Here is a 144,179-nt window from a genome sequence, read left to right as displayed (position 1 = left end):
TCCCAATAACACAACCTGCAGAAACCCATCCTCAGCATCTCCACTCACCTCCCAATAACATAACCTGCAGAAACCCATCCTCGGTACCTCCAATCACCTCACAATAACACAACCTGCAGAAACCCATCCTCAGAATCTTCACTCATCTCCCAATATCACAACCTGCAGAAACCCATCCTCAGCATCACCACTCACCTCCCAATAACACAACCTGCAGAAACCCATCCTCAGCACCTCCAATCACCTCACAATAACACAACCTGCAGAAAACCATCCTCAGCATCTTCACTCACCTCCCAATAACACAACCTGCAGAAACACATCCTCAGAATCGTCACTAACCTTCCAATAATACAACCTGCAGAAACCCATCCTCAGCATCTCCACTCTCTTCCCAATAACACAACCTGCAGAAACCCATCCTCAGCATCTCCACTCACCTCCCAATAGCACAACCTGCAGAAACACATCCTCAGCATCTCCAATCACCTCCCAATAGCAGAACCTGCAGAAACCCATCCTCAGCATCTCCACTCACCTCCCAGTAACACAACCTACAGAACCCATACTCAGCATCTTCACTCACCTCCCAATAACACAACCTGCAGAAACCCATTCTCAGCGTCTTCACTCACCTCCCAGTAACACAACCTACAGAACCCATACTCAGCATCTTCACTAACCTTCCAGAAACACAACCTGCAGAAACCCATCCTCAGCATCTCTACTCACCTCCCAATAGCACAACCTGCAGAAACACATCCTCAGCATCTTCACTAACCTTCCAATAACACAATCTGCTGAAAACCATCCTCTGCATCTTCACTCACCTCCCAATAACACAACCTGCAGAAACCCATCCTCGGTACCACCAATCACCTCACAATAACACAACCTGCAGAAACCCATCCTCAGAATCTTCACTCATCTCCCAATATCACAACCTGCAGAAACCCATCCTCAGCATCTCCACTCACCTTCCAATAACACAACCTGCAGAAACCCATCCTCAGCACCTCCAATCACCTCACAATAACACAACCTGCAGAAAACCATCCTCAGCATCTTCACTCACCTCCCAATAACACAACCTGCAGAAACACATCCTCAGAATCGTCACTAACCTTCCAATAACACAACCTGCAGAAACCCATCCTCAGCATCTCCACTCTCCTCCCAATAACACAACCTGCAGAAACCCATCCTCAGCACCTCCAATCACCTCACAATAACACAACCTGCAGAAAACCATCCTCAGCATCTTCACTCACCTCCCAATAACACAACCTGCAGAAACACATCCTCAGAATCGTCACTAACCTTCCAATAACACAACCTGCAAAAACCCATCCTCAGCATCTCCACTCACCTCCCAATAGCACAACCTGCAAAAACCCATCCTCAGCATCTCCACTCACCTCCCAATAGCACAACCTGCAGAAACACATCCTCAGCATCTTCACTAACATTCCAATAACACAATCTGCAGAAAACAATCATCAGCATCTTCCCCAACCTTCCAACAACACAACCGGCAGAAACCCATCCTCAGTATCTCCACTCAGCTTCCAATAACACAAGCTGCAGAAACCTATGCTCAGCATCTCCAATCACCTCCCAATAGCAGAACCTGCAGAAACCCATCCTCAGCATCTCCACTCACCTCCCAATAACACAACCTGCAGAAACACATCCTCAGAATCTTCACTCACCTCCCAATAACACAACCTGCAGAAACCCATCCTCAGCATCGCGACTCACCTCCCAATAGCAGAAACTGCAGAATCCCATCCTCAGCAACTCCATTCACCTCACAATAACACAACCTGCAGAAACACATCCTCAGAATCTTCACTCACCTCCCAATAACACAACCTGCCAAAACACATCCTCAGAATCTTCACTCACCTCCCAATAACACAACCTGCAGAAACCCATCCTCAGCATCTCCAATCACCTCCCAATAGCAGAACCTGCAGAAACCCATCCTCAGCATCTCCACTCACCTCCCAATAACACAACCTGCAGAAACACATCCCCAGAATCTTTACTCACCTCCCAATAACACAACCTGCAGAAACCCATTCTCAGCATCTTCACTCACCTCCCAGTAACACAACCTACAGAAACCCATACTCAGCATCTTCACTAACGTTCCAATAACACAACCTGCAGAAACCCATCCTCAGCATCTTCACTCACCTTCCAATAACACAATCTGCTGAAAACCATCCTCAGTATCTTCCCCAACCTACCAACAACACAACCTGCAGATAACCATCCTCAGCATTTTCCATAACCTTCCAATAACACAATCTGCAGAATCCCATCCTCAGCATCTTCACTCACCTCCCAATAACACAACCTGCAGAAACCCATCCTCAGCAACTACACTCACCTCCCAATAACACAACCTGCAGAAACCCATCCTCAGCATCTCCGCTCACCTTCCAATAACACAACCTGCAGAACCCACCCTCAGAATCTTCACTAACCTTCCAATAACACAATCTGCAGAAACCCATCCTCAGCATCTTCACTCACCTTCCAATAACACAACCTGCCGAAACCCATCCTCAGCATCTCCACTCACCTTCCAATAACACAACCTGCAGATAACCATCCTCAGCATTTTCCATAACCTTCCAATAACACAATCTGCAGAATCCCATCCTCAGCATCTTCACTCACCTCCCAATAACACAACCTGCAGAAACCCATCCTCAGCAACTACACTCACCTCCCAATAACACAACCTGCAGAAACCCATCCTCAGCATCTCCGCTCACCTTCCAATAACACAACCTGCAGAACCCACCCTCAGAATCTTCACTAACCTTCCAATAACACAATCTGCAGAAACCCATCCTCAGCATCTTCACTCACCTCCCAATAACACAACCTGCCGAAACCCATCCTCAGCATCTCCACTCACCTTCCAATAACACAACTGCAGAAACCCATCCTCAGCATCTTCACTCACCCCCCAATAACACAACCTGCAGAAACCCATCCTCAACATCTCCACTCACCTCTAAATAACACAACCTGCAGAAACACATCCCCAGAATCTTCACTCACCTCCCAATAACACAACCTGCAGAAACCCATCCTCAGCAACTACACTCACCTCCCAATAACACAACCTGCAGAAACCCATCCTCAGCATCTCCACTCACCTTCCAATAACACAACCTGCAGAACCCATCCTCAGAATCTTCACTAACCTTCCAATAACACAATCTGCAGAAACCCATCCTCAGCATCTTCACTCACCTTCCAATAACACAACCTGCCGAAACCCATCCTCAGCATCTCCACTCACCTCCCAATAACACAACCTGCCGAAACCCATCCTCAGCATCTGCACTCACCCTCCAATAACACAACTGCAGAAACCCATCCTCAGCATCTTCACTCACCTTCCAATAACACAACCTGTCGAAACCCATCCCCAGCATCTCCACTCACCTCCCAATAACACAACCTGCAGAAACCCATCCTCAGCATCTTCACTCACCTCCCAATAACACAACCTGCAGAAACCCATCCTCAGCATCTCCACTCACCTCCCAATAACACAACCTGCAGAAACCCATCCTCGGTACCTCCAATCACCTCACAATAACACAACCTGCAGAAAACCATCCTCAGCATCTTCACTCACCTCCCAATAACACAACCTGCAGAAACCCATCCTCAGCATCTCCACTCACCTCCCAATAACACAACCTGCAGAAACACATCCTCAGCATCTTCACTCACCTCCCAATAACACAACCTGCAGAAACGCATCCCCAACATCTTCACTCACCTCCCAATAACACAACCTGCAGAAACACATCCTCAGAAACCTCACTCATCTCCCAATAAAACAACCTGCAGAAACCCATCCTCACCATCGCCACTCACCTCCAAATAACACAACCTGCAGAAACCCATCCTCAGCATCTCCACTCACCTCCCAATAACACAATCTGCAGCAACCCATCCTCAGCATCTCCACTCACCTCCCAATATCACAACCTGCAGAAACCCATCCTCAGCATCTTCCCTAACCGCCCAATAACACAACCTGCTGAAACCCATCATCAGCATCTCCACTCACCTCCCACTAACACAACATGCAGAAACCCATCCTCAGCATCTTCACAAATCTTCCAATAACACAACCTGCAGAATCCCATCCTCAGCATCTCCACTCATCGACCAATTACACAACCTGCAGAACCCCATTCTCAGCATCTCTACTGACCATCCAATAACACAACCTGCAGAAACCCATCCTCATCATCTCCACTCACCCCCCAATAACACAACCTGCAGAAAACCATCCTCAGCATCTCCACACACGTCCCAATAACACAAACTGCAGAAACCCATCCTCAGCATCTTCACTCATCTCCCAATAACACAACCTGCAGAAACCCATCCTCAGCATCTCCACTCTACACAACCTGCAGAACCCCATTCTCAGCATCTCTACTGACCTTACAATGACACAACCTGCAGAAACCCATCCTCAGCATCTCCACTCACCTTCCAATAACACAACCTGCAGAAAGCCATCCTCGGCATCTCCACTCACCTTCCAATAACACAACCTGCAGAAACCCATCGTCAGCATCTCCACTCACCTCCCAATTACACAACCTGCAGAAACCCATCCTCAGCATCTTCACTAACCTTCCAATTACACAACCTGCAGAACCCCATTCTCAGCATCTCCACTCACCTTCCAATAACACAACCTGCAGAAACCCATCCTCAGCATCTCCACTCACCTTCCAATAACACAACCTGTAGAAAGCCATCCTCGGCATAACCACTCACCGTCCAATAACTCAACCTGCAGAAACCCATCCTCAGCATCTTAACTAACCTTCCAATAACACACCCTGCAGAAACCCATCCTCAGCATCTCCACTCGCCACCCAATAACACAACCTGCAGAACCCACCCTCAGAATCTTCACTAACCTTCCAATCACAAAATCTGCAGAAACCCCTCCTCAGCATCTCAACTAACCTCCCAATAACACAACCTGCAGAAACCCATCCTCAGCATCTTCACTCACCTTCCAATAACACAACCTGCAGAACCCATCCTCAGCATCTTCACTAACCTTCCAATAACACAACCTGCAGAAACCCATCCACAACATATTCACTAACCTTTCAATAACACAACCTGCAGAAACCCATCCTCCGCATCTCCACTCACCTCCCAAGAACAAAACGTGCAGAAACCCATCCTCAGCATCTCCACTCACCTCTCAATAACACAACCTGCAGAAATCCATCCTCAGCATCTCCACTCACCCCCCAATAACACAACCTGCAGAAACCCATCCTCAACATCTCCACTCACCTCCAAATAACACAACCTGCAGAAACACATCCCCAGAATCTTCACTCACCTCCCAATAACACAACCTGCAGAAACCCATTCTCAGCATCTTCACTCACCTCCCAATAACACAACCTGCAGAAACCCATCCTCAGTATCTCCACTCACCTCCCAATAACACAACCTGCAGAAACCCATCCTCAGTATCTTCACTCACCTCCCAGTAACACAACCTCCAGAACCCATACTCAGCATCTTCACTAACCTTCCAGTAACACAACCTGCAGAAACCCATCCTCAGCATCTCCACTCACCTCCCAATAGCACAACCTGCAGAAACACATCCTCAGCATCTTCACTAACCTTGCAATAACACAATCTGCTGAAAACCATCCTCAGCATCTTCACTAACCTTCCAATAACACAATCTGCAGAAACCCATCCTCAGCATCTCCACTCACCTCCCAATAACACAACCTGCAGAACCCCATCCTCAGCATCTCCACTCACCTCCCAATAACACAACCTGCAGAAACTCATCCTCAGCATCTTCCCTAACCTTCCAATAACACAACCTGCATAAACGCATCCTCAGCATCTTCACTCACCTCCCAATAACACAATCTGCAGAAACCTATTCACAGCATTTCCACTCATCTCCCAATAACACAACCTGCAGAAACCCATCCTCAGCATCTCCACTCACCTCCCAATAACACAACCTGCAGAACCCATCCTCAGCATCTTCACTAAACTCCAATAACACAACCTGCAGAAACCCATCCTCAGCATCTCAACTCACCTCCCAGTAACACAACCTGCAGAACCCATCCTCAGAATCTTCACTAACCTTCCAATAACACAATCTGCAGAAAACCATCCTCAGCATCTTCCCTAACTTTCCAAGAATACATCATGCCGAAACCCATCCTCAGCATCTCCACTCACTTCCCAATAACACAACCTGCAGAAAACCATCCTCAGCATTTTCCCTAACCTTCCAATAACACAATCTGCAGAATCCCATCCTCAGCATCTTCACTCACCTCCCAATAACACAACCTGCAGAAACCCATCCTCAGCAACTACACTCACCTCCCAATAACACAACCTGCAGAAACCCATCCTCAGCATCTCCACTCACCTTCCAATAACACAACCTGCAGAACCCATCCTCAGAATCTTCACTAACCTTCCAATAACACAATCTGCAGAAACCCATCCTCAGCATCTTCACTCACCTTCCAATAACACAACCTGCCGAAACCCATCCTCAGCATCTTCACTCACCTCCCAATAACACAATCTGCAGAAACCCATTCACAGCATTTCCACTCATCTCCCAATAACACAACCTGCAGAAACCCATCCTCAGCATCTCCACTCACCTCCCAATAACACAACCTGCAGAACCCATCCTCAGCATCTTCACTAAACTTCCAATAACACAACCTGCAGAAACCCATCCTTAGCATCTCAACTCACCTCCCAGAAACAACTCCTGCAGAACCCATCCTCAGAATCTTCACTAACCTTCCAATAACACAATCTGCAGAAAACCATCCTCAGCATCTTCCCTAACTTTCCAAGAATACGTCATGCCGAAACCCATCCTCAGCATCTCCACTCACTTCCCAATAACACAACCTGCAGAAAACCATCCTCAGCATTTTCCCTAACCTTCCCATAACACAATCTGCAGAATCCCATCCTCAGCATCTTCACTCACCTCCCAATAACACAACCTGCAGAAACCCATCCTCAGCAACTACACTCACCTCCCAATAACACAACCTGCAGAAACCCATCCTCAGCATCTCCACTCACCTTCCAATAACACAACCTGCAGAACCCACCCTCAGAATCTTCACTAACCTTCCAATAACACAATCTGCAGAAACCCATCCTCAGCATCTTCACTCACCTTCCAATAACACAACCTGCCGAAACCCATCCTCAGCATCTCCACTCACCTCCCAATAACACAACCTGCCGAAACCCATCCTCAGCATCTCCACTCACCTTCCAATAACACAACTGCAGAAACCCATCCTCAGCATCTTCACTCACCTTCCAATAACACAACCTGTCGAAACCCATCCCCAACATCTCCACTCACCTCCCAATAACACAACCTGCAGAAACCCATCCTCAGCATCTTCACTCACCTCCCAATAACACAACCTGCAGAAACCCATCCTCAGCATCTCCACTCACCTCCCAATAACATAACCTGCAGAAACCCATCCTCGGTACCTCCAATCACCTCACAATAACACAACCTGCAGAAACCCATCCTCAGAATCTTCACTCATCTCCCAATATCACAACCTGCAGAAACCCATCCTCAGCATCACCACTCACCTCCCAATAACACAACCTGCAGAAACCCATCCTCAGCACCTCCAATCACCTCACAATAACACAACCTGCAGAAAACCATCCTCAGCATCTTCACTCACCTCCCAATAACACAACCTGCAGAAACACATCCTCAGAATCGTCACTAACCTTCCAATAATACAACCTGCAGAAACCCATCCTCAGCATCTCCACTCTCTTCCCAATAACACAACCTGCAGAAACCCATCCTCAGCATCTCCACTCACCTCCCAATAGCACAACCTGCAGAAACACATCCTCAGCATCTCCAATCACCTCCCAATAGCAGAACCTGCAGAAACCCATCCTCAGCATCTCCACTCACCTCCCGATAACACAACCTGCAGAAACACATCCCCAGAATCTTCACTCACCTCCCAATAACACAACCTGCAGAAACCCATTCTCAGCGTCTTCACTCACCTCCCAGTAACACAACCTACAGAACCCATACTCAGCATCTTCACTAACCTTCCAGAAACACAACCTGCAGAAACCCATCCTCAGCATCTCCACTCACCTCCCAATAGCACAACCTGCAGAAACACATCCTCAGCATCTTCACTAACCTTCCAATAACACAATCTGCTGAAAACCATCCTCTGCATCTTCACTCACCTCCCAATAACACAACCTGCAGAAACCCATCCTCGGTACCACCAATCACCTCACAATAACACAACCTGCAGAAACCCATCCTCAGAATCTTCACTCATCTCCCAATATCACAACCTGCAGAAACCCATCCTCAGCATCTCCACTCACCTTCCAATAACACAACCTGCAGAAACCCATCCTCAGCACCTCCAATCACCTCACAATAACACAACCTGCAGAAAACCATCCTCAGCATCTTCACTCACCTCCCAATAACACAACCTGCAGAAACACATCCTCAGAATCGTCACTAACCTTCCAATAACACAACCTGCAGAAACCCATCCTCAGCATCTCCACTCACCTCCCAATAACACAACCTGCAGAACCCCATCCTCAGCATCTCCACTCACCTCCCAATAACACAACCTGCAGAAACTCATCCTCAGCATCTTCCCTAACCTTCCAATAACACAACCTGCATAAACGCATCCTCAGCATCTTCACTCACCTCCCAATAACACAATCTGCAGAAACCTATTCACAGCATTTCCACTCATCTCCCAATAACACAACCTGCAGAAACCCATCCTCAGCATCTCCACTCACCTCCCAATAACACAACCTGCAGAACCCATCCTCAGCATCTTCACTAAACTCCAATAACACAACCTGCAGAAACCCATCCTCAGCATCTCAACTCACCTCCCAGTAACACAACCTGCAGAACCCATCCTCAGAATCTTCACTAACCTTCCAATAACACAATCTGCAGAAAACCATCCTCAGCATCTTCCCTAACTTTCCAAGAATACATCATGCCGAAACCCATCCTCAGCATCTCCACTCACTTCCCAATAACACAACCTGCAGAAAACCATCCTCAGCATTTTCCCTAACCTTCCAATAACACAATCTGCAGAATCCCATCCTCAGCATCTTCACTCACCTCCCAATAACACAACCTGCAGAAACCCATCCTCAGCAACTACACTCACCTCCCAATAACACAACCTGCAGAAACCCATCCTCAGCATCTCCACTCACCTTCCAATAACACAACCTGCAGAACCCATCCTCAGAATCTTCACTAACCTTCCAATAACACAATCTGCAGAAACCCATCCTCAGCATCTTCACTCACCTTCCAATAACACAACCTGCCGAAACCCATCCTCAGCATCTTCACTCACCTCCCAATAACACAATCTGCAGAAACCCATTCACAGCATTTCCACTCATCTCCCAATAACACAACCTGCAGAAACCCATCCTCAGCATCTCCACTCACCTCCCAATAACACAACCTGCAGAACCCATCCTCAGCATCTTCACTAAACTTCCAATAACACAACCTGCAGAAACCCATCCTTAGCATCTCAACTCACCTCCCAGAAACAACTCCTGCAGAACCCATCCTCAGAATCTTCACTAACCTTCCAATAACACAATCTGCAGAAAACCATCCTCAGCATCTTCCCTAACTTTCCAAGAATACGTCATGCCGAAACCCATCCTCAGCATCTCCACTCACTTCCCAATAACACAACCTGCAGAAAACCATCCTCAGCATTTTCCCTAACCTTCCCATAACACAATCTGCAGAATCCCATCCTCAGCATCTTCACTCACCTCCCAATAACACAACCTGCAGAAACCCATCCTCAGCAACTACACTCACCTCCCAATAACACAACCTGCAGAAACCCATCCTCAGCATCTCCACTCACCTTCCAATAACACAACCTGCAGAACCCACCCTCAGAATCTTCACTAACCTTCCAATAACACAATCTGCAGAAACCCATCCTCAGCATCTTCACTCACCTTCCAATAACACAACCTGCCGAAACCCATCCTCAGCATCTCCACTCACCTCCCAATAACACAACCTGCCGAAACCCATCCTCAGCATCTCCACTCACCTTCCAATAACACAACTGCAGAAACCCATCCTCAGCATCTTCACTCACCTTCCAATAACACAACCTGTCGAAACCCATCCCCAACATCTCCACTCACCTCCCAATAACACAACCTGCAGAAACCCATCCTCAGCATCTTCACTCACCTCCCAATAACACAACCTGCAGAAACCCATCCTCAGCATCTCCACTCACCTCCCAATAACATAACCTGCAGAAACCCATCCTCGGTACCTCCAATCACCTCACAATAACACAACCTGCAGAAACCCATCCTCAGAATCTTCACTCATCTCCCAATATCACAACCTGCAGAAACCCATCCTCAGCATCACCACTCACCTCCCAATAACACAACCTGCAGAAACCCATCCTCAGCACCTCCAATCACCTCACAATAACACAACCTGCAGAAAACCATCCTCAGCATCTTCACTCACCTCCCAATAACACAACCTGCAGAAACACATCCTCAGAATCGTCACTAACCTTCCAATAATACAACCTGCAGAAACCCATCCTCAGCATCTCCACTCTCTTCCCAATAACACAACCTGCAGAAACCCATCCTCAGCATCTCCACTCACCTCCCAATAGCACAACCTGCAGAAACACATCCTCAGCATCTCCAATCACCTCCCAATAGCAGAACCTGCAGAAACCCATCCTCAGCATCTCCACTCACCTCCCGATAACACAACCTGCAGAAACACATCCCCAGAATCTTCACTCACCTCCCAATAACACAACCTGCAGAAACCCATTCTCAGCGTCTTCACTCACCTCCCAGTAACACAACCTACAGAACCCATACTCAGCATCTTCACTAACCTTCCAGAAACACAACCTGCAGAAACCCATCCTCAGCATCTCCACTCACCTCCCAATAGCACAACCTGCAGAAACACATCCTCAGCATCTTCACTAACCTTCCAATAACACAATCTGCTGAAAACCATCCTCTGCATCTTCACTCACCTCCCAATAACACAACCTGCAGAAACCCATCCTCGGTACCACCAATCACCTCACAATAACACAACCTGCAGAAACCCATCCTCAGAATCTTCACTCATCTCCCAATATCACAACCTGCAGAAACCCATCCTCAGCATCTCCACTCACCTTCCAATAACACAACCTGCAGAAACCCATCCTCAGCACCTCCAATCACCTCACAATAACACAACCTGCAGAAAACCATCCTCAGCATCTTCACTCACCTCCCAATAACACAACCTGCAGAAACACATCCTCAGAATCGTCACTAACCTTCCAATAACACAACCTGCAGAAACCCATCCTCAGCATCTCCACTCTCCTCCCAATAACACAACCTGCAGAAACCCATCCTCAGCACCTCCAATCACCTCACAATAACACAACCTGCAGAAAACCATCCTCAGCATCTTCACTCACCTCCCAATAACACAACCTGCAGAAACACATCCTCAGAATCGTCACTAACCTTCCAATAACACAACCTGCAAAAACCCATCCTCAGCATCTCCACTCACCTCCCAATAGCACAACCTGCAAAAACCCATCCTCAGCATCTCCACTCACCTCCCAATAGCACAACCTGCAGAAACACATCCTCAGCATCTTCACTAACATTCCAATAACACAATCTGCAGAAAACAATCATCAGCATCTTCCCCAACCTTCCAACAACACAACCGGCAGAAACCCATCCTCAGTATCTCCACTCAGCTTCCAATAACACAAGCTGCAGAAACCTATGCTCAGCATCTCCAATCACCTCCCAATAGCAGAACCTGCAGAAACCCATCCTCAGCATCTCCACTCACCTCCCAATAACACAACCTGCAGAAACACATCCTCAGAATCTTCACTCACCTCCCAATAACACAACCTGCAGAAACCCATCCTCAGCATCGCGACTCACCTCCCAATAGCAGAAACTGCAGAATCCCATCCTCAGCAACTCCATTCACCTCACAATAACACAACCTGCAGAAACACATCCTCAGAATCTTCACTCACCTCCCAATAACACAACCTGCCAAAACACATCCTCAGAATCTTCACTCACCTCCCAATAACACAACCTGCAGAAACCCATCCTCAGCATCTCCAATCGCCTCCCAATAGCAGAACCTGCAGAAACCCATCCTCAGCATCTCCACTCACCTCCCAATAACACAACCTGCAGAAACACATCCCCAGAATCTTTACTCACCTCCCAATAACACAACCTGCAGAAACCCATTCTCAGCATCTTCACTCACCTCCCAGTAACACAACCTACAGAAACCCATACTCAGCATCTTCACTAACGTTCCAATAACACAACCTGCAGAAACCCATCCTCAGCATCTTCACTCACCTTCCAATAACACAATCTGCTGAAAACCATCCTCAGTATCTTCCCCAACCTACCAACAACACAACCTGCAGATAACCATCCTCAGCATTTTCCATAACCTTCCAATAACACAATCTGCAGAATCCCATCCTCAGCATCTTCACTCACCTCCCAATAACACAACCTGCAGAAACCCATCCTCAGCAACTACACTCACCTCCCAATAACACAACCTGCAGAAACCCATCCTCAGCATCTCCGCTCACCTTCCAATAACACAACCTGCAGAACCCACCCTCAGAATCTTCACTAACCTTCCAATAACACAATCTGCAGAAACCCATCCTCAGCATCTTCACTCACCTTCCAATAACACAACCTGCCGAAACCCATCCTCAGCATCTCCACTCACCTCCCAATAACACAACCTGCCGAAACCCATCCTCAGCATCTCCACTCACCTTCCAATAACACAACTGCAGAAACCCATCCTCAGCATCTTCACTCACCTTCCAATAACACAACCTGTCGAAACCCATCCCCAGCATCTCCACTCACCTCCCAATAACACAACCTGCAGAATCCCATCCTCAGCATCTTCACTCACCTCCCAATAACACAACCTGCAGAAACCCATCCTCAGCATCTCCACTCACCTCCCAATAACATAACCTGCAGAAACCCATCCTCGGTACCTCCAATCACCTCACAATAACACAACCTGCAGAAACCCATCCTCAGAATCTTCACTCATCTCCCAATATCACAACCTGCAGAAACCCATCCTCAGCATCACCACTCACCTCCCAATAACACAACCTGCAGAAACCCATCCTCAGCACCTCCAATCACCTCACAATAACACAACCTGCAGAAAACCATCCTCAGCATCTTCACTCACCTCCCAATAACACAACCTGCAGAAACACATCCTCAGAATCGTCACTAACCATCCAATAACACAACCTGCAGAAACCCATCCTCAGCATCTCCACTCTCTTCCCAATAACACAACCTGCAGAAACCCATCCTCAGCATCTCCACTCACCTCCCAATAGCACAACCTGCAGAAACACATCCTCAGCATCTTCACTAACCTTCCAATAACACAACCTGCAGAAACCCATCCTCAGCATCTAAACTCACCTCCCAATAACACAACCTGCAGAAACCCATCCTCAGCATCTCAAATCACCTCCCAATAGCAGAACCTGCAGCAACCCATCCTCAGAATCTTCACTCACCTCCCAATAACACAACCTGCAGAAACCCATTCTCAGCATCTTCACTCACCTCCCAGTAACACAACCTACAGAACCCATACTCAGCATCTTCACTAACCTCCCAATAACACAACCTGCAGAAACTCATCCTCAGCATCTTCTCTACCCTTCCAATAACACAACCTGCATAAACGCATCCTCAGCATCTTCACTCACCTCCCAATAACACAATCTGCAGAAACCCATTCACAGCATTTCCACTCATCTCCCAATAACACAACCTGCAGAAACCCATCCTCAGCATCACCACTCACTTCCCAATAACACAACCTGCAGAACCCATCCTCAGCATCTTCACTAAACTCCAATAACACAACCTCAAGAAACCCATCCTCAGCATCTCAACTCACCTCCCAGTAACACAACCTGCCGAAACCCATCCTCAGCATCTCCACTCACCCTCCAATAACACAACTGCAGAAAACCATCCTCAGCATCTTCCCTAACTTTCCAAGAATACATCATGCCGAAACCCATCCTCAGCATCTCCACTCACCTCCCAATAACACAACCTGCCGAAACCCATCCTCAGCATCTCCACTCACCCTCCAATAACACAACTGCAGAAACCCATCCTCAGCATCTTCACTCACCTCCCAATAACACAACCTGCAGAACCCCATCCTCAGCATCTCCACTCACCTCCCAATAACACAACCTGCAGAAACTCATCCTCAGCATCTTCCCTAACCTTCCAATAACACAACCTTCATAAACGCATCCTCAGCATCTTCACTCACCTCCCAATAACACAATCTGCAGAAACCCATTCACAGCATTTCCACTCATCTCCCAATAACACAAACTGCAGAACCCATCCTCAGCATCTTCACTAAACTTCCAATAACACAACCTGCAGTAACCCATCCTTAGCATCTCAACTCATCTCCTAGAAACACAACCTGCAGAACCCATCCTCAGAATCTTCACTAACCTTCCAATAACACAATCTGCAGAAAACCATCCTCAGCATCTTCCCTAACTTTCCAAGAATACATCATGCCGAAACCCATCCTCAGCATCTCCACTCACTTCCCAATAACACAACCTGCAGATAACCATCCTCAGCATTTTCCCTAACCTTCCAATAACACAATCTGCAGAATCCCATCCTCAGCATCTTCACTCACCTCCCAATAACACAACCTGCAGAAACCCATCCTCAGCAACTACACTCACCTCCCAATAACACAACCTGCAGAAACCCATCCTCAGAATCTCCGCTCACCTTCCAATAACACAACCTGCAGAACCCACCCTCAGAATCTTCACTAACCTTCCAATAACACAATCTGCAGAAACCCATCCTCAGCATCTTCACTCACCTTCCAATAACACAACCTGCCGAAACCCATCCTCAGCATCTCCACTCACCTCCCAATAACACAACCTGCCGAAACCCATCCTCAGCATCTCCACTCACCTTCCAATAACACAACTGCAGAAACCCATCCTCAGCATCTTCACTCACCTTCCATTAACACAACCTGTCGAAACCCATCCCCAGCATCTCCACTCACCTCCCAATAACACAACCTGCAGAATCCCATCCTCAGCATCTTCACTCACCTCCCAATAACACAACCTGCAGAAACCCATCCTCAGCATCTCCACTCACCTCCCAATAACATAACCTGCAGAAACCCATCCTCGGTACCTCCAATCACCTCACAATAACACAACCTGCAGAAACCCATCCTCAGAATCTTCACTCATCTCCCAATATCACAACCTGCAGAAACCCATCCTCAGCATCACCACTCACCTCCCAATAACACAACCTGCAGAAACCCATCCTCAGCACCTCCAATCACCTCACAATAACACAACCTGCAGAAAACCATCCTCAGCATCTTCACTCACCTCCCAATAACACAACCTGCAGAAACACATCCTCAGAATCGTCACTAACCATCCAATAACACAACCTGCAGAAACCCATCCTCAGCATCTCCACTCTCTTCCCAATAACACAACCTGCAGAAACCCATCCTCAGCATCTCCACTCACCTCCCAATAGCACAACCTGCAGAAACACATCCTCAGCATCTTCACTAACCTTCCAATAACACAACCTGCAGAAACCCATCCTCAGCATCTAAACTCACCTCCCAATAACACAACCTGCAGAAACCCATCCTCAGCATCTCAAATCACCTCCCAATAGCAGAACCTGCAGAAACCCATCCTCAGCATCTCCACTCACCTCCCAATAACACAACCTGCAGAAACACATCCCCAGAATCTTCACTCACCTCCCAATAACACAACCTGCAGAAACCCATTCTCAGCATCTTCACTCACCTCCCAGTAACACAACCTACAGAACCCATACTCAGCATCTTCACTAACCTTCCAGTAACACAACCTGCAGAAACCCATCCTCAGCATCTCCACTCACCTCCCAATAACACAACCTGCAGAACCCCATCCTCCGCATCTCCACTCACCTTCCAATAACACAACCTGCATAAACCCATCCTCAGCATCTCCGCTCACCTCCCAATAACACAACCTGCAGAACCCCATCCTCCGCATCTCCACTCACCTCCCAATAACACAACCTGCATAAACGCATCCTCAGCATCTTCACTCACCTCCCAATAACACAATCTGCAGAAACCCATTCACAGCATTTCCACTCATCTCCCAATAACACAACCTGCAGAAACCCATCCTCAGCATCTCCACTCACTTCCCAATAACACAACCTGCAGAACCCATCCTCAGCATCTTCACTAAACTCCAATAACACAACCTCAAGAAACCCATCCTCAGCATCTCAACTCACCTCCCAGTAACACAACCTGCCGAAACCCATCCTCAGCATCTCCACTCACCCTCCAATAACACAACTGCAGAAAACCATCCTCAGCATCTTCCCTAACTTTCCAAGAATACATCATGCCGAAACCCATCCTCAGCATCTCCACTCACTTCCCAATAACACAACCTGCAGAAAACCATCCTCAGCATTTTCCCTAACCTTCCCATAACACAATCTGCAGAATCCCATCCTCAGCATCTTCACTCACCTCCCAATAACACAACCTGCAGAAACCCATCCTCAGCAACTACACTCACCTCCCAATAACACAACCTGCAGAAACCCATCCTCAGTATCTCCACTCACCTTCCAATAACAAAACCTGCAGAACCCATCCTCAGAATCTTCACTAACCTTCAAATAACACAATCTGCAGAAACCCATCCTCAGCATCTTCACTCACCTTCCAATAACACAACCTGCCGAAACCCATCCTCAGCATCTCCACTCACCTCCCAATAACACAACCTGCCGAAACCCATCCTCAACATCTCCACTCACCCTCCAATAACACAACTGCAGAAACCCATCCTCAGCATCTTCACTCACCTTCCAATAACACAACCTGTCGAAACCCATCCCCAGCATCTCCTCTCACCTCCCAATAACACAACCTGCAGAAACCCATCCTCAGCATTTCCACTCACCTCCCAATAACACAACCTGCAGAAACCCATCCTCAGCATCTCCACTCACCACCCAATAACACAACCTGCAGAAACCCATCCTCGGTACCACCAATCACCTCACAATAACACAACCTGCAGAAACCCATCCTCAGCATCTTCACTCACCTCCCAATAACACAACCTGCAGAAACACATCCTCAGAATCGTCACTAACCTTCCAATAACACAACCTGCAGAAACCCATCCTCAGCATCTCCACTCAACTCCCAATAGCACAACCTGCAGAAACACATCCTCAGCATCTTCACTAACCTCCCAATAACACAACCTGCAGAAACCCATCCTCAGCATCTTCACTCACCTTCCAATAACACAACCTGCATAAACCCATCCTCAGCATCTCCACTCACCTCCCAATAACACAACCTGCAGGACCCCATCCTCAGCATCTCCACTCACCGCCCAATAACACAACCTGCAGAAACTCATCCTCAGCATCTTCCCTAACCTTCCAATAACACAACCTGCATAAACGCATCCTCAGCACCTTCACTCTCCTCCCAATAACACAACCTGCAGAAACCCATTCACAGCATTTCCACTCATCTCCCAATAACACAACCTGCAGAAACCCATCCTCAGCATCTCCACTCACCTCCCAATAACACAACCTGCAGAACCCATCCTCAGCATCTTCACTAAACTTCCAATAACACAACCTGCAGAAACCCATCCTCAGCATCTCAACTCACCTCCCAGTAACACAACCTGCAGAAACCCATCCTCAGCATCTCCACTAACCTCCCAATAACACAACCTGCAGAACCCATCCTCAGAATCTTCACTAACCTCCCAATAACACAACCTACAGAAACCCATCCTCAGCATCTTCACTAACCTTCCAATAACACAACCTGCAGAAACCCATCCTCAGCATCTTCACTAACCTTCCAATAACACAACCTGCAGAATCCCATCCTCAGCATCTCCACTCACGTCCCAATAGCACATCCTGCAGAAACACATCCTCAGCATCTTCACTAACCTCCCAATAACACAACCTACAGAAACCCATCCTCAGCATCTTCACTAACCTTCCAATAACACAACCGGCAGAAACCCATCCTCAGTATCTCCACTCACCTTCCAATAACACAACCTGCAGAAACCCATCCTCAGCATCTCCACTCACCTCCCAATAACACAACCTGCAGAAACCCATTCTCAGCATTTCCACTCATCTCCCAATAACACAACCTGCAGAAACCCATCCTCAGCATCTTCACTCATCTCCCAATAACACAACCTGCAGAAACCCATTCTCTGCATTTCCACTCAACTCCCAATAACACAACCTGCAGAAACCCATTCTCAGCATTTCCACTCACCTCCCAATAACACAACCTGCAGAAACCCATCCTCAGCATCTTCACTCACCTCCCAATAACACAACCTGCAGAAACCCATCTTCTGCATCTCCACTCACCTCCCAATACCACAACCTGCAGAATCCCATCCTCAGCATCTTCACTAAACTTCTAATAACACAACCTGCAGAACCCCATCCTCAGCATCTTCACTCGCCTCCCAATAACGCAACCTGTAGAAACCCATCCTCAGCATTTCCACTCACCTCCCAATCCACAACCTGCAGAACCCCATCCTCAGCATCTTCACTCGCCTCCCAATAACACAACCTGCAGAAACCCATCCTCAGCATCTTCACTAACCTTCCAATAACACAACCTGTAGAAACCCATCCGCAGCATCCTCCCTAACCTCGCAAGAACACAACCTGCAGAAAACCATCCTCAGCATCTTCACTGACCTTCCAATAACACAACCTGCTGAAACCCATTCTCAGCATCTTCCCTAACCTCCCAATAACAAAACCTGCAGAAACCCATCCTCAGCATCTTCACTCACCTTCCAATAACACAACCTGCAGAAGCCCATCGTCAGCATCTCCACTCACCTCCCAATAACACAACCTGCAGAAACCCATCCTCAGCATCTTCACTCACCTCCCAATAACACAACCTGCAGAAACCCATCCTCAGAATCTTCACTCACCTCCCAATATCACAATCTGCAGAAACCCATCCTCAGCATCTCCACTCACCTCCCAATAACACAACCTGCAGAAACCCATCCTCAGCATCTTCACTCGCCTCCCAATAACACAACCTGCAGAAACCTATCCTCAACATCTCCACTAACCTTCCAAAACACAACCTGCAGAAACCTATCCTCAGCATCTCCACTCAACTCCCAATAGCACAACCTGCAGAAACACATCCTCAGCATCTTCACTAACCTTCCAATAACACAATCTGCAGAAAACAATCATCAGCATCTTCCCCAACCTTCCAACAACACAACCGGCAGAAACCCATCCTCAGTATCTCCACTCACCTCCCAATAACACAACCTGCAGAAACCCATCCTCAGCATCTCCACTCACCTTCCAATAACACAACCTGAAGAAACCTATCCTCAGCAACTCCACTCACCTCCCAATAACACAACCTGCAGAAACCCATTCTCAGCATTTCCACTCATCTCCCAATAACACAACCTGCAGAAACCCATCCTCAGCCTCTTCACTCACCTTCCAATAACACAACCTGCAGAATCCCATCCTCAGCATCTTCACTAAACTTCTAATAACACAAACTGCAGAACCCCTTCTTCAGCATCTTCACTCGCCTCCCAATAACGCAACCTGTAGAAACCCATCCTCTGCATCTTCACTAACCTTCCAATAACACAACCTGTAGAAACCCATCCGCAGCATCCTCCCTAACCTCGCAAGAACACAACCTGCAGAAAACCATCCTCAGCATCTTCACTGACCTTCCAATAACACAACCTGCTGAAACCCATTCTCAGCATCTTCCCTAACCTCCCAATAACAAAACCTGCAGAAACCCATCCTCAGCATCTTCACTCACCTTCCAATAACACAACCTGCAGAAGCCCATCGTCAGCATCTCCACTCACCTCCCAATAACACAACCTGCAGAAACCCATCCTCAGCATCTTCACTCACCTCCCAATAACACAACCTGCAGAAACCCATCCTCAGAATCTTCACTCACCTCCCAATATCACAACCTGCAGAAACCCATCCTCAGCATCTCCACTCACCTCCCAATAACACAACCTGCAGAAACCCATCCTCAGCATCTTCACTCGCCTCCCAATAACACAACCTGCAGAAACCTATCCTCAACATCTCCACTAACCTTCCAATAACACAACCTGCAGAAACCTATCCTCAGCATCTCCACTCAACTCCCAAGAGCACAACCTGCAGAAACACATCCTCAGCATCTTCACTAACCTTCCAATAACACAATCTGCAGAATCCCATCCTTAGCATCTCCACTCACCTCCCAATAGCACATCCTGCAGAAACACATCCTCAGCATCTCCACTCACCTTCCAATAACACAACCTGCAGAAACCCATCCTCAGCATCTCCACTCACCTCCCAATAACACAACCTGCAGAAACCCATACTCAGCATTTCCACTCATCTCCCAATAACACAACCTGCAGAAACCCATCCTCAGCATCTTCACTCATCTCCCAATAACACAACCTGCAGAAACCCATTCTCTGCATTTCCACTCAACTCCCAATAACACAACCTGCAGAAACCCATTCTCAGCATTTCCACTCACCTCCCAATAACACAACCTGCAGAAACCCATCCTCAGCATCTTCACTCACCTCCCAATAACACAACCTGCAGAAACCCATCTTCTGCATCTCTACTCACCTCCCAATACCACAACCTGCAGAATCCCATCCTCAGCATCTTCACTAAACTTCTAATAACACAACCAGCAGAACCCCATCCTCAGCATCTTCACTCGCCTCCCAATAACGCAACCTGTAGAAACCCATCCTCAGCATCTTCACTAACCTTCCAATAACACAACCTGTAGAAACCCATCCGCAGCATCCTCCCTAACCTCGCAAGAACACAACCTGCAGAAAACCATCCTCAGCATCTTCACTGACCTTCCAATAACACAACCTGCTGAAACCCATTATCAGCATCTTCCCTAACCTCCCAATAACAAAACCTGCAGAAACCCATCCTCAGCATCTTCACTCACCTTCCAATAACACACCTGCAGAAGCCCATCGTCAGCATCTCCACTCACCTCCCAATAACACAACCTGCAGAAACCCATCCTCAGCATCTCCACTCACCTCCCAATAACACAACCTGCAGAAACCCATCCTCAGCATCTCCACTCACCTCCCAATAACACAACCTGCAGAAACCCATCCTCAGCATCTCCACTCACCTCCCCATAACACAACCTGCAGAAACCCATCCTCAGCATCTCCACTCACCTCCCAATAACACAACCTGCAGAAACCCATCCTCAGCATCTCCACTAACCTTCCAATAATACAACCTGCAGAAACCCATTCTCAGCCTCTTCACTCACCTCCCAATAACAGAATTGCAAAAGTAAGAAAAATAACTCATTTCCACATTCATTGAAAATGGACATGGGCTTGGTCTAATTTGATTGAGTGAGACTGTAGAGAATTTCAATCACTGAATGAGAATTCAGATAGTGGGATGCTGCCAGACTGGGAACCAATCTACAGCAGTGAGCACAGGGATGATAGATGACTGGGATTGGGTGAGGGTTAGGTTAGTGAGATGCTCCCAGACTGGGATCCAATCTACAGCAATGAGCACAGGGATGATAGGGGACTGGGATTGGGTGAGGGTTAGGAACCAATCTACAGCAGTGAGCCAGGGATGATAGGGGACTGGGATTGGGTGAGGGTTAGGATATGGCAGCAGAGTTGGAGATGAGCTGCGCTTCATGAAGATTTGTATCAGAAATTGTGTGACAGAATATCATTGGATTAGTCGATTGTGGATTTAACAAAGACACAGATGATGATTTATTCTGCAGCTGAGATGAAGCAGAGGTGGCGATGGACAGTGTGCAGGATTGGGAATGGAGAGAGTGTCTGGCTATAATAACTTTACTGTCAAAGGGAGAGCAGGGATTGTGAACAGCCTCCGATATTAACCAGAGAGCGAGTGGAGCCGCTGGATAGGGAATGACCTCAGTGACTGGAATCGATGTTGATATTTACAGCTAAAGGCACAGAGCTTCAAGGTAAGGAAGTGTTATTCCCACTATTCCAGATGTTGGTCTGACCACACCTGGAGTATTGCACAGTTCTGGCCCCTGATTTGAGGAAAGATGTAGGGGCTTTAGAGGCAGTTCAGAGGAGGTTGACGAGACTGACCGCAGAGATGAGGGCTTTGTCTTATCAAGAGAGTTGTTAAGAAGGAGTAGAGATCCAATTGTGGTTTATAAGATGATAAAAGGTGTGGGTGAAGTGGAAGTGGAGCGGATGCTTCCTCTTGTGGGGCGTTCTGGAACGAGAGGTCAGAATCTCAGGATAACAGGCAGCAAATGTGAATCAGAGCTGAGGAGAAACTACTTCTCCCAATGGGATGGGAACCTGTGGAATTCGCTATCCAGAGTGTGGGGCATGCTGGGACAGTGAGTACATTTAAGGAGCAGTTATATAGATTTTGAATTGGGAATGGGGTGAGAATTTTGGATAATGGGCAGGGCGGCGGCGTTAAGCCGAGGGTGAGATCAGCCAAGACCGAATGACGGAGCAGACGCGAGGGGCCAAATAGCCTCATTCTGCTCCTGGACCTGAAAACTTACAAACTTCTGCACTGAAAATCGTGGATTCAATCTTTCCAAGATGCAAATGACCAGAGCAATAATACACTTAAAGTGGTTTATACAATAAATAACTGGACAGGGAGACTTACCAGGGACACCGACAACAGCCAGGAGGGGATAGTAACCCGCTTGAATTATCAGCAGTGCGCCCCAGATCCGCCATGGTAAAGACGGCCAAGAAATCAAGACAATACCCCAGTATAAACTCCTGTCCATTGCTGTAACGTTCCTGTGGATAGTTCCCAGATTCTGATCCATTGCTGTAACGTTCCTGTGGGCAGTTCCCAGATTCTGATCCATTGCTGGAACGTTCCTGTGGGTAGTTCCCAGATTCTGATCCATTGCTGTAACGTTCCTGTGGGTAGTTCCCAGATTCTGATCCATTGCTGTAACGTTCCTGTGGGTAGTTCCCAGATTCTGATCCATTGCTGTCACGTTCCCGTGGGTAGTTCCCAGATTCTCTCCCTCCTCTCGGTCTCTCTGGGGCCGCTGATCTCTGGCAGTGTTGGAATTGACGCTCCCGCTGACAGTTTGGGATAACACAATGAAAGGAATCGCTTATTAATACAGAGACAAACCCTCCAGTGACACGGTTAGATCCATAGAGACTGACATTAATCACAGTCACTAAACAAACAGGCTCAGTTAACCCCTTTCAATCCAATACTTTTTATATCACAATGAAATAGAAGATTAGCCGGGTCTGGATTGGTTGTGTGACAGTGACTGAGGGATGGAGTGTGGAAATAGTGGACACACTGACCCTGATACTCAATCCTCATTGATATCTGAGTGGTTCCAGGGGACTGGGGCATTTTCACTGCCCCATCCTGCTTATAAAAGGAGAGAGAGGGATAAACCCTGGAGTGACAGAGCAGTCAGTATAATGTTAGTCACCAGGACATTTCTAGGGCAGACTGGGCAACAGGAATATTGCTCCTTCGCGAGGAAATGGTGTTATGTGACCAGAAACACGGCGATATTCGTGGGAAATCACATCGCATGTTGTTATTGCAGTTATATTTCAAAATAACTGGAGGATTAATGAAGGAACGGACATGAATTTATGTATTGGGACATATTGTGATCAAAAGTCATTTATTAGAGTTGTTCTCGAGTCCCAAAGCCGTGGATTAAAGGGTCTGTGACAGTGAGAATGTGACATAGGCTAAGAAACAGAAAGTAGAGAGAAGCGGTGAATGATAGTTATTCAGACAGGAGGGGAGGAGACACTGATGTTCACTCGGGGTCCACATGAGGACAATTGCTCTTCAAGACACAATTCACTGCGATAGGCTTCAATGGAAAGAATTTCAACATTCACAAATGACAGACACTCAGCAATGACACAGTGAGCAGGGTAGCAGCAATCTTCAGCAGCATGTTCCCAGATCTGTGAAAGGGAGGGTCACGGGGAAAGTAAATTTAAATCACTGTCGTGTGGGTGATGCATTAGGGAGGAGGGCAGAGGACAGGAAATATAAACTAATCGGGACAAGTTTAAAAAGTGTACAGGAAGGGAGCGGGGACATGTCCACACTTTGCACTGCAAGGTCATGGGGATAAGATTGGAAAATCCTCAGAAGATATTTAACTTGATCAATAGAGGCGGAGACTCCGAAAAGAAGGATGTTAGGATCATAGAAACATCGAGGTCCAGAGCACAGAAAGGCCATTCGGCCCATCTGGACTGGGCAGGTCAAAAACAACTACCTGAGTATTTGAATCCCACTTTCTAACACTTTGCCAATAGCCTATAGAGTTATAACCAGGTTTATAGATAGGACCATAGCTGAGGAATTGCTTCTTGTTCTGCCGCTAAATATACAAAAGGATGTGAGGATCTTGGAGACAAAACAAAGGGTATTTAATGGAGTGTTGTCAGGGATGGAGGATCTCAGTTGAATGGTGGGATTAGTGAACTGGAATTGTAATCTGTAGATCAGTTTAAGGTAAAGAGCAATTTCACAGAGGACTCCAAATTAGGACGGAGTTTAGAGAGAGTGAGCACAAAGGGTTTCACTGGAGTGTGTGTGTGGGCTGGGGAGAGTGGCCTGGAGTGTGTGTGTGGGCTGGCCGGGAGTGGTCTGGAGTGTGTGTGTGGACTGGCCGGGAGTGGCCTGGAGTGTGTGTGTGGGCTGGCCGGGAGTGGCCTGGAGTGTGTGTGTGGGCTAGCCGGGAGTGGCCTGGAGTGTGTGTCTGGGCTGCCCGGGAGTGGCCGGGAGTGTGTGTGTGGGCTGGCCGGGAGTGGCCTGGAGTGTGTGTGTGGGCTGGCCGGGAGTGGCCTGGAGTGTGTGTGTGGGCTGGCCGGGAGTGGCCTGGAGCGTGTGTGTGGGCTGGCCGGGAGTGGCCTGGAGTCTGTGTGTGGGATGGCCGGGAGTGGCCTGGAGTGTGTGTGTGGGCTGGCCGGGAGTGGCCTGGAGTGTGTGTGTGGGCTGGCCGGGAGTGGCCTGGAGTGTGTGAGTGGGCTGGCCGGGAGTGGCCGGGAGTGTGTGTGTGGGCTGGCCGGGAGTAGCCTGGAGTGTGTGTGTGGGTGGCCGGGAGTAGCCTGGAGTGTGTGTGTGGGCTGGCCGGGAATGTCCTGGAGTGTGTGTGTGGGCTGGCCGGGAGTGGCCTGGAGTGTGTGTGTGGGCTGGCCGGGAGTGGCCTGGAGTGTGTGTGTGGACTGGCCGGGAGTGGCCGGGAGTGTGTGTGTGGGCTGGCCGGGAGTGGCCTGGAGTGTGTGTGTGGGCTGGCCGGGAGTGGGCTGGCCGGGAGTGGCCTGGAGTGTGTGTGTGGGCTGGCCGGGAGTGGCCTGGAGTGTGTGTGTGGACTGGCCGGGAGTGGCCGGGAGTGTGTGTGTGGGCTGGCCGGGAGTGGCCTGGAGTGTGTGTGTGGGTTGGCCGGGAGTGGCCTGGAGTGTGTGTGTGGGCTGGCCGGGAGTGGCCTGGAGTGTGTGTGTGGACTGGCCGGGAGTGGCCTGGCCTGGAGTGTGTGTGTGGGCTGGCCGGGAGTGGCCTTGAGTGTGTGTGTTGGCTGGCCGGGAGTGGCCTGGAGTGTGAGTGTGGACTGGCCGGGAGTGGCCTGGAGTGTGTGTGTGGGCTGGCCGGGAGTGGCCTCGCCTGGAGTGTGAGTGTGGGATGGCCGGGACTGGCCTGGAGTGTGTGTGTGGGCTGGCCGGGAGTGGCCTGGAGTGTGTGTGTGGGCTGGCCGGGAGTGGCTTGGAGTGTGTGTGTGGGCTGGCCGGGAGTGGCCTGGAGTGTGTGTGTGGGCTGGCCGGGAGTGGTCTGGAGTGTGTGTGTGGGCTGGCCGGGAGTGGCCTGGCCTGGAGTGTGAATGTGGACTGGCCGGGAGTGGCCTGGATTGTGTGAGTGGGCTGGCCGGGAGTAGCCTGGAGTGTGTGTGTGGGCTGGCCGAGAGTGGCCTGGAGTGTGTGTGTGGGCTGGCCGGGAGTTACCTGGAATGTGTATGTGAGCTGGCCGGGAGTGGCCTGGCGTGTGTGTGTGGGCTGGCCGGGAGTGGCCTGGAGTGTGTGTGTGGACTGGCTGGGAGTGGCCTGGAGTGTGTGTGTGGGCTGGCCGGGAGTGGCCTGGAGTGTGTGTGTGGGCTGGCCGGGAGTGGCCTGGAGTGTGTGTGTGGACTGGCCGGGAGTGGCCTGGAGTGTGAGTGTGGACTGGCCGGGAGTGGCCTGGACTGTGTGTGTGGGCTGGCCGGGAGTGGCTTGGAGTGTGTGTGTGGGCTGGCCGGGAGTGGCCTGGAGTGTGTGTGTGGGCTGGCCGGGAGTGGCCTGGAGTGTGTGTGTGGGCTGGCCGGGAGTGGCCTGGAGTGTGTGAGTGGGCTGGCCGGGAGTGGCCTGGAATGTGTGTGTGGGCTGGCCCGGAGTGGCCTGGAGTGTGAGTGTGGACTGGCCGGGAGTGGCTTGGAGTGTGTGTGTGGGCTGGCCGGGAGTGGCCTGGAGTGTGTGTGTGGGCTGGCCGGGAGTGGCCTGGCCTGGAGTGTGAATGTGGACTGGCCGGGAGTGGCCTGGATTGTGTGAGTGGGCTGGCCGGGAGTAGCCTGGAGTGTGTGTGTGGGCTGGCCGAGAGTGGCCTGAGGTGTGTGTGTGGGCTGGCCGGGAGTTACCTGGAGTGTGTGTGTGGGCTGGCCGGGAGTGGCCTGGAGTGTGTGTGTGGGCTGGCCGGGAGTGGCCTGGCCTGGAGTGTGTGTGTGGGCTGGCCGGGAGTGGCCTGGCCTGGAGTGTGTGTGTGGGCTGGCCGGGAGTGGCCTGGCCTGGAGTGTGTGTGTGGGCTGGCCGAGAGTGGCCTGGAGTGTGTGTGTGGGCTGGCCGGGAGTTACGTGGAGTGTGTGTGTGGGCTGGCATAGAGTGGCCTGGAGTGTGTGTGTGGGCTGGCCGGGAGTTACCTGGAGTGTGTGTGTGGGCTGGCCTGGAGTGTGTGTGTGGGCTGGCCGGGAGTTACCTGGAGTGTGAGTGTGGGCTGGCCGGGAGTGGCCTGGAGTGTGTGTGTGGGCTGGCCGGGAGTGGCCTGGAGTGTGTGTGTGGACTGGCCGGGAGTGGCCTGGAGTGTGAGTGTGGACTGGCCGGGAGTGGCCTGGACTGTGTGTGTGGGCTGGCCGGGAGTGGCTTGCAGTGTATGTGTGGGCTGGCCGGGAGTGGCCTGGAGTGTGTGTGTGGGCTGGCCGGGAGTGGCCTGGAGTGTGTGAGTGGGCTGGCCGGGAGTGGCCTGGAATGTGTGTGTGGACTGGCCCGGAGTGGCCCGGAGTGCGTGTGTGGGCTGGCCGGGAGTGGCCTGGAGTGTGTGTGTGGGCTGGCCGGGAGTGGACTGGAGTGTGTGTGTGGGCTGGCCGGGAGTGGCCTGGAGTGTGTGTCTGGGCTGGCCGGGAGTGGCCTGGCCTGGAGTGTGAATGTGGACTGGCCGGGAGTGGCCTGGATTGTGTGAGTGGGCTGGCCGGGAGTAGCCTGGAGTGTGTGTGTGGGCTGGCCGGGAGTTACCTGGAGTGTGTGTGTGGGCTGGCCGGGAGTGGCATGGAGTGTGTGTGTGGGCTGGCCGGGAGTGGCCTGGAGTGTGAGTGTGGGCTGGCCGGGAGTGGCCTGGAGTGTGTGTGTGGGCTGGCCGGGTGGCCTGGAGTGTGTGTGTGGGCTGGCCCGAGTGGCCTGGAGTGTGTGTGTGGACTGGCCGGGAGTGGCCTGGAGTGTGAGTGTGGGCTGGCCGGGAGTGGCTTGGAGTGTGTGTGTGGGCTGGCCGGGAGTGGCCTGGAGTGTGTGTGTGGGCTGGCCGGGAGTGGCCTGGAGTGTGAGGGTGGGCTGGCCGGGAGTGGCCTGGCGTGTGTGTGTGGGCTGGCCGGGAGTGGCCTGGAGTGTGTGTGTGGGCTGGCCGGGAGTGGCCTGGAGTGTGAGTGTGGACTGGCCGGGAGTGGCATGGAGTGTGTGTGTGGGCTGGCCGGGAGTGGCCTGGAGTGTGTGTGTGGGCTGGACGGGAGTGGCCTGGAGTGTGTGTGTGGGCTGGCCGGGAGTGGCCTGGCCTGGAGTGTGTGTGTGGGCTGGCCGGGAGTGGCCTGCAGTGTCTGTGTGGGCTGGACGGGAGTGGCCTGGAGTGTGTGTGTGGGCTGTACGGGAGTGGCCTGGCCTGGAGTGTGTGTGTGGGCTGGCCGGGAGTGGCCTGGCCTGGAGTGTGTGTGTGGGCTGGCCGGGAGTGGCCGGGATTGTGTGTGTGGGCTGGCCGGGAGAGTCCTGGAGTGTGTGTGTGGGCTGGCCGGGAGTGGCCTGGAGTGTGTGTGTGGGCTGGCCGGGAGTGGCCGGGAGTGTGTGTGTGGGCTGGCCGGGAGTGGCCGGGAGTGTGTGTGGGCTGGCCGGGAGTGGCCTGGAGTGTGTGTGTGGGATGGCCGGGAGTGGCCTGGAGTGTGTGTGTGGGCTGGCCGGGAGTGGCCTGGAGTGTGTGTGTGGGCTGGCCGGGAGTGGCCTGGAGTGTGTGTGTGGGCTGGCCGGGAGAGGCCTGGAGTGTGTAAGTGGGCTGGCCGGGAGTGGCCGGGAGTGTGTGTGTGGGCTGGCCGGGAGTGTGTGTGTGGGCTGGCCGGGAGTGGCCTGGAGTGTGTGTGTGGGCTGGCCGGGAGTGGCCTGGAGTGTGTGTGTGTGCTGGCCGGGAGTGGCCTGGAGTGTGTGTGTGGGCTGGCCGGGAGTGGCCTGGAGGGTATCCGGGCTGCCCGGGAGTGGCCTGGAGTGTGTGTGTGGGCTGGCCGGGAGTGGCCTGGAGTGTGTGTGGGCTGGCCGGGAGTGGCCTGGAGTGTGTGTGTGGGCTGGCCGGGAGTGGCCTGGAGTGTGTGTGTGGGCTGGCCGGGAGTGGCCTGGAATGTGTGTGTGGGCTGGCCGGGAGTGGCCTGGAGTGTGTGTGTGGGCTAGCCGGGAGTGGCCTGGAGTGTGTGTGTGGGCTGGCCGGGAGTGGCCTGGAGTGTGTGTGTGGGCTGGCCGGGAGTGGCCTGGAGTGTGTGAGTGGGCTGGCCGGGAGTGGCCGGGAGTGTGTGTGTGGGCTGGCCGGGAGTGGTCTGGAGTGTGTGTGTGGGCTGGCCGGGCCTGGCCTGGAGTGTGAGTGTGGGCTGGCCTGGAGTGTGTGTGTGGACTGGCCGGGAGTGGTCTGGAGTGTGTGTGTGGGCTGGCCGGGAGTGGCCTGGAGTGTGTGTGGGCTGGCCGGGAGTGGCCTGGAGTGTGTGTGTGGGCTGGCCGGGAGTGGCCTGGAGTGTGTGTGTGGGCTGGCCGGGAGTGGCCTGGAATGTGTGTGTGGGCTTGCCGGGAGTTGCCTGGAGTGTGTGTGTGGACTGGCCGGGAGTGGCCTCGAGTTTGTGTGTGGGCTGGCCAGGAGTGGCCTGGAGTGTGTGTGTGGGCTGGCCGGGAGTGGCCTGGAGTGTGTGTGTGGGCTGGCCGGGAGTGGCCTGGAGTGTGTGTGTGGGTTGGCCGGGAGTGGCCTGGAGTGTGTGTGTGGGCTGGCCGGGAGTGGCCTGGAGTGTGTGTGTGGGCTGGCCGGGAGTGGCCTGGAGTGTGTGTGTGGGCTGGCCGGGAGTGGCCTGGAGTGTGTGTGTGGGCTGGCCGGGAGTGGCCTGGAGTGTATGTGGACTGGCCGGGAGTGGCCTGGAGTGTGTGTGTGGACTGGCCGGGAGTGGCCTGGAGTGTGTGTGTGGGCTGGCCGGGAGTGGCCTGGAGTGTGTGTGTGGGCTGGCCGGGAGTGGCCTGGAGTGTGTGTGTGGACTGGCCGTGAGTGGCCTGGAGTGTATGTGGACTGGCCGGGAGTGGCCTGGAGTGTGTGTGTGGGCTGGCCGGGAGTGGCCTGGAGTGTGTGTGTGGGCTGGCCGGGAGTGGCCTGGAATGTGTGTGGGCTGGCCGGGAGTGGCCTGGAGTGTGTGTGTGGGCTGGCCGGGAGTGGCCTGGAGTGTGTGTGTGGGCTGGCCGGGAGTGGCCTGGAGTGTGTGTGTGGGCTGGCCGGGAGTGGCCTGGAGTGTGTGAGTGGGCTGGCCGGGAGTGGCCTGGCCTGGAGTGTGTGTGTGGGCTGGCCGGGAGTGGCCTGGAGTGTGTGTGTGGGCTGCCCGGGAGTGGCCTGGAGTGTGTGTGTGGGCTGGCCGGGAGTGGCCTGGAATGTGTGTGTGGACTGGCCCGGAGTGGCCTGGAGTGTGAGTGTGGACTGGCCGGGAGTGGCTTGGAGTGTGTGTGTGGGCTGGCCGGGAGTGGCCTGGAGTGTGTGTGTGGGCTGGCCGGGAGTGGCCTGGCCTGGAGTGTGAATGTGGACTGGCCGGGAGTGGCCTGGATTGTGTGAGTGGGCTGGCCGGGAGTAGCCTGGAGTGTGTGTGTGGGCTGGCCGAGAGTGGCCTGGGGTGTGTGTGTGGGCTGGCCGGGAGTTACCTGGAGTGTGTGTGTGGGCTGGCCGGGAGTGGCCTGGAGTGTGTGTGTGGGCTGGCCGGGAGTGGCCTGGCCTGGAGTGTGTGTGTGGGCTGGCCGGGACAGGCCTGGCCTGGAGTGTGTGTGTGGGCTGGCCGGGAGTGGCCTGGCCTGGAGTGTGTGTGTGGGCTGGCCGAGAGTGGCCTGGAGTGTGTGTGTGGGCTGGCCGGGAGTTACGTGGAGTGTGTGTGTGGGCTGGCATAGAGTGGCCTGGAGTGTGTGTGTGGGCTGGCCGGGAGTTACCTGGAGTGTGTGTGTGGGCTGGCCTGGAGTGTGTGTGTGGGCTGGCCGGGAGTTACCTGGAGTGTGTGTGTGGGCTGGCCGGGAGTGGCCTGGAGTGTGTGTGTGGACTGGCCGGGAGTGGCCTGGAGTGTGAGTGTGGACTGGCCGGGAGTGGCCTGGACTGTGTGTGTGGGCTGGCCGGGAGTGGCTTGGAGTGTATGTGTGGGCTGGCCGGGAGTGGCCTGGAGTGTGTGTGTGGGCTGGCCGGGAGTGGCCTGGAGTGTGTGAGTGGGCTGGCCGGGAGTGGCCTGGAATGTGTGTGTGGACTGGCCCGGAGTGGCCCGGAGTGCGTGTGTGGGCTGGCCGGGAGTGGCCTGGAGTGTGTGTGTGGGCTGGCCGGGAGTGGACTGGAGTGTGTGTGTGGGCTGGCCGGGAGTGGCCTGGAGTGTGTGTCTGGGCTGGCCGGGAGTGGCCTGGCCTGGAGTGTGAATGTGGACTGGCCGGGAGTGGCCTGGATTGTGTGAGTGGGCTGGCCGGGAGTAGCCTGGAGTGTGTGTGTGGGCTGGCCGAGAGTGGCCTGGAGTGTGTGTGTGGGCTGGCCGGGAGTTACCTGGAGTGTGTGTGTGGGCTGGCCGGGAGTGGCATGGAGTGTGTGTGTGGGCTGGCCGGGAGTGGCCTGGAGTGTGAGTGTGGGCTGGCCGGGAGTGGCCTGGAGTGTCTGTGTGGGCTGGCCGGGTGGCCTGGAGTGTGTGTGTGGGCTGGCCGGGAGTGGCCTGGAGTGTGTGTGTGGACTGGCCGGGAGTGGCCTGGAGTGTGAGTGTGGGCTGGCCGGGAGTGGCTTGGAGTGTGTGTGTGGGCTGGCCGGGAGTGGCCTGGAGTGTGTGTGTGGGCTGGCCGGGAGTGGCCTGGAGTGTGAGTGTGGGCTGGCCGGGAGTGGCCTGGAGTGTGAGTGTGGACTGGCCGGGAGTGGCATGGAGTGTGTGTGTGGGCTGGCCGGGAGTGGCCTGGAGTGTGTGTGTGGGCTGGACGGGAGTGGCCTGGAGTGTGTGTGTGGGCTGGCCGGGAGTGGCCTGGCCTGGAGTGTGTGTGTGGGCTGGCCGGGAGTGGCCTGCAGTGTGTGTGTGGGCTGGACGGGAGTGGCCTGGAGTGTGTGTGTGGGCTGTACGGGAGTGGCCTGGCCTGGAGTGTGTGTGTGGGCTGGCCGGGAGTGGCCTGGCCTGGAGTGTGTGTGTGGGCTGGCCGGGAGTGGCCGGGATTGTGTGTGTGGGCTGGCCGGGAGAGTCCTGGAGTGTGTGTGTGGGCTGGCCGGGAGTGGCCTGGAGTGTGTGTGTGGGCTGGCCGGGAGTGGCCGGGAGTGTGTGTGTGGGCTGGCCGGGAGTGGCCGGGAGTGTGTGTGGGCTGGCCGGGAGTGGCCTGGAGTGTGTGTGTGGGATGGCCGGGAGTGGCCTGGAGTGTGTGTGTGGGCTGGCCGGGAGTGGCCTGGAGTGTGTGTGTGGGCTGGCCGGGAGTGGCCTGGAGTGTGTGTGTGGGCTGGCCGGGAGAGGCCTGGAGTGTGTAAGTGGGCTGGCCGGGAGTGGCTGGGAGTGTGTGTGTGGGCTGGCCGGGAGTGTGTGTGTGGGCTGGCCGGGAGTGGCCTGGAGTGTGTGTGTGGGCTGGCCGGGAGTGGCCTGGAGTGTGTGTGTGTGCTGGCCGGGAGTGGCCTGGAGTGTGTGTGTGGGCTGGCCGGGAGTGGCCTGGAGGGTATCCGGGCTGCCCGGGAGTGGCCTGGAGTGTGTGTGTGGGCTGGCCGGGAGTGGCCTGGAGTGTGTGTGGGCTGGCCGGGAGTGGCTTGGAGTGTGTGTGTGGGCTGGCCGGGAGTGGCCTGGAGTGTGTGTGTGGGCTGGCCGGGAGTGGCCTGGAATGTGTGTGTGGGCTGGCCGGGAGTGGCCTGGAGTGTGTGTGTGGGCTAGCCGGGAGTGGCCTGGAGTGTGTGTGTGGGCTGGCCGGGAGTGGCCTGGAGTGTGTGTGTGGGCTGGCCGGGAGTGGCCTGGAGTGTGTGAGTGGGCTGGCCGGGAGTGGCCGGGAGTGTGTGTGTGGGCTGGCCGGGAGTGGTCTGGAGTGTGTGTGTGGGCTGGCCGGGCCTGGCCTGGAGTGTGAGTGTGGGCTGGCCTGGAGTGTGTGTGTGGACTGGCCGGGAGTGGTCTGGAGTGTGTGTGTGGACTGGCCGGGAGTGGCCTGGAGTGTGTGTGTGGGCTGGCCGGGAGTGGCCTGGAGTGTGTGTGTGGGCTGGCCGGGAGTGGCCTGGAGTGTGTGTGTGGGCTGGCCGGGAGTGGCCTGGAATGTGTGTGTGGGCTGGCCGGGAGTTGCCTGGAGTGTGTGTGTGGACTGGCCGGGAGTGGCCTCGAGTTTGTGTGTGGGCTGGCCGGGAGTGGCCTGGAGTGTGTGTGTGGGCTGGCCGGGAGTGGCCTGGAGTGTGTGTGTGGGCTGGCCGGGAGTGGCCTGGAGTGTGTGTGTGGGCTGGCCGGGAGTGGCCTGGAGTGTGTGTGTGGGCTGGCCGGGAGTGGCCTGGAGTGTGTGTGTGGGCTGGCCGGGAGTGGCCTGGAGTGTGTGTGTGGGCTGGCCGGGAGTGGCCTGGAGTGTGTGTGTGGGCTGGCCGGGAGTGGCCTGGAGTGTATGTGGACTGGCCGGGAGTGGCCTGGAGTGTGTGTGTGGACTGGCCGGGAGTGGCCTGGAGTGTGTGTGTGGGCTGGCCGGGAGTGGCCTGGAGTGTGTGTGTGGGCTGGCCGGGAGTGGCCTGGAGTGTGTGTGTGGACTGGCCGTGAGTGGCCTGGAGTGTATGTGGACTGGCCGGGAGTGGCCTGGAGTGTGTGTGTGGGCTGGCCGGGAGTGGCCTGGAGTGTGTGTGTGGGCTGGCCGGGAGTGGCCTGGAATGTGTGTGTGGGCTGGCCGGGAGTGGCCTGGTGTGTGTGTGGGCTGGCCGGGAGTGGCCTGGAGTGTGTGTGTGGGCTGGCCGGGAGTGGCCTGGAGTGTGTGAGTGGGCTGGCCGGGAGTGGCCTGGCCTGGAGTGTGTGTGTGGGCTGGCCGGGAGTGGCCTGGAGTGTGTGTGTGGGCTGCCCGGGAGTGGCCTGGAGTGTGTGTGTGGGCTGGCCGGGAGTGGCCGGGAGTGAGTGAGTGGGCTGGCCGGGAGTGGCCGGGAGTGTGTGTGTGGGCTGGCCGGGAGTGGCCTGGAGTGTGTGTGTGGGCTGGCCGGGAGTGGCCTGGAGTGTGTGTGTGGGCTGGCCGGGCCTGGCCTGGAGTGTGAGTGTGGGCTGGCCGGGAGTGGCCTGGAGTGTGTGTGTGTGCTGGCCGGGAGTGGCCTGGAGTGTGTGTGTGGGCTGGCCGGGCCTGGCCTGGAGTGTGAGTGTGGGCTGGCCGGGAGTGGCCTGGAGTGTGTGTGTGGGCTGGCCGGGAGTGGCCTGGAGTGTGTGTGTGGGCTGGGCAGGAGTGGCCTGGAGTGTGTGTGTGGGCTGGCCGGGAGTGGCCTGGAGTGTGTGTGTGGGCTGGCCGGGAGTGGCCTGGAGGGTATCCGGGCTGCCCGGGAGTGGCCTGGAGTGTGTGTGGGCTGGCCGGGAGTGGCCTGGAGTGTGTGTGTGGGCTGGCCGGGAGTGGCCTGGAGTGTGTGTGTGGGGTGGCCGGGAGTGGCCTGGAATGTGTGTGTGGGCTGGCCGGGAGTGGCCTGGAGTGTGTGTGTGGACTGGCCGGGAGTGGCCTCGAGTTTGTGTGTGGGCTGGCCGGGAGTGGCCTGGAGTGTGTGTGTGGGCTGGCCGGGAGTGGCCTGGAGTGAGCGTGTGGGCTGGCCGGGAGTGGCCTGGAGTGTGTTTGTGGGCTGGCCGGGAGTGGCCTGGAGTGTGTGTGTGGGCTGGCCGGGAGTGGCCTGGAGTGTGTGTGTGGGCTGGCCGGGAGTGGCCTGGAGTGTGTGTGTGGGCTGGCCGGGAGTGGCCTGGAGTGTGTGTGTGGGCTGGCCGGGAGTGGCCTGGAGTGTATGTGGACTGGCCGGGAGTGGCCTGGAGTGTGTGTGTGGACTGGCCGGGAGTGGCCTGGAGTGTGTGTGTGGGCTGGCCGGGAGTGGCCTGGAGTGTGTGTGTGGGCTGGCCGGGAGTGGCCTGGAGTGTGTGTGTGGACTGGCCGTGAGTGGCCTGGAGTGTATGTGGACTGGCCGGGAGTGGCCTGGAGTGTGTGTGTGGACTGGCCGGGAGTGGCCTGGAGTGTGTGTGTGGACTGGCCGGGAGTGGCCTGGAGTGTGTGTGTGGACTGGCCGGGAGTGGCCTGGAGTGTGTGTGTGGGCTGGCCGGGAGAGTCCTGGAGTGTGTGTGTGGGCTGGCCGGGAGAGTCCTGGAGTGTGTGTGTGGGCTGGCCGGGAGTGGCCTGGAGTGTGTGTGTGGACTGGCCGGGAGTGGCCTGGAGTGTGTGTGTGGGCTGGCCGGGAGTGGCCTGGAGTATGTGTGTGGGCTGGCCGGGAGTGGCCTGGAGTGTGTGTGTGGGCTGGACGGGAGTGGCCTGGAATGTGTGTGTGGGCTGGCCGGGAGTGACCAGGAGTGTGTGTGTGGGCTGGCCGGGAGTGGCCTGGAGTGTGTGTGTGGACTGGCCGGGACTGGCCTGGAGTGTGTGTGTGGGCTGGCCGGGAGTGGCCTGAGTATGAGTGTGGGCTGGCCTCCCACCTGCCCCCTCATTGTAGAATCGACTTGCGTATTCTAGAAACTCCCCCCATTTCTTACTGTTTTTCCAGGGAATAATTTACAGTGGACCCTGGGCAGTATATCATTATATACAGTGGTCTCTGGCTAGTACAAAGTCTTACAACACCAGGTTAAAGTCCAACAGGTTTGTTTTAATGTCACTAGCTTTCGGAGCGCTGCTCCTTCCTCAGGATTCACCTGAGGAAGGAGCAGCGCTCCGAAAGCTAGTGACATTGAAACAAACCTGTTGGACTTTAACCTGGTGTTGTAAGACTTTGTACTGTGCTCACCCCAGTCCAACGCCGGCATCTCCACATCTGGCTAGTATATCATTATATAAAGTGGTCCCTGGGTAGTATATCATTATTTACAGTGGTTCCTGGGCAGTATATCATTATATACAGTGGTCCCTGGGCAGTATATCATTATTGACAGTGGTCCCTGGGCAGTATCTCATTATTTACAGTGGTCCCTGGGCAGTATATCATTATTGACAGTGGTCCCTGGGCAGTATATCATTATATACAGTCATCTCGGGCTAGTATATCATTATATACAGTGGTCCCTGGGCAGTATATCATTATTGACAGTGGTCCCTGGGCTGTATATCATTATTGACAGTGGTCCCTGGGTAGCATATCATTATATACAGTGGTCTCGGGCTAGTCTATCATTATATACAGAGGTCCCTGGGCAGTATATCATTATTGACAGTGGTCCCTGGGTAGTATATCATTATTTACAGTGGTCTCTGTGCAGAATATCATTATTTTAAGTGGTCCCTGGGCAGTATATCATTATTTACATTGGTCCCTGGGCAGTATATCTTTATATACAGTGGTCCCTGCGCAGTATATCATTATTGACAGTGGTCCCTGGGTAGTATATCATTATTTACAGTGGCCTCTGTGCAGAATATCATTATTTACAGTAGTCCCTGGGTGGTATTTCATGACTTACAGTGGTCACTGGGTTGTATTTCATTATTTACAGTGGTCTCTGTGCAGAATATCATTATATACAGTGGTTCCTGGGTAGTATGTCATTACTTACAGTGGTCCCTGGGTAGAATATCGTTATCTTCAGCGGTTCCTGGGTTGTATACCATTATTTACAGTGGCCTTGGGGAGGTAGCATCATTTACAGTGGCCACTGGATAGTATTTCATTAGTTACAGTGGTCCCTGGGCAGTATATCATTATTTACAGTGGTCCTTGGATAGTGCATCATTATTTACAGTGATCCCAGGGTAGATTATTATCATTTGCAATGGTCCTTTGGTAGTACAGCATTTTTTACACGGGTCCCTGAGTAGTATCTCATTCTTTACAGTGGTCCCTGGGAAGCATATCGTTATTTACAGTGGTCCCTGTGTAGTATATCATTATGCACAGCGGTCCCTGGGTAGAATAACATTATATACAGTGGTCCCTGGTTAATAAATCATTATTTACAGTCGCCCCTGGATAGTATACCATTATTTACAGTGGCCTTGGGTAGGTATCATCATTTACAGTGGTCACTGGATAGTAATCCATTATTTACAGTGGTCCCTGGGTAGAATATCATTATTTACCGTGGTCCCTGGATAGTATATCATTATCTGCAGTGGTCCCTGGTTAGAATATCATTATTTACAGTGGTCCCTGGGTAGTATCTCATTATTTACAATGGTCCCTGTGTGTTATATCAGTATCTACAATGGTCCCTGGGTATTATCTCATTACTTACAGTGTCCCTGGGAGAATATCATTATTTACAGTGGTCTCTGGGTAGTATATCATTATTTACAGTGGTCCCTGGGTAGTATAGCATTATTTACAGTGGTCCCTGAGTGGTATATCCGTATCTACAATGGCCCCTGGGTATTATCTCATTATTTACTGAGGTCCCTGGGTAGTATCTCATTATTTACAATGGTCCCTGTGTGTTATATCAGTACCTACAATGGTCCCTGGGTATTATCTCATTATTTACTGTGGTACCTGGGTAGTATATCATTATTTACTGTGGTCCCAGGGTAGTATCTCATTATTTACTGTGGTCCCAGGGTAGTATCTCATTATTTAAAATGGTCCCTGTGTGGTATAATAGTATCTACAATGGTCCCTGGGTATTATCTCATTATTTACTGTGGTCCCTGGGTAGTATATCATTATTTACTGTGGTCCCAGGGTAGTATCTCATTATTTACTGTGGTCCCAGGGTAGTATCTCATTATTTACAATGGTCCCTGTGTGGTATAATAGTATCTACAATGGTCCCTGGGTATTATCTCATTATTTACTATGGTCCCTGTGTAGTATATGATTATTTACTGTGGTCCCAGGGTAGTATCTCATCATTTACAATGGTCCCTGAGTGGGAGATCAGTATCTACAATGCTCCCTGGGTATTATCTCATTATTTACTGTGGTCAATGGGTAGTATATCATTATTTACTGTGGTCCCAGGGTAGTATCTCATCATTTACAATGGTCCCTGAGTGGTATATCAGTATCTACAATGGTCCCTGGGTATTATCTCATTATTTACTGTGGTCCCTGGGTAGTATATCATTATTTACAGTGGTCCCAGGGTAGCATCTCATTATTTACTGTGGTTCCAGGGTAGTATCTCATTATTTACAATGGTCCCTGTGTGGTATAATAGTATCTACAATGGTCCCTGGGTATTATCTGATTATTTACTGTTGTCAATGGGTAGTATATCATTATTTACTGTGGTCCCAGGGTAGTATCTCATCATTTAAAATGGTCCCTGAGTGGTATATCAGTATCTACAATGGTCCCTGGGTATTATCTCATTATTTACTGTGGTCCCTGGGGAGAATATCATTATTTACAGTGGTCTCTGGGGAGTATATTCTTATCTACAATGGTCCCTGGGTATTATCTCATTATTTGCAGTGGTTTGGGGAGAATATCATTATTTACAGTGGTCCCTAGGCAGTATATCATTATTTACAGTGGTCCCTTGGTAGAGTATCAGGATCTACAATGGTCCCTGGGTAATATATCATTATTTACAGTGCTCCCTGGGTATAATCTCATTATTTACTGTGGTTTGGGGAGAATATCTTTATTTGCAGTGGTCCCAGGGAAGTATATCATTATTTAGAGTGGTCCCTGGGTAGAGTATCAGGATCTACAATGGTCCCTGGGTAATATATCATTATTTACAGTGGTCCCTGGGTATTATCTCATTATTTACTGTGGTCCCTGGGTAGTATATCATTATTTACAGTGGCCCCTGGGTATTATCTCATTATTTACTGTGGTCCCTGTGGAGAATATCATTATTTACAGTGGTCTTTGGGTAGTATATCCGTATCTACAATGGTCCCTGGGTAGTATCTCATTATTCACTGTGGTCCCTGGGTTGTATCTCATTATTTACTGTGGTCCCTGTGGAGAATATCATTATTTACAGTGGTCTCTGGGTAGTATATACGTATCTACAATGGTCCCTGGGAAGTATCTCATTATTTACTGTGGTCCCTGGGTAGTATATCATTATTTACTGTGGTCCCAGGGTAGCATCTCATCATTTACTGTGGTTCCAGGGTAGTATCTCATTATTTACCATGGTCCCTGTGTGGTATAATAGTATCTACAATGGTCCCTGGGTATTATCTCATTATTTACTGTGGTCAATGGGTAGTATATCATTATTTACTGTGGTCCCAGGGTAGTATCTCAGCATTTACAATGGTCCCTGAGTGGTATATCAGTATCTACAATGGTCCCTGGGTATTATCGCATTATTTACTGTGGTCAATGGGTAGTATATCATTATTTACTGTGGTCCCAGGGTAGTATCTCATCATTTACAATGGTCCCTGAGTGGTATATCAGTATCTACAATGGTCCCTGGGTATTATCTCTTTATTTACTGTGGTCCCTGGGTAGTATATCATTATTTACTGTGGTCCCAGGGTAGCATCTCATTATTTACTGTGGTTCCAGGGTAGTATCTCATTATTTACAATGGTCCCTGTGTGGTATGATAGTATCTACAATGGTCCCTGGGTATTATCTCATTATTTACTGTGGTCAATGGGTAGTATATCATTATTTACTGTGGTCCCAGGGTAGTATCTCATCATTTACAATGGTCCCTGGGTATTATCTCATTTTTTGCAGTGGTTTGGGGAGAATATCATTATTTACAGTGGTCCCTAGGTAGTATATCATTATTTACAGTGGTCCCTGGGTAGAGTATCAGGATCTACAATGGTCCCTGGGTAATATATCATTATTTACAGTGCTCCCTGGGTATAATCTCATTATTTACTGTGGTTTGGGGAGAATATCTTTATTTGCAGTGGTCCCTGGGAAGTATATCATTATTTAGAGTGGTCCCTGGGTAGAGTATCAGGATCTACAATGGTCCCTGGGTAATATACCATTATTTACAGTGGTCCCTGGGTATTATCTCATTATTTACTGTGGTCCCTGGGTAGTATATCATTATTTACAGTGGTCCCTGGGTATTATCTCATTATTTGCTGTGGTCCCTGTGGAGAATATCATTATTTACAGTGGTCTTTGGATAGTATATCCGTATCTACAATGGTCCCTGGGTAGTATCTCATTATTCACTGTGGTCCCTGGGTTGTATCTCATTATTTACTGTGGTCCCTGTGGAGAATATCATTACTTACAGGGGTCCCTGGGTTGTATCTCATTATTTACAATGGACTCTGGATGGTGTATTTTTAATTACAGTGTTTCCTCGGTAGTGTATCTTTATTTAGAGTTGTCGCTGGATGGTATAACATTATTTACAGAGGTCCCAGGGTGGTATATCATTTTTTACCGTGAACCCTTTATAGTATATCAGTAACTACAATGGTCCCTGGGTAGTATATCATTATTTACACTGGTCACTGTGTAGTATATCATTATTTATACTGGTTACTGGGCAGTATATCATTATTTATTGTGGTCCCTGTGAAGAATATGATTATTTACAGTGGTCCCAGGGTAGTATATCATTATTTAGCGTGATCCCTGGGTAGTATCTCATTATTTACAATGGATTCTGGATGTTGTATCTTTAATTACAGTGGTCCCTCGGTAGTATATTTTTATTTAGATTTGTCACTGGATAGTATCTCATTATTTACAGTGCTCCCAGGGTAGTATATAATTATTTATTGTGGTCCCTGTGAAGAATATGATTAATTACAGTGGTCCCAGGGTAGTTTCTCATTATTTACAGTGGCCGTGGGTAGTATATCATTATTTACTGTGGTCCCAGGGTAGTATCTCATCATTTACAATGGTCCCTGAGTGGTATATCAGTATCTACAATGGTCCCTGGGTATTATCTCATTATTTACTGTGGTCCCTGGGGAGAATATCATTATTTACAGTGGTCTCTGGGGAGTATATTCTTATCTACAATTGTCCCTGGGTATTATCTCATTATTTGCAGTGGTTTGGGGAGAATATCATTATTTACAGTGGTCCGAGGTAGTATATCATTATTTACAGTGGCCCCTGGGTAGAATATCAGGATCTACAATGGTCCCTGGGTAATATATCATTATTTACAGTGCTCCCTGGGTATAATCTCATTATTTACTGTGGTTTGGGGAGAATATCTTTATTTGCAGTGGTCCCTGGGAAGTATATCATTATTTAGAGTGGTCCCTGGGTAGAGTATCAGGATCTACAATGGTCCCTGGGTAATATACCATTATTTACAGTGGTCCCTGGGTATTATCTCATTATTTACTGTGGTCCCTGGGTAGTATATCATTATTTACAGTGGTCCCTGGGTATTATCTCATTATTTGCTGTGGTCCCTGTGGAGAATATCATTATTTACAGTGGTCTTTGGATAGTATATCCGTATCTACAATGGTCCCTGGGTAGTATCTCATTATTCACTGTGGTCCCTGGGTTGTATCTCATTATTTACTGTGGTCCCTGTGGAGAATATCATTACTTACAGGGGTCCCTGGGTTGTATCTCATTATTTACAATGGACTCTGGATGGTGTATTTTTAATTACAGTGTTTCCTCGGTAGTGTATCTTTATTTAGAGTTGTCGCTGGATGGTATAACATTATTTACAGTGGTCCCAGGGTGGTATATCATTATTTACCGTGAACCCTTTATAGTATATCAGTAACTACAATGGTCACTGGGTAGTATATCATTATTTACACTGGTCACTGTGTAGTATATCATTATTTATACTGGTTACTGGGCAGTATATCATTATTTATTGTGGTCCCTGTGAAGAATATGATTATTTACAGTGGTCCCAGGGTAGTATATCATTATTTAGCGTGATCCCTGGGTAGTATCTCATTATTTACAATGGATTCTGGATGTTGTATCTTTAATTACAGTGGTCCCTCGGTAGTATATTTTTATTTAGATTTGTCACTGGATAGTATCTCATTATTTACAGTGCTCCCAGGGTAGTATATAATTATTTTTTGTGGTCCCTGTGAAGAATATGATTAATTACAGTGGTCCCAGGGTAGTTTCTCATTATTTACAGTGGCCGTGGGTAGTATATCATTATTTACAGTGCTCCCAGGGTAGTATATCATTATTTACAGTGGTCCCAGGGTAGTATATCATTATTTAGCGTGATCCCTGGGTAGTATCTCATTATTTACAATGGATTCTGGATGTTGTATCTTTAATTACAGTGGTCCCTCGGAAGTATATTTTTATTTAGATTTGTCACTGGATAGTATCTCATTATTTACAGTGCTCCCAGGGTAGTATATAATTATTTATTGTGGTCCCTGTGGAGAATATCATTATTTACAGTGGTCCCTGGATAGTATATCATTATTTACAGTGCTCCCTGGGCAGTCTGTCATTATTTACAGTGCTCCCAGGGTAGTATATCATTATTTATTGTGGTCCCTGTGAAGAATATGATTATTTACAGTGGTCCCAGGGTAGTATATCATTATTTAGCGTGATCCCTGGATAGTATATCATTATTTACCGTGAACCCTTTATAGTATATCAGTAACTACAATGGTCCCAGGGTAGTATATCATTATTTACACTGGTCACTGGGTAGTATATCATTATTTAATACTGGTTACTGGGTAGTTTATCATTATTTATTGTGGTCCCTGTGAAGAATATGATTATTTACAGTGGTCCCAGGGTAGTATATCATTATTTAGCGTGATCCCTGGGTAGTATCTCATTATTTACAATGGATTCTGGATGTTGTATCTTTAATTACAGTGGTCCCTCGGAAGTATATTTTTATTTAGATTTGTCACTGGATAGTATATCATTATTTCCAGTGCTCCCAGGGTAGTATATAATTATTTATTGTGGTCCCTGTGAAGAATATGATTATTTACAGTGGTCCCAGGGTAGTTTCTCATTATTTACAGTGGCCGTGGGTAGTATAGCATTATTTACAGTGGTCCCTGGCTAGAATATCATTATTTACAGTGGTCCCATGGTAGTATATCATTATTTACAGTTGTCCCTGGCTAGAATATCATTATTTACAGTGGTCCCATAGTAGTATATCATTACTTACAGTGGTCCCTGGGTAGAATATCATTATTTACAGTGGTCCCTGGGTAGAATATCATTATTTACAGTGGTCCGTGGGTAGTATATCAACATTTACAGTGGTCCCTGGGTAGAATATCATTATTTGCAGTGGTCCCTGGGTAGTATATCAATATTTACAGTGGTCCCTGGGTAGAATATCATTATTTACAGTGGTCCCTGGGTATTATATCATTGTTTACAGTGGTCCCTGGGTAGAATATCATTATTTACAGTGGTCCCTGGGTATTATATCATTGTTTACAGTGGTCCCTGTGTAGAATATCATTATTTACAGTGGTCCCTGGGTAATATATCATTATTTACATTGGTCCCTGTGTAATGTCTCAATATTTACAGTGGTCCCTAGGTAGAATATCATTATTTACACTGGTTCCTGGGATATAAATTATTATTTACTGTGGTACTTGGATAGTATACCAATATTTACAGTGGTCCCTGGGTAGAATATCATTATTTACACTGGTTCCTGGGATATAAATTATTATTTACATTGGGCCCTGGGTAGAATATCATTATTTACAGTGGTCCCTGGGTAGTATATCATTATTTACAGTATTCCCTGGGTAGTATATCAATATTTACAGTCGTCCCTGCGTTGTATATCATTATTTACAGTGGTCCCTGGGTATTATATCATTGTTTACAGTGGTCCCTGGGTAGAATATCATTATTTACAGTGGTCCCTGGGTATTATATCATTGTTTACAGTGGTCCCTGTGTAGAATATCATTATTTACAGTGGTCCCTGGGTAATATATCATTATTTACATTGGTCCCTGTGTAATGTCTCAATATTTACAGTGGTCCCTAGGTAGAATATCATTATTTACACTGGTTCCTGGGATATAAATTATTATTTACTGTGGTACTTGGATAGCATTCAGTATTTACAGTGGACCCTGGGTAGAATATCATTATTTACAATGTACCCTGGGTAGTACATCATTATTTACCGTGATCCCTGGGTAGTATATCATTATTTACAGTGGTCCCTGTGTAGTATACTATTATTTACATTGGCTGTGGGCAGTTATCATCATTTACAGTGGTCACTGGATAGTATTTCGATATTTACAGTGGCGCCAGGGCAGTATATCATTATTTTTAGTGGACCGTGGGCAGTATATCTTTATTTATAGTGTTCCCTGGGGAGTATATCATTACTTACAGTGGACCATGGGTATCATGTCCAATATACAGTCGTCCCTGCGTTGTATATCATTATTTTCAGTGGGCCCCTGGTAGTATTTCATTATTTACAGTGGTCCCTAAGCAGTATATCATTATTTACAGTTGTCCCTGGGTAGGATATCATTATTTACAGTTGTCCATGGATAGTATATCTTTATTTACTGTAGCCCCTGGGTAGTATATCATTTTCAACAGTGGTCCCTGCGTAGTATATCGTTATTTACAGTGGTCCCAGGGTGGTATATCACGATTTACAGTGGGCCCTGGACAGTATGTCATCAATTATAGTCTGCACTGTGCAGTACATCTTTAATCACAGTGGTCCATGGGCAGTATATCATTATTTACAGTGGTCACTGGGCAATATATCATTAAGCACAGTGGTCCCTGGGCAGTATACCATTATTTACAGTGGTCGCTGGGTAGTATATCATTATTTACAGTGGTCACTGGGCAATATATCATTAAGCACAGTGGTCCCTGGGCAGTATACCATTATTTACAGTGGTCGCTGGGTAGTATATCATTATTTACAGTGGTCCCTGGGTAGTATAGCATTATTTACAGTGGTCCCTGAGTGGTATATCCGTATCTACAATGGCCCCTGGGTATTATCTCATTATTTACTGAGGTCCCTGGGTAGAATATCATCATTTACTGTGGTCCCTGGGTATTATCACATTATTTACAATGGTCCCTGTGTGGTATAATAGTATCTACAATGGTCCCTGGGTATTATCTCATTATTTACTGTGGTCCCTGGGATGTATATCATTATTTACTGTGGTCCCAGCGTAGTATCTCATCATTTACAATGGTCCCTGAGTGGTATATCAGTATCTACAATGGTCCCTGGGTATTTTCTCATTATTTACTGTGGTCCCTGGGGAGAACATCTTTATTTACATTGGTCCCAGGGTAGTATCTCATTATTTACTGTGGTCCCAGAGTAGTATCTCATTATTTACAATGGTCCCTGTGTGGTATAATAGTATCTACAATGGTCCCTGGGTATTATCTCATTATTTACTGTGGTCCCTGGGATGTATATCATTATTTACTGTGGTCCCAGCGTAGTATCTCATCATTTACAATGGTCCCTGAGTGGTATATCAGTATCTACAATGGTCCCTGGGTATTTTCTCATTATTTACTGTGGTCCCTGGGGAGAACATCTTTATTTACATTGGTCTCTGGGTAGTATATCATTATTTACAGTGGTCCCTGGGTAGTATATCATTATTTACAGTGGTCCCTGAGTGGTATATCAGTATCTACAATGGTCCCTCGCTATTATCTCATTATTTACTGTGGTCGCTGGGTAGTACATCATTATTTACTGTGGTCCCAGGGTAGTATCTCATTATTTACAGTGGTCCCTGAGTGGTATATCAGTATCTACAATGGTCCCTGGGTATTATCTCATTATTTACAGTGGTCCCTGGGTAGTATCTCATTATTTACAATGGTCCCTGAGTGGTATATCAGTATCTACAATGGTCCCTGGGTATTATCTCATTACTTACAGTGGTCCCTGGGTAGTATCTCATTATTTACAGTGGTCTCTGGGTAGTATCTCATTATTTACAATGGTCCCTGTGTGTTATATCAGTAGCTACAATGGTCCCTGGGTATTATCTCATTATTTACTGTGGACCTTGGGTAGTATCTCATTATTTACAGTGGTCTCTGGGGAGTATATTCTTATCTACAATGGTCCCTTGGGTATTATCTCATTATTTGCAGTGGTTTGGGGAGAATATCATTATTTACAGTGGTCCCTAGGTAGTATATCATTATTTACAGAGGTCCCTGGGTAGAGTATCAGGATCTACAATGGTCCCTGGGTAATATATCATTATTTACAGTGGTCCCTGGGTATAATCTCATTATTTACTGTGGTTTGGGGAGAATATCATTATTTGCAGTGGTCCCTGGGAAGTATATCATTATTTAGAGTGGTCCCTGGGTAGAGTATCAGGATCTACAATGGTCCCTGGGTAATATATCATTATTTACAGTGGTCCCTGGGTATTATCTCATTATTTACTGTGGTCCCTGGGTAGTTTCTCATTATTTACAGTGGTCCCTGGGTATTATCTCATTATTTACTGTGGTCCCTGGGTTGTATGTCATTATTTACTGTGGTCCCTGTGGAGAATATCATTATTTACAGTGGTCTCTGGGTAGTATATACGTATCTACAATGGTCCCTGGGAAGTATCTCATTATTTACTGTGGTCCCTGGGTAGTATATCATTATTTACAGTGGTCCCTGGGTATTATCTCATTATTTACTGTGGTCCCTGGGTTGTATATCATTATTTACAGTGGACCCTGGGTAGAATAGCATTACTTACAGTGGTCCCTGGGTAGTATCTCATTATTTACAATGGACTCTGGATGCTGTATCTTTAATTACAGTGTTTCCTCGGTAGTGTATCTTTATTTAGAGTTGTCGCTGGATGGTATAACATTATTTACAGTGGTCCCAGGGTGGTATATCATTATTTACCGTGAACCCTGGACAATATATCAGTAACTACAATGGTCCCTGGGTAGTATATCATTATTTACACTGGTCGCTGGGTAGTATATCATTATTTATACTGGTTAGTGGGCAGTATATCATTATTTATTGTGGTCCCTGTGAAGAATATGATTATTTACAGTGGTCCCAGGGTAGTATATCATTATTTACCGTGAACCCTGGATAGTATATCAGTAACTACAATGGTCCCTGGGTAGTATATCATTATTTACACTGGCCGCTGGGTAGTATATCATTATTTATACTGGTTACTGGGCAGTATATCATTATTTATTGTGGTCCCTGTGAAGAATATGATTATTTACAGTTGTCCCAGGGTAGTATATCATTATTTACACTGGTCACTGGGTAGTATATCATTATTTAATACTGGTTACTGGGTAGTATATCATTATTTATTGTGGTCCCTGTGAAGAATATGATTATTTACAGTGGTCCCAGGGTAGTTTCTCATTATTTACAGTGGCCGTGGGTAGTATATCATTATTTACAGTGCTCCCAGGGTAGTATATCATTATTTACAGTGGTCCCTGGCTAGAATATCATTATTTACAGTGGTCCCATGGTAGTATATCATTATTTACAGTTGTCCCTGGCGAGAATATCATTATTTACAGTGGTCCCATAGTAGTATATCATTATTTACAGTGGTCCCTGGGTAGAATATCATTATTTACAGTGGTCCCTGGGTAGAATATCATTATTTACAGTGGTCCCTGTGTAGTATTTCATTATGTTCAGTGGTCCCTGGGTAGAATATCATTATTTACAGTGGTCCGTGGGTAGTATATCAACATTTACAGTGGTCCCTGGGTAGAATATCATTATTTGCAGTGGTCCCTGGGTAGTATATCAATATTTACAGTGGTCCCTGGGTAGAATATCATTATTTACAGTGGTCCCTGGGTATTATATCATTGTTTACAGTGGTCCCTGGGTAGAATATCATTATTTACAGTGGTCCCTGGGTATTATATCATTGTTTACAGTGGTCCCTGTGTAGAATATCATTATTTACAGTGGTCCCTGGGTAATATATCATTATTTACATTGGTCTCTGTGTAATGTCTCAATATTTACAGTGGTCCCTAGGTAGAATATCATTATTTACACTGGTTCCTGGGATATAAATTATTATTTACTGTGGTACTTGGATAGTATACCAATATTTACAGTGGTCCCTGGGTAGAATATCATTATTTACAGTATTCCCTGGGTAGTATATCAATATTTACAGTCGTCCCTGCGTTGTATATCATTATTTACAGTGGGCCCCTGGTAGTATTTCATGATTTACAGTGGTCCCTGGGTAGTACATCATTATATACAGTGGTCCCTGAGCAGTATATCATTATTTACACTGGCTCCTGGGATATTAATTATTATTTACTGTGGTACTTGGATAGCTTTCAGTATTTACAGTGGACCCTGGGTAGAATATCATTATTTACAATGTACCCTGGGTAGTACATCATTATTTACCGTGATCCCTGGGTAGTATATCATTATTTACAGTGGTCCCTGTGTAGTATACTATTATTTACATTGGCTGTGGGCAGTTATCATCATTTACAGTGGTCACTGGATAGTATTTCAATATTTACAGTGGCGCCAGGGCAGTATATCATTATTTTTAGTGGACCGTGGGCAGTATATCTTTATTTATAGTGTTCCCTGGGGAGTATATCATTACTTACAGTGGACCATGGGTATCATGTCCAATATACAGTCGTCCCTGCGTTGTATATCATTATTTTCAGTGGGCCCCTGGTAGTATTTCATTATTTACAGTGGTCCCTGAGCAGTATATCATTATTTACAGTTGTCCCTGGGTAGGATATCATTATTTACAGTTGTCCATGGATAGTATATCTTTATTTACTGTTGCCCCTGGGTAGTATATCATTTTCAACAGTGGTCCCTGCGTAGTATATCGTTATTTACAGTGGTCCCTGGGCAGTATACCATTATTTACAGTGGTCGCTGGGTAGTATATCATTATTTACAGTGGTCCCTGGGTAGTATAGCATTATTTACAGTGGTCCCTGAGTGGTATATCCGTATCTACAATGGCCCCTGGGTATTATCTCATTATTTACTGAGGTCCCTGGGTAGAATATCATCATTTACTGTGGTCCCTGGGTATTATCACATTATTTACAATGGTCCCTGTGTGTTATATCAGTGCCTACAATGGTCCCTGGGTATTATTTCATTATTTACTGTGGTCCCTGGGTAGTATATCATTATTTACTGTGGTCCCAGTGTAGTATCTCATTATTTACTGTGGTCCCAGAGTAGTATCTCATTATTTACAATGGTCCCTGTGTGGTATAATAGTATCTACAATGGTCCCTGGGTATTATCTCATTATTTACTGTGGTCCCTGGGATGTATATCATTATTTACTGTGGTCCCAGGGTAGTATCTCATCATTTACAATGGTCCCTGAGTGGTATATCAGTATCTACAATGGTCCCTGGGTATTTTCTCATTATTTACTGTGGTCCCTGGGGAGAACATCTTTATTTACATTGGTCTCTGGGTAGTATATCATTATTTACAGTGGTCCCTGGGTAGTATATCATTATTTACAGTGGTCCCTGAGTGGTATATCAGTATCTACAATGGTCCCTCGCTATTATCTCATTATTTACTGTGGTCGCTGGGTAGTACATCATTATTTACTGTGGTCCCAGGGTAGTATCTCATTATTTACAGTGGTCCCTGAGTGGTATATCAGTATCTACAATGGTCCCTGGGTATTATCTCATTACTTACAGTGGTCCCTGGGTAGTATCTCATTATTTACAATGGTCCCTGAGTGGTATATCAGTATCTACAATGGTCCCTGGGTATTATCTCATTACTTACAGTGGTCCCTGGGTAGTATCTCATTATATACAGTGGTCTCTGGGGAGTATATTCTTATCTACAATGGTCCCTGGGTATTATCTCATTATTTGCAGTGGTTTGGGGAGAATATCATTATTTACAGTGGTCCCTAGGTAGTATATCATTATTTACAGTGGTCCCTGGGTAGAGTATCAGGATCTACAATGGTCCCTGGGTAATATATCATTATTTACAGTGGTCCCTGGGTATAATCTCATTATTTACTGTGGTTTGGGAGAATATCATTATTTGCAGTGGTCCCTGGGATGTATATCATTATTTAGAGTGGTCCCTGGGTAGAGTATCAGGATCTACCATGGTCCCTGGGTAATATATCATTATTTACAGTGGTCCCTGGGTATTATCTCATTATTTACTGTGGTCCCTGGGTAGTTTCTCATTATTTACAGTGGTCCCTGGGTATTATCTCATTATTTACTGTGGTCCCTGGGTTGTATCTCATTATTTACTGTGGTCCCTGTGGAGAATATCTTTATTTACAGTGGTCTCTGGGTAGTATATACGTATCTACAATGGTCCCTGGGAAGTATCTCATTATTTACTGTGGTCCCTGGGTAGTATATCATTATTTACAGTGGACCCTGGGTAGAATAGCATTACTTACAGTGGTCCCTGGGTAGTATCTCATTATTTACAATGGACTCTGGATGCTGTATCTTTAATTACAGTGTTTCCTCGGTAGTGTATCTTTATTTAGAGTTGTCGCTGGATGGTATAACATTATTTACAGTGGTCCCAGGGTGGTATATCATTATTTACCGTGAACCCTGGATAATATATCAGTAACTATAATGGTCCCTGGGTAGTATATCATTATTTACACTGGTCGCTGGGTAGTATATCATTATTTATACTGGTTAGTGGGCAGTATATCATTATTTATTGTGGTCCCTGTGAAGAATATGATTATTTACAGTGGTCCCAGGGTAGTATATCATTATTTACCGTGAACCCTGGATAGTATATCAGTAACTACAATGGTCCCTGGGTAGTATATCATTATTTACACTGGCCGCTGGGTAGTATATCATTATTTATACTGGTTACTGGGCAGTATATCATTATTTATTGTGGTCCCTGTGAAGAATATGATTATTTACAGTGGTCCCAGGGTAGTATATCATTATTTAGCGTGATCCCTGGGTAGTATCTCATTATTTACAATGGATTCTGGATGTTGTATCTTTAATTACAGTGGTCCCTCGGAAGTATATTTTTATTTAGATTTGTCACTGGATAGTATATCATTATTTACAGTGCTCCCAGGGTAGTATATAATTATTTATTGTGGTCCCTGTGAAGAATATGATTATTTACAGTGGTCCCAGGGTAGTATATCATTATTTACAGTGGCCGTGGGTAGTATATCATTATTTACAGTGCTCCCAGGGTAGTATATCATTATTTACAGTGGTCCCTGAGTGGTATATCAGTATCTACAATGGTCCCTGGGTATTATCTCATTACTTACAGTGGTCCCGGGGTAGTATCTCATTATTTACAGTGGTCTCTGGGGAGTATATTCTTATCTACAATGGTCCCTGGGTATTATCTCATTATTTGCAGTGGTTTGGGGAGAATATCATTCTTTACAGTGGTCCCTAGGTAGTATATCATTATTTACAGTGGTCCCTGGGTAGAGTATCAGGATCTACAATGGTCCCTGGGTAATATATCATTATTTACAGTGGTCCCTGGGTATAATCTCATTATTTACTGTGGTTTGGGGAGAATATCATTATTTGCAGTGGTCCCTGGGAAGTATATCATTATTTAGAGTGGTCCCTGGGTAGAGTATCAGGATCTACAATGGTCCCTGGGTAATATATCATTATTTACAGTGGTCCCTGGGTATTATCTCATTATTTACTGTGGTCCCTGGGTAGTTTCTCATTATTTACAGTGGTCCCTGGGTATTATCTCATTATTTACTGTGGTCCCTGGGTTGTATCTCATTATTTACTGTGGTCCCTGTGGAGAATATCATTATTTACAGTGGTCTCTGGGTAGTATATACGTATCTACAATGGTCCCTGGGAAGTATCTCATTATTTACTGTGGTCCCTGGGTAGTATATCATTATTTACAGTGGTCCCTGGGTATTATCTCATTATTTACTGTGGTCCCTGGGTTGTATATCATTATTTACAGTGGACCCTGGGTAGAATATCATTAATAACAGTGGTCCCTGGGTAGTATCTCATTATTTACAATGGACTCTGGATGGTGTATCTTTAATTACAGTGTTTCCTCGGTAGTGTATCTTTATTTAGAGTTGTCGCTGGATGGTATAACATTATTTACAGTGGTCCCAGGGTGGTATATCATTATTTACCGTGAACCCTGGATAATATATCAGTAACTACAGTGGTCCCTGGGTAGTATATCATTATTTACACTGGTCGCTGGGTAGTATATCATTATTTATTCTGGTTACTGGGCAGTATATCATTATTTATTGTGGTCCCTGTGAAGACTATGATTATGTACAGTGGTCCCAGGGTAGTATATCATTATTTACCGTGAACCCTGGATAGTATATCAGTAACTACAATGGTCCCTGGGTAATATATCATTATTTACAGTGGTCCCTGGGTATAATCTCATTATTTACTGTGGTTTGGGGAGAATATCATTATTTGCAGTGGTCCCTGGGAAGTATATCATTATTTAGAGTGGTCCCTGGGTAGAGTATCAGGATCTACAATGGTCCCTGGGTAATATATCATTATTTACAGTGGTCCCTGGGTATTATCTCATTATTTACTGTGGTCCCTGGGTAGTTTCTCATTATTTACAGTGGTCCCTGCGTATTATCTCATTATTTACTGTTGTCCCTGTGTTGTATCTCATTATTTACTGTGGTCCCTGTGGAGAATATCATTATTTACAGTGGTCTCTGGGTAGTATATACTTATCTACAATGGTCCCTGGGAAGTATCTCATTATTTACTGTGGTCCCTGGGTAGTATATCATTATTCACAGTGGTCCCTGGGTATTATCTCATTATTTACTGTGGTCCCTGGGTTGTATATCATTATTTACAGTGGACCCTGGGTAGAATATCATTAATAACAGTGGTCCCTGGGTATTATCTCATTATTTACAATGGTCTCTGGATGGAGTATCTTTAATTACAGTGTTTCCTCGGTAGTGTATCTTTATTTAGAGTTGTCGCTGGATGGTATAACATTATTTACAGTGGTCCCAGGGTGGTATATCAGTAACTACAATGGTCCCTGGGTAGTATATCATTATTTTTTGTGGTCCCTGTGAAGAATATGATTATTTACAGTGGTCCCAGGGTAGTATATCATTATTTACAGTGGCCGTGGGTAGTATATCATTATTTACAGTGCTCCCAGGGTAGTATATCATTATTTACAGTGGTCCCTGAGTGGTATATCAGTATCTACAATGGTCCCTGGGTATTATCTCATTACTTACAGTGGTTCCTGGGTAGTATCTCATTATTTACAGTGGTCTCTGGGGAGTATATTCTTATCTACAATGGTCCCTGGGTATTATCTCATTATTTGCAGTGGTTTGGGGAGAATATCATTATTTACAGTGGTCCCTAGGTAGTATATCATTATTTTCAGTGGTCCCTGGGTAGAGTATCAGGATCTACAATGCTCCCTGGGTAATATATCATTATTTACAGTGGTCCCTGGGTATAATCTCATTATTTACTGTGGTTTGGGGAGGATATCATTATTTGCAGTGGTCCCTGGGAAGTACATCATTATTTAGAGTGGCCCCTGGGTAGAGTATCAGGATCTACAATGGTCCCTGGGTAATATATCATTATTTACAGTGGTCCCTGGGTATTATCTCATTATTTACTGTGGTCCCTGGGTAGTTTCTCATTATTTACAGTGGTCCCTGGGTATTATCTCATTATTTACTGTGGTCCCTGGGTTGTATCTCATTATTTACTGTGGTCCCTGTGGAGAATATCATTATTTACAGTGGTCTCTGGGTAGTATATACGTATCTACAATGGTCCCTGGGAAGTATCTCATTATTTACTGTGGTCCCTGGGTAGTATATCATTATTTACAGTGGTCCCTGGGTATTATCGCATTATTTACTGTGGTCCCTGGGTTGTATATCATTATTTACAGTGGACCCTGGGTAGAATATCATTAATAACAGTGGTCCCTGGGTAGTATCTCATTATTTACAATGGACTCTGGATGGTGTATCTTTAATTACAGTGTTTCCTCGGTAGTGTATCTTTATTTAGAGTTGTCGCTGGATGGTATAACATTATTTACAGTGGTCCCAGGGTGGTATATCATTATTTACCGTGAACCCTGGATAATATATCAGTAACTACAATGGTCCCTGGGTAGTATATCATTATTTACAATGGACTCTGGATGGTGTATCTTTAATTACAGTGTTTCCTCGGTAGTGTATCTTTATTTAGAGTTGTCGCTGGATGGTATATCATTAATAACAGTGGACCCTGGGTAGTATCTCATTATTTACAATGGACTCTGGATGGTGTATCTTTAATTACAGTGTTTCCTCGGTTGTGTATCTTTATTTAGAGTTGTCGCTGGATGGTATAACATTATTTACAGTGGTCCCAGGGTGGTATATCATTATTTACCGTGAACCCTGGATAATATATCAGTAACTACAATGGTCCCTGGGTAGTATGTCATTATTTACACTGGTCGCTGGGTAGTATATCATTATTTATACTGGTTACTGGGCAGTATATCATTATTTATTGTGGTCCCTGTGAAGAATATGATTATTTACAGTGGTCCCAGGGTAGTATATCATTATTTACCGTGAACCCTGGATAGTATATCAGTAACTACAATGGTCCCTGGGTAGTATATCATTATTTACAGTGGACCCTGGGTAGAATATCATTAATAACAGTGGTCCCTGGGTAGTATCTCATTATTTACAATGGACTCTGGATGGTGTATCTTTAATTACAGTGTTTCCTCGGTAGTGTATCTTTATTTAGAGTTGTCGCTGGATGGTATAACATTATTTACAGTGGTCCCAGGGTGGTATATCATTATTTACCGTGAACCCTGGATAATATATCAGTAACTACAATGGTCCCTGGGTAGTATATCATTATTTACACTGGTCGCTGAGTAGTATATCATTATTTATACTGGTTACTGGGCAGTATATCATTATTTATTGTGGTCCCTGTGAAGAATATGATTATTTACAGTGGTCCCAGTGTAGTATATCATTATTTACCGTGAACCCTGGATAGTATATCAGTAACTACAATGGTCCCTAGGTAGTATATCATTATTTACACTGGTCGCTGAGTAGTATATCATTATTTATACTGGTTACTGGGCAGTATATCATTATTTATTGTGGTCCCTGTGAAGAATATGATTATTTACAGTGGTCCCAGGGTAGTATATCATTATTTACCGTGAACCCTGGATAGTATATCAGTAACTACAATGGTCCCTAGGTAGTATATCATTATTTACACTGGTCGCTGAGTAGTATATCATTATTTATACTGGTTACTGGGCAGTATATCATTATTTATTGTGGTCCCTGTGAAGAATATGATTATTCACAGTTGTCCCAGGGTAGTATATCATTATTTACACTGGTCACTGGGTAGTATATTATTATTTAATACTGGTTACTGGGTAGTATATCATTATTTATTGTGGTCCCTGTGAAGAATATGATTATTTACAGTGGTCCCAGGGTAGTATATCATTATTTACCGTGAACCCTGGATAGTATATCAGTAACTACAATGGTCCCTGGGTAGTATATCATTATTCACACTGGTCGCTGGGTAGTATATCATTATTTATACTGGTTACTGGGCAGTATATCATTATTTATTGTGGTCCCTGTGAAGAATATGATTATTTACAGTTGTCCCAGGGTAGTATATCATTATTTACACTGGTCACTGGGTAGTATATCATTATTTAATACTGGTTACTGGGTAGTATATCATTATTTATTGTGGTCCCTGTGAAGAATATGATTATTTACAGTGGTCCCAGGGTAGTATATCATTATTCAGCGTGATCCCTGGGTAGTATCTCATTATTTACAATGGATTCTGGATGTTGTATCTTTAATTACAGTGGTCCCTCGGAAGTATATTTTTATTTAGATTTGTCACTGGATAGTATATCATTATTTACAGTGCTCCCAGGGTAGTATATAATTATTTATTGTGGTCCCTGTGAAGAATATGATTAATTACAGTGGTCCCAGGGTAGTATATCATTATTTACAGTGGCCGTGGGTAGTATATCATTATTTACAGTGCTCCCAGGGTAGTATATCATTATTTACAGTGGCCGTGGGTAGTATATCATTATTTACAGTGGTGCCAGGGTAGTATATCATTATTTACAGTGGTCAACCGGGACCTGGGATTCATGTCGCATTACATTCATCGCCCACCATCTGGCCTACGAAATCCTACCAACTGTCCTGGCTTGACACAATTCATACCTCTTTAACCTGGTGTTACCCCATCTCTGGATCTGTAAAGATTTAATCACCTGCTAATGGTCGCATTCCAAGCAATGTTTGGCATCTTTGAATTTGTCTATATATGTGTTTCTGGAACATACCTCTTCATTCACCTGAGGAAGGAGCAGCGCTCCGAAAGCTAGTGACATCGAAACAAACCTGTTGGACTTTAACCTGGTGTTGTAAGACTTCGTATTATTCACAGTGGCCGTGGGTAGTATATCATTATTTTCAGTTGCCATGGGTAGTATATCATTATTTACAGTGGTAGTGGATTGATAGTGGATGATTATTTCCAATGGTCCCGATGTAGTATATCATTATTTACAGTTGTCCCTGGCTAGAATATCATTATTTGCAGTGCTCTCTGATTAGAATATTATTATTTACAGTGGTCCTTGGGTAGTATATGAATATTTACAGTGGTCCCTGGGTAGAATATCATTATTTACAGTTGTCACTGGGTAGTATCTCATTATTTACAGTGGTCTCTGGGCGGAATATCATTATTTACAGTGGTCCCTGGGCAGAATATCATTATTTACAGTGGTCACTGGTTAGAATATCATTATTTACAGTGGTCCCATGGTAGTATATCATTATTTATAGTGGTCCCTGGGTAGAATATCATTATTTACAGTGGTCCCTGTGTAGTATTTCATTATGTTCAGTGGTCCCTGGGTAGAATATCATTATTTACAGTTGTCCCTGGGTAGAATATCATTATTTACAGCGGTCCCTGGGTATTATATCATTGTTTACAGTGGTCCCTGTGTAGAATATCATTATTTACAGTGGTCCCTGTGTAATGTCTCAATATTTACAGTGGTCCCTAGGTAGAATATCATTATTTACACTGGTTCCTGGGATATAATTTATTATTTACTGTGGTACTTGGATAGTATACCAATATTTACAGTGGTCCCTGGGTAGAATATCATTATTTACAGAGGTCCGTGGGTAGTATATCAATATTTACAGTCGTCCCTGCGTTGTATATCATTATTTACAGTGGGCCCCTGGTAGTATTTCATTATTTACAGTGGTCCCTGGGTAGTACATCATTATTTACAGTGGTCCCTGAGCAGTATATCATTATTTACACTGGCTCCTGGGATATTAATTATTATTTACTATGGTACTTGGATAGAATATCAATATTTACAGTGGACCCTGGGTAGAATATCATTATTTACAATGTACCCTGGGTAGTACATCATTATTTACCGTGATCCCTGGGTAGTATATCATTATATACAGTGGTCCCTGTGTAGAATACTAGTATTTACATTGGCTGTGGGCAGTTATCATCATTTGCAGTGGTCACTGGATAGTATTTCATTATTTACAGTGGCGCCAGGGCAGTATATCATTATTTTCAGTGGACCGTGGGCAGTATATCTTTATTTATAGTGTTCCCTGGGGAGTATATCATTACTTACAGTGGACCATGGGTATCATGTCCAATATACAGTCGTCCCTGCGTTGTATATCATTATTTTCAGTGGGCCCCTGGTAGTATTTCATTATTTACAGTGGTCCCTGAGCAGCATATCATTATTTACAGTTGTCCCTGGATAGTATATCTTTATTTACTGTAGCCCCTGTGTAGTATATCATTTTCAACAGTGGTCCCTGCGTAGTATATCGTTATTTACAGTGGTCCCAGGGTTGTATATCATGATTTACAGTGTTCACTGGGCAATATATCATTAAGCACAGTGGTCCCTGGGCAGTATACCATTATTTACAGTGGTCCCTGTGTAGTATATCATTATTTACAGTGGTCCCTGGGCAATATATCATTAATCACAGTGGGCTCTGGGTAGTATATCATCATTGACCGCGGTTCCTGGGAAGTATATCATTATTTACAGTGGTCCCTGGGTAGTATATCATTATTTACACAGGTCACTGGGTAGTATATCATCCTTTACAGTGGTCCCTGGATTGCATATCATTATTTACATTTGTCCCTTGGTGATATATAATTATTTGCAGTGGTCTCTGGACGGTATATCATTATTCATAGTGGTCCCTGGGTAACATATCATTATTTACAGTGGACCCAGTGCAGTGTAGTATTATCTACAGTGGTCCCAGAGTGATACATCATGATTTACAGTGGTCCCTGGATAGTATTTCATTACTGACAGTGGTCCCTCGGCAGTATATCATTATTTACAGTGGTCCCTTGATAGTGGATGATTATTTACAATGGTCCCTATGTAGTATATCATTATTTGCAGTGCTCTCTGATTAGAATATTATTATTTGCAGTGGTCCCTGGGTAGAATATCATTATCTACACTGGTCCCTGGGTAGTATATCATCATTTACAGTAGTGCCTGGGTAGTATATCATCATTTACAGTAGTGCCTGGGGAGTATATCATCATTTACAGTGGACCCTGGGCAGTCTGTCATTATTTACAGTGGTCCCTGTGTAGAATATCATTATTGATAGTGGTCCCTGGGTAGTATATCATTATTTACAGTGGTCCCTGAGTAGTATATCATTATTTACAGTGGTCCCTGGGTAGTATATCATCATTTACAGTAGTGCCTGGGGAGTATATCATCATTTACAGTGGACCCTGGGCAGTAAGTCTTTATTTACAGTGGGTCCCTGGGTAGTATATCATTATTTACAGTGGTCCCTCGGTAGTATATCATTATTTACAGTGTTCACTGGGTAGACTATCATTGTTTACAGTGGTCCTTGGGTCGTATATCATTATTTACAGTGGTTCCTTGGTAGAATATCTTTAGTTACAGCGTTCCATGGGCACTTCACCATTATTAATAGTTGTCCATCGGTAGTATATTATATTCTGCAGTGGTCCCTGGGTAGTAAATCATTAATTACTGTAGTCCCTGGTAGAATATCAGCATTTACAGTGGTCCCTGGTCAGAATGTCATTATTTACAGTTGTGCCTGGGTAGTACATTATTATTTGCATTTGACCCTGGGTAGAATATCATTATTTACAGTGGTCCCTGGGCAGTATATCATTATTTACAGAGGTCCCTGGGCAGTATATCATTATTTACAGAGGTCTCTGTGCAGTATATCATTATTTACAGTGGTCCCTGGGTAGTATATCATTATTTTCAGTGGTCTCTGTGCAGTATATCATTATTTACACTGGTCCCGGTGTAGAATATCATTATTTACAGTTGTCCCTGTGTAAAATATCATTATTTAAATTGGCCCCTGTGCTGTATATCATTATTTTTACTGTTCCCTGCATAGTGTAACATTATTTCCAGTGGTTTCTGGGAAACGTATCATTATTTCCAGTGGTCCCAGGGTAGTATATAATTTTTTTGCAGTGCGCCTGTGCAGTATATCACTGTTTGCAGTGGTCCCTGGGTAGTATATCATTATTTACAGTGGTCACTGGGTAGTAAATACTTATTTACAGTGGTCCCTGTGTAGTATGTCTTTATTTACAGTGGTCCCTGGGCAGTGTACCTTTATTTACAGTGGTCCCTGGGTAGTATATCATTATTTACAGTGGTCCCTGTGTAGTATGTCTTTATTTACAGTGGTTCCTGGTAGTATATCATTCATTACAGTGGTCCCATGATAGTATATCATTATTTAAAGTGGTCCCTGGGTAGTATATCATTATTTACAGAGGTCCGTGGGTAGTATATCATTATTTACAGTGGTCCCTGGGGTGTATATCATTATTTACAGAGGTCCGTGGGTAGTATATCATTATTTACAGTGGTCCCTGGGGTGTATATCATTATTTACAGAGGTCCGTGGGTAGTATATCATTATTTAAAGTGGTCCCTGGGTAGTATATCATTATTTACAGAGGTCCGTGGGTAGTATATCATTATTTACAGTGGTCCCTGGGGTGTATATCATTATTTACAGTGGTCCCTGGGTAGTATATCATCATCTACAGTAGTGCCTGGGGAGTATATCATCATTTACAGTGGACCCTGGGCAGGAAGTCCCTGGGCAATATATCTTTATTTACAGTGGTCCCTGAGTAGTATAACATTATTTATAGTAGTCCCTGGTGAGTATATAATTATTTACAGTGGTCAATGGGCAGTCTGTCATTATTTACAGTGGTCCCTGTGTGGAATATCATTATTTACAGTGGTCCCTAGGTAGTATATCATTATTTACAGTGGTCTCTGGGTAGAATATCATTATTTACAGTGGTCACTGGGTAGAATATCATTGTTGACAGTGGCCCCTGGGCAGTATATCATTATTTACAGTGGTTCCTTGGTATAGCTGTCCATCGGTAGTATATTATTTTCTGCAGTGGTCCCTGGGTAGTAAATCATTATTTACTGTAGTCCCTGGTAGAATATCAGCATTTACAGTGGCCCCTGGTCAGAATGTCATTATTTACAGTTGTGCCTGGGTCGTACTTTATTATTTGCATTTGACCCTGGATAGAATATCATTATTTACAGTTGTCCCTGAGTAAAATATCATTATTTAAATTGGCCCCTGTGCTGTATATCATTATTTTCAGTGTTCCCTGCATAGTTTAACATTATTTACAGTGGTTTCTGGGCAACGTATCATTATTTCCAGTGGTCCCAGGGTAGTATATAATTTTTTTGCAGTGCGCCTGTGCAGTATATCACTGTTTGCAGTGGTCCCTGGGCAGTATATCTTTATTTACAGTGGTCCCTGAGTAGTCTATCATTATTTACATTCGTCCCTGGGTAGTATATCATTATCTACAGTGGTCCCTGGGCAGTATATCTTTATTTACAGTGGTCCCTGAGTAGTCTATCATTATTTACATTCGTACCTGGGTAGTATATCATTATTTACAGTGGTCCCTGGGTAGTCTATCATTATTTACATTCGTCCCTGGGTAGTATATCATTATCTACAGTGGTCCCTGGGTGGTATATAATTATTTACAGTGGTCACTGGGTGGTATATAATTATTTACAGTGGTCACTGGGTAGTATATCTTTATTTACAATGGTCCCTGGGAGTGTATCTCTATTTACAGTGGTTCCTGGTAGTATATAATTCTTAACAGTGGTCACTGGGTAGTAAATAATTATTTACAGTGGCCCCTGTGTAGTATGTCTTTATTTACAGTGGTCCCTGGGCAGTGTACCTTTATTTAAAGTGGTCCCTGGGTAGTATATCATTATTTACAGTGGTCCCTATGTAGTATGTCTTTATTTACAGTGGTTCCTGGTAGTATATCATTCATTACAGTGGTCCCATGATAGTATATCATTATTTAATGTGGTCCCTGGGTAGTGTATCATTATTTACAGTGGTCCCTGGGTAGTGTATCATTATTTACAGCGGTCCCTGGGCAGTATTTTATTTTTACAGTGGTACCTGGGCAGTATGTCATAATTTACAGTGACCCCTGATCAGGATATCAGTGGTCCATGGGTAATATTTCATTATTTGCAGTTGTCTCTGGTTAGAATAACATTATTTACAGTGGTCACTGTGTAGTATATCATTATCTACAATAGTCCCTGGATAGTATGACTTTATTTACAGTGGTCCTTCGGCAGTATACCTTTATTTACAGTGATCCCTGGTAGTATATCATTATTTACTATGGTCTCTGATTAGAATATCATTATTTACAGTGGTTCCCGGGTTGTTTTTCATTATTTACAATGGTCTCTGGGTGGTATATCTTTATTTGCAGTGGTCCCCGGGTGGGATAACTTTATTTACAGTGGTCCCTGGGAAGTATATCATTATACTGTATCATTTAGTGGGCAGCACGGTATATTATTATATCATTCAGCACCACTATATCATTTAGTGTGCAGCACGGGAGCATTGTGGATAGCACAATTGCTTCACAGCTCCAGGGTCTCAGGTTCGATTCCGGCTTGGGTCACTGTCTGTGCGGAGTCTGCACATCCTCCCCGTGTGTGCGTGGGTTTCCTCCGGCTGCTCCGGTTTTTTCCCACAGTCCAAAGATGTGCAGTTCAGGTGAATTGTCCATCATAAATTGCCTTAGTGTCCAAAATTGCCCTTAGTGTTGGGTGGGGTTACTCGTTTATGGGGATAGGGTGGAGATATGGACTTGGATAGGGTGCTCTTTCCAAGAGCCGGGCAGACTCGATGGGCCGAATGGCCTCCTTCTGCACTGTAAATTCTATGATCTATGATTTACTGTGGTCCCTGGGTAGAGTATCATGATTTCCAGTGTTCACTCGGTGGTATATCATTATTTACAGTCGTCCCCCGGCAGTATATCTTTATTTACAGTGGTACCTAGGTAGTATATCATTATTTACAGTGGTCCCTGCGTAGAATGTCATTATCGACAGTTGTCCCTGGATAGTATATCTTAATTTGCCGTTGTCCATGGGTAGTATATAATTATTTACAGTGCTCCATGGGTAGAATATCATTATTATCAGTGGTCCCTGGTAGTATATCATTATTTACAGTGGTCCATGTGTAGTATGTCATTATTTCCAGTGGTTCCTGTATAGAAAGTCTTTATTTACATGGTTCCCGGGCGGTATATCATTATTTACAGTGGCCACTGGGTAGTATATCCGTATCTACAATGGTCCCTGGGTAGTATCTCATTATTTTCTGTGGTCCCTGTGGAGAATATCATTATTTACAGTGGTCTCTGGGTAGTACAGCCGTATCTACAATGGTCCCTGGGTAGTATCTCATTATTTACTGTGGTCCCTGGGTTGTATATCATTATTTACAGTGGTCCCTGGGTAGAATATCATTACTTACAGTGGTCCCTGGGTAGTACGTCATTATTTACAGTGCTCCCAGGGTAGTATATTATTATTTATTGTGGTCCCTGTGAAGACTATGATTATTTACAGTGGTCCCATTTTAGTTTATCATTATTTACAGTGGCCGTGGGTAGTATATCATTATTTACAGTGGTCCCATTTTAGTTTATCATTATTTACAGTGGCCGTGGGTAGTATATCATTATTTACAGTTGCCATGGGTAGTATATAATTATTTACAGTGGTCCCTTGATAGTGGATGATTATTTCCAATGGTCCCGACGTAGTATATCATTATTTACAGTTGTCCCTGGGTAGAATATCATTATTTGCAGTGCTCTCTGATTAGAATATTATTATTTGCAGTGGTCAAAGAACAAAGAACAAAGAAATGTACAGCACAGGAACAGGCCCTTCGGCCCTCCAAGCCCGTGCCGACCATACTGCCCGACTAAACTACAATCTTCTACACTTCCTGGGTCCGTATCCTTCTATTCCCATCCTATTCATATATTTGTCAAGATGCCCCTTAAATGTCCCTATCGTCCCTGCTTCCACCACCTCCTCCGGTAGCGAGTTCCAGGCACCCACTACGCTCTGCGTAAAAAACTTGCCTCGTACATCTACTCTAAACTTTGCCCCTCTCACCTTAAACCTATGCCCCCTAGTAATTGACCCCTCTACCCTGGGGAAAAGCCTCTGACTATCCACTCTGTCTATGCCCCTCATAATTTTGTATACCTCTATCAGGTCGCCCCTCAACCTCCTTCGTTCCAGTGAGAACAAACCGAGTTTATTCAATCGCTACTCATAGCTAATGCCCTCCATACCAGGCAACATTCTGGTAAATCTCTTCTGCACCCTCTCTAAAGCCTCCACATCCTTCTGGTAGTGTGGCGACCAGAATTGAACACTATACTCCAAGTGTGGCCTAACTAAGGTTCTATACAGCTGCAACATGACTTGCCAATTCTTATACTCAATGCCCCGGCCAATGAAGGCAAGCATGCCGTATGCCTTCTTGACTACCTTCTCCGCCTGTGTTGCCCCTTTCAATGACCTGTGGACCTGTACTCCTAGATCTCTTTGACTTTCAATACTCTTGAGGGTTCTACCATTCACTGTATATTCCCTACCTGCATTAGCCCTTCCAAAATGCATTACCTCACATTTGTCCGGATTCAACTCCATCTGCATCTCTCCGCCCAAGTCTCCAGACAATCTAAATCCTGCTGTATCCTCAGACAGTCCTCATCGCTATCCGCAATTCCACCAACCTTTGTGTCGTCTGCAAACTTACTAATCAGACCAGTTACATTTTCCTCCAAATCATTTATATATACTACAAAGAGCAAAGGTCCCAGCACTGATCCCTGTGGAACACCACTGGTCACAGCCCTCCAATTAGAAAAGCATCCCTCCATTGCTACCCTCTGCCTTCTATGGCCTAGCCAGTTCAGTATCCACCTTGCCAGTTCACCCCTGACCCCGTGTGACTTCACCTTTTGTACTAGTCTACCATGAGGGACCTTGTCAAAGGCCTTACTGAAGTCCATATGGACAACATCTACTGCCCTACCTGCATCAATCATCTTAGTGACCTCCTCGAAAAACTCTATCAAGTTAGTGAGACACGACCTCCCCTTCACAAAACCGTGCTGCCTCTCACTAATACGTCCATTTGCTTCCAAATGGGAGTAGATCCTGTCTCGAAGAATTCTCTCCAGTAATTTCCCTACCACTGAAGTAAGGCTCACCGGCCTGTAGTTCCCGGGATTATCCTTGCTACCCTTCTTAAACAGAGGAACAACATTGGCTATTCTCCAGTCCTCCGGGACATCCCCTGAAGACAGCGAGGATCCAAAGATTTCTGTCAAGGCCTCAGCAATTTCCTCTCCAGCCTCCTTCAGTATTCTGGGGTAGATCCCATCCGGCCCTGGGGACTTATCTACCTTAATATTTTTTAAGACACCCAACACCTCGTCTTTTTGGATCACAATGTGACCCAGGCTATCTACACCCCCTTCTCCAGACTCAACATCTACCAATTCCTTCTCTTTGGTGAATACTGATGCAAAGTATTCATTTAGTACCTCGCCCATTTCCTCTGGCTCCACACATAGATTCCCTTGCCTATCCTTCAGTGGGCCAACCCTTTCCCTGGCTACCCTCTTGCTTTTTATGTACGTGTAAAAAGCCTTGGGATTTTCCTTAACCCTATTTGCCAATGACTTTTCATGACCCCTTCTAGCCCTCCTGACTCCTTGCTTAAGTTCCTTCCTACTTTCCTTATATGCCACACAGGCTTCGTCTGTTCCCAGCCTTTTAGCCCTGACAAATGCCTCCTTTTTCTTTTTGACGAGGCCTACAATATCACTCGTCATCCAAGGTTCCCGAAAATTGCCGTATTTATCTTTCTTCCTCACAGGAACATGCCTGTCCTGTATTCCTTTCAACTGACACTTGAAAGCCTCCCACATGTCAGATGTTGATTTGCCCTCAAACATCCGCCCCCAATCTATGTTCTTCAGTTCCCGCCTAATATTGTTATAATTAGCCTTCCCCCAATTTAGCACATTCATCCTCGGACCACTCTTATCCTTGTCCACCACTACTTTAAAACTTACTGAATTGTGGTCACTGTTACCGAAATGCTCCCCTACTGAAACATCTACCACCTGGCCGGGCTCATTCCCCAATACCAGGTCCAGTACCGCCCCTTCCCTAGTTGGACTGTTTACATATTGTTTTAAGAAGCCCTCCTGGATGCTCCTTACAAACTCCGCCCCGTCTAAGCCCCTGGCACTAAGTGAGTCCCAGTCAATATTGGGGAAGTTGAAGTCTCCCATCACCACAACCCTGTTGTTTTTACTCTTTTCCAAAATCTGTCTACCTATCTGCTCCTCTATCTCCCGCTGGCTGTTGGGAGGCCTGTAGTATACCCCCAACATTGTGACTGCACCCTTCTTATTCCTGATCTCTACCCATATAGCCTCACTGCCCTCTGAGGTGTCCTCTCGCAGTATAGCTGTGATATTCTCCCGAACAAGTAGCGCAACTCCGCCTCCCCTTTTACATCCCCCTCTATCCCGCCTGAAACATCTAAATCCTGGAACGTTTAGCTGCCAATCCTGCCCTTCCCTCAACCAGGTCTCTGTAATGGCAACAACATCATAGTTCCAAGTAGTAATCCAAGCTCTAAGTTCATCTGCCTTACCCGTAATGCTCCTTGCATTAAAACATATGCACTTCAGGCCACCAGACCCGCTGTGTTCAGCAACTTCTCCCCGTCTGCTCTGCCTCAGAGCCACACTGTCCCTATTCCCTAGTTCTCCCTCAATGCTCTCACCTTCTGACCTATTGCTCCCGTGCCCACCCCCCTGCCATACTAGTTTAAACCCTCCCGTGTGACACTAGCAAACCTCGCGGCCAGGATATTTATGCCTCTCCGGTTTAGATGCAACCCGTCCATCTTATACAGGTCACACCTGCCCCGGAAGAGCTCTCAGTGGTCCAGATAACGGAAACCCTCCCTTCTACACCAGCTGTTTCGCCACGTGTTTATCTGCTCTATCTTCCTATTTCTAGCCTCACTGGCACGTGGCACAGGGAGTAATCCCGAGATTACAACCCTCGAGGTCCTGTCTTTTAACTTTCTGCCTAGCTCCGTGAACTCCTTCTGCAGGACCTCATGCCCCTTCCTGCCTATGTCGTTAGTACCAATATGTACAACGACCTCTGCCTGTTTGCCCTCCCCATTCAGGATGCCCTCTACCCGTTCGGAGACATCCTGGACCCTGGCACCAGGGAGGCAACATACCATCCTGGAGTCTCTTTCACGTCCACAGAAGCGCCTATCTGTGCCCCTGACTATAGAGTCCCCTATTACTATTACTCTTCTGCGCTTTGACCCTCCCTTCTGAACATCAGAGCCAGTCCCTGGGTAGAATATCATTATTTATAGTGGACCATAGGTCGAATATCATTATCTATACTGGTCCCTGGGCCGTTTGTTATTATTTACAGTGGTCCTTGGGTAGTATATGAATATTTACAGTGGTCCCTGGGTAGAATATCATTATTTACAGTGGTCCCTGGGTAGTATCTCATTATTTATAGTGGTCTCTGGGCGGTATATCATTATTTACAGTGGTCCCTGGGCAGAATATCACTATTTACAGTGGTCCCTGGTAACAATATCATTATTTGCAGTGGTCCCTGGGTAGAATATCATTATTTATAGTGGACCCTAGGTCGAATATCATTATCTACACTGGTCCCTGGGCCGTTTGTTATTATTTACAGTTGTCCTTGGGTAGTATATGAATATTTACAGTGGTCCCTGGGTAGTATATCATTATTTACAGTGGTCCCTGGTTAGTATATCAATATTTACAGTGGTCCCTGGGAGGAATATCATTATTTACAGTGGTCCCTGCGTAGTATATCAATATTTACAGTGGTCCCTGGGTAGAATATCATTATTTACAGTGGTCCCTGGGTAGAATATCATTATTTACAGTGGTCCCTGGGCAGTATATCATTATTTACAGTGGTCCCTGGGTAGAATATCATTATTTACACTGGCTACTGGGATATTAATTATTATTTACTGTGGACCCTGGGTAATATTATTATTTACAATGTACCCTGGGTAGTACATCATTATTTACCGTGATCCCTGAGTAGTATATCATTATTTACAGTGGTCCCTGTGTAGTATACTATTATTTACATTGGCTGTGGGCAGTTATCATCATTTGCAGTGGTCACTGGATAGTATTTCATATTTACAGTGGCGCCAGGGCAGTATATCATTATTTTCAGTGGACCGTGGGCAGTATTTCTTTATTTATAGTGTTCCCTGGGGAGTATATCATTACTTACAGTGGACCATGGGTATCATGTCCAATATACAGTCCTCCCTGCATTGTATATCATTATTTTTAGTGGGCCCGTGGTAGTATTTCAGTATTTACAGTGGTCCCTGAGCAGTATATCATTATTTACAGTTGTCCCTGGGTAGGATATCATTATTTACAGTTGTCCCTGAATAGTATATCTTTATTTACTGTAGCCCCTGGGTAGTATATCATTTTCAACAGTGGTCCCTGCGTTGTATATCGTTATTTACAGTGGTCCCAGGGTGGTATATCATGATTTACAGTGGACCCTAGACAGTATGTCATCAATTATAGTGTGCACTGTGCAGAACATCTTTATTCACAGTGGTCCATGGGCAGTATATCATTATTTACAGTGGTCACTGGGCAATATATCATTAAGCACAGTGGTCCCTGGGCAGTATACCATTATTTACAGTGGTCCCTGTGTAGTATATCATTATTTACAGTGGTCCCTGGGCAATATATCATTAATCACAGTGGGCTCTGGGTAGTATATCATCATTGACCGCGGTTCCTGGGAAGTATATCATTATTTACAGTGGTCCCTGGGTAGTATATCATCATTTACAGTAGTGCCTGGGGAGTATATCATCTTTTAAAGTGGACACTGGGCAGTAAGTCTTTATTTAAAGTGGTTCCTGGGCAGTATATCTTTATTTACAGTGGTCCCTGGGTAGTATATCATTATTTACAGTGGTCCCTGGTAGTATATCATTATTTACTATGGTCTCTGATTAGAATATCATTATTTACAGTGGGCACTGTGCAGTATATCTTATTTACAGTGGTTCCCGGGTTGTTTTTCATTATTTACAATGGTCTCTGGGTGGTATATCTTTATTTGCAGTGGTCCCTGGGTGGGATAACTTTATTTACAGTGGTCCCTGGTAAGTATATCATTATACTGTATCATTTAGTGGGCAGCACGGTATATTATTGTATCATTCAGCACCACTATATCATTTAGTGTGCAGCACGGTAGCACAGTGGATAGCACAATTGTTTCACAGCTCCAGGGTCGCAGGATTGATTCCCGGCTTGGGTCACTGTCTGTGCGGAGTCTGCACATCCTCCCCGTGTGTGCGTGGGTTTCCTCCGGCTGCTTCGGTTTTTCCCACAGTCCAAAGATGTGCAGTTTAGGTGAATTGGCCATCATAAATTGCCTTAGTGTCCAAAATTGCCCTTAGTGTTGGGTGGGGTTACTCGCTTATGGGGATAGGGTGGAGATGTGGACTTGGATAGGGTGCTCTTTCCAAGAGCCGGGCAGACTCGATGGGCCGAATGGCCTCCTTCTGCACTGTAAATTCTATGATCTATGATTTACTGTGGTCCCTGGGTAGAGTATCATGATTTCCAGTGTTCACTCGGTGGTATATCATTATTTACAGTCGTCCCCCGGCAGTATATCTTTATTTACAGTGGTACCTAGGTAGTATATCTTTATTTACAATTGTCCCTGGGTTGAATATCATTATCTACAGTTGTCCCTGGATAGTATATCTTAATTTGCCGTTGTCCATGGGTAGTATATAATTATTTACAGTGCTCCATGGGTAGAATATCATTATTTACAGTGGTCCCTGTGTAGTATATCATTATTTGCAGTGGTCCCTGTGTAGTATGTCATTATTTACAGTGGTCCCTGTGTAGAAAGTCTTTATTTACATAGTTCCCGGGCAGTATATCTTTATTTACAGTGGTCACTGGGTAGTATATCATTATTTACAGTGAATCCTGGATAGTATATCACTATTTGCAGTGGTCCCTGGGCAGTATATCTTTATCTACAGAGGTCACTAGGTAGTAAATCAGTATTTACAGTGACCCCTGTGTAGTACATAATTATTTGCAGTTGTCCCTTGGTAGAATATCATTATTTACAGTTGTCCCTCAGTATTATATCACTATTTACAGTGGTCCCTGGACAGTGTATAATTATTTACAGTGGTCCCTCGGCAGTATTACCTTATTTACAGTGGTCTCTGTGCAGTATATCTTTATTTTTAGTGGACCCTGGGTAGTATATCATTATTTACAGTGTGCCTTGGTAGTATATCATTATTTACAGTGTGCCCTGGGTAGTATGTCATTATTCACAGTGGTTGTGTGCAGTATATCATTATCTGCAGTGGTCCCTGGGTAGTATATCATTATTTACAATGATCACTGGAAAGTATATCATTATCTGCAGTGGTCCCTGGGTAGTATAATCATTATTTACAGTGGTGCTTGTATAGAAAGTCTTTAATTTCAGTGGTTCCTGGGCGGGATACCTTTATTTACAGTGGTCACTGAGTTGTATATCATTATTTACAGTGGCCACTGTGTAGTGTATCATTATTTACAATAGTCCCTGGGTGGTATACTTTTATTTACAGTGGTCCCTGTGTGGTATTTCTTTATTTACAGTGGTCACTGGCTGGTATGTCATTATTTACAGTGGTTCCTGGGTAGGTTATTATAATTTACAATGGTCCCTGGGTGGTATACCTTTATTTACAGTGGTCCCTGGTTGGTATTTCTTTATTTACAGTGGTCCCTGGGTTATTTATAAATATTAACAGAGGTCCCGGCGTACAATATCATTATATACAGTGGTCCCTGGGTAGAATATCATTATTTACTGTAGTCCCTGTGTAGAATATCATTGTTTACAGTGGTCACCGGGTGGAATATCAATATTTAAGTGGTCCCTGGTAGTCTATCATTATTTACAGTGGCTCTCTGCAGTATATCATTATTTACATTTGCTCTGTGCAGTATGTCATTATTTCCAATGATCACTGGGTAGTATATCATCATCTGCAGTGGTCCCTGGGTAGTATATCATTATTTCCAGTGGTCCTTGTGTAGAAAGTCTTTATTTACTGTGGTTCCTGGGCGGTATTCCTTTATTTACAGTGGTCACTGGGTAGTATATCATTATTTACAGTGAACCCTGGGTAATATATCACTATTTCCAGTGGTCCCTGGGCAGTATATCTGTATTTGCAGATGATGTGGAGATGCCGGCGTTGGACTGGGGTGAGCACAGTAAGAAGTCTTACAACACCAGGTTAAAGTCCAACAGGTTTGTTTCGATGTCACTAGCTTTCGGAGCGCTGCTCCTTCCTCAGGTGAATGAAGAGGTCTGTTCCAGAAACATATATATAGACAAATTCAAAGATGCCAAACATTGCTTGGAATGCGAGCATTAGCAGGTGATTAAATCTTTACAGATCCAGAGATGGGGTAACCCCAGGTTAAAGAGGTGTGAATTGTACCAAGCCAGGACAGTTGGTAGGACTTTGCAGGCCAGATGGTGGGGGATGAATGTAATGCGACATGAATCCCAGGTCCCGGTTGAGGCCGCACTCATGTGTGCGGAACTTGGCTATAAGCTTCTGCTCGGCGATTCTGCGTTGTTGCGCGTCCTGAAGGCCGCCTTGGAGAACGCTTACCCGGAGATCAGAGGCTGAATGCCCTTGACTGCTGAAGTGTTCCCCGACTGGAAGGGAACATTCCTGCCTGGTGATTGTTGCGCGATGTCCGTTCATTCGTTGTCGCAGCGTCTGCATGGTCTCGCCAATGTACCACGCTTCGGGACACCCCTCCCCAGCAGCCGAGATCCCTCCCCCCTCCCCCAGCAGCCGTGGCCCCCCTCCACCTCGTCTAGCAGCCGCGGTCTCCCTCCACCTCCCAGCAACTGTGGCCCCCCTCCCCCAGCAGCCGCGATCCCTCCCCCTCCCCCAGCAGCCGCGATCCCTCCCCCTCCCCCAGCAGCCGCGATCCCTCCCCCTCCCCCAGCAGCCGTGGCCCCCCACCCCCTCCTCTAGCAGCCGCGGCCCCCCTCCTCCTGCCCAAGCAGCCGCGGTCCCCCTCCCCCAGCAGCCGCGGTCCCCCTCCCCCACCCCTTCCCCCAGCAGCCGCGGTCCCCCTCCCCAGCAGCCGCTGTCCCCCTCCCCCAGCAGCCGCGGTCTCCCTCCCCCAGCAGCCGCGGTCCCCCTCCCCCAGCAGCCGCGGTCCCCCTCCCCCAGCAGCCGCGGTCCCCCTCCCCAGCAGCCGCGGTCCCCCTCCCCCAGCAGCCGCGGTCCCCCTCCCCCAGCAGCCGCGGTCCCCCTCCCCCAGCAGCCGCGGTCCCCCTCCCCCAGCAGCCGCGGTCCCCCTCCCCAGCAGCCGCGGTCCCCCTCCCCCAGCAGCCGCGGTCCCCCTCCCCCAGCAGCCGCGGTCCCCCCCCCCCCAGCAGCCGCGGTCCCCGTCCCCCCGCAGCCGCGGCCCCCCTCCCCCAGCAGCCGCGGTCCCCCTCCCCCAGCAGCCGCGGTCCCCCTCCCCCAGCAGCCGCGGTCCCCCTCCCCCAGCAGCCGCGGTCCCCCTCCCCCAGCAGCCGCGGTCCCCCTCCCCCAGCAGCCGCGGTCCCCCTCCCCCAGCAGCCGCGGTCCCCCTCCCCCAGCAGCCGCGGTCCCCCTCCCCCAGCAGCCGCGGTCCCCCTCCCCCAGCAGCCGCGGTCCCCCTCCTCCAGCAGCCGCGGTCCCCCTCCCCAGCAGCCGCGGTCCCCCTCCCCCAGCAGCCGCGGTCCCCCTCCCCCAGCAGCCGCGGTCCCCCTCCCCCAGCAGCCGCGGTCCCCCTCCCCCAGCAGCCGCGGTCCCCCTCCCCCAGCAGCCGCGGTCCCCCTCCCCAGCAGCCGCGGTCCCCCTCCCCCAGCAGCCGCGGGCCCCCTCCCCCAGCAGCCGCGGTCCCCCTCCCCCAGCAGCCGCGGTCCCCCTCCCCCAGCAGCCGCGGTCCCCCTCCCCCAGCAGCCGCGATCCCCCTCCCGCAGCAGCCGCAGTCCCCCTCCCCCTCTCCCCCAGCAGCCACGGTCCCCCTCCCCCAACAGCCACGAACCCCCTCCCCCTCCCCAAGCAGCCGCGGTCCCCCTCCCCCAGCAGCCGCGGTCCGCCTCCCCTCCCCAGCAGCCACGGTCCCCCTCCCCCTCCTCCAGCAGCCGCGGATCCCCTCCCCCTCCCCCAGCAGCCGCGGTCCCCCTCCCCCAGCAGCCGCGGTCCTCCTCCCCCAGCAGCCGCGGTCCCCCTCCCCCTCCTCCAGCAGCCGCGGTCCCCCTCCCCCTCCCCCAGCAGCCGCGGTCCCCCTCCCCCTCCCCCAGCAGCCGCGGTCCCCTCCCCCAGCAGCCGCGGTCCCCCTCCCCCAGCAGCCGCGGTTCCCCTCCCCCAGCAGCCGCGGTCCCCCTCCCCCAGCAGCCGCGGTCCCCCTCCCCCAGCAGCCGCGGTCCCCCTCCCCCAGCAGCCGTGGTCCCCCTCCCCCAGCAGCCGCGGTCCCCCTCCCCCAGCAGCCGCGGTCCCCCTCCCCCAGCAGCCGCGGTCCCCCTCCCCCAGCAGCCGCGGTCCCCCTCCCCCAGCAGCCGCGGTCCCCCTCCCCCAGCAGCCGCGGTCCCCCTCCCCCAGCAGCTGCGGTCCCCCTCCCCCTCCCCCAGCAGCCGCGGTCCCCTCCCCCCCCCCAGCTGCCGCGGTCCCCCTCCCCATCCCCCAGCAGCCGCGGTCCCCCTCCCCGTCCCCCCTTCCCCTCCCCCAGCAGCCGCAGTCCCCCTCCCCGTCCCCCCTTCCCCTCCCCCAGCAGCCGCTGTCCCCCTCCTCCAGCAGCCGCGGTCCCCCTCCCCCTCCCTCAGCAGCCGTGATCCCCCTCCCCTTCCCCAGCAGCCGCGGTCCCCCTCCCCCAGCAGCCGCGGTCCCCCTCCCCCAGCAGCCGCGGTCCCCCTCCCCCAGCAGCCGCGGTCCCCCTCCCCCAGCAGCCGCGGTCCCCCTCCCCAGCAGCCGCGGTCCCCCTCCCCCAGCAGCCGCGGTCCCCCTCCCCCAGCAGCCGCGGTCCCCCTCCCCCAGCAGCCGCGGTCCCCCTCCCCCAGCAGCCGCGGTCCCCCTCCCCCAGCAGCCGCGGTCCCCCTCCCCCAGCAGCCGCGGTCCCTAACCCCCAGCAGCCGCGGTCCCCCTCCCCCAGCAGCCGCGGTCCTCCTCCCCCAGCAGCCGCGGGCCCCCTCCCCCAGCAGCCGCGGTCCCCCTCCCCCAGCAGCCGCGGTCCCCCTCCCCCAGCAGCCGCGGTCCCCCTCCCCCAGCAGCCGCGGTCCCCCTCCCCCAGCAGCCGCGGTCCCCCTCCCCCAGCAGCCGCGGTCCCCCTCCCCCAGCAGCATTGTCTCGGGTCAGACAGTTTGATGGTGCTGTTTATTTGATGTCTATATAATGTTTATTTGGATCTGTTTTCCCTGAGATTGCCTGTCCTGCCCGCTCTTCCCGCGGGCAGGGTGAGGCAGCGCCCGCCGCTGGCATCGGCCTGGAGCTGGGACACAACAAAGCAAAACAGACCAGAAGTAACTGATGGACAAAACAAAATGTGGGGAGTGCCCCAAACAGCGGGTGGAGCACAGCCCCAACAGAACAGGAAAAGAGACCAAACCTCACCCAATACCCGCCCAATGAAAGTGGGAGAATGGGGGTCGGTCCGGCAGCCCACCCCCTGCGGGGCCCAGCCAGCCCGGAAAGCTTCGAGTGTGCCCGTGGGCAGCGCCTGCCCCCGCTCCAGGGACCCCCGGCCCCCACCCAGCCCTTCCCACGGCACCCACAGCCCTCCGCCACCCAGCCCTTCCCACGGCACCCACAGCCCGGCCCTCCGCCACCCAGCCCTTCCCACGGCACCCACAGCCCGGCCCTCCGCCACCCAGCCCTTCCCACGGCACCCACAGCCCTCCGCCACCCAGCCCTTCCCACGGCACCCACAGCCCGGCCCTCCGCCACCCAGCCCTTCCCACGGCACCCACAGCCCTCCGCCACCCAGCCCTTCCCACGGCACCCACAGCCCTCCGCCACCCAGCCCTGCCCACGGCACCCACAGCCCTCCGCCACCCAGCCCTTCCCACGGCACCCACAGCCCTCCCCCACCCAGCCCTTCCCACGGCACCCACAGCCCGGCCCTCCGCCACCCAGCCCTGCCCACGGCACCCACCGCCCTCCGCCACCCAGCCCTGCCCACGGCACCCACAGCCCTCCGCCACCCAGCCCTTCCCACGGCACCCACAGCCCTCCGCCACCCAGCCCTTCCCACGGCACCCACAGCCCTCCGCCACCCAGCCCTTCCCACGGCACCCACAGCCCTCCGCCACCCAGCCCTGCCCACGGCACCCACAGCCCTCCCCACCCAGCCCTGCCCACGGCACCCACAGCCCTCCCCCACCCAGCCCTTCCCACGGCACCCACAGCCCGGCCCTCCGCCACCCAGCCCTGCCCACGGCACCCACAGCCCGGCCCTCCCCACCCAGCCCTGCCCACGGCACCCACAGCCCTCCGCCACCCAGCCCTTCCCACGGCACCCACAGCCCGGCCCTCCGCCACCCAGCCCTTCCCACGGCACCCACAGCCCGGCCCTCCGCCACCCAGCCCTTCCCACGGCACCCACAGCCCTCCGCCACCCAGCCCTGCCCACGGCACCCACAGCCCGGCCCTCCCCACCCAGCCCTGCCCACGGCACCCACAGCCCTCCGCCACCCAGCCCTTCCCCCGGCACCCACAGCCCGGCCCTCCGCCACCCAGCCCTGCCCACGGCACCCACAGCCCTCCCCACCCAGCCCTGCCCACGGCACCCACCGCCCTCCGCTCCGCCAGCCCTTCCCACGGCACCCACAGCCCGGCCCTCCGCCACCCAGCCCTGCCCACGGCACCCACAGCCCTTCGCCACCCAGCCCTGCCCACGGCACCCACCGCCCTCCGCCACCCAGCCCTTCCCACGGCACCCACAGCCCGGCCCTCCGCCACCCAGCCCTTCCCACGGCACCCACCGCCCTCCGCCACCCAGCCCTGCCCACGGCACCCACAGCCCTCCGCCACCCAGCCCTGCCCACGGCACCCACAGCCCTCCGCCACCCAGCCCTGCCCACGGCACCCACAGCCCTCCGCCACCCAGCCCTTCCCCCGGCACCCACAGCCCTCCGCCACCCAGCCCTTCCCCCGGCACCCACAGCCCGGCCCTCCGCCACCCAGCCCTTCCCACGGCACCCACAGCCCGGTCCTCCGCCACCCAGCCCTGCCCACGGCACCCACAGCCCGGCCCTCCGCCACCCAGCCCTGCCCACGGCACCCACAGCCCGGCCCTCCGCCACCCAGCCCTGCCCACGGCACCCACCGCCCTCCGCTCCGCCAGCCACCCGAATGGAGATTGGCGGAGGTGCGGATTCCTGAGCAGCGCCTCCCTTACGACAGCCGCCACTCCTGACGGGGGAGAGCTGCGGCGCCTGGAGACCGTGTTCCAGACTTTGAGGAGGTCCTGGTACAAGACGGGCAGCGCCAACAGAGAGTTCCGAAGACCCTGCTGGTCCACAGACAGGAGCCGCACGTCGTAGTTCAGGCCGAGCCCCTGGGGGGAGAAATCCGTCGCCAGGGCCCCACCGTGGAGGAGGCTCAGCGTCCAGGTAACGCTGCAGAGTCTGAGGGTGGAAAGTGGCAGTCTGGGTGCGGAGGCACACCAGCGCCTGACCGCCCTCCGCCATCGGGAGACTCCAGACCTCCGCAGCGACCCCGTGCAGTCGATTGTCCCGGAGGAACCGAAGCCGGGCTCTCTGGATGGTGGGACAAAGCCAGGGGGGGGAGTCAGTGACCAGCCGGGACCACAGCATGGAGGCGATCAGCTGGTTTATGACGAGAACTCGGCCCCTGTGGGACAGCACTCGGAGCCGTCCTGTCCAGCGTCCCAGGCCAGCGGTGACCTTGGTCTCCAGCTCCTGCCCGTTCGCCGGCCAGGCTCCCTCTGCCGGGCAAAGATGGACTCCCAGGTACAGGCTGTTGGTCCGACTCCAGCTGAAGGGCCCGAGCTCCTCCGGGAGGGGGTCCACCTGCCACGGACCGACCAGGAGTCCGGAACATTTGGCCCAGTTGATCCGTGGGGAGGACGCGGCGGAGTAGACAGCTTGGCTCTCTCGCATCCTCCGCAGGTCCCCGGGGTCAGTGACCATGAGGAACACGGCATCAGCGTCCGCCGAGAGGACCACCCCCCGTCCGGCTCGCGCAGAACCAGCCCCGTGAACCCCCTCCGCAGGAGGCACAGGAAAGGCCCCACGCAGAGGGAATAATGTTGGCCGGACAGGGGGCAGCCCTGACGCACTCCTCTCCCAAAGCGAAGGGGCGCCGTCAGGGACCCGTTAACCTTAATCAGACTCTCCGAGGCGGCGGACAGTAACCGGATCCGGGCGACAAAATACCACCCGAACCCGACAGCTCGCAGAGTCCCGAGCAAATCCCCGGGCCCCACCCTGTCGAACGCCTTCTCCTGGTCAAGAGACAGGGAGGCGCTCGACATACCAGTCCTCTGGGTAAAGTGAATAATGTCCCGGGCCAGGTGGATATTGTCATAGATTGTGCGGTCCGGGACTGTGTAGGACTGGTCAGGGTGGATCATGTGGTCCAGCTCGGGGCCAAGGCGTAAACACAGCACCTTGGCAAAGATTTTATAGTCCGTGCTGAGGAGGGAGACCGGTCGCCAGTTCTTAAGTCGGCGGTGATCCTCCTTCTTGGGCAATGACGGCCCTGCGCCACGAAAGGGGCATCTCCCCGGTCGCGGTACATTCCCCCAGGACCCCCGCATAGTCGCTCCCCAGGACGTCCCAGCACGCCCTGAAGAACTCCACGGTCAGCCCGTCCAGCCCTGGGGATTTGCCCCGTGAGAGGCTGTCCAGGGCGCCGGTCAGCTCTTGGAGGTTGATGGCATTATCGAGCTTCCCGGCGCCCTCCGGGCCCACCTGCGGCAGGTCCTCCCACAGAACTCTGCAAGCGTCCTCGCTGGACGGACCCGGAGAGAAGAGGTCGGAGTAAAAATCCCTGATCAGGGTCCTGACCCCCTCCGGATCCGAGACGAGGGGCCGGTCGTCGGCCAACAGCGTAGAAACCTGTCGACGGGCCCCGCGTCCTCTTTCCAGCGAGTAGAAGAAGCGGGAGCCGCGGTCCATGTCCGTTAGGAGACGGATCCGCGACCTCACGTACGCGCCGCGGGACCCGGCCAGTTGCAGGCCCCGCAGTGCGCCCCTCTTCTCCCTGTACACCAGCCCCAGGGCCGGGCCTCATCGGGCTGAGCAAGACGTGACTCCAGATCGAGGAGTTCCTCAGCCAGGTTGGCGATCGTGGAGTTCCACCCCGCTGAAGACCCCTTCGTGTACCCCTGACAGAAGGCACGGATCTGGGCCTTGCCCACATCCCACCGTAGCCTCAAGGAGGGGAAGCCACCCCGCTTCCTTCTCCAGCCGGCCCAGAAACGGCAGAACCAGTCCAGGAACCGCTCGCCCTCCAGCAGCAGGTTGTTAAAGTGCCAGTACGCGGACCGTGTCTGAGCGCGGGACGGGGCGAGACTCGCCCACACCAGGTGGTGATCCGAGCTCGGCACCTGCTCCATGGAGGCCGTCGGAACGCTGGGCAAGTACGTCTTGGAAATGTAAAGACGGTCGATGCTGGACGCTCCGAACTGGGGCCGCACAGAGGTGCGCACCCGCAATTCAGGATGGAGAGTCCGCCAGACATCCACCAAGTCAAAGGACCTAACCAGGTCCCTCAACTCCACCACCGCAGCCAGGCCGCACTGGACTCCGATGCGGTCCTTGTCCCGGAGGGTGCAATTGAAAACCCCTCCGAGGATGATGCACTCGCCCGCCGGGATGGTGCCGAGAAGAGTGGACACCTTTTGGAAGAAAGCCGCCTGCTGCGGTCCGGCCACGGGAGCGGATACATTTACAAAGTGAATCACCGCTGCCCCGAAACGGGCCTTTAGGTGCAGCAGACGGCCTGGCACCGGCTCCTGGACCCCCCAAGATCTCCGGCTGAAAATGTGGAGCCAACAAGATAGCCACCCCGCCCGAACGTGGGGCCAGGTGACTCATGAAGACTCCTCCTTGCCCCTCCAGTGTCCCCTGAGCTTCGTCACCGGGATGGCCTGGGTTTCCTGCAGGAAGCACACCCCGTACTTTCCGACCCGGAGGATAGACAGGAACTGGAACCGGTGGTGCGCGTGGCTGCTGCCGTTGATGTTGAGGCTGGCCATGGTTACCTCCATGTCAGCAGCAATAGTTATCCATCACCTTCAGTGCTCAGAGTGGGGGTACCGCCCCCTCCACTCCCTCAGGAGTCCCACAAGGAGCGGAACAGCTTGGCGCTGCTCCTCCTGGTCTTGATCGAACTCCCGGGCCTCTCTGACATAGGCCCGGGCGGAGCCAAGAGCAGCCCCAAGTTTCCCCAGCTGCCCAGGGCCAGCCGCACACAGTCCGGGTGACCATGGTGTGTTCCCAGAAATGTCCGGAGTTCCCCAGGGGGGACGAGGGGAGACTCGGTGCCGGGTGTGAGGGCGCCCTCTGCCTCACTGCAGAGCGCGTCTAAATCCTCCTCCTCACCCGCCACCGAGCAGCCTTCCTCCTCCGAACGGTCACCTCCCGAGCTCGAGTCCCCCTGTAGAAGTTTTTGAAGTGGAGTCAGAATTCCAAAATCAAGTTTTTAAAATGGAGCCAAAATACCAACAGCTGCAATTAAATACTGAACGAAGTGATGATGAGTATAGATCGACTAAAAGGCAATTAATTACAGTTGTTGAAGAATTGCAAGATGCAAAATCCAAACTTGAAACAGATTTGCAAGATGCAAAATCCAAACTTGAGCATTATGATGAAATTAAAACAGAATTGCAAGTTGCAAAATCCAAACTTGAAACAGAATTGCAAGTTGCAAAATCCAAACTTGAGCATTATGATGAAATTAGAACAGATTTGCAAAACAAAACCTCTGAACTCCAGCAATTTCAAATCCAAGTTTTTAAAGTGGAGTCAAAATACCAACAGTTGCAATTAACTACTGAGCGAAGCGATGATGAGTATAGGTCCACTAAAAAACAATTAATTACAGTTGTTGAAGAATTGCAAGATGCAAAATCCAAACTTGAAACAGATTTGCAAGATGCAAAATCCAAACTTGAGCATTCTGATGAAATTAAAACAGATTTGCAAGATGCAAAATCCAAACTTGAAACAGAATTGCAAGATACAAAATCCAAACTTGAATATTATGATGAAATTAAAACAGATTTGCAAGTTGCAAAATCCAAACTTGAGCATTATGATGAAATTAAAACAGAATTGCAAGATACAAAATCCAAACTTGAATATTATGATGAAATTAAAACAGATTTGCAAGTTGCAAAATCCAAACTTGAGCATTATGATGAAATTAAAACAGAATTGCAAGATGCAAAATCCAAACTTGAAACAGAACTGCAAGATGCAAAATCCAAACTTGAGCATTCTGATGAAATTAAAACAGGTTTGCAAGTTGCAAAATCCAAACTTGAGCATTATGATGAAATTAAAACAGATTTACGAGTTGCAAAATCCAAACTTGAGCATCATGATGAAATTAAAACAGATTTGCAAAACAAAACCTCTGAACTCCAGCAGTTATCTTTTCAAATAACAGAATTTCAAAATCAAGTCTTTGAAGTGGAGTCAAAATACCGACAATTGCAATTAAAAACTGAGCGAATTGAACTTGAAAATTGCAAGTTAGTGAAAGAAAGATGTGTTTTAGAAAGAAATATAACCAGCGTGAATGAAGATTGTAAATCTTTGACAAACATGCTTTCTGTACAAAAGATTGAACAAACTCAGAAAGCAGTCCAAACCACCCACCTAGTGGCACAATCGGCAATTGCACAGTTTTTAAAATAATTGTCAATTGTTAAAAATAAATCATTTTCTCTGTCGGATGAATCAGACGAAGATCGTGTTCCTACAATACAAAATACTAAAGCAATTCGACTAGCCCCTTTAAAACGCAAACGGGTTAGAGTTGGAAGCAAAAAAATAGAAGAAGATGGTGAAACTATCACTAGAAACATATTTGACCACCAATGGGTTCATGAACAAATTGATCCTTCTAAAATTGACGAATGGTCCAAGGGTCTTCCACACCCTAAAAAGGGTGGTATGACCACATGGGATGGAATTCACAGATTACAAGCCATTTACAGTCTCCACCCACTTGATGGAGTACAAATCCTGACTATCATGCTAGGTACTCGTATAAGTTCAACCCTTAGAAATGAAGTAGAAGTTGCCCTTGGAGACGATTTGCAAAATTTAGAAGCTGGTTGGCTAACAATCAAGAATTGGCTATTAAAATTCCGTCCCCCGAGGACCAATTGGTCTAAGATCACAGCTTGCATTCAAAAAAATGATGAAGATATTCAGGATTTTGAGGAAAGATTTTTACATACTTGGATGGAATATTCAGGGATGACACTCGACCAGGAAAATGACACATGGGATGCAAGCACTTTAAGTCCATTAAAAACGGCTTTTATAGCCGGTGTTAAACCTGGAATTTCTGCTGCCTTGAATTTGGTTTTACCAGCTTGGGCCACAGCTGGCACATACCGAGACATAGTTGACCGATGCATTCAGATAGATCGTGGTTTGCACAATCAGGCAACTTTTAACACTGCAGCTGCTCAAATGCAGCCTATTGCTCAAATCCAGCCCATGTTACCTGCTGCTCCAGCGGCGGCTGTTGCAGCACCTGCAGGAATATCAGCACTAACTACAATTTCACCACCAGCGCCAGAGCAAACATGTACCCTTGCTCCATTAAAATCACGTAAGGAAATACCAAAATGTCTTTTCTGTGGTAGAGTAGGGCACTGGATGGCAAAATGCTATCAAAAACAACGGACCTCGTTGGATTCAAGAGATGATAATGAAGTAGAAAATATTCATTACAATACATACCCACCTCGTGGTCAATTACGTAACTCACACAAACAAGACGCACCTAGGGTTACGTTCCAACAAGACACACCTAGACTTGCGTACAGGGATTCTAGACCCTCCCAGCCGTACCCACGTAGGGAGGAACCGTACCCACGTAGGGAGGAACCGTACCCACGTAGGGACGAGCTGTACCCACGTAGGGAGGAACCGTACCCACGTAGGGACGAGCTGTACCCACGTAGGAATCTATACGATGATGATAATGCTGTGAATGAAATGTTAAACAGCTGTCCTCCAGCTCAAAGAAGTTCTCTGTATGATAATTCAAAAAACTACTAGAACCCACTCTTGATGATTCTCTCCATTTCTCTCTACATGCACTTGTGGAACAAAAAAATGATGGACTATATATTTCATTAAGAGTGGGAGGCATTTATATCGATTTTTTATTTGACACTGGAGCTGAACTTACCTGTGTTACTAAACAGAGTGCTGCTTTCTTTCCCCTAACTGTAGAAAAAATTGAAGCTTTTGCTGCAGGAGGAGGCTCGGTCACTCTTCGGAGGACTAAACCATTGCTTTTAGAATTTGGACCACATCAACTGATGACATCAATATGGGTAGGTCCGGTAACACAAGCACTTCTAGGTATGGACATCTTATCACAACTAAATTCTTCACTCAATTTCAATAATGGAAAAATCACCTGGTCCATTAGACACATCAAAAAAGAAGAAATACAAAGCCATCCAATTTGGGCAATTGACAAAAATGATTGTGGTCTTTTAAAAATGGAACCAGTCACTTTTATGGGATCCGCTCCACCTTGTACCAAACAATACCCGATTAATAAAACTTCAATTGAAGGCATTCTACCTATAATAAAACAACTTGAAGAGAGAGGTATTTTAATGCGCATTCACAGTTCATCAAACAGCCCTGTATGGCCTGTAAAAAAGGCTAATGGCACATGGCGCCTCACTATTGACTACAGAAAGGCAAATCAATTCATTGTCAGAAAAGCTCCTTTAGTGGCAGATCCATCTACAATCTTTAACTCTTTAACTCCTGACCTTCAATGGTTTTCAGTTATTGACATGGCAAATGGCTTCTGGTCAGTACCACTGGCTAAACAAGTACAACCATGGTTTGCTTTTACAGTCAATCAGCAACAGTACACATGGACTAGACTACCGCAAGGTTTTCACAATAGCCCAACTGTTTACCACATGGCTCTGCAGAATCATCTCAGGCAACTGCCTGATCTGCCTTCCACCATTATTCAGTATGTAGATGATGTTCTAATAGCCTCCATCAATAAAGATGATCATGACAAAGACTTACGGGTGGTCTTGAACCACCTCAGTACAAATGGTCACAAAGCTAGCTTTGCCAAAGCACAAATTGCCCAGGAAGAAGTTGTTTACTTGGGTCAGAAAATTTCCAAAGGCAAAAGGGAACTCACTCAGAACAGAACAATTGCCATCAAAGCAGCTAAAGAACCCTCAACTGTACAGGAAGTCAGATCTTTCTTGGGCCTCTGTAATTTTAACAGAAATTGGATTGATTCTTATACTCAGTTCCAGCCATTAAATGATCTTTTAAAAGGAAACAGAAAATCTAAAGATCAAGTTAAACTCAATTCAGAACAAAAACAATCATTTCTGAATTTGAAAAAGGTCTTGTGTTCGGCACCAGCCTTAGGTATTCCAAACAACGGAAACCTTTTACCATGTTTGTTCATGAAAGAGATGGTTACATGACTGCAGTTCTAGCTCAGGAACATGGTGATCAGTTAAGACCAGTTGGGTACTATTCCCTTAAACTTGACAATGTGGCACAAGCATTTGGCAGTTGTTTACGAGCCATGGAAGCCACATGTCGAGCTGTAATGATGACATCAGGCCTTGTTCTAGACCAAAAATTAATCATTAAATGTCCACACTCAGTCCATTCTCTACTATCCATGAACAGAGTGTCACAAGTTACATCAGCGAGATGGACTAGGTGGACAGCAGTACTGGAAGCTCCCAACCTATATTTTCACAAAGCTAGTCCTATAAACCCATCATCCTTGCTCCCGCTTCCCGAGGAACAAAAGGGAGGGGAGGGAGAAGGGCATGACTGTGTGAAAATAATAGAGGAAATGGAAGAAGTACGCTTAGTAGAAGAAGAGCCACTACAGAACCCAGATTTAATCCTATTCACTGATGGTTCCTCTTTTATTGACAAGGGTATCAGAAAAGCTGGGTGGGCAGTCACAAGCCCATACGAAGTATTAGCTGAAGGAAGCTTGCCCCCAGGTACATCAGCTCAGCAGGCCGAATTAAAGGCACTAACAGAAGCATGTCATGTGGCAAGAGATAAAACTGCTAACATCTATACTGACTCCAGATATGGTTTTGGAGTAGCGCATGATTTTGGCCATCTGTGGAGAAAAAGAGGGTTTTTCACAACGGCAGGTACACCTATCCGAAATGGACAGGAAGTACAAAATCTTCTAGAAGCTATGGTTTTACCAAAAGAAGTATCAGTTCTAAAATGCAAAGCCCATACTCATGGAGACTCTATGGAAGCAAGAGGAAATGCTCTTGCTGACCAAGCAGCAAGGGAAGCTGCCTCCCTTTGTGCCTCTCAGTGGCATCAGGAATCCAGTCACATTTACAAATTGGGAGTAACTACCTTATTACATGATTTACGTGAAATGCAGAATGATTGTACAAAGGAAGAAAAATGGACATGGTTAGAATCAGGTATTCAACCAGGTGATGATGATGACATTTGGAGAGAAGTTCAAACTTGTAAACCAGTTGCACCACAATCGCTAATGCCTTTTTTAGCTCAACAAATTCATTCATGGGGACACATATCACCTCAACAAATGATGGATCGATTCCATAGAAGTTGGTGTGGTAAAGGATTCAAAAAACATGCACAATTGGTAGCAAACCGCTGTGTAACCTGTCAAAAGAATAATTTGGGACCCATAACATCAATGCCTCAATTAAGAGCTCCTGCTCCTGCAGGTCCATTCCAGGATATACAGGTAGATTACATCAGCCTTCCTAAATGTCAAAAGTACAATGACGTCCTTGTAATAGTGGATAAATTCTCCAGATGGGTGGAAGCTGCTCCAGCTAGAAGAGGGACAGCTGCCCATACAGCCAAAGTGCTATGCAAAGACTTTATCCCTAGATGGGGAGTTCCAGCTAGCATTGACTCAGACAATGGATCCCACTTCACAGGTGCTGTTTGTAAGGAAGTCTGTAAACTACTAAACATTAACTGGAATTTACACTGTCCTTATCATCCACAATCATCGGGACAAGTGGAACGTATGAATCGAACTTTGAAAGAAAGACTGTCTAAATACAGCCAGGAAGGCATGAACTGGGTCCAAGCTTTGCCAATAGTGTTATGCAGTATTAGAGCTACACCAAACAGAACAACAGGCTTGAGTCCATTTGAAATCATCACAGGCAGACCAATGTCTCTGCCAGGAACTATTGACTTGCGGAAAGCAGACTGTCATTTAATGAGTGATGCTTTGTTGTCTTACTGTCAAGATCTAACAAATGCAGTTAGCTCTGCTTCTCAACAGGTGCTAGCTGCGTGGGGAGATCCTCCAGAAGGTGGGCACGACCTGGTGCCAGGTGAAGAAGTGTACGTTAAAAAGCTGCAAAAGGAACCCTTAGGATCAAAGTGGGAAGGTCCTTTCGTAATCCTTCTCACCACCCAATCCGCTGTGAAGTTAAAAGGAAAGAAAAGTTGGATTCACGCATCACACGTGAAGCGCGCGTACAAGTAAAATGTTTGCCGCAATTTTAATTTTCAGTTATTTGATTGGCTTTGTGAACGTTGTATCAGAACTGAATAAGAACACATTCCTTTACACATCTACGATATATGCTAAAAACTTTAATATTTCTAATTGTTGGGTATGCATTGCAACCCCAACTAACTCAGGGGAGGGTATTCCCTTTCTAACTATTCCCTTTAATGCTTCAGAAACGGCAGAATGGTACATCTATCAAAGTGTCCCTCACTCTGTGGTGATCCGTTCTGGAGCATATTCATGTGAAAAAGGGAGGTTCCAGGTTCGCATCCAAAAATATATTAAACTATGGAAATCTGCAGGTTATCCACTAAATACCTTTTTAGGATGGCACCAACTTAAATATAACCCTAACCAAAAACCTCAACATCTCAACCTCCCAACTAATGGTAAACAAAACGGATCAATTTGCTTCATGAGTAAGAACCCTAAAGGGATACAAATGGGTAATAGTATTTGTACTAATTATGTAGATGTTAACACAGCTTATAAATGTACAAACAATCTCTTACAAAGAGTTCTGCGGTCCTCAAAGATAACAGGCATACCTAATCTCAAAAATAATAAAACATTCGAAGACCGATGGTTCTTAGAAAATATTTACTTATATTCTGCTTATAATGGAACTTATTTTATTTGTGGTAATAAAGCATATCCTTGGCTCCCAACATCCTGGTCAGGATCTTGCTATTTAGGATACATTGTACCGGCTATTCGTCATGTGATTAATCTTCCTCATGCTTCAGAAGCAGTTGCTCGAAGGAACAAACGTTCCATTTTCTTAAAAGATGCAATGTTTGATAGAATGATTCCATTCTATCAGGAAATGAGGATGGAGAATAAATTGAATAAAATAACAACCATCATACAAAACGTAGCCGATTACACCGCCACTGCCCTAGATAAAATTTCTGACGAAATGCGAGCAATTAGAACCGTGGTATTACAAAATCGAATGGCACTTGACTATGTGCTAGCTGAAAAAGGTGGCACCTGCGCCCTGATTGGTGCAGAGTGTTGCACTTTCATTCCCGATAACTCGAAAGAAGTTAAAGATTTGGCATTACATATCCAAAACGAAATCAAAAAACTTGATCCACCCCAATTTATCTCTCTCTGGGATAAAATGTGTGGGTGGCTTGGACCTACTGGAATGTCCACAATAAGAATAATCTCATTCTCCTGTGTAGCTGTATTCACCATTTACATGACATACCAATGTGCTAAGTGCATAAAAAACCTATTCGCTAAACGCAGGGGACCAACTATTAGAATGATTCAAACTAATCCAACGGTACCCGTAATTGATGAACTTGAGCTGAAATACTATTATTGAAATATTACTGATCAATCAACTATTTGACTATTATTAACATATTGTATAATTTATTAATACTGAATCAGTAGGATCAAATTTGATTAATTTATTAATTATAATAATTATTTTGACTGTATTATTAACATTGTATAATTTATTAATACTGAATCAGTAGGGTCAAATTTGATTAATCTATTAATTATAATAATTATTTTGAAATGCCTGTTGCAATGTTAATTCCATTTTATTGTTTAAAACTGCAATGATTCTTTGCGCTTTTACCTATCCTATCGCATTAATGATGTATTTTCTGATATATCTCAATTTTTCGATTTATCAAAGGGCCGACTGTAGAAGCCAAGTATTTCAAATACAACTAGTATAGGTAAAAGATAGCTGTTTAAGCATAAATGTTGAGCCCCAGTTTTTTTAATACCCACTTATACAGCATAATTCACTTTTACTGAAGTCCATTGTTCTGGCAAATGCATATTTTCAAGAAACAGTGTGACATTAAAAAAAGCACAGTTGCAAGATAATTTGACACTGTCTTGTGCTAATTGCCAAGGACAGGGACTGGATACACAGCACCATTGTTCACAATGCAGATAACAGCTAGGTCAGAAAAGCTGATGTTGCACATTGAAGATGGACGGCTTGCCATCAAATCAAATGTGTTTGAGTCTAACCCAAACCAATTAGGATTATATTGGGGTGTAATTAGATGACTTAAGACAGATATGAAAGTGTATAACTAAAAAGTTTTTCCCCGCCATTTTGGGGTTTAGTTTTTTAAGTTTTTGTCTTTCTGTTAGTTTAGTCAGTTTTTGCCTTTGATTCTAGTCTCCATTTTAGAGATGTCTTTTGGAGGTTGTCAGTCTAACAGTCTGTGTCAGTGATGTTAGTCCACTTTTGACTTTGAGTTTGAGTTTAGCTGAAGATTAGCTTTCTCTCTCTTTTCATGTTTCATTGCCAGACTTTGACCTTTTAAAAGTTACTTTCGAGCTGTCTGCCTAAGCAAAGAAAGATAATGTCTGTAATTCTCTGAAAGCTTCGAATTGTCTACGAATTGCCTTTTAAATGACTTTCAAATTGTAATCAAGCGACTACAAATAAAACAATTCTTTTTGGCACCTGAGGAGTTTATACTGCAAATTTCTGCTGAGTTCCAGTATTCGCAAAGTGCTACTGATAACCGAATAGCAGAGATGATATAAATTCCTTCAACTATACACAGTCGAATAATACAAGGAATCGAACAACTTAACACAGTCTACAAATAGTACAAATCTTACAACTTGTCGTATTGCGCCAGGACTTGATTCATCAACTAAGCTTCCCCCAAACTTGGCGTAGTTCGACAGGTTAAGATCCTATAAATTTCAGTTTCCTTTAAGGAGGCGACACCGTTCTGTAACCAGCACCTTGTTATATCAGATTTGACAGGACCATCCACAGCCTGGTGTCAGGCTCCAGGCCGTGCTGAAGGAGGCGACACCGTTCTGCAACCAGCTCCTTGTTGTATCAGATTTGACAGGACCATCCACAGCCTGGTGTCAGGCTCCAGGCCGTGCTGAAGGAGGCGACACCGTTCTGTAACCAGCTCCTTGTTATATCAAATTTGACAGGACCATCCACAGCCTGGTGTCAGGCTCCAGGCCGTGCTGAAGGAGGCGACACCGTTCTGTAACAAGCTCCGTGTTATTTCAGATTTGACAGGACCATCCACAGACTGGTGTCAGGTTCCAGGCCCTGCTGAAGGAGGCGACACCATTCTGTAACCATCTCCTTGTTATATCAGATTTGACAGGACCATCCACAGCCTGGGTTCAGGATCCAGGCCATGCTGAAGGAGGCGACACCGTTCTGTAACCAGCACCTTGTCATATCAGATTTGACAGGACCATCCACAGCCTGGTGTCAGGCTCCAGGCCGTGCTGAAGGTGGCGACACCGTTCTGTAACATGCTCCTTGTTATATCAGATTTGACAGGACCATCCACAGCCTGGTGTCAGGCTCCAGGCCGTGCTGAAGGAGGCGACACCGTTCTGTAACCAGCTCCTTGTTATATCAGATTTGACAGGCCCATCCACAGCCTGGTGTCAGGCTCCAGGCCGTGCTGAAGGAGGCGACACCGTTCTGTAACCAGCTCCTTGTTATATCAGATTTGACAGGACCATCCACAGCCTGCTGTCAGGCACCAAGCCGTGTTGATGGAGGTGACACCGTTCTGTAACCAGCTCCTTGTTATATCAGATTTGACAGGACCATCCACAGCCTGGTGTCAGGCTCCAGGCCTTGCTGAAGGAGGCGACACCGTTCTGTAACCAGCTCCTTGTTATATCAGATTTGACAGGACCTTCCACAGCCTGGTGTCAGGCTCCAGGCCGTGCTGAAGGAGGCGACACCGTTCTGTAATCAGCTCCTTGTTATATCAGATTTGACAGCACAATCCACAGCCTGGTGTCAGGCTCCAGGCCGTGCTGAAGGAGGCGACACCGTTCTGTAACCAGTTCCTTGTTGTATCAAATTTGACATGACCATCCACAGCCTGGTGTCAGGCTCCAGGCCGTGCTGAAGGATGCGACACCGTTCTGTAACCAGCTCCTTGTTGTATCAGATTTGACAGGACCATCCACAGCCTGGTGTCAGGCTCCAGGCCGTGCTGAAGGAGGTGACACCGTTCTGTAACCAGCTCCTTGTTATACCAGATTTGACATGACCATCCACAGCCTGGTGTCAGGCTCCAGGCCGTGCTGAAGGAGGTGACACCGTTCTGTAACCAGCACCTTGTTATATCAGATTTGACAGGACCATCCACAGCCTGGTGTCAGGCTCCAGGCCGTGCTGAAGGAGGCGACACCGTTCTGTATCCAGCTCCTTGTTATATCAGATTTGACAGGACCATCCACAGCCTGGTGTCAGGCTCCAGGCCGTGCTGAAGGAGGCAACCCCGTTCTGCAACGAGCACCGTGTTATATCAGATTTGACAGGACCATCCACAGCCTGGTGTCAGGCTCCAGGCCCTGCTGAAGGAGGCGACACCGTTCTGTAACCAGCACCTTGTTGTAGCAGATTTGACAGGACCATCCACAGCCTGGTGTCAGGCTCCAGGCCTTGCTGAAGGAGGCGACACCGTTCTGTAACCAGCTCCTTGATATATCAGATTTGACAGGACCTTCCACAGCCTGGTGTCAGGCTCCAGGCCGTGCTGAAGGAGGCGACACCTTTCTGTAATCAGCTCCTTGTTGTATCAGATTTGACAGCACCATCCACAGCCTGGTGTCAGGCTTCAGGCCGTGCTGAAGGAGGCGACACCGTTCTGTAACCAGCTCCTTGTTGTATCAGATTTGACAGTACCATCCACAGCCTGCTGTCAGGCTCCAGGCCGTGCTGAAGGAGGCTACACCGTTCTGTAACCAGCTCCTTGTTGTAGCAGATTTGACAGGACCATCCACAGCCTGGTGTCAGGCTCCAGGCCTTGCTGAAGGAGGCGACACCGTTCTGTAACTAGCTCCTTGTTATATCAGATTTGACAGGACCTTCCACAGCCTGGTGTCAGGCTCCAGGCCGTGCTGAAGGAGGCGACACCGTTCTGTAATCAGCTCCTTGTTGTATCAGATTTGACAGCACCATCCACGGCCTGGTGTCAGGCTTCAGGCCGTGCTGAAGGAGGCGACACCGTTCTGTAACCAGCTCCTTGTTGTATCAGATTTGACAGGACCATCCACAGCCTGCTGTCAGGCTCCAGGCCGTGCTGAAGGAGGCTACACCGTTCTGTAACCAGCTCCTTGTTGTATCAGATTTGACAGGACCATCCACAGCCTGGTGTCAGGCTCCAGGCCCTGCTGAAGGAGGCGACACCGTTCTGCAACCAGCTCCTTGTTGTATCAGATTTGACAGGACCATCCACAGCCTGGTGTCAGGCTCCAGGCCGTGCTGAAGGAGGCAACCCCGTTCTGCAACGAGCACCGTGTTATATCAGATTTGACAGGACCATCCACAGCCTGGTGTCAGGCTCCAGGCCCTGCTGAAGGAGGCGACACCGTTCTGTAACCAGCACCTTGTTGTAGCAGATTTGACAGGACCATCCACAGCCTGGTGTCAGGCTCCAGGCCTTGCTGAAGGAGGCGACACCGTTCTGTAACCAGCTCCTTGTTATATCAGATTTGACAGGACCTTCCACAGCCTGGTGTCAGGCTCCAGGCCGTGCTGAAGGAGGCGACACCGTTCTGTAATCAGCTCCTTGTTGTATCAGATTTGACAGCACCATCCACAGCCTGGTGTCAGGCTTCAGGCCGTGCTGAAGGAGGCGACACCGTTCTGTAACCAGCTCCTTGTTGTATCAGATTTGACAGGACCATCCACAGCCTGGTGTCAGGCTCCAGGCCGTGCTGAAAGAGGCGACACCGTTCTGTAACCAGCTCCTTGTTGTATCAGATTTGACAGGACCATCCACAGCCTGGTGTCAGGCTCCAGGCCATGCTGAAGGAGGTGACACCGTTCTGTAACCAGCTCCTTGTTATATCAGATTTGACATGACCATCCACAGCCTGGTGTCAGGCTCCAGGCCGTGCTGAAGGAGGCGACACCGTTCTGCAACCAGCTCCTTGTTGTATCAGATTTGACAGGACCATCCACAGCCTGGTGTCAGGCTCCAGGCCGTGCTGAAGGAGGCAACCCCGTTCTGCAACGAGCACCATGTTATATCAGATTTGACAGGACCATCCACAGCCTGGTGTCTGGCTCCAGGCCGTGCTGAAGGAGGCAACCCCGTTCTGCAACGAGCACCATGTTATATCAGATTTGACAGGACCATCCACAGCATGGTGTCAGCCTCCAGGCCGTGCTGAAGGAGGCGACACCGTTCTGTAACCAGCTCTTGTTATATCAAATTTGACAGGACCATCCACAGCCTGGTGTTAGGCTCCAGGCCGTGCTGAAGGAGGTGACACCGTTCTGTAACCAGCTCCTTGTTATATCAGATTTGACAGGACCATCCACAGCCTGGTGTCAGGCTCCAGGCCGTGCTGAAGGAGGCGACACCGTTCTGTAACTAGCTCCTTGTCATATCAGATTTGACCGGGCCATCCACAGCCTGGTGTCAGGCTCCAGGCCGTGCTGAAGGAGGCGACACCGTTCTGTAACCAGCTCCGTGTTATTTCAGATTTTACAGGACCATCCACAGCCTGGTGTCAGGTTCCAGGCCGTGCTGAAGGAGGCGACACCGTTCTGTAACCAGCTCCTTGTTCTATCAGATTTGACAGGACCATCCACAGCCTGGTGTCAGGCTCCAGACCGTGCTGAAGGAGGCGACACCGTTCTGTAACCAGCTCCTTGTTATATCAGATTTGACAGGACCATCCACAGCCTGGTGTCAGGCTCCAGGCCGTGCTGAAGGAGGCGACACCGTTCTGTAACCAGCTCTTTGTTGTATCAGATTTGACAGCACCATCCACAGCCTGGTGTCAGGCTCCAGGCCGTGCTGAAGGAGGCGACACCGTTCTGTAACCTGCTCCTTGTTATATCAGAAGTGACAGGACCATCCACAGCCTGGTGTCAGGCTCCAGGCCGTGCTGAAGGAGGCGACACCGTTCTGTAACCTGCTCCTTGTTATATCAGATTTGACAGGACCATCCACAGCCTGGTGTCAGGCTCCAGGCCGTGCTGAAGGAGGCGACACCGTTCTGTAACCAGCTCCTTGTTATATCAGATTTGACAGGCCCATCCACAGCCTGGTGTCAGGCTCCAGGCCGTGCTGAAGGAGGCGACACCGTTCTGTAACCAGCACCTTGTTATATCAGATTTGACAGGACCATCCACAGCCTGGTGTCAGGCTCCAGGCTGTGCTGAAGGAGGCGACACCGTTCTGTAACCAGCTCCTTGTTGTATCAGATTTGACAGGGCCATCCACAGCCTGGTGTCAGGCTCCAGGCCGTGCTGAAGGAGGCGACACCTTTCTGTAACCAGCTCCTTGTTGTATCAGATTTGACAGGAACCACAGCCTGGTGTCAGGCTCCAGGCCGTGCTGAAGGAGGTGACACCGTTCTGTAACCAGCTCCTTGGTATATCAGATTTGACAGGACCATCCACAGCCTGGTGTCAGGCTCCAGGCCGTGTTGAAGGAGGCGACACCGTTCTGTAACCAGCTCCTTGTTATATCAGATTTGACAGGGCCATCCACAGCCTGCTGTCAGGCACCAAGCCGTGTTGATGGAGGTGACACCGTTCTGTAACCAGCTCCTTGTTATATCAGATTTGACAGGACCATCCACAGCCTGGTGTCAGGCTCCAGGCCTTGCTGAAGGAGGCGACACCGTTCTGTAACCAGCTCCTTGTTATGTCAGATTTGACAGGACCTTCCACAGCCTGGTGTCAGGCTCCAGGCCGTGCTGAAGGAGGCGACACCGTTCTGTAATCAGCTCCTTGTTATATCAGATTTGACAGCACCATCCACAGCCTGGTGTCAGGCTCCAGGCCGTGCTGAAGGAGGCGACACCGTTCTGTAACCAGCTCCTTGTTGTATCAGCTTTGACAGGACCATCCACAGCCTGGTGTCAGGCTCCAGGCCGTGCTGAAGGAGATGACACCGTTCTGTAACCAGCTCCTTGTTATACCAGATTTGACATGACCATCCACAGCCTGGTGTCAGGCTCCAGGCCGTGCTGAAGGAGGTGACACCGTTCTGTAACCAGCACCTTGTTATATCAGATTTGACAGGACCATCCACAGCCTGGTGTCAGGCTCCAGGCCGTGCTGAAGGAGGCGACACCGTTCTGTATCCAGCTCCTTGTTATATCAGATTTGACAGGACCATCCACAGTCTGGTGTCAGGCTCCAGGCCGTGCTGAAGGAGGCGACACCGTTCTGTATCCAGCTCCTTGTTATATCAGATTTGACAGGACCATCCACAGTCTGGTGTCAGGCTCCAGGCCGTGCTGAAGGAGGCGACACCGTTCTGTATCCAGCTCCTTGTTATATCAGATTTGACAGGACCATCCACAGCCTGGTGTCAGGCTCCAGGCCCTGCTGAAGGAGGCGACACCGTTCTGTAACCAGCACCTTGTTGTAGCAGATTTGACAGGACCATCCACAGCCTGGTGTCAGGCTCCAGGCCTTGCTGAAGGAGGCGACACCGTTCTGTAACCAGCTCCTTGTTATATCAGATTTGACAGGACCTTCCACAGCCTGGTGTCAGGCTCCAGGCCGTGCTGAAGGAGGCGACACCGTTCTGTAATCAGCTCCTTGTTGTATCAGATTTGACAGCAGCATCCACAGCCTGGTGTCAGGCTTCAGGCCGTGCTGAAGGAGGCGACACCGTTCTGTAACCAGCTCCTTGTTGTATCAGATTTGACAGGACCATCCACAGCCTGGTGTCAGGCTCCAGGCCGTGCTGAAGGAGGCTACACCGTTCTGTAACCAGCTCCTTGTTGTATCAGATTTGACAGGACCATCCACAGCCTGGTGTCAGGCTCCAGGCCATGCTGAAGGAGGTGACACCGTTCTGTAACCAGCTCCTTGTTATATCAGATTTGACATGACCATCCACAGCCTGGTGTCAGGCTCCAGGCCGTGCTGAAGGAGGCGACACCGTTCTGTAACTAGCTCCTTGTTATATCAGATTTGACCGGACCATCCACAGCCTGGTGTCAGGCTCCAGGCCGTGCTGAAGGAGGCGACACCGTTCTGTAACCAGCTCCGTGTTATTTCAGATTTTACAGGACCATCCACAGCCTGGTGTCAGGTTCCAGGCCGTGCTGAAGGAGGCGACACCGTTCTGTAACCAGCTCCTTGTTCTATCAGATTTGACAGGACCATCCACAGCCTGGTGTCAGGCTCCAGGCCGTGCTGAAGGAGGCGACACCGTTCTGTAACCAGCTCTTTGTTGTATCAGATTTGACAGCACCATCCACAGCCTGGTGTCAGGCTCCAGGCCGTGCTGAAGGAGGCGACGCCGTTGTGTAACCATCTCCTTGTTATATCAGGTTTGACAGGACCATCCACAGCCTGGTGTCAGGCTCCAGGCCGTGCTAAAGAGGGCGACACCGTTCTGTAACCTGCTCCTTGTTGTATCAGATTTGACAGGACCATCCACAGCCTGGTGTCAGGCTCCAGGCCGTGCTGAAGGAGGTGACACCGTTCTGTAACCAGCACCTTGTTATATCAGATTTGACAGGACCATCCACAGCCTGGTGTCAGGCTCCAGGCCGTGCTGAAGGAGGCGACACCGTTCTGTAACCAGCTCCTCGTTATATCAGGTTTGACAGGACCATCCACAGCCTGGTGTCAGGCTCCAGGCCGTGCTGAAGGAGGCGACACCGCTCTGTAACCAGCTCCTTGTTATATCAGATTTGACAGGACCATCCACAGCCTGGTGTCAGGCTCCAGGCCGTGCTGAAGGAGGCGACACCGTTCTGTAACCAGCTCATTGTTGTATCAGATTTGACAGGACCGTCCACAGCCTGGTGTCAGGCTCCAGGCCGTGCTGAAGGAGGCAACCCCGTTCTGCAACGAGCACCGTGCTATATCAGATTTGACAGGACCATCCACAGCCTGGTGTCAGGCTCCAGGCCGTGCTGAAGGAGGCGACACCGTTCTGTAACAAGCCCCGTGTTATTTCAGATTTGACAGGACCATCCACAGACTGGTGTCAGGTTCCAGGCCCTGCTGAAGGAGGCGACACCATTCTGTAACCAGCTCCTTGTTATATCAGATTTGACAGGACCATCCACAGCCTGGGTTCAGGATCCAGGCCATGCTGAAGGAGGCGACACCGTTCTGTAACCAGCACCTTGTCATATCAGATTTGACAGGACCATCCACAGCCTGGTGTCAGGCTCCAGGCCGTGCCGAAGGAGGTGACACCGTTCTGTAACCATCTCCATGTTGTATCAGATTTGACAGGACCATCCACAGCATGGTGTCAGGCTCCAGGCCGTGCTGAAGGAGGTGACACCGTTCTGTAACCAGCTCCTTGTTATATCAGATTGGACAGGACCATCCACAGCCTGGTGTCAGGCTCCAGGCCGTGCTGAAGGAGGCGACACCGTTCTGTAACCAGCTCCTTGTTATATCAGATTTGACAGGACCATCCACAGCCTGGTGTCAGGCTCCAGGCCTTGCTGAAGGAGGCGACACCGTTCTGTAACCAGCTCCTTGTTATAACAGATTTGACATGACCATCGACAGCCTGGTGTCAGGCTCCAGGCCGTGCTGAAGGTGGTGACACCGTTCTGTAACCAGCACCTTGTTATATCAGATTTGACAGGACCATCCACAGCCTGGTGTCAGGCTCCAGGCCGTGCTGAAGGAGGCGACACCGTTCTGTATCCAGCTCCTTGTTATATCAGATTTGACAGGACCATCCACAGCCTGGTGTCAGGCTCCAGGCCGTGCTGAAGGAGGCGACACCGTTCTGCAACCAGCTCCTTGTTGTATCAGATTTGACAGGACCATCCACAGCCTGGTGTCAGGCTCCAGGCCGTGCTGAAGGAGGCAACCCCGTTCCGCAACGAGCACCGTGTTATATCAGATTTGACAGGACCACCCACAGCCTGGTGTCAGGCTCCAGGCCCTGCTGAAGGAGGCGACACCGTTCTGTAACCAGCTCCTTGTTATATCAGATTTGACAGGACCTTCCACAGCCTGGTGTCAGGCTCCAGGCCGTGCTGAAGGAGGCGACACCGTTCTGTAATCAGCTCCTTGTTGTATCAGATTTGACAGCACCATCCACAGCCTGGTGTCAGGCTTCAGGCCGTGCTGAAGGAGGCGACACCGTTCTGTAACCAGCTCCTTGTTGTATCAGATTTGACAGGACCATCCACAGCCTGGTGTCAGGCTCCAGGCCGTGCTGAAGGAGGCTACACCGTTCTGTAACCAGCTCCTTGTTGTATCAGATTTGACAGGACCATCCACACCCTGGTGTCAGGCTCCAGGCCGTGCTGAAGGAGGCGACACCGTTCTGTAACCAGCTCCTTGTTCTATCAGATTTGACAGGACCATCCACAGCCAGGTGTCAGGCTCCAGGCCATGCTGAAGGAGGCGACACCGTTCTGTAACCAGCTCCTTGTTATATCAGGTTTGACAGGACCATCCACAGCCTGGTGTCAGGCTCCAGGCCGTGCTGAAGGAGGCGACACCGTTCTGTAACCAGCTCCTTGTTATATCAGGTTTGACAGGACCATCCACAGCCTGGTGTCAGGCTCCAGGCCGTGCTGAAGGAGGCGACACCGCACTGTAAACAGCTCCTTGTTATATCAGATTTGACAGGACCATCCACAGCCTGGTGTCAGGCTCCAGGCCGTGCTGAAGGAGGCGACACCGCTCTGCAACCAGCTCCTTGTTGTATCAGATTTGACAGGACCATCCACAGCCTGGTTACAGGCTCCAGGCCGTGCTGAAGGAGGCAACCCCGTTCTGCAACGAGCACCGTGCTATATCAGATTTGACAGGACCATCCACAGCCTGGTGTCAGGCTCCAGGCCGTGCTGAAGGAGGCGACACCGTTCTGTAACCAGCACCTTATTGTAGCAGATTTGACAGGACCATCCACAGCCTGGTGTCAGGCTCCAGGCCGTGCTGAAGGAGGTGACACCGTTCTGTAACCAGCTCCTTGTTATATCAAATTTGACAGGACCACCCACAGCCTGGTGTCAGGCTCCAGGCCGTGCTGAAGGAGGCGACACCGTTCTGTAACAAGCTCCGTGTTATTTCAGATTTGACAGGACCATCCACAGACTGGTGTCAGGTTCCAGGCCCTGCTGAAGGAGGCGACACCATTCTGTAACCAGCTCCTTGTTATATCAGATTTGACAGGACCATCCACAGCCTGGGTTCAGGATACAGGCCATGCTGAAGGAGGCGACACCGTTCTGTAACCAGCACCTTGTCATATCAGATTTGACAGGACCATCCACAGCCTGGTGTCAGGCTCCCGGCCGTGCCGAAGGAGGTGACACCGTTCTGTAACCATCTCCATGTTGTATCAGATTTGACAGGACCATCCACAGCATGGTGTCAGGCTCCAGGCCGTGCTGAAGGAGGCGACACCGTTCTGTAACCAGCACCTTGTTATATCAGATTTGACAGGACCATCCACAGCCTGGTGTCAGGCTCCAGGCCGTGCTGAAGGAGGCGACACCGTTCTGTATCCAGCTCCTTGTTATATCAGATTTGACAGGACCATCCACAGCCTGGTGTCAGGCTCCAGGCCGTGCTGAAGGAGGCGACACCGTTCTGCAACCAGCTCCTTGTTGTATCAGATTTGACAGGACCATCCACAGCCTGGTGTCAGGCTCGAGGCCGTGCTGAAGGAGGCAACCCCGTTCTGCAACGAGCACCGTGTTATATCAGATTTGACAGGACCATCCACAGCCTGGTGTCAGGCTCCAGGCCCTGCTGAAGGAGGCGACACCGTTCTGTAACCAGCACCTTGTTGTAGCAGATTTGACAGGACCATCCACAGCCTGGTGTCAGGCTCCAGGCCTTGCTGAAGGAGGCGACACCGTTCTGTAACCAGCTCCTTGTTATATCAGATTTGACAGGACCTTCCACAGCCTGGTGTCAGGCTCCAGGCCGTGCTGAAGGAGGCGACACCGTTCTGTAATCAGCTCCTTGTTGTATCAGATTTGACAGCACCATCCACAGCCTGGTGTCAGGCTTCAGGCCGTGCTGAAGGAGGCGACACCGTTCTGTAACCAGCTCCTTGTTGTATCAGATTTGACAGGACCATCCACAACCAGGTGTCAGGCTCCAGGCCGTGCTGAAGGAGGCTACACCGTTCTGTAACCAGCTCCTTGTTGTATCAGATTTGACAGGACCATCCACAGCCTGGTGTCATGCTCCAGGCCGTGCTGAAGGAGGCGACACCGTTCTGTAACCAGCTCCTTGTTCTATCAGATTTGACAGGACCATCCACAGCCAGGTGTCAGGCTCCAGGCCGTGCTGAAGGAGGCGAAACCGTTCTGTAACCAGCTCCTTGTTATATCAGGTTTGACAGGACCATCCACAGCCTGGTGTCAGGCTCCAGGCCGTGCTGAAGGAGGCGACACCGTTCTGTAACCAGCTCCTTGTTATATCAGGTTTGACAGGACCATCCACAGCCTGGTGTCAGGCTCCAGGCCGTGCTGAAGGAGGCGACACCGCACTGTAAACAGCTCCTTGTTATATCAGATTTGACAGGACCATCCACAGCCTGGTGTCAGGCTCCAGGCCGTGCTGAAGGAGGCGACACCGCTCTGCAACCAGCTCCTTGTTGTATCAGATTTGACAGGACCATCCACAGCCTGGTGTCAGGCTCCAGGCCGTGCTGAAGGAGGCAACCCCGTTCTGCAACGAGCACCATGTTAGATGAGATTTGACAGGACCATCCACAGCCTGGTGTCAGGCTCCAGGCCGTGCTGAAAGAGGCAACCCCGTTCTGCAACGAGCACCATGTTATATCAGATTTGACAGGACCATCCACAGCCTGGTGTCAGCCTCCAGGCCGTGCTGAAGGAGGCGACACCGTTCTGTAACCAGCTCTTGTTATATCAGATTTGACAGGACCATCCACAGCCTGGTGTCAGGCTCCAGGACGTGCTGAAGGAGGCGACACCGTTCTGTAACCAGCTCCTTGTTATATCAGATTTGACAGGGCCATCCACAGCCTGGTGTCAGGCTCCAGGCCGTGCTGAAGGAGGCGACACCGTTCTGTAACCAGCTCCTTGTTGTATCAGATTTGACAGGACCATCCACAGCCTGGTGTCAGGCTCCAGGCCGTGCTGAAGGAGGTGACACCGTTCTGTAACCAGCACCTTGTTATATCAGATTTGACAGGACCATCCACAGCCTGGTGTCAGGCTCCAGGCCGTGCTGAAGGAGGCGACACCGTTCTGTAACCAGCTCCTCGTTATATCAGGTTTGACAGGACCATCCACAGCCTGGTGTCAGGCTCCAGGCCGTGCTGAAGGAGGCGACACCGCTCTGTAACCAGCTCCTTGTTATATCAGATTTGACAGGACCATCCACAGCCTGGTGTCAGGCTCCAGGCCGTGCTGAAGGAGGCGACACCGTTCTGTAACCAGCTCATTGTTGTATCAGATTTGACAGGACCGTCCACAGCCTGGTGTCAGGCTCCAGGCCGTGCTGAAGGAGGCAACCCCGTTCTGCAACGAGCACCGTGCTATATCAGATTTGACAGGACCATCCACAGCCTGGTGTCAGGCTCCAGGCCGTGCTGAAGGAGGCGACACCGTTCTGTAACCAGCACCTTATTGTAGCAGATTTGACAGGACCATCCACAGCCTGGTGTCAGGCTCCAGGCCGTGCTGAAGGAGGTGACACCGTTCTGTAACCAGCTCCTTGTTATATCAAATTTGACAGGACCATCCACAGCCTGGTGTCAGGCTCCAGGCCGTGCTGAAGGAGGCGACACCGTTCTGTAACAAGCCCCGTGTTATTTCAGATTTGACAGGACCATCCACAGACTGGTGTCAGGTTCCAGGCCCTGCTGAAGGAGGCGACACCATTCTGTAACCAGCTCCTTGTTATATCAGATTTGACAGGACCATCCACAGCCTGGGTTCAGGATCCAGGCCATGCTGAAGGAGGCGACACCGTTCTGTAACCAGCACCTTGTCATATCAGATTTGACAGGACCATCCACAGCCTGGTGTCAGGCTCCAGGCCGTGCCGAAGGAGGTGACACCGTTCTGTAACCATCTCCATGTTGTATCAGATTTGACAGGACCATCCACAGCATGGTGTCAGGCTCCAGGCCGTGCTGAAGGAGGTGACACCGTTCTGTAACCAGCTCCTTGTTATATCAGATTGGACAGGACCATCCACAGCCTGGTGTCAGGCTCCAGGCCGTGCTGAAGGAGGCGACACCGTTCTGTAACCAGCTCCTTGTTATATCAGATTTGACAGGACCATCCACAGCCTGGTGTCAGGCTCCAGGCCTTGCTGAAGGAGGCGACACCGTTCTGTAACCAGCTCCTTGTTATACCAGATTTGACATGACCATCGACAGCCTGGTGTCAGGCTCCAGGCCGTGCTGAAGGAGGTGACACCGTTCTGTAACCAGCACCTTGTTATATCAGATTTGACAGGACCATCCACAGCCTGGTGTCAGGCTCCAGGCCGTGCTGAAGGAGGCGACACCGTTCTGTATCCAGCTCCTTGTTATATCAGATTTGACAGGACCATCCACAGCCTGGTGTCAGGCTCCAGGCCGTGCTGAAGGAGGCGACACCGTTCTGCAACCAGCTCCTTGTTGTATCAGATTTGACAGGACCATCCACAGCCTGGTGTCAGGCTCCAGGCCGTGCTGAAGGAGGCAACCCCGTTCTGCAACGAGCACCGTGTTATATCAGATTTGACAGGACCACCCACAGCCTGGTGTCAGGCTCCAGGCCCTGCTGAAGGAGGCGACACCGTTCTGTAACCAGCTCCTTGTTATATCAGATTTGACAGGACCTTCCACAGCCTGGTGTCAGGCTCCAGGCCGTGCTGAAGGAGGCGACACCGTTCTGTAATCAGCTCCTTGTTGTATCAGATTTGACAGCACCATCCACAGCCTGGTGTCAGGCTTCAGGCCGTGCTGAAGGAGGCGACACCGTTCTGTAACCAGCTCCTTGTTGTATCAGATTTGACAGGACCATCCACAGCCTGGTGTCAGGCTCCAGGCCGTGCTGAAGGAGGCTACACCGTTCTGTAACCAGCTCCTTGTTGTATCAGATTTGACAGGACCATCCACACCCTGGTGTCAGGCTCCAGGCCGTGCTGAAGGAGGCGACACCGTTCTGTAACCAGCTCCTTGTTCTATCAGATTTGACAGGACCATCCACAGCCAGGTGTCAGGCTCCAGGCCATGCTGAAGGAGGCGACACCGTTCTGTAACCAGCTCCTTGTTATATCAGGTTTGACAGGACCATCCACAGCCTGGTGTCAGGCTCCAGGCCGTGCTGAAGGAGGCGACACCGTTCTGTAACCAGCTCCTTGTTATATCAGGTTTGACAGGACCATCCACAGCCTGGTGTCAGGCTCCAGGCCGTGCTGAAGGAGGCGACACCGCACTGTAAACAGCTCCTTGTTATATCAGATTTGACAGGACCATCCACAGCCTGGTGTCAGGCTCCAGGCCGTGCTGAAGGAGGCGACACCGCTCTGCAACCAGCTCCTTGTTGTATCAGATTTGACAGGACCATCCACAGCCTGGTTACAGGCTCCAGGCCGTGCTGAAGGAGGCAACCCCGTTCTGCAACGAGCACCGTGCTATATCAGATTTGACAGGACCATCCACAGCCTGGTGTCAGGCTCCAGGCCGTGCTGAAGGAGGCGACACCGTTCTGTAACCAGCACCTTATTGTAGCAGATTTGACAGGACCATCCACAGCCTGGTGTCAGGCTCCAGGCCGTGCTGAAGGAGGTGACACCGTTCTGTAACCAGCTCCTTGTTATATCAAATTTGACAGGACCATCCACAGCCTGGTGTCAGGCTCCAGGCCGTGCTGAAGGAGGCGACACCGTTCTGTAACAAGCTCCGTGTTATTTCAGATTTGACAGGACCATCCACAGACTGGTGTCAGGTTCCAGGCCCTGCTGAAGGAGGCGACACCATTCTGTAACCAGCTCCTTGTTATATCAGATTTGACAGGACCATCCACAGCCTGGGTTCAGGATACAGGCCATGCTGAAGGAGGCGACACCGTTCTGTAACCAGCACCTTGTCATATCAGATTTGACAGGACCATCCACAGCCTGGTGTCAGGCTCCCGGCCGTGCCGAAGGAGGTGACACCGTTCTGTAACCATCTCCATGTTGTATCAGATTTGACAGGACCATCCACAGCATGGTGTCAGGCTCCAGGCCGTGCTGAAGGAGGCGACACCGTTCTGTAACCAGCACCTTGTTATATCAGATTTGACAGGACCATCCACAGCCTGGTGTCAGGCTCCAGGCCGTGCTGAAGGAGGCGACACCGTTCTGTATCCAGCTCCTTGTTATATCAGATTTGACAGGACCATCCACAGCCTGGTGTCAGGCTCCAGGCCGTGCTGAAGGAGGCGACACCGTTCTGCAACCAGCTCCTTGTTGTATCAGATTTGACAGGACCATCCACAGCCTGGTGTCAGGCTCCAGGCCGTGCTGAAGGAGGCAACCCCGTTCTGCAACGAGCACCGTGTTATATCAGATTTGACAGGACCATCCACAGCCTGGTGTCAGGCTCCAGGCCCTGCTGAAGGAGGCGACACCGTTCTGTAACCAGCACCTTGTTGTAGCAGATTTGACAGGACCATCCACAGCCTGGTGTCAGGCTCCAGGCCTTGCTGAAGGAGGCGACACCGTTCTGTAACCAGCTCCTTGTTATATCAGATTTGACAGGACCTTCCACAGCCTGGTGTCAGGCTCCAGGCCGTGCTGAAGGAGGCGACACCGTTCTGTAATCAGCTCCTTGTTGTATCAGATTTGACAGCACCATCCACAGCCTGGTGTCAGGCTTCAGGCCGTGCTGAAGGAGGCGACACCGTTCTGTAACCAGCTCCTTGTTGTATCAGATTTGACAGGACCATCCACAACCAGGTGTCAGGCTCCAGGCCGTGCTGAAGGAGGCTACACCGTTCTGTAACCAGCTCCTTGTTGTATCAGATTTGACAGGACCATCCACAGCCTGGTGTCATGCTCCAGGCCGTGCTGAAGGAGGCGACACCGTTCTGTAACCAGCTCCTTGTTCTATCAGATTTGACAGGACCATCCACAGCCAGGTGTCAGGCTCCAGGCCGTGCTGAAGGAGGCGAAACCGTTCTGTAACCAGCTCCTTGTTATATCAGGTTTGACAGGACCATCCACAGCCTGGTGTCAGGCTCCAGGCCGTGCTGAAGGAGGCGACACCGTTCTGTAACCAGCTCCTTGTTATATCAGGTTTGACAGGACCATCCACAGCCTGGTGTCAGGCTCCAGGCCGTGCTGAAGGAGGCGACACCGCACTGTAAACAGCTCCTTGTTATATCAGATTTGACAGGACCATCCACAGCCTGGTGTCAGGCTCCAGGCCGTGCTGAAGGAGGCGACACCGCTCTGCAACCAGCTCCTTGTTGTATCAGATTTGACAGGACCATCCACAGCCTGGTGTCAGGCTCCAGGCCGTGCTGAAGGAGGCAACCCCGTTCTGCAACGAGCACCATGTTAGATGAGATTTGACAGGACCATCCACAGCCTGGTGTCAGGCTCCAGGCCGTGCTGAAAGAGGCAACCCCGTTCTGCAACGAGCACCATGTTATATCAGATTTGACAGGACCATCCACAGCCTGGTGTCAGCCTCCAGGCCGTGCTGAAGGAGGCGACACCGTTCTGTAACCAGCTCTTGTTATATCAGATTTGACAGGACCATCCACAGCCTGGTGTCAGGCTCCAGGACGTGCTGAAGGAGGCGACACCGTTCTGTAACCAGCTCCTTGTTATATCAGATTTGACAGGGCCATCCACAGCCTGGTGTCAGGCTCCAGGCCGTGCTGAAGGAGGCGACACCGTTCTGTAACCAGCTCCTTGTTCTATCAGATTTGACAGGACCATCCACAGCCTGGTGTCAGGCTCCAGGCCGTGCTGAAGGAGGCGACTCCGTTCTGTAACCAGCTCCATGTTGTATCAGATTTGACAGGAACCACAGCCTGGTGTCAGGCTCCAGGCCGTGCTGAAGGAGGTGACACCGTTCTGTAACCAGCTCCTTGTTCTATCAGATTTGACAGGACCATCCACAGCCTGGTGTCAGGCTCCAGGCCGTGTTGAAGGAGGCGACATCGTTCTGTAACCAGCTCCTTGTTATACCAGATTTGACAGGACCATCCAAAGCCTGGTGTCAGGCTCCAGGCCGTGTTGATGGACGTGACACCGTTCTGTAACCAGCTCCTTGTTATATCACATTTGACAGGACCATTCCCAGCCTGGTGTCAGGATCCAGGCCGTGCTGAAGGAGGCGACACCGTTCTGTAACCAGCACCTTGTTATATCAGATTTGACTGGACCATCCACAGCCTGGTGTCAGGCTCCAGGCCGTGCTGAAGGAGGCGACACCGTTCTGTAACCAGCACCTTGTTATATCAGATTTGACAGGACCATCCACAGCCTGGTGTCAGGCTCCAGGCGGTGCTGAAGGAGGTGACTCCGTTCTGTAACCAGATCCTTGTTATATCAGATTTGACAGGACCATCCACAGCCTGGTGTCAGGCTCCAGGCCGTGCTGAAGGAGGCGACACTGTTCTGTAACCAGCACCTTGTTATATCAGATTTGACAGGACCATCCACAGTCTGGTGTCAGGCTCCAGGCCGTGCTGAAGGAGGGGACACCGTTCTGTAACCTGCTCCTTGTTATATCAGATTTGACAGGACCATCCACAGCCTGGTGTCAGGCTCCAGGCCGTGCTGAAGGAGGTGACTCCGTTCTGTAACCAGCTCCTTGTTATATCAGATTTGACAGGACAATCCACAGCCTGGTGTCAGGCTCCAGGCCGTGCTGAAGGAGGCGACACTGTTCTGTAACCAGCACCTTGTTATATCAGATTTGACAGGACCATCCACAGTCTGGTGTCAGGCTCCAGGCCGTGCTGAAGGAGGGGACACCGTTCTGTAACCAGCTCCTTGTTATATCAAATTTGACAGGACCATCCACAGCCTGGTGTCAGGCTGCAGGCCGCGCTGAAGGAGGCGACACCGTTCTGTAACCAGCTCCTTGTTATATCAGTTTTGACAGGACAACCCACAGCCTGGTGTCAGGCTACAGGCCGTGCTGAAGGAGGCGACACCATTCTGTAACCAGCTCCTTGTTATATCAGATTTGACAGGACCATCCACAGCCCGGTGTCAGGCTCCAGGCCGTGCTGAAGGAGGCGACACCGTTCTGTAACCAGCTCCTTGTTATATCAGATTTGACAGGACCATCCACAGCCTGGTGTCAGGCTCCAGGCAGTGGTGAAGGAGGTGACACCGTTCTGTAACCAGCTCCTTGTTATGTCAGATTTGACAGGACCATCCACAGCCTGGTGTCAGGCTCCAGGCAGTGGTGAAGGAGGCGTCACCGTTCTGTAACCAGCTCCTTGTTGTATCAGATTTGACAGGACCATCCACAGCCTGGTGTCAGACTCCAGGCCGTGCTGAAGGAAGTGAAACCGTTCTGTAACCAGCACCTTGTTATATCAGATTTGACAGGACCATCCACAGCCTGGTGTCAGGCTCCAGGCCGTGCTGAAGGAGGCGACACCGTTCTGTAACCAGCTCCTTGTTATATCAGGTTTGACAGGACCATCCACAGCCTGGTGTCAGGCTCCAGGCCGTGCTGAAGGAGGCGACACCGCACTGTAAACAGCTCCTTGTTATATCAGATTTGACAGGACCATCCACAGCCTGGTGTCAGGCTCCAGGCCGTGCTAAAGGAGGCGACACCGTTCTGCAACCAGCTCCTTTTTGTATCAGATTTGACAGGACCATCCACAGTCTGGTATCAGGCTCCAGGCCGTGCTGAAGGAGGCAACCCCGTTCTGCAACGAGCACCGTGTTATATCAGATTTGACAGGACCATCCACAGCCTGGTGGCAGGCTCCAGGCCGTGCTGAAGGAGGTGACACCGTTCTGTAACCAGCTCCTTGTTCTATCAGATTTGACAGGACCATCCACAGCCTGGTGCGAGGCTCCAGGCCGTGCTGAAGTTGGTGACACCGTTCTGTAACCAGCTCCTTGTTATATCAGATTTGACAGGAACCACAGCCTGCTGTCAGGCTCCAGGCCGTGCTGAAGGAGGCGACACCGTTCTGTAACCAGCTCCTTGTTATATCAGATTTGACAGGACCATCCACAGCCTGGTGTCAGGCTCCAGGCCGTGCTGAAGGAGGCGACACCGTTCTGTAACCAGCTCCTTGTTATATCAGATTTGACAGGACCATCCACAGCCTGGTGTCATGCTCCAGGCCGTGCTGAAGGAGGCGACACCGTTCTGAAACCAGCTCCATGTTGTATCAGATTTGACAGGAACCACAGCCTGGTGTCAGGCTCCAGGCCGTGTTGAAGGAGGCGACATCGTTCTGTAACCAGCTCCTTGTTATCCCAGATTTGACAGGACCATCCACAGCCTGGTGTCAGGATCCAGGCCGTGCTGAAGGAGGCGACACCGTTCTGTAACCAGCACCTTGTTATATCAGATTTGACTGGACCATCCACAGCCTGGTGTCAGGCTCCAGGCCGTGCTGAAGGAGGCGACACCGTTCTGTAACCAGCACCTTGTTATATCAGATTTGACAGGACCATCCACAGCCTGGTGTCATGCTCCAGGCCGTGCTGAAGGAGGCGAGACCGTTCTGTAACCAGCTCCATGTTGTATCAGATTTGACAGGAACCACAGCCTGGTGTCAGGCTCCAGGCCGTGCTGAAGGAGGTGACACCGTTCTGTAACCAGCTCCTTGTTATATCAGATTTGACAGGACCATGCACAGCCTGGTGTCAGGCTCCAGGCCGTGTTGAAGGAGGCGACATCGTTCTGTAACCAGCTCCTTGTTATCCCAGATTTGACAGGACCATCCACAGCCTGGTGTCAGGATCCAGGCCGTGCTGAAGGAGGCGACACCGTTCTGTAACCAGCACCTTGTTATATCAGATTTGACTGGACCATCCACAGCCTGGTGTCAGGCTCCAGGCCGTGCTGAAGGAGGCGACACCGTTCTGTAACCAGCACCTTGTTATATCAGATTTGACAGGACCATCCACAGCCTGGTGTCAGGCTCCAGGCGGTGCTAAAGGAGGTGACTCCGTTCTGTAACCAGCTCCTTGTTATATCAGATTTGACAGGACCATCCACAGCCTGGTGTCAGGCTCCAGGCCGTGCTGAAGGAGGCGACACTGTTCTGTAACCAGCACCTTGTTATCTCAGATTTGACAGGACCATCCACAGTCTGGTGTCAGGCTCCAGGCCGTGCTGAAGGAGGAGACACCGTTCTGTAACCAGCTCCTTGTTATATCAGATTTGACAGGACCATCCACAGCCTGGTGTCAGGCTCCAGGCCGTGCTGAAGGAGGTGACTCGGTTCTGTAACCAGCCTCTTGTTATATCAGATTTGACAGGACCATCCACAGCCTGGTGTCAGGCTCCAGGCCGTGCTGAAGGAGGTGAAACCGTTCTGTAACCACCTCATTGTTATATCAGATTTGACAAGACCTTCCACAGCCTGGTGTCAGGCTCCAGGCCGTGCTGTAGGAGGGGACACCGTTCTGTAACCTGCTCCTTGTTATATCAGATTTGACAGGACCATCCACAGACTGGTGTCAGGCTCCAGGCCGTGCTGAAGGAGGTGACACCGTTCTGTAACCAGCACCTTGTTATATCAGATTTGACAGGACCATCCACAGCCTGGTGCCAGGCTCCAGGCCGTGCTGAAGGAGGCGACACCGTTCTGTAACCAGCTCCTTGTTATATCAGATTTGACAGGACCATCCACAGCCTGGTGTCAGGCTCCAGGCCGTGCTGAAGGAGGCGACACCGTTCTGTAACCAGCTCCTTGTTATATCAGATTTGACAGGACCATCCACAGCCTGGTGTCAGGCTCCAGGCCGTGCTGAAGGAGGCGACACCGTTCAGTAACCTGCTCCTTGTTATATCAGATTTGACAGGACCATCCACAGGCTGGTGTCAGGCTCCAGGCCGTGCTGAAGGAGGCGACACCGTTCTGTAACCAGCTCCTTGTTATATCAGATTTGACAGGACCATCCACAGCCTGGTGTCAGGCTCCAGGCCGTGCTGAAGGAGGCGACACCGTTCTGTAACCAGCTCCATGTTGTATCAGATTTGACAGGAACCAGAGCCTGGTGTCAGGCTCCAGGCCGTGCTGAAGGAGGTGACACCGTTCTGTAACCAGCTCCTTGTTATATCAGATTTGACAGGACCATCCACAGCCTAGTGTCAGGCTCCAGGCCGTGTTGAAGGAGGCGACATCGTTCTGTAACCAGCTCCTTGTTATCCCAGGTTTGACAGGACCATCCACAGCCTGGTGTCAGGATCCAGGCCGTGCTGAAGGAGGCGACACCGTTCTGTAACCAGCACCTTGTTATATCAGATTTGACTGGACCATCCACAGCCTGGTGTCAGGCTCCAGGCCGTGCTGAAGGAGGCGACACCGTTCTGTAACCAGCACCTTGTTATATCAGATTTGACAGGACCATCCACAGCCTGGTGTCAGGCTCCAGGCGGTGCTAAAGGAGGTGACTCCGTTCTGTAACCAGCTCCTTGTTATATCAGATTTGACAGGACCATCCACAGCCTGGTGTCAGGCTCCAGGCCGTGCTGAAGGAGGCGACACTGTTCTGTAACCAGCACCTTGTTATCTCAGATTTGACAGGACCATCCACAGTCTGGTGTCAGGCTCCAGGCCGTGCTGAAGGAGGCGACACCGTTCTGTAACCAGCACCTTGTTATATCAGATTTGACTGGACCATCCACCGCCTGGTGTCAGGCTCCAGGCCGTGCTGAAGGAGGCGACACCGTTCTGTAACCAGCACCTTGTTATATCAGATTTGACAGGACCATCCACAGCCTGGTGTCAGGCTCCAGGCGGTGCTAAAGGAGGTGACTCCGTTCTGTAACCAGCTCCTTGTTATATCAGATTTGACAGGACCATCCACAGCCTGGTGTCAGGCTCCAGGCCGTGCTGAAGGAGGTGACACCGTCTGTAACCAGCACCTTGTTATATCAGATTTGACAGGAACCACAGCCTGGTGTCAGGCTCCAGGCCGTGCTGAAGGAGGTGACTCCGTTCTGTAACCAGCTCCTTGTTATATCAGATTTGACAGGACAATCCACAGCCTGGTGTCAGGCTCCAGGCCGTGCTGAAGGAGGCGACACTGTTCTGTAACCAGCACCTTGTTATATCAGATTTGACAGGACCATCCACAGTCTGGTGTCAGGCTCCAGGCCGTGCTGAAGGAGGGGACACCGTTCTGTAACCAGCTCCTTGTTATATCAAATTTGACAGGACCATCCACAGCCTGGTGTCAGGCTGCAGGCCGCGCTGAAGGAGGCGACACCGTTCTGTAACCAGCTCCTTGTTATATCAGTTTTGACAGGACAACCCACAGCCTGGTGTCAGGCTACAGGCCGTGCTGAAGGAGGCGACACCATTCTGTAACCAGCTCCTTGTTATATCAGATTTGACAGGACCATCCACAGCCCGGTGTCAGGCTCCAGGCCGTGCTGAAGGAGGCGACACCGTTCTGTAACCAGCTCCTTGTTATATCAGATTTGACAGGACCATCCACAGCCTGGTGTCAGGCTCCAGGCAGTGGTGAAGGAGGTGACACCGTTCTGTAACCAGCTCCTTGTTATGTCAGATTTGACAGGACCATCCACAGCCTGGTGTCAGGCTCCAGGCAGTGGTGAAGGAGGCGTCACCGTTCTGTAACCAGCTCCTTGTTGTATCAGATTTGACAGGACCATCCACAGCCTGGTGTCAGACTCCAGGCCGTGCTGAAGGAAGTGAAACCGTTCTGTAACCAGCACCTTGTTATATCAGATTTGACAGGACCATCCACAGCCTGGTGTCAGGCTCCAGGCCGTGCTGAAGGAGGCGACACCGTTCTGTAACCAGCTCCTTGTTATATCAGGTTTGACAGGACCATCCACAGCCTGGTGTCAGGCTCCAGGCCGTGCTGAAGGAGGCGACACCGCACTGTAAACAGCTCCTTGTTATATCAGATTTGACAGGACCATCCACAGCCTGGTGTCAGGCTCCAGGCCGTGCTAAAGGAGGCGACACCGTTCTGCAACCAGCTCCTTTTTGTATCAGATTTGACAGGACCATCCACAGTCTGGTATCAGGCTCCAGGCCGTGCTGAAGGAGGCAACCCCGTTCTGCAACGAGCACCGTGTTATATCAGATTTGACAGGACCATCCACAGCCTGGTGGCAGGCTCCAGGCCGTGCTGAAGGAGGTGACACCGTTCTGTAACCAGCTCCTTGTTCTATCAGATTTGACAGGACCATCCACAGCCTGGTGCGAGGCTCCAGGCCGTGCTGAAGTTGGTGACACCGTTCTGTAACCAGCTCCTTGTTATATCAGATTTGACAGGAACCACAGCCTGCTGTCAGGCTCCAGGCCGTGCTGAAGGAGGCGACACCGTTCTGTAACCAGCTCCTTGTTATATCAGATTTGACAGGACCATCCACAGCCTGGTGTCAGGCTCCAGGCCGTGCTGAAGGAGGCGACACCGTTCTGTAACCAGCTCCTTGTTATATCAGATTTGACAGGACCATCCACAGCCTGGTGTCATGCTCCAGGCCGTGCTGAAGGAGGCGACACCGTTCTGAAACCAGCTCCATGTTGTATCAGATTTGACAGGAACCACAGCCTGGTGTCAGGCTCCAGGCCGTGTTGAAGGAGGCGACATCGTTCTGTAACCAGCTCCTTGTTATCCCAGATTTGACAGGACCATCCACAGCCTGGTGTCAGGATCCAGGCCGTGCTGAAGGAGGCGACACCGTTCTGTAACCAGCACCTTGTTATATCAGATTTGACTGGACCATCCACAGCCTGGTGTCAGGCTCCAGGCCGTGCTGAAGGAGGCGACACCGTTCTGTAACCAGCACCTTGTTATATCAGATTTGACAGGACCATCCACAGCCTGGTGTCATGCTCCAGGCCGTGCTGAAGGAGGCGAGACCGTTCTGTAACCAGCTCCATGTTGTATCAGATTTGACAGGAACCACAGCCTGGTGTCAGGCTCCAGGCCGTGCTGAAGGAGGTGACACCGTTCTGTAACCAGCTCCTTGTTATATCAGATTTGACAGGACCATCCACAGCCTGGTGTCAGGCTCCAGGCCGTGTTGAAGGAGGCGACATCGTTCTGTAACCAGCTCCTTGTTATCCCAGATTTGACAGGACCATCCACAGCCTGGTGTCAGGATCCAGGCCGTGCTGAAGGAGGCGACACCGTTCTGTAACCAGCACCTTGTTATATCAGATTTGACTGGACCATCCACAGCCTGGTGTCAGGCTCCAGGCCGTGCTGAAGGAGGCGACACCGTTCTGTAACCAGCACCTTGTTATATCAGATTTGACAGGACCATCCACAGCCTGGTGTCAGGCTCCAGGCGGTGCTAAAGGAGGTGACTCCGTTCTGTAACCAGCACCTTGTTATCTCAGATTTGACAGGACCATCCACAGTCTGGTGTCAGGCTCCAGGCCGTGCTGAAGGAGGAGACACCGTTCTGTAACCAGCTCCTTGTTATATCAGATTTGACAGGACCATCCACAGCCTGGTGTCAGGCTCCAGGCCGTGCTGAAGGAGGTGACTCGGTTCTGTAACCAGCCTCTTGTTATATCAGATTTGACAGGACCATCCACAGCCTGGTGTCAGGCTCCAGGCCGTGCTGAAGGAGGTGAAACCGTTCTGTAACCACCTCATTGTTATATCAGATTTGACAAGACCTTCCACAGCCTGGTGTCAGGCTCCAGGCCGTGCTGTAGGAGGGGACACCGTTCTGTAACCTGCTCCTTGTTATATCAGATTTGACAGGACCATCCACAGCCTGGTGTCAGGCTCCAGGCCGTGCTGAAGGAGGTGACACCGTCTGTAACCAGCACCTTGTTATATCAGATTTGACAGGAACCACAGCCTGGTGTCAGGCTCCAGGCCGTGCTGAAGGAGGCGACACCGTTCTGTAACCAGCTCATTGTTATATCAGATTTGACAGGACCATCCACAGCCTGGTGTCAGGCTCCAGGCCATGCTGAAGGAGGCGACACCGTTCTGTAACCAGCTCATTGTTATATCAGATTTGACAGGAACCACAGCCTGGTGTCAGGCTCCAGGCCGTGCTGAAGGAGGCGACACCGTTATGTAACCAGCATCTTGTCGTATCAGATTTGACAGGCCCATCCACAGACTGGTGTCAGGCTCCAGGCCGTGCTGAAGGAGGTGACACCGTTCTGTAACCAGCACCTTGTTATATCAGATTTGACAGGACCATCCACAGCCTGGTGTCAGGCTCCAGGCAGTGCTGAAGGAGGCGACACCGTTCTGTAACCAGCTCCTTGTTATATCAGATTTGACAGGACCATCCACAGCCTGGTGTCAGGCTCCAGGCCGTGCTGAAGGAGGCGACACCGTTCTGTAACCAGCTCCTTGTTATATCAGATTTGACAGGACCATCCACAGCCTGGTGTCAGGCTCCAGGCCGTGCTGAAGGAGGCGACACCGTTCAGTAACCTGCTCCTTGTTATATCAGATTTGACAGGACCATCCACAGGCTGGTGTCAGGCTCCAGGCCGTGCTGAAGGAGGCGACACCGTTCTGTAACCAGCTCCTTGTTATATCAGATTTGACAGGACCATCCACAGCCTGGTGTCATGCTCCAGGCCGTGCTGAAGGAGGCGACACCGTTCTGTAACCAGCTCCATGTTGTATCAGATTTGACAGGAACCAGAGCCTGGTGTCAGGCTCCAGGCCGTGCTGAAGGAGGTGACACCGTTCTGTAACCAGCTCCTTGTTATATCAGATTTGACAGGACCATCCACAGCCTGGTGTCAGGCTCCAGGCCGTGTTGAAGGAGGCGACATCGTTCTGTAACCAGCTCCTTGTTATCCCAGGTTTGACAGGACCATCCACAGCCTGGTGTCAGGATCCAGGCCGTGCTGAAGGAGGCGACACCGTTCTGTAACCAGCACCTTGTTATATCAGATTTGACTGGACCATCCACAGCCTGGTGTCAGGCTCCAGGCCGTGCTGAAGGAGGCGACACCGTTCTGTAACCAGCACCTTGTTATATCAGATTTGACAGGACCATCCACAGCCTGGTGTCAGGCTCCAGGCGGTGCTAAAGGAGGTGACTCCGTTCTGTAACCAGCTCCTTGTTATATCAGATTTGACAGGACCATCCACAGCCTGGTGTCAGGCTCCAGGCCGTGCTGAAGGAGGCGACACTGTTCTGTAACCAGCACCTTGTTATCTCAGATTTGACAGGACCATCCACAGTCTGGTGTCAGGCTCCAGGCCGTGCTGAAGGAGGCGACACCGTTCTGTAACCAGCACCTTGTTATATCAGATTTGACTGGACCATCCACCGCCTGGTGTCAGGCTCCAGGCCGTGCTGAAGGAGGCGACACCGTTCTGTAACCAGCACCTTGTTATATCAGATTTGACAGGACCATCCACAGCCTGGTGTCAGGCTCCAGGCGGTGCTAAAGGAGGTGACTCCGTTCTGTAACCAGCTCCTTGTTATATCAGATTTGACAGGACCATCCACAGCCTGGTGTCAGGCTCCAGGCCGTGCTGAAGGAGGCGACACTGTTCTGTAACCAGCACCTTGTTATCTCAGATTTGACAGGACCATCCACAGTCTGGTGTCAGGCTCCAGGCCGTGCTGAAGGAGGCGACACCGTTCTGTAACCAGCTCCTTGTTATATCAGATTTGACAGGACCATCCACAGCCTGGTGTCAGGCTCCAGGCCGTGCTGAAGGAGGTGACTCGGTTCTGTAACCAGCCTCTTGTTATATCAGATTTGACAGGACCATCCACAGCCTGGTGTCAGGCTCCAGGCCGTGCTGAAGGAGGTGAAACCGTTCTGTAACCACCTCATTGTTATATCAGATTTGACAAGACCTTCCACAGCCTGGTGTCAGGCTCCAGGCCGTGCTGAAGGAGGGGACACCGTTCTGTAACCTGCTCCTTGTTATATCAGATTTGACAGGACCATCCACAGCCTGGTGTCAGGCTCCAGGCCGTGCTGAAGGAGGTGACACCGTCTGTAACCAGCACCTTGTTATATCAGATTTGACAGGAACCACAGCCTGGTGTCAGGCTCCAGGCCGTGCTGAAGGAGGCGACACCGTTCTGTAACCAGCTCATTGTTATATCAGATTTGACAGGACCATCCACAGCCTGGTGTCAGGCTCCAGGCCGTGCTGAAGGAGGCGACACCGTTCTGTAACCAGCTCATTGTTATATCAGATTTGATAGGAACCACAGCCTGGTGTCAGGCTCCAGGCCGTGCTGAAGGAGGCGACACCGTTATGTAACCAGCATCTTGTCGTATCAGATTTGACAGGACCATCCACAGACTGGTGTCAGGCTCCAGGCCGTGCTGAAGGAGGTGACACCGTTCTGTAACCAGCACCTTGTTATATCATATTTGACAGGACCATCCACAGCCTGGTGTCAGGCTCCAGGCCGTGCTGAAGGAGGCGACACCGTTCTGTAACCAGCTCCTTGTTATATCAGATTTGACAGGACAATCCACAGCCTGGTGTCAGGCTCCAGGCCGTGCTGAAGGAGGCGACAGCGTTCTGTAACCAGCTCCTTGTGATATCAGATTTGACAGGACCATCCACAGCCTGGTGTCAGGCTCCAGGTCGTGCTGAAGGAGGCGACACCGTTCAGTAACCTGCTCCTTGTTATATCAGATTTGACAGGACCATCCACAGCCTGGTGTCAGGCTACAGGCCGTGCTGAAGGAGGCGACACCGTTCTGTAACCAGCTCCTTGTTATATCAGATTTGACAGGACCATCCACAGCCTGGTGTCAGGCTCCAGGCCGTGCTGAAGGAGATGACACCATTCTGTAACCAGCTCCTTGTTATATCAGATTTGACAGGACCATCCACAGCCTTGTGTCAGGTTCCAGGCCGTGCTGAAGGAGGCGACACTGTTCTGTAACCAGCTCCTTGTTGTATCAGATTTGACAGGACCATCTACAGCCTGGTGTCAGGCTGCAGGCCGTGCTGAAGGAGGCGACACCGTTCTGTAACCAGCTCCTTGTTATATCAGATTTGACAGGACCATCCACAGCCTGGTGTCAGTCTCCAGGCCGTGCTGAAGGAGGTGACACCGTTCTGTAACCACCTCCTTGTTATATCAGATTTGACAGGACCATCCACAGCCTGGTGTCAGGCTCCAGGCCGTGCTGAAGGAGGTGACACCGTTCTGTAACCAGCTCCTTGTTATATCAGATTTGACAGGACCATCCACAGCCTGGTGTCAGGCTCCAGGCTGTGCTGAAGGAGGTGACACCGTTCTGTAACCAGCTGCTTGCTGTATCAGATTTGACAGGACCATCCACAGCCTGGTGTCAGGCTCCAGGCCGTGCTGAAGGAGGCGACACCGTTCTGTAACCAGCTCCTTGTTATATCAGATTTGACAGGACCATCCACAGCCTGGTGTCAGGCTCCAGGCCGTGCTGAAGGAGGCGACTCTGTTCTCTAACCAGCTCCTTGTTATATCAGATTTGACAGGACCATCCATAGCCTGGTGTCAGGCTCCAGGCCGTGCTGAAGGAGGCGACACCGTTCTGTAACCAGCTCCTTGTTATATCAGATTTGACAGGACCATCCACAGCCTGGTATCAGGCTCCAGGCCGTGCTGAAGGAGGCGACACCGTTCTGTAACCTGCTCCTTGTTATATCAGATTTGACAGAACCAGCCACAGCCTGGTGTCAGGCTCGAGGCCGTGCTGAAGGAGGCGACACCGTTCTGTAACCAGCTCCTTGTTGTATCAGATTTGACAGGACCATCCACAGCCTGGTGTCAGGGTCCAGGCCGTGCTGAAGGTGGCGACAACTTTCTTTAACAAGCTCCTTGTTATATCAGACTTGACAGGACCATCCACAGCCTGGTGTAAGGCTCCAGGCCGTGCTGAAGGAGGCGACACCGTTCTGTAACCAGCTCCTTGTTATATCAGATTTGACAGGACCATCCACAGCCTGGTGTCAGGCTCCAGGCCGTGCTGAAGGAGGCGACACCGTTCTGTAACCAGCTCCTTGTTATATCAGATTTGACAGGACCATCCACAGCCTGGTGTCAGGCTCCAGGCCGTGCTGAAGGAGGCGACACAGTTCTGTAACCAGCTCCTAGTTATATCAGATTTGACAGGACCATCCACAGCCTGGTGTCAGGCTCCAGGCCGTGCTGAAGGAGGCGACACTGTTCTGTAACCAGCTCCTTGTTATATCAGATTTGACAGGAACATCCACAGTCTGGTGTCAGGCTCCAGGCCGTGCTGAAGGAGGTGACACCGTTCTGTAACCAGCTCCTAGTTATATCAGATTTGACAGGACCATCCACAGCCTGGTGTCAGGCTCCAGGCCGTGCTGAAGGAGGCGACACCGTTCTGTAACCAGCACCTTGTTATATCAGATTTGACAGGACCATCCACAGCCTGGTGTCAGGCTTCAGGCCGTGCTGAAGGAGGCGACACCGTTCTGTAACCAGCTCCTTGTTGTATCAGATTTGACAGGACCATCCACAGCCTGGTGTCAGGCTCCAGGCCGTGCTGAAGGAGGCGACACTGTTCTGTAACCAGCTCCTTGTTGTATCAGATTTGACAGGACCATCCACAGCCTGGTGTCAGGCTCCAGGCCGTGCTGAAGGAGGCGACACCGTTCTGTAACCAGCTCCTTGTTATATCAGATTTAACAGGACCATCCACAGCCTGGTGTCAGGCTCCAGGACGTGCTGAAGGAGGCGACACCGTTCTGTAAAATGCTCCTTGTTATATCAGATTTGACAGGACCATCCACAGCCTGGTGTCAGGCTCCAGGACGTGCTGAAGGAGGCGACACCGTTCTGTAAAATGCTCCTTGTTGTATCAGATTTGACAGGACCATCCACAGCCTGGTGTCCGGCTCCAGGCCGTGCTGAAGGAGGCGACACCGTTCTGTAACCAGCTCCTTGTTATATCAGATTTGACAGGACCATCCACAGCCTGGTGTCAGGCTCCAGGCCGTGCTGAAGGAGGTGACACCGTTCTGTAACCAGGCCTTGTTATATCAGATTTGACATGGCCATCCACAGCCTGGTGTTAGGCTCCAGGCTGTGCTGAAAGAGGCGACACCGTTCTGTAACTAGCACCTTGTTATATCAGATTTGACAGGACCATCCACAGCCTGGTGTCAGGCTCCAGGCTGTGCTGAAAGAGGCGACACCGTTCTGTGACCAGCTCCTTGTTATATCAGATTTGACAGGACCATCCACAGCCTGGTGTCAGTGTCCAGGCCGTGCTGAAGGAGGCGAAACCGTTCTGTAACCACCTCCTTCTTGTATCAGATTTGACTGGACCATCCACAGCCTGGTGTCAGGCTCCAGGCCATGCTGAAGGAGGCGACACCGTTCTGTAACCAGCTCCTTGTTATATCAGATTTGACAGGCCCATCCACAGCCTGGTCTCAGGCTCCAGGCCGTGCTGAAGGAGGTGACTCCATTCTGTAACCAGCTCCTTGTTATATCAGATTTGACAGGACCATCCACAGCCTGGTGTCAGGCTCCAGGCCGTGCTGAAGGAGGCGACACTGTTCTGTAACCAGCACCTTGTTATCTCAGATTTGACAGGACCATCCACAGTCTGGTGTCAGGCTCCAGGCCGTGCTGAAGGAGGCGACACCGTTCTGTAACCAGCACCTTGTTATATCAGATTTGACTGGACCATCCACCGCCTGGTGTCAGGCTCCAGGCCGTGCTGAAGGAGGCGACACCGTTCTGTAACCAGCACCTTGTTATATCAGATTTGACAGGACCATCCACAGCCTGGTGTCAGGCTCCAGGCGGTGCTAAAGGAGGTGACTCCGTTCTGTAACCAGCTCCTTGTTATATCAGATTTGACAGGACCATCCACAGCCTGGTGTCAGGCTCCAGGCCGTGCTGAAGGAGGCGACACTGTTCTGTAACCAGCACCTTGTTATCTCAGATTTGACAGGACCATCCACAGTCTGGTGTCAGGCTCCAGGCCGTGCTGAAGGAGGCGACACCGTTCTGTAACCAGCTCCTTGTTATATCAGATTTGACAGGACCATCCACAGCCTGGTGTCAGGCTCCAGGCCGTGCTGAAGGAGGTGACTCGGTTCTGTAACCAGCCTCTTGTTATATCAGATTTGACAGGACCATCCACAGCCTGGTGTCAGGCTCCAGGCCGTGCTGAAGGAGGTGAAACCGTTCTGTAACCACCTCATTGTTATATCAGATTTGACAAGACCTTCCACAGCCTGGTGTCAGGCTCCAGGCCGTGCTGAAGGAGGGGACACCGTTCTGTAACCTGCTCCTTGTTATATCAGATTTGACAGGACCATCCACAGCCTGGTGTCAGGCTCCAGGCCGTGCTGAAGGAGGTGACACCGTCTGTAACCAGCACCTTGTTATATCAGATTTGACAGGAACCACAGCCTGGTGTCAGGCTCCAGGCCGTGCTGAAGGAGGCGACACCGTTCTGTAACCAGCTCATTGTTATATCAGATTTGACAGGACCATCCACAGCCTGGTGTCAGGCTCCAGGCCGTGCTGAAGGAGGCGACACCGTTCTGTAACCAGCTCATTGTTATATCAGATTTGATAGGAACCACAGCCTGGTGTCAGGCTCCAGGCCGTGCTGAAGGAGGCGACACCGTTATGTAACCAGCATCTTGTCGTATCAGATTTGACAGGACCATCCACAGACTGGTGTCAGGCTCCAGGCCGTGCTGAAGGAGGTGACACCGTTCTGTAACCAGCACCTTGTTATATCATATTTGACAGGACCATCCACAGCCTGGTGTCAGGCTCCAGGCCGTGCTGAAGGAGGCGACACCGTTCTGTAACCAGCTCCTTGTTATATCAGATTTGACAGGACAATCCACAGCCTGGTGTCAGGCTCCAGGCCGTGCTGAAGGAGGCGACAGCGTTCTGTAACCAGCTCCTTGTGATATCAGATTTGACAGGACCATCCACAGCCTGGTGTCAGGCTCCAGGTCGTGCTGAAGGAGGCGACACCGTTCAGTAACCTGCTCCTTGTTATATCAGATTTGACAGGACCATCCACAGCCTGGTGTCAGGCTACAGGCCGTGCTGAAGGAGGCGACACCGTTCTGTAACCAGCTCCTTGTTATATCAGATTTGACAGGACCATCCACAGCCTGGTGTCAGGCTCCAGGCCGTGCTGAAGGAGATGACACCATTCTGTAACCAGCTCCTTGTTATATCAGATTTGACAGGACCATCCACAGCCTTGTGTCAGGTTCCAGGCCGTGCTGAAGGAGGCGACACTGTTCTGTAACCAGCTCCTTGTTGTATCAGATTTGACAGGACCATCTACAGCCTGGTGTCAGGCTGCAGGCCGTGCTGAAGGAGGCGACACCGTTCTGTAACCAGCTCCTTGTTATATCAGATTTGACAGGACCATCCACAGCCTGGTGTCAGTCTCCAGGCCGTGCTGAAGGAGGTGACACCGTTCTGTAACCACCTCCTTGTTATATCAGATTTGACAGGACCATCCACAGCCTGGTGTCAGGCTCCAGGCCGTGCTGAAGGAGGTGACACCGTTCTGTAACCAGCTCCTTGTTATATCAGATTTGACAGGACCATCCACAGCCTGGTGTCAGGCTCCAGGCTGTGCTGAAGGAGGTGACACCGTTCTGTAACCAGCTGCTTGCTGTATCAGATTTGACAGGACCATCCACAGCCTGGTGTCAGGCTCCAGGCCGTGCTGAAGGAGGCGACACCGTTCTGTAACCAGCTCCTTGTTATATCAGATTTGACAGGACCATCCACAGCCTGGTGTCAGGCTCCAGGCCGTGCTGAAGGAGGCGACTCTGTTCTCTAACCAGCTCCTTGTTATATCAGATTTGACAGGACCATCCATAGCCTGGTGTCAGGCTCCAGGCCGTGCTGAAGGAGGCGACACCGTTCTGTAACCAGCTCCTTGTTATATCAGATTTGACAGGACCATCCACAGCCTGGTATCAGGCTCCAGGCCGTGCTGAAGGAGGCGACACCGTTCTGTAACCTGCTCCTTGTTATATCAGATTTGACAGAACCAGCCACAGCCTGGTGTCAGGCTCGAGGCCGTGCTGAAGGAGGCGACACCGTTCTGTAACCAGCTCCTTGTTGTATCAGATTTGACAGGACCATCCACAGCCTGGTGTCAGGGTCCAGGCCGTGCTGAAGGTGGCGACAACTTTCTTTAACAAGCTCCTTGTTATATCAGACTTGACAGGACCATCCACAGCCTGGTGTAAGGCTCCAGGCCGTGCTGAAGGAGGCGACACCGTTCTGTAACCAGCTCCTTGTTATATCAGATTTGACAGGACCATCCACAGCCTGGTGTCAGGCTCCAGGCCGTGCTGAAGGAGGCGACACCGTTCTGTAACCAGCTCCTTGTTATATCAGATTTGACAGGACCATCCACAGCCTGGTGTCAGGCTCCAGGCCGTGCTGAAGGAGGCGACACAGTTCTGTAACCAGCTCCTAGTTATATCAGATTTGACAGGACCATCCACAGCCTGGTGTCAGGCTCCAGGCCGTGCTGAAGGAGGCGACACTGTTCTGTAACCAGCTCCTTGTTATATCAGATTTGACAGGAACATCCACAGTCTGGTGTCAGGCTCCAGGCCGTGCTGAAGGAGGTGACACCGTTCTGTAACCAGCTCCTAGTTATATCAGATTTGACAGGACCATCCACAGCCTGGTGTCAGGCTCCAGGCCGTGCTGAAGGAGGCGACACCGTTCTGTAACCAGCACCTTGTTATATCAGATTTGACAGGACCATCCACAGCCTGGTGTCAGGCTTCAGGCCGTGCTGAAGGAGGCGACACCGTTCTGTAACCAGCTCCTTGTTGTATCAGATTTGACAGGACCATCCACAGCCTGGTGTCAGGCTCCAGGCCGTGCTGAAGGAGGCGACACTGTTCTGTAACCAGCTCCTTGTTGTATCAGATTTGACAGGACCATCCACAGCCTGGTGTCAGGCTCCAGGCCGTGCTGAAGGAGGCGACACCGTTCTGTAACCAGCTCCTTGTTATATCAGATTTAACAGGACCATCCACAGCCTGGTGTCAGGCTCCAGGACGTGCTGAAGGAGGCGACACCGTTCTGTAAAATGCTCCTTGTTATATCAGATTTGACAGGACCATCCACAGCCTGGTGTCAGGCTCCAGGACGTGCTGAAGGAGGCGACACCGTTCTGTAAAATGCTCCTTGTTGTATCAGATTTGACAGGACCATCCACAGCCTGGTGTCCGGCTCCAGGCCGTGCTGAAGGAGGCGACACCGTTCTGTAACCAGCTCCTTGTTATATCAGATTTGACAGGACCATCCACAGCCTGGTGTCAGGCTCCAGGCCGTGCTGAAGGAGGTGACACCGTTCTGTAACCAGGCCTTGTTATATCAGATTTGACATGGCCATCCACAGCCTGGTGTTAGGCTCCAGGCTGTGCTGAAAGAGGCGACACCGTTCTGTAACTAGCACCTTGTTATATCAGATTTGACAGGACCATCCACAGCCTGGTGTCAGGCTCCAGGCTGTGCTGAAAGAGGCGACACCGTTCTGTGACCAGCTCCTTGTTATATCAGATTTGACAGGACCATCCACAGCCTGGTGTCAGTGTCCAGGCCGTGCTGAAGGAGGCGAAACCGTTCTGTAACCACCTCCTTCTTGTATCAGATTTGACTGGACCATCCACAGCCTGGTGTCAGGCTCCAGGCCATGCTGAAGGAGGCGACACCGTTCTGTAACCAGCTCCTTGTTATATCAGATTTGACAGGCCCATCCACAGCCTGGTCTCAGGCTCCAGGCCGTGCTGAAGGAGGTGACTCCATTCTGTAACCAGCACCTTGTTGTATCAGATTTGACAGGACCATCCACAGCCTGGTGTCAGGCTCCAGGCCGTGCTGAAGGAGGCGACACCGTTCTGTAACCAGCTCCTTGTTATATCAGATTTGACAGGACCATCCACAGCCTGGTGTCAGGCTCCAGGCCGCGCTGAAGGAGGCGACACCGTTCTGTAACCAGCTCCTTGTTATATCAGATTTGACAGGACCATCCACAGCCTGGTGTCAGGCTCCAGGCCGTGCTGAAGGAGACGACACCGTTCTGTAACCAGCACCTTGTTATATCAGATTTGACAGGATAATCCACAGCCTGGTGTATGGCTCCAGGCCGTGCTGAAGGAGGCGACACCGTTCTGTAACCAGCACCTTGTTATATCAGATTTGACAAGGCCATCCACAGCCTGGTGTCAGGCTCCAGGCCGTGCTGAAGGAGCCGACATCGTTCTGTAACCAGCTCCTTGTTATATCAGATTTGACAGGACCATCCACAGCCTGGTGTCAGGCTCCAGGCCGTGCTGAAGGAGGCGACACCGTTCTGTAACCAGCTCCTTGTTATATCAGATTTGACAGGACCATCCACAGCCTGGTGTCAGGCTCCAGGCCGTGCTGAAGGAGGCGACACCGTTCTGTAACCAGCACCTTGTTGTATCAGATTTGACAGGACCATCCACAGCCTGGTGTCAGGCTCCAGGCCGTGCTGAAGGAGGTGACACCGTTCTGTAACCAGCTCCTTGTTATATCAGATTTGCCCCACACTCTGCTCCTGTACTCTCGGGAGTGGTGAAGAATGAATGGTGATCAGCCTCCGATATTAACCAGGGAGCGAGTGGAGCCACTGGATCGGGAATGACCTCAGTGACTGGAATCGATTTTGATATTTATAGCTAAAGGCACAGAGCTTCAAGGTAAGGAAGTGTTATTCCCACTATTCCAGATGTTGGTCAGACCGCACCTGGAGTATTGCACAGTCCTGGCCCCTGATTTGAGGAAAGATGTAGGGGCTTTAGAGGCAGTTCAGAGGAGGTTGACGAGACTGACCGCAGAGATGAGGGCTTTGTCTTATCAAGAGAGTTGTTAAGAAGGTGTAGAGATCCAATTGTGGTTTATAAGATGATAAAAGGAGTGGGTGAAGTGGAAGTGGAGCGGATGCTTCCTCTTGTGGGGCGTTCTGGAACGAGACGTCAGAATCTCAGGATAACAGGCAGCAAATGTGAATCAGAGCTGAGGAGAAACTACTTCTCCCAATGGGATGTGAACCTGTGGAATTCGCGATCTAGAGTGCGGTGCATGCTGGGGCAGTGAGTAAATTTAAGGAGCAGTTATATAGATTTTGAATTGGGAATGGGGTGAGAATTTTGGATAATGGGCAGGGCGGCGGCGTTAAGCCGAGGATGAGATCAGCCAAGACCGAATGACGGAGCAGACGCGAGGGGCCAAATAGCCTCATTCTGCTCCTGGACCTGAAAACTTACAAACTTCTGAACTGAAAACCGTGGATTCAATCTTTCCAAGATGCAAATGACCAGAGCAATAATACACTTAAAGTGGTTTATACAATAAATAACTGGACAGGGAGACTTACCAGGGACACCGACAACAGCCAGGAGGGGATAGTAACCCGCTTGAATTATCATCAGTGCGCCCCAGATCCGCCATGGTAAAGACTGGTGAGACATATAGTAAATACCCCAGGATAAACTCCTGTCCATTGCTGTAACGTTCCTGTGGATAGTTCCCAGATTCTGATCCATTGCTGTAACGTTCCTGTGGATAGTTCCCAGATTCTGATCCATTGCTGTAACGTTCCTGTGGATAGTTCCCAGATTCTGATCCATTGCTGTAACGTTCCTGTGGATAGTTCCCAGATTCTGATCCATTGCTGTAACGTTCCTGTGGGTAGTTCCCAGATTCTGATCCCTCCTCTCGGCCTCTCTGGAGCCGCTGATCTCTGGCAGTGTTGGAATTGACGCTCCCGCTGACAGTTTGGGATAACACAGTGAAAGGAATCGCTTTTTAATAGCAGAGACAAACCCTCCAGTGACACGGTTAGATCCATAGAGACTGACATTAATCACAGTCACTAAACAAACAGGCTCAGTTAACCCCTTTCAATCCAATACTTTTTATATCACAATGAAAGAGAAGATTAGCCGGGTCTGGATTGGCTGTGTGACAGTGACTGAGGGATGGAGTGTGGAAATAGTGGACACACTGACCCTGATACTCAATCCTCATTGATATCTGAGTGGTTCCTGGGGACTGGGGCATTTTCACTGTCCCATCCTGTTTATAAAAGGAGAGAGAGGGATAGACCCTGGAGGGACAGAGCAGTCAGTATAATGTTAGTCACCAGGACATTTCTAGGGCAGACTGGGCAACAGGAATATTGCTCCTTCGCGAGGAAATGGTGTTATGTGACCAGAAACACGGCGATATTCGTGGGAAATCACATCGCATGTTGTTATTGCAGTTATATTTCAAAATAACTGCAGGATTAATGAGGGAACTGAAATGAATTTATGTACTGGGACATGTTGTGATCAAATGTCATTTATTAGAGTTGTTCTCGAGTCCCAAAGCCGTGGATTAAAGGGTCTGTGACAGTGAGAATGTGATATTGGCTAAGAAACAGAAAGCAGAGAGAAGCGGTGAATGATAGTTGTTCAGAGAGGAGGGGAGGAGACATTGATGTTCACTCGGGGTCCACATGAGGACAATTGCTCTTCAAGATACAATTCACTGCGATAGGCTTCAATGGAAAGAATTTCAACATTCACAAATGACAGACACTCAGCAATGACACAGTGAGCAGGGGAGCAGCAATCTTCAGCAGCATGTTCCCAGATCTGTGAAAGGGAGGGTCACGGGGAAAGTAAATTTAAATCACTGTCGTGTGGGTGATGCATTAGGAAGGAGGGCAGAGGACAGGAAATATAAACTAAACGGGACAAGTTTAAAAAGAGTACAGGAAGGGAGCGGGGACATGTCCACACTTTGCACTGGAAGGTCATGGTGATAAGATTGGAAAAACCTCAGAAGATATTTAACTTGATCAATAGAGGCGGAGACTCCGAAAAGAAGGATGTTAGGATCATAGAGTCATCGAGGTCCAGAGCACAGAAAGGTCATTCGGCCCATCTGGACTGGGCAGGTCAAAAACAACCACATGAGTATTTGAATCCCACTTTCTAATACTTTGCCAATAGCCTATAGAGTTATAACCAGGTTTATAGAGAGGAACATAGCTGAATAATTGCTTCTTGATCTGCCGCTAAATATACAAAAGGATGTGAGGATCTTGGAGACAAAACAAAGGGTATTTAATGGAGTGTTGTCAGGGATGGAGGATTTCAGTTGAATATGTGGATTAGTGAACTGGAATTGTAATCTGTAGATCAGTTTAAGGTAAAGAGCAATTTCACAGAGGACTCCAAATTAGGAAGGGGTTTAGAGAGAGTGAGAAGAAAGGGTTCCACTGGAGTGTGTGTGTGGGCTGGCCGGCAGTGCCCTGGAGTGTGTGTGTGGGCTGGCCTGGAGTGTGTGTGTGGGCTGGCCGGGAGTGGCCTGGTCTGGAGTGTGTGCGTGGGCTGGCCGGGAGTGACCTGGAGTGTGTGTGTGGACTGGCCGGGAGAGGCCTGGAGTGTGTGAGTGGGCTGGCCGGGAGGGACCTGGAGTGTTTGTGTGGGCTGGCCGGGAGTGGCCAGGAGTGTGTGTGAGTGGGCTGGCCGGGAGTGGCCTGGAGTGTGTGTGTGGACTGGCCGGGAGTGGCCAGGAGTGTGCATGTGGGCTGTCCGGGAGAGGCCTGGAGTGTGTGAGTGGGCTGGCCGGGAGGGACCTGGAGTGTTTGTGTGGGCTGGCCGGGAGTGGCCCGGAGTGTGTGTGTGGGCTGGCCGGGAGTGGCCTGGAGTGTGTGTGTGGGCTGGCCGGGAGTGGCCTGGAGTGTGTGTGTGGGCTTGCCGGGAGTGGCCTGGAGTGTGTGTGTGGACTGGCCGGGAGTGGCCTGGAGTGTGTGTGTGGGCTGGCCGGGAGTGGCCTGGAGTGTGTGCGTGGGCTGGCCGGGAGTGGCCCGGAGTGTGTGTGTGGGCTGGCCGGGAGTGGCCTGGAGTGTGTGTGTGGGCTGGCCGGGAGTGGCCTGGAGTGTGTGTGTGGGCTGGCCGGGAGTGGCCTGGAGTGTGTGTGTGGGCTGGCCGGGAGTGGCCTGGAGTGCGTGTGTCCCCGGGTGGTTATTCTTTATTTACAGTGGTCCCTGGGTGGTTTATATTTATTTACAGTGGTCTCTGGGTGGTTTATCTTTATTTACAGTGGTCCCCGGTTGGTTTATCTTTATTTACAGTGGTCCCTGGGTGGTTTATCTTTATTTACAGTGTCCCTGGGTGGTTTATCTTTATTTACAGTGGTCCCTGTCTGGTTTATCTTTATTGACAGTGGTTCCCGGGTGGTTTATCTTTATTTACAGTGTGTCCCTGGGTGGTTTATCTTTATTTACAGTGGTCCCTGGGTGGTTTATCTTTATTTACAGTGGTCCCTGGGTGGTTTATCTTTATTTACAGTGGTCCCTGGGTGGTTTATCTTTATTTACAGTGGTCCCCGGGTGGTTTATCTTTATTTACAGTGGTCCCCGGTTGGTTTATCTTTATTTACAGTGGTCCCTGGGTGGTTTATTTTTATTTACACTGGTCCCTGGGTGGTTTATCTTTATTTACAGTGGTCCCTGGGTGGTTTATCTTTATTTACAGTGGACCGCGGGTGGTTTATCTTTATTTACAGTGGTCCCCGTGTTGTTTATCTTTATGTACAGTGGTCTCTGGGTGGTTTATCTTTATTTACAGTGGTCCCTGGGTGGTTTATCTTTATTTACAGTGGTCCCTGGGTGGTTTACCTTTATTTACAGTGGTCCCTGGGTGGTTTATCTTTATTTACAGTGGTCCCTGGGTGGTTTATCTTTATTTACAGTGGTCTCTGGGTGGTTTATCTTTATTTACAGTGGTCTCTGGGTGGTTTATCTTTATTTACAGTGGTCCCCGTGTTGTTTATCTTTATGTACAGTGGTCCTTGGGTGGTTTATCTTTATTTACAGTGGTCCCTGGATGGTTATTCTTGATTTACAGTGGTCCCTGGGTGGTTTATTTTTATTTACAGAGGTCCCCGGTTGGATTATCTTTATTTACACTGGTCCCTGGGCTGTTTATCTTTATTGACAGTGGTTCCCGGGTGGTTTATCTTTATTTACAGTGTGTCCCTGGGTGGTTTATCTTTATTTACAGTGGTCCCTGGGTGGTTTATCTTTATTTACAGTGGTCCCTGGGTGGTTTATCTTTATTTACAGTGGTCCCTGGGTGGTTTATCTTTATTTACAGTGGTCCCCGGGTGGTTTATCTTTATTTACAGTGGTCCCCGGTTGGTTTATCTTTATTTACAGTGGTCCCTGGGTGGTTTATTTTTATTTACACTGGTCCCTGGGTGGTTTATCTTTATTTACAGTGGTCCCTGGGTGGTTTATCTTTATTTACAGTGGTCCGCGGGTGGTTTATCTTTATTTACAGTGGTCCCCGTGTTGTTTATCTTTATGTACAGTGGTCTCTGGGTGGTTTATCTTTATTTACAGTGGTCCCTGGGTGGTTTATCTTTATTTACAGTGGTCCCTGGGTGGTTTACCTTTATTTACAGTGGTCCCTGGGTGGTTTATCTTTATTTACAGTGGTCCCTGGGTGGTTTATCTTTATTTACAGTGGACTCTGGGTGGTTTATCTTTATTTACAGTGGTCTCTGGGTGGTTTATCTTTATTTACAGTGGTCCCCGTGTTGTTTATCTTTATGTATAGTGGTCCTTGGGTGGTTTATCTTTATTTACAGTGGTCCCTGGGTGGTTATTCTTTATTTACAGTGGTCCCTGGGTGGTTTATTTTTATTTACAGAGGTCCCCGGTTGGTTTATCTTTATTTACAGTGGTCCCTGGGCTGTTTATCTTTATTTACAGTGGTCCCTGGGTGGTTTATTTTTATTTACACTGGTCCCTGGGAGGTTTATCTTTATTTACAGTGGTCCCTGGCTGGTTTATCTTTATTTACAGTGGTCCCCGTGTGGTTTATCTTTATTTACAGTGGTCCCTGGGTGGTTTATCTTTATTTACAGTGGTCCCCGTGTGGTTTATCTTTATTTACAGTGGTCCCTGGGTGGTTTATCTCTATTTACAGTGGTCCCTGGGTGGTTTATTTTTATTTACACTGGTCCCTGAGTGGTTTATCTTTATTTACAGTGGTCCCTGGGTGGTTTATCTTAATTTACAGTGGTCCCTGGGTGGTTTATCTTTATTTACAGTGGTACCTGGGCTGTTTATCTTTATTTACAGTGTGTCCCTGGGTGGTTTATCTTTATTTGCAGTGGTCCCTGGGCTGTTTATCTTTATTTACAGTGGTCCCTGGGTGGTTATTCTTTATTTACAGTGGTCTCTGGGTGGTTTATCTTTATTTACAGTGGTCCCTGGGTGGTTTATCTCTATTTACAGTGGTCCCTGGGTGGTTTATTTTTATTTACACTGGTCCCTGGGTGGTTTATCTTTATTTACAGTGGTCCCTGGGTGGTTTATCTTTATTTACTGTGGTCCCTGGGTGGTTATTCTTTATTTACAGTGGTCCCTGGGCTGTTTATCTTTATTTACAGTGGTCTCTGGGTGGTTTATCTTTATTTACAGTGGTCCCTGGGTGGTTTATCTCTACTTACAGTGGTCCCTGGGTGGTTTATTTTTATTTACAGAGGTCCCCGGTTGGTTTATCTTTATTTACAGTGGTCCCTGGGCTGTTTATCTTTATTTACAGTGGTCCCTGGGTGGTTTATTTTTATTTACACTGGTCCCTGGGTGGTTTATCTTTATTTACAGTGGTCCCTGGGTGGTTTATCTTTACTTACAGTGGTCCCCGGGTGGTTTATATTTACTTACAGTGGTCCCTGGGTGGTTTATCTTTATTTACAGTGGTCCCTGGGTGGTTTATCTTTATTTACAGTGGTCCCTGGGTGGTTTATCTTTATTTACAGTGGTCCCTGGGTGGTTTATCTTTATTTACAGTGGTCCCCGTGTGGTTTATCTTTATTTACAGTGGTCCCTGGGTGGTTTATCTCTATTTACAGTGGTCCCTGGGTGGTTTATTTTTAATTACACTGGTCCCTGAGTGGTTTATCTTTATTTACAGTGGTCTCTGGGTGGTTTATCTTTATTTACAGTGGTCCCTGGGTGGTTTATCTTTATTTACAGTGGTCCCTGGGCTGTATATCTTTATTTACAGTGGTCCCTGGGTGGTTTATCTTTATTTACAGTGGTCCCTGGGTGGTTTATCTCTATTTACAGTGGTCCCTGGGTGGTTTATTTTTATTTATAGAGGTCCCCGGTAGGTTTATCTTTATTTACAGTGGTCCCTGGGCTGTTTATCTTTCTTTACAGTGGTCCCTGGGTGGTTTATTTTTATGTACACTGGTCCCTGGGTGGTTTATCTTTATTTACAGTGGTCCCTGGGTGGTTTGTCTTTACTTACAGTGGTCCCTGTGTGGTTTATCTTTATTTACTGTGGTCCATGGGTGGTTTATCTTTATTTACAGTAGTCCCTGGGTGGTTTATCTTTATTTACAGTGGTCCCTGGGTGGTTTATCTTTATTTACAGTGGTTCCCGGGTGGTTTATCTTTATTTACAGTGGTCCCGGGTGGTTTGTCTTCATTTACAGTGGTCCCTGGGTGGTTTATCTTTATTTACAATGGTCCCTGGGTGGTTTCTCTTTATTTACAGTGGTCTCTGGGTGGTTTATCTTTATTTACAATGGTCCCTGGGTGGTTTATCTTTATTTACAGTGGTCCCTGGGTGGTTTACCTTTATTTACAGTGGTCTCTGGGTGGTTTATCTTTATTTACAGTGGTCCCTGGGTGGTTTATCTTTATTTACAATGGTCCCTGGGTGGTTTCTCTTTATTTACAGTGGTCTCTGGGTGGTTTATCTTAATTTACAGTGGTCCCTGGGTGGTTTATCTTTATTTACAATGGTCCCTGGGTGGTTTATCTTTATTTACAGTGGTCTCTGGGTGGTTTATCTTTATTTACAATGGTCCCTGGGTGGTTTCTCTTTATTTACAGTGGTCTCTGGGTGGTTTATCTTTATTTACAATGGTCCCTGGGTGGTTTATCTTTATTTACAGTGGTCCCTGGGTGGTTTACCTTTATTTACAGTGGTCTCTGGGTGGTTTATCTTTATTTACAGTGGCCCCTGAGTCGTTTATCTTTATTTACAGTGGTCTCAGGGGGGTTTATCTTTATTTACAGTGATCCCTGGATGGTTATTCTTTATTTACAGTGGTCCCTGGGTGGTTTCTTTTTATTTACAGAGGTCCCCGGTTGGTTTATCTTTACTTACAGTGGTCCCTGGGCGGTTTTTCTTTATTTACTGTGGTCCATGGGTGGTTTATCTTTATTTACAGTAGTCCCTGGGTGGTTTATCTTTATTTACAGTGGTCCCTGGGTGGTTTATCTTTATTTACAGTGGTTCCCGGGTGGTTTATCTTTATTTACAGTGGTCCCGGGTGGTTTGTCTTCATTTACAATGGTCCCTGGGTGGTTTATCTTTATTTAAAGTGGTCTCTGGGTGGTTTATCTTTATTTACAATGGTCCCTGGTGGTTTATCTTTATTGACAGTCGTCTCTGGGTGGTTTACCTTTATGTACAGTGGTCTCTGGGTGGTTTATCTTTATTTACAGTGGCCCCTGAGTGGTTTATCTTTTTTTACAGTGGTCCCCGTGTGGTTTATCTTTATTTACAGTGGTCCCTGGGTGGTTTATATTTATTTACAGTGGTCCCTGGGTGGTTTATCTTTATTTACAGTGGTCCCCGGGTGGTTTATCTTTATTTACAGTGGTCCCTGGGTAGTTTATCTTTATTTACAGTGGTCCCTGGGTGGTTATTCTTTATTTACAGTGGTCCCTGGGTGGTTTATCTTTATTTACAGTGGCCCCTGGGTGGTTTATCTTTATTTACAGTGGTCCCCGGGTGGTTTATCTTTATTTACAGTGGTCCCTGGGTGGTTTATTTTTAATTACACTGGTCCCTGAGTGGTTTATCTTTATTTACAGTGGTCTCTGGGTGGTTTATCTTTATTTACAGTGGTCCCTGGGTGGTTTATCTTTATTTACAGTGGTCCCTGGGCTGTATATCTTTATTTACAGTGGTCCCTGGGTGGTTTATCTTTATTTACAGTGGTCCCTGGGTGGTTTATCTCTATTTACAGTGGTCCCTGGGTGGTTTATTTTTATTTATAGAGGTCCCCGGTAGGTTTATCTTTATTTACAGTGGTCCCTGGGCTGTTTATCTTTCTTTACAGTGGTCCCTGGGTGGTTTATTTTTATTTACACTGGTCCCTGGGTGGTTTATCTTTATTTACAGTGGTCCCTGGGTGGTTTGTCTTTACTTACAGTGGTCCCTGTGTGGTTTATCTTTATTTACTGTGGTCCATGGGTGGTTTATCTTTATTTACAGTAGTCCCTGGGTGGTTTATCTTTATTTACAGTGGTCCCTGGGTGGTTTATCTTTATTTACAGTGGTTCCCGGGTGGTTTATCTTTATTTACAGTGGTCCCGGGTGGTTTGTCTTCATTTACAGTGGTCCCTGGGTGGTTTATCTTTATTTACAATGGTCCCTGGGTGGTTTCTCTTTATTTACAGTGGTCTCTGGGTGGTTTATCTTTATTTACAATGGTCCCTGGGTGGTTTATCTTTATTTACAGTGGTCCCTGGGTGGTTTACCTTTATTTACAGTGGTCTCTGGGTGGTTTATCTTTATTTACAGTGGTCCCTGGGTGGTTTATCTTTATTTACAATGGTCCCTGGGTGGTTTCTCTTTATTTACAGTGGTCTCTGGGTGGTTTATCTTAATTTACAGTGGTCCCTGGGTGGTTTATCTTTATTTACAATGGTCCCTGGGTGGTTTATCTTTATTTACAGTGGTCTCTGGGTGGTTTATCTTTATTTACAATGGTCCCTGGGTGGTTTCTCTTTATTTACAGTGGTCTCTGGGTGGTTTATCTTTATTTACAATGGTCCCTGGGTGGTTTATCTTTATTTACAGTGGTCCCTGGGTGGTTTACCTTTATTTACAGTGGTCTCTGGGTGGTTTATCTTTATTTACAGTGGCCCCTGAGTCGTTTATCTTTATTTACAGTGGTCTCAGGGGGGTTTATCTTTATTTACAGTGATCCCTGGATGGTTATTCTTTATTTACAGTGGTCCCTGGGTGGTTTCTTTTTATTTACAGAGGTCCCCGGTTGGTTTATCTTTACTTACAGTGGTCCCTGGGCGGTTTTTCTTTATTTACTGTGGTCCATGGGTGGTTTATCTTTATTTACAGTAGTCCCTGGGTGGTTTATCTTTATTTACAGTGGTCCCTGGGTGGTTTATCTTTATTTACAGTGGTTCCCGGGTGGTTTATCTTTATTTACAGTGGTCCCGGGTGGTTTGTCTTCATTTACAATGGTCCCTGGGTGGTTTATCTTTATTTAAAGTGGTCTCTGGGTGGTTTATCTTTATTTACAATGGTCCCTGGTGGTTTATCTTTATTGACAGTCGTCTCTGGGTGGTTTACCTTTATGTACAGTGGTCTCTGGGTGGTTTATCTTTATTTACAGTGGCCCCTGAGTGGTTTATCTTTTTTTACAGTGGTCCCCGTGTGGTTTATCTTTATTTACAGTGGTCCCTGGGTGGTTTATATTTATTTACAGTGGTCCCTGGGTGGTTTATCTTTATTTACAGTGGTCCCCGGGTGGTTTATCTTTATTTACAGTGGTCCCTGGGTAGTTTATCTTTATTTACAGTGGTCCCTGGGTGGTTATTCTTTATTTACAGTGGTCCCTGGGTGGTTTATCTTTATTTACAGTGGCCCCTGGGTGGTTTATCTTTATTTACAGTGGTCCCCGGGTGGTTTATCTTTATTTACAGTGGTCTCTGGGTGGTTTATCTTTATTTACAGTGGTCCCTGGGTGGTTTATCTTTATTTACAGTGGTCCCTGGGTGGTTTATCTTTATTTACAGTGGTCCCTGGGCTGTTTATCTTTATTTACAGTGTGTCCCTGGGTGGTTTATCTTTATTTTCAGTGGTCCCTGGGTGGTTTATCTTTATTTACAGTGGTCCCTGGGTGGTTTATCTTTATTTACAGTGGTCCCCGGTTGGTTTATCTTTATTTACAGTGGTCCCTGGGTGGTTTATCTCTATTTACAGTGGTCCCTGTGTGGTTTATTTTTATTTACACTGGTCCCTGGGTGGTTTATCTTTATTTACAGTGGTCCCTGGGTGGTTTATCTTTATTTACAGAGGTCCCCGGTTGGTTTATCTTTATTTACAGTGGTCCCTGGGCTGTTGATCTTTATTTACAGTGGTCCCTGGGTGGTTTATTTTTATTTACACTGGTCCCTGGGTGGTTTATCTTTATTTACAGTGGTCCCTGGGTGGTTTATCTTTACTTACAGTGGTCCCTGGGTGGTTTATCTTTATTTACTGTGGTCCATGGGTGGTTTATCTTTATTTACAGTAGTCCCTGGGTGGTTCATCTTTATTTACAGTGGTTCCTGGGTGGTTTATCTTTATTTACAGTGGTTCCCGGGTGGTTTATCTTTATTTACAGTGGTCCCGGGTGGTTTGTCTTCATTTACAATGGTCCCTGGGTGGTTTCTCTTTATTTACAGTGGTCCCTGGGTGGTTTATCTTTATTTACAGTGGGCCCTGGGTGGTTTATCTTTATTTACAATGGTCCCTGGTGGTTTATCTTTATTGACAGTCGTCTCTGGGTGGTTTATCTTTATTTACAATGGTCCCTGGGTGGTTTCTCTTTATTTACAGTGGTCTTTGGGTGGTTTATCTTTATTTACAATGGTCCCTGGGTGGTTTATCATTATTTACAGTGGTCCCTGGGTGGTTTATCTTTATTTACAGTGGTCTTTGGGTGGTTTATCTTTATTTACAATGGTCCCTGGGTGATTTCTCTTTATTTACAGTGGTCTTTGGGTGGTTTATCTTTATTTACAATGGTCCCTGGGTGGTTTATCTTTATTTACAGTGGTCCCTGGGTGGTTTACCTTTATTTACAGTGGTCTCTGGGTGGTTTATCTTTATTTACAGTGGCCCCTGAGTGGTTTATCTTTATTTACAGTGGTCCCTGGGTGGTTTATCTTTATTTACAGTGGTCCCTGGGTGGTTTACCTTTATTTACAGTGGTCTCTGGGTGGTTTATCTTTATTTACAGTGGTCCCTGGGTGGTTTATCTTTATTTACAGTGGTCCCTGTGTGGTTTACCTTTATTTACAGTGGTCTCTGGGTGGTTTATCTTTATTTACAGTGGCCCCTGAGTGGTTTATCTTTATTTACAGTGGTCCCCGTGTGGTTTATCTTTATTTACAGTGGTCCCTGGGTGGTTTATATTTATTTACAGTGGTCCCTGTGTGGTTTATCTTTATTTACAGTGGTCCCCGGGTGGTTTATCATTATTTACAGTGGTCCCTGGGTGGTTTATCTTTATTTACAGTGGTCCCTGGGTGGTTTATCTTTATTTACACTGGTCCCTGTGTGGTTTATCTTTATTTACAGGGGTCCCTGGGTGGTTTATCTTTATTTACACTGGTCTCTGAGTGGTTTATCTTTATTTACAGTGGTCCCTGGGTGTTTTATCTTTATTTACAGTGGTCCCTGGATGGTTTATCTTTATTTACAGTGGTCCCTGGGTGGTTTATCTTTATTTACAGTGGTCACTGGGTGGTTTATCTTTATTTACAGTGATCTCTGGGTGGTTTATCTTTATTTACAGTGGTCCCCGGGTGGTTTATCTTTATTTTCAGTATTTCCTGGGTTGTTTATCTTTATTTACAGTGGTCCCTGGGTGGTTTATATTTATTTACAGTGGTCCCCGGGTGGTTTATCTTAGTTGACATTGGTTCCCTGTGTAGTTTATCTTTATTTACAATGGTTCCCGTGTGGTTTATCTTTATTTACAGTGGTCCCTGGGTGGATTTTCTTTATTTACAGTGGTCCCTGGCTGGTTTATCTTTATTTTCAGTGGTCCCTAGGTGGTTTATCTTTATTTAAAGTGGTCCCTGGGTGGTTTGTCTTTATTTACTGTGGTTCCCGGGTGGTTTATCTTTATTTACAGTGGTCCCCGGTTGGTTTATCTTTATTTGCAGTGGCCCCTGGGTGGTTTATCTTCATTTACAGTGGTCCCTGGGCTGTTTATCTTTATTTACAGTGGTCCCTGGGTGGTTTATCTTTATTTACAGTGGTCCCGGGAGGTTCATCTTTATTTACAGTGTTCCCTGGGCTGTTTATCTTTATTTACAGTGGTCCCTGGGTGGTTTATCTTTATTTACAGTGGTTCCCTGGTGGTTTATCTTTATTGACAGTGGTCTCTGGTTGGTTTATCTTCATTTACAATGGTCCCTGGGTGGTTTATCTTTATTTTCAGTGGTCCCTGGGTGGTTTGTCTTTATTTACAGTGGTCCCTGGGTGGTTTATCTTTATTTACAGTGGTCCCTGGGTGGTTTATATTTATTTACAGTGGTCCCTGGGCTATTAATCTTTATTTACAGTGGTCCCTGGGTGGTTTATCTTTATTTACAGTGGTCCCCGGTTGGTTTATCTTTATTTACAGTGGTCCCTGGGTGGTTTATCTTTATTTACAGTGTCCCTGGGTGGTTTATCTTTATTTACAGTGGTCCCTGTCTGGTTTATCTTTATTGACAGTGGTTCCCGGGTGGTTTATCTTTATTTACAGTGTGTCCCTGGGTGGTTTATCTTTATTTACAGTGGTCCCTGAGTGGTTTATCTTAATTTACAGTGGTCTCTGGGTGGTTTATCTTTATTTACAGTGGTTCCTGGGTGGTTTATCTTTATTTACAGTGGTCCCCGGGTGGTTTATCTTTATTTACAGTGGTCCCCGGTTGGTTTATCTTTATTTACAGTGGTCCCTGGGTGGTTTATTTTTATTTACACTGGTCCCTGGGTGGTTTATCTTTATTTACAGTGGTCCCTGGGTGGTTTATCTTTATTTACAGTGGTCCGCGGGTGGTTTATCTTTATTTACAGTGGTCCCCGTGTTGTTTATCTTAATGTACAGTGGTCTCTGGGTGGTTTATCTTTATTTACAGTGGTCCCTGGGTGGTTTATCTTTATTTACAGTGGTCCCTGGGTAGTTTACCTTTATTTACAGTGGTCCCTGGGTGGTTTATCTTTATTTACAGTGGTCCCTGGGTGGTTTATCTTTGTTTACAGTGGTCCCTGGGTGGTTTATCTTTATTTACAGTGGTCCCTGGGTGGTTTATCTTTATTTACAGTGGTCTCTGGGTGGTTTATCTTTATTTACAGTGGTCCCCGTGTTGTTTATCTTTATGTACAGTGGTCCTTGGGTGGTTTATCTTTATTTACAGTGGTCCCTGGGTGGTTTATCTTTATTTACTGTGGTCCCTGGGTGGTTATTCTTTATTTACAGTAGTCCCTGGGTGGTTTATTTTTATTTACAGAGGTCCCCGGTTGGTTTATCTTTATTTACAGTGGTCCCTGGGCTGTTTATCTGTATTTACAGTGGTCCCTGGGTGGTTTATTTTTATTTACACTGGTCCCTGGGTGGTTTATCTTTATTTACAGTGGTCCCTGGGTGGTTTATCTTTATTTACAGTGGTCCCCGTGTGGTTTATCTTTATTTACAGTGGTCCCTGGGTGGTTTATCTTTATTTACAGTGGTCCCCGTGTGGTTTATCTTTATTTACAGTGGTCCCTGGGTGGTTTATCTCTATTTACAGTGGTCCCTGGGTGGTTTATTTTAATTTACACTGGTCCCTGAGTGGTTTATCTTTATTTACAGTGGTCCCTGGGTGGTTTATCTTAATTTACAGTGGTCCCTGGGCTGTTTATCTTTATTTACAGTGTGTCCCTGGGTGGTTTATCTTTATTTACAGTGGCCCCTGGGTGGTTTATCTTTATTTACAGTGGTCCCTGGGTGGTTTATCTTTATTTACAGTGGTCCCTGGGCTGTTTATCTTTATTTACAGTGTGTCCCTGGGTGGTTTATCTTTATTTACAGTGGTCCCTGGGCTGTTTATCTTTATTTACAGTGGTCCCTGGGTGGTTATTCTTTATTTACAGTGGTCTCTGGGTGGTTTATCTTTATTTACAGTGGTCCCTGGGTGGTTTATCTCTATTTACAGTGGTCCCTGGGTGGTTTATTTTTATTTACACTGGTCCCTGGGTGGTTTATCTTTATTTACAGTCGTCCCTGGGTGTTTTATCTTTATTTACTGTGGTCCCTGGGTGGTTATTCTTTATTTACAGTGGTCCCTGGGCTGTTTATCTTTATTTACAGTGGTCCCTGGGTGGTTTATCTTTATTTACAGTGGTCCCTGGGTGGTTTATTTTTATTTACACTGGTCCCTGGGTGGTTTATCTTTATTTACAGTGGTCCCTGGGTGGTTTATCTTTATTTACAGTGGTCCCCGTGTGGTTTATCTTTATTTACAGTGGTCCCTGGGTGGTTTATCTTTATTTACAGTGGTCCCCGTGTGGTTTATCTTTATTTACAGTGGTCCCTGGGTGGTTTATCTCTATTTACAGTGGTCCCTGGGTGGTTTATCTTAATTTACAGTGGTCCCTGGGTGGTTTATCTTTATTTACAGTGGTCCCTGGGCTGTTTATCTTTATTTACAGTGTGTCCCTGTGTGGTTTATCTTTATTTACAGTGGCCCCTGGGTGGTTTATCTTTATTTACAGTGGTCCCTGGGTGGTTGATCTTTATTTACAGTGGTCCCTGGGCTGTTTATCTTTATTTACAGTGTGTCCCTGGGTGGTTTATCTTTATTTACAGTGGTCCCTGGGCTGTTTATCTTTATTTACAGTGCGTCCCTGGGTGGTTTCCAGAGGTCCCCGGTTGGTTTATCTTTATTTACAGTGGTCCCTGGGTGGTTATTCTTTATTTACAGTGGTCTCTGGGTGGTTTATCTTTATTTACAGTGGTCCCTGGGTGGTTTATCTCTATTTACAGTGGTCCCTGGGTGGTTTATTTTTATTTACACTGGTCCCTGGGTGGTTTATCTTTATTTACAGTGGTCCCTGGGTGGTTTATCTTTATTTACAGTGGTCCCTGGGTGGTTTATCTTTATTTACAGTGGTCCCCGGGTGGTTATTCTTTATTTACAGTGGTCCCTGGGCTGTTTATCTTTATTTACAGTGGTCGCTGGGTGGTTTATCTTTATTTACAGTGGTCCCTGGGTGGTTTATCTCTATTTACAGTGGTCCCTGGGTGGTTTATTTTTATTTACAGAGGTCCCCGGTTGGTTTATCTTTATTTACAGTGGTCCCTGGGCTGTTTATCTTTATTTACAGTGGTCCCTGGGTGGTTTATTTTTATTTACACTGGTCCCTGGGTGGTTTATCTTTATTTACAGTGGTCTCTGGGTGGTGTATCTTTATTTACAGTGGTCCCTGGGTGGTTTATCTTTATTTACAGTGGTCGCTGGGTGGTTTATCTTTATTTACAGTGGTCCCTGGGTGGTTTATCTTTACTTACAGTGGTCCCTGGGTGGTTTATCTTTATTTACAGTGGTCCCCGTGTGGTTTATCTTTATTTACAGTTGTCCCTGGGTGGTTTATCTCTATTTACAGTGGTCCCTGGGTGGTTTATTTTTATTTACACTGGTCCCTGAGTGGTTTATCTTTATTTACAGTGGTCCCTGGGTGGTTTATCTTTATTTACAGTGGTCCCTGGGTGGTTTATCTTTATTTACAGTGGTCCCTGGGTGGTTTATCTTTATTTACAGTGGTCCCTGGGTGGTTATTCTTTATTTACAGTGGTCCCTGGGCTGTTTATCTTTATTTACAGTGGTCCCTGGGTGGTTTATCTTTATTTACAGTGGTCCCTGGGTGGTTTATCTCTATTTACAGTGGTCCCTGGGTGGTTTATTTTTCTTTCCATAGGTCCCCGGTTGGTTTATCTTTATTTACAGTGGTCCCTGGGCTGTTTATCTTTATTTACAGTGGTCCCTGGGTGGTTTATTTTTATTTACACTGGTCCCTGGGTGGTTTATCTTTATTTACAGTGGCCCCTGGGTGGTTTATCTTTACTTACAGTGGTCCCTGGGTGGTTTATCTTTATTTACTGTGGACATGGGTGGTTTATCTTTATTTACAGTAGTCCCTGGGTGGTTTATCTTTATTTACAGTGGTCCCTGGGTGGTTTATCTTTATTTACAGTGGTTCCCGGGTGGTTTATCTTTATTTACAGTGGTCCCGGGTGGTTTGTCTTCATTTACAATGGTCCCTGGGTGGTTTCTCTTTATTTACAGTGGTCTCTGGGTGGTTTATCTTTATTTACAATGGTCCCTGGTGGTTTATCTTTATTGACAGTCGTCTCTGGGTGGTTTATCTTTATTTACAATGGTCCCTGGGTGGTTTCTCTTTATTTACAGTGGTCTCTGGGTGGTTTATCATTATTTACAATGGTCCCTGGGTGGTTTATCTTTATTTACAGTGGTCCCTGGGTGGTTTACCTTTATTTACAGTGGTCTCTGGGTGGTTTATCTTTATTTACAGTGGCCCCTGAGTGGTTTATCTTTATTTACAGTGGTCCCCGTGTGGTTTATCTTTATTTACAGTGGACCCTGGGTGGTTTATATTTATTTACAGTGGTCCCTGGGTGGTTTATCTTTATTTACAGTGGTCCCCGGGTGGTTTAACATTATTTACAGTGGTCTCTGGGGGGTTTATCTTTATTTACTGTGGTCCCTGGGTGGTTTATCTTTATTTACTGTGGTCCCTGGGTGGTTTATCTTTATTTACAGTGGTCCCTGGGTGGTTTATCTCTATTTACAGTGGTCCCTGGGTGGTTTATTTTTATTTACACTGGTCCCTGGGTGGTTTATCTTTATTTACAGTGGTCCCTGGGTGGTTTATCTTTATTTACAGTGGTCCCTGGGTGGTTTATCTTTATTTACTGTGGTCCCTGGGTGGTTATTCTTTATTTACAGTGGTCCCTGGGCTGTTTATCTTTATTTACAGTGGTCCCTGGGTGGTTTATCTTTATTTAACAGTGGTCCCTGGGTGGTTTATTTTTATTTACACTGGTCCCTGGGTGGTTTATCTTTATTTACAGTGGTCCCTGGGTGGTTTATCTTTATTTACAGTGGTCCCCGTGTGGTTTATCTTTATTTACAGTGGTCCCTGGGTGGTTTATCTTTATTTACAGTGGTCCCCGTGTGGTTTATCTTTATTTACAGTGGTCCCTGGGTGGTTTATCTCTATTTACAGTGGTCCCTGGGTGGTTTATTTTTATTTACACTGGTCCCTGAGTGGTTTATCTTTATTTACAGTGGTCCCTGGGTGGTTTATCTTAATTTACAGTGGTCCCTGGGTGGTTTGTCTTTATTTACAGTGGTCCCTGGGTGGTTTATCTTTATTTACAGTGGTCCCTGGGCTTTTTATCTTTATTTACAGTGTGTCCCTGGGTGGTTTATCTTTATTTACAGTGGCCCCTGGGTGGTTTATCTTTATTTACAGTGGTCCCTGGGTGGTTTATCTTTATTTACAGTGGTCCCTGGGCTGTTTATCTTTATTTACAGTGTGTCCTTGGGTGGTTTATCTTTATTTACAGTGGTCCCTGGGCTGTTTATCTTTATTTACAGTGGTCCCTGGGTGGTTATTCTTTATTTACAGTGGTCTCTGGGTGGTTTATCTTTATTTACAGTGGTCCCTGGGTGGTTTATCTCTATTTACAGTGGTCCCTGGGTGGTTTATTTTTATTTACACTGGTCCCTGGGTGGTTTATCTTTATTTACAGTGGTCCCTGGGTGGTTTATCTTTATTTACAGTGGTCCCTGGGTGGTTTATCTTTATTTACAGTGGTCCCCGGGTGGTTATTCTTTATTTACAGTGGTCCCTGGGCTGTTTATCTTTATTTACAGTGGTCCCTGTGTGGTTTATCTTTATTTACAGTGGTCCCTGGGTGGTTTATCTCTATTTACAGTGGTCCCTGGGTGGTTTATTTTTATTTACAGAGGTCCCCGGTTGGTTTATCTTTATTTACAGTGGTCCCTGGGCTGTTTATCTTTATTTACAGTGGTCCCTGGGTGGTTTATTTTTATTTACACTGGTCCCTGGGTGGTTTATCTTTATTTACAGTGGTCTCTGGGTGGTGTATCTTTATTTACAGTGGTCCCTGGGTGGTTTATCTTTATTTACAGTGGTCGCTGGGTGGTTTATCTTTATTTACAGTGGTCCCTGGGTGGTTTATCTTTACTTACAGTGGTCCCTGGGTGGTTTATCTTTATTTACAGTGGTCCCCGTGTGGTTTATCTTTATTTACAGTTGTCCCTGGGTGGTTTATCTCTATTTACAGTGGTCCCTGGGTGGTTTATTTTTATTTACACTGGTCCCTGAGTGGTTTATCTTTATTTACAGTGGTCCCTGGGTGGTTTATCTTTATTTACAGTGGTCCCTGGGTGGTTTATCTTTATTTACAGTGGTCCCCGGGTGGTTATTCTTTATTTACAGTGGTCCCTGGGCTGTTTATCTTTATTTACAGTGGTCCCTGTGTGGTTTATCTTTATTTACAGTGGTCCCTGGGTGGTTTATCTCTATTTACAGTGGTCCCTGGGTGGTTTATTTTTATTTACAGAGGTCCCCGGTTGGTTTATCTTTATTTACAGTGGTCCCTGGGCTGTTTATCTTTATTTACAGTGGTCCCTGGGTGGTTTATTTTTATTTACACTGGTCCCTGGGTGGTTTATCTTTATTTACAGTGGTCTCTGGGTGGTGTATCTTTATTTACAGTGGTCCCTGGGTGGTTTATCTTTATTTACAGTGGTCGCTGGGTGGTTTATCTTTATTTACAGTGGTCCCTGGGTGGTTTATCTTTACTTACAGTGGTCCCTGGGTGGTTTATCTTTATTTACAGTGGTCCCCGTGTGGTTTATCTTTATTTACAGTTGTCCCTGGGTGGTTTATCTCTATTTACAGTGGTCCCTGGGTGGTTTATTTTTATTTACACTGGTCCCTGAGTGGTTTATCTTTATTTACAGTGGTCCCTGGGTGGTTTATCTTTATTTACAGTGGTCCCTGGTTGGTTTATTTTTATTTACAGAGGTCCCCGGTTGGTTTATCTTTATTTACAGTGGTCCCTGGGCTGTTTATCTTTATTTACAGTGGTCCCTGGGTGGTTTATTTTTATTTACACTGGTCCCTGGGTGGTTTATCTTTATTTACAGTGGTCCCTGGGTGGTTTATCTTTACTTACAGTGGTCCCTGGGTGGTTTATCTTTATTTACTGTGGTCCATGGGTGGTTTATCTTTATTTACAGTAGTCCCTGGGTGGTTTATCTTTATTTACAGTGGTCCCTGGGTGGTTTATCTTTATTTACAGTGGTTCCCGGGTGGTTTATCTTTATTTACAGTGGTCCCCGGGTGGTTTGTCTTCATTTACAATGGTCCCTGGGTGGTTTCTCTTTATTTACAGTGGTCCCTGGGTGGTTTATCTTTATTTACAATGGTCCCTGGTGGTTTATCTTTATTGACAGCCGTCTCTGGGTGGTTTATCTTTATTTACAATGGTCCCTGGGTGGTTTATCTTTATTTACAGTGGTCCCTGGGTGGTTTATCTCTATTTACAGTGGTCCCTGGGTGGTTTATTTTTATTTACACTGGTCCCTGGGTGGTTTATCTTTATTTACAGTGGTCCCTGGGTGGTTTATCTTTATTTACAGTGGTCCCTGGGTGGTTTATCTTTATTTACAGTGGTCCCCGGGTGGTTATTCTTTATTTACAGTGGTCCCTGGGCTGTTTATCTTTATTTACAGTGGTCCCTGTGTGGTTTATCTTTATTTACAGTGGTCCCTGGGTGGTTTATCTCTATTTACAGTGGTCCCTGGGTGGTTTATTTTTATTTACAGAGGTCCCCGGTTGGTTTATCTTTATTTACAGTGGTCCCTGGGCTGTTTATCTTTATTTACAGTGGTCCCTGGGTGGTTTATTTTTATTTACACTGGTCCCTGGGTGGTTTATCTTTATTTACAGTGGTCTCTGGGTGGTGTATCTTTATTTACAGTGGTCCCTGGGTGGTTTATCTTTATTTACAGTGGTCGCTGGGTGGTTTATCTTTATTTACAGTGGTCCCTGGGTGGTTTATCTTTACTTACAGTGGTCCCTGGGTGGTTTATCTTTATTTACAGTGGTCCCCGTGTGGTTTATCTTTATTTACAGTTGTCCCTGGGTGGTTTATCTCTATTTACAGTGGTCCCTGGGTGGTTTATTTTTATTTACACTGGTCCCTGAGTGGTTTATCTTTATTTACAGTGGTCCCTGGGTGGTTTATCTTTATTTACAGTGGTCCCTGGGTGGTTTATCTTTATTTACAGTGGTCCCCGGGTGGT

Source organism: Scyliorhinus torazame, chromosome 23, assembly GCF_047496885.1.
Source record: "Scyliorhinus torazame isolate Kashiwa2021f chromosome 23, sScyTor2.1, whole genome shotgun sequence".
Taxonomy (NCBI): Eukaryota; Metazoa; Chordata; class Chondrichthyes; order Carcharhiniformes; family Scyliorhinidae; genus Scyliorhinus; species Scyliorhinus torazame.
Note: the sequence above shows the minus strand (reverse complement) of the source record.